The following is a 141,214-nucleotide window of genomic DNA, read 5'->3' on the forward strand; positions in this document are numbered from 1 at the left end:
TTAATTTAGGTATTTTCAGCAGTGTACTTTGCATAAGAAAATGCCTGCCCAGCTCTAGTTCTGATATCTCCAGTCAAAACAAGAGAGGAAGCAGCGGTATCATAGAATCATAAAGTGGCTTGGGATGGAATTCACCTCAAGGATCATCAAGTTCCAACCCCCTGCCACAGGCTTGGGTCATGTATTAGATCAGAGTAACTTCATGTTAAGTGAAGTAACTGCTGCACCCTGGATTCTACAGCTACACCAGGGAACTTTATTCCTTTCCTTCTCTGCTTACAAAGAACACAACCCACAAAAAAAATTGAACCAAGTGTTAAAAGATACAGTCTTGTTATAATAACAAAATACTAATTCTACTCCAATACACCTTTTTAATATTAGTATTAAAATTTTAACACAAGCCTCATTTGTATCTCAACTTAATACTTGTATTAAGCTGTGGTTTACAAAATGTTAACAGTACAGATGTCTTGATACAGATGTCTTTACAGAAAGGGCAGTTAGGTACTGGAATAGGCTCCCAGGGAGGTGGTTGAATCGCCATCCCTGGATGTGTTTAAGAGCCGTTTGGATGTGGTGCTCAGGGATATGATTTAGTGTAGGGTTGTTAGAGTTAGGGTACTATGGTTAGGCTGTGGTTGGACTTGATGATCTTCAAGGTCTTTTCCAACCTGGGTAATTCTATGATTCTATGATAGTAAAACAAGTTTGTTATGCAATGCAAAAATGACTATGACGAGACTGCCTAAGCTGTAGCTGAGTATACCGTGTAGATAGGAGCAACAAGCTGCTGTCTCTTCTTCCCCCAGATGGGTGTTAAGTATTTGACAGCCTCACATGGTCACTGCAGTTGAAAGTCAGATCTACAGCCATTAAGCACATTAAGGCTTGAGTACCTTATTCCCTCAGTTTCAGCACTTTAACGTCTGCCCTGTGAAGTGAATGGTAATGATGTCACACCCAACTTGGTTAAAAATACAATAGAAGCAGGATTTATAGGTGGGGCAATGTTTGCAATGACCTCTTGTTTCTGTATGGCTACTGGGCTGCACAGATGAGATATTAGAGGTAACACATTTTTCTTCCAGTTTCTTGGTTCTTCATCTACTTCTGTGCACAGAGACCGAGTGCTTGGTTTAAATGGACATTGTAGTATCAGGGCAGTCTACGTTCTGTCAGTGCTGAGCATTTGAAATACACTGAAATCAAAAGACTGTGTGTTGTTTGCACTTCACAGTGTCACAGTCTCATGCGGGTTGGAAGGGACCTTAGAGATCATCGAGTCCAACCCCCGGGATTCGAGGCTCTGTGTAGCAGAGCGGCACTTCTACCACTTGTGCCACAGGGGGATTCAAACCCGGGCTGAACACTTCCGAAGATTAAGACAATTCTTAAAACTAGAAAGGGATCTCTGTCTTTTATTAAGTGGCATCATTTAGCGACAGCCCAGCGTGTGATGACACATCACAGTGTTGTGCTCTTAGAGTTATTAGTAAATCTGCACTGTGATTGTAAATACAAATGAGTACCTGACAGGTAACTATCAATTAAATAGATGGATGCAAATGACCAAGCACATTTTAATGAGCTTTGCTGTCAATCATAAAACATGTAAGCACAGAAAAAAAACCACCGTGCTGTACAGCTAATAGGCACATATGCAATTATGATTCAAACCACTGCATATATTTGGCCATGGTATTCTAAAGTGGAATGTAGCGCAGAATAGTGTAGGTGTGGAACAGAAGGAAATGGAAGCTCCATTCGGTTCCAATACAAGCACAGAAGAGATCTTAAAAATGAAATGCTTTGCGCTTCCCAAGCTCTCTGTGTATTTTCAGCTGTTTAAAGTTATATGTGTGTTTCAGCCTGAGTCTTTTCATTTTGATTTGTCTCATTCTATGATGAGGATTTTTGAACTGAAACCCAAAAAGAGAGACTACTCGGAGCTGTGTGAGTCATGCATTGGGCTCGCTCAGGCTTTGAGGATATGAATACCAGCCTTAGGTATCAGCAGTTCTTGATATCCAGCCAAGAAGAGCAATAATCAGACGTAAAATCTGTTGCACAATCCTAAGTTTGAAAGATTAGGGAGAACTATGAATGGCAAATATGAAATGGGATGGCTGAGCTCCATTGTCCCTGTTTCGTGTGCTGCTGCACCAAAGGTTTCTCAGCCTTCAAATCATCATGTTGACTGGGGGAACTACAGACCTTAAAGCTGGGAAAGTTTTGGCTTCACATGGAACAAATCTCAGTTTTATCTCTTTAACAAGAGGAGCTCTGGTTCATGTTGCCTTCTTATTTTTTCCAGCCCTTTGAGGTCTTGGACTTGCAGGGTGTGCAGGATAAAGAACCGCTGAGGAACAGTGAGCTTTGGAATGAGCTTTGGACAGCTGCAAACAAAGACCTCTATCTGTGCCTAGTTGTTGAGATGGATTCTCCTCTGTAGCAGCATCTTTTCCATGCTCTTTTCCACAGCACCACTTAAGTATTAGCATAAACACTTTATCTTTTCAGTGTTTATCTTTTCAGTGCCCTTTATAACGAGGAACAATTAGTAATTCCCTTCTCGGAAAGGGTAGTCAGGCACTGGAATGCACTGCCCAGGGAGGTGGTGGAGTCACCGACCATGGGAGTGTTCAAGAAACATTTGGATGTTGTGTTGAGGAATATGATTTAGCTGGGAAGTATCGGTAATGGTTGGACTAGATGATCTTCTAGGTCTTTTCCAACCTTGATAATTCTGTGATTCTGTAATTGCATATTACCTGCTTGAAAGTCTGCAGTGTGCCTGCCAATGCCTGTTCTATCTTACTGTAAGAGTATAATTCTCCCCAAGCAACTGCTAGGGAGAAACATATTAAGTACATTCACTTCACTTTCTCCTTCAAAGTACATTCTTGCTGGGAGAGACTGAAGTGGTGGGGTCACAGCTTTGGCTAAGCAAATTATATGGGCTTCTGGATTTCTCTGAAGTCCCAGATGCTGCAGAACTATCGTTCCTACTTCAAAAGTTGGTTATTTTTAGTGAGCGGTGAGACTTTTATCAACATAAAGAATGTCCGCAGCACTCACAGGCTGAGCTCATATCTGCAGGAAAACATGTTTTTCTTCAGCCATTGAATACTCAAGAAATGAGAAAAGCGATTTGCTGTAAGAAAAATAGCCCCTTCCTTCAGCACTCTGTGATGGATCGCTTGAGAACCACAGTTGGATGATTTTGCTGTGTAGCATCTATATCTGGCAGCTAAAAAATCAGCTGGGTGACAGCCTCTCAAAGTCGGTGGCAGTTCCTGCATTGTTTTCCTTGTGTCATATACAGCATAACACCGAGTTATGTTGTGCTGAGAGCCTGGTGGTGGGAGAAAGCCTGAGGCCAAGAATGTGCAACTCCGGAAGGTCTGTGTGGCCCTAAGGGATGTGCAAGAGAACAGGATCTCTCTGGAACCCATCTGGGGTTCCTCCACCTCACTCAGTTCATATCAGAGTTTGTACTGCCCCCAAACAGGGTGATGCTGGAACTCCCTTGGGATCACATTTCCACGGAATAGGGAAGTTTTGGTGGAAAGCCCCCTGTTAATGCCTTTTCAGCAAGGGTTTTTCTCTCTGTACAAAAGCCGTGTTACTCTTTGCCTCACAGTTGTTTCCTGTCAGTGTTCAGATGTGTGGCATTTGTTACCTGGCTCCTTCATCTTTACTGATGTGGGCCCGCATAGACATGTCATATAATAAGAAAGTAAAATTACCATTGCAATGGCTGTATTTTTATTACTATAGCATTCTTGACATCAAAGTCCTGCTCAAAATATTAATATGGTAAAGCAACAAGGATTTTCTAGAGCCAATATTACTTTGATTTTTTAAAGATAGACTCCTAGCGCTATAAAGAATATTGGATTTTCTCCTTTATGGTTTAATGATTTGCTGTTATGACAGAATTAATCAATTCGATGAGTCCATGTTCAATGTTCTAGCAAACATAATCAGCTCTGGGGTGTTTTCTTACTCCCCAGAGGCGCATTGCTTCTGTGTTTATTTCATTCTGATGCTTTATCTGGAACTCATACTTGTTTTTTCCTGAAGCGAACAGTTGTGAGGCATGCAGGGAAAGCCACGTGTTTCATTTACTGAGTATGAGATGATCTTTTTACTTAGGAAAAGGTTATAGAACAAAACGTTAAGCCGGCAATTGGGTGCGCAAGTTAAAGGGAGGAAGAGAGAAACACTGATCATATAAAAGTCATGGGGCAGATTTAAGGGCACCCTGTAGCAATAAGAGACTGTTACAGATTCCAAGTCAAGTCCTGTGTCTCATCTCTAAATACGTTTTACACAATGTCCGTTTGTTTGAATCCAAGATTAGGATCTACTTTCCATAACTCGTCTTGTGCTTCTGAGTCTTCGTTTTGTGTTCTTTAATGTCACTTTTCTGCCATATCCTTCGAAGTTCAGGAAGATGGTCTGTTTCACACATTACTCCCATGCAGAGTTCCATTATGCACTTCAGGTCTTTGGAGGAAGCCGCTTTTGATACTGTGAAGACAGGAGTAAATGCATGGAGCAATAGAATTACTGCTTCTGTTCCTCAGAACTACAACAGGTCTTAAATTCTGATAATCTTGCAAGTATGTAAATGGAGACGTGACTTATTTCCATCCTTTTGACAGGCTACTCAATAGAAATCCAAACTGAGTGCTTAGGATGTCCCCCTAGAATTCTGTAGCCTTTCAACTCAGTCACTGCTGACTGGTTAGGATTGTATGACTTTTATTTTACATTTTTCCATTGGTTAAAAATAGAGTAAAATATAACTGGTGAAAATGTGTTGTTGGACATGGGAGAGGGTATTTCTTAGTTTGATTAGACTTGGACGTTAATACTCAGTTTCATTTTTGCTACGGGACAGTTTTCTGTGAAACCTCTGAAGATGAGCAGTGGGTTTTTCTGTCTCCCTGTTGATTCTGAAGTCCCCTGTGAATAAAAACAGTGTGAGCAATCCACAGCTTCCTCTGATAACAGATGAATCTCACTGGCCGTTCCCCACATAACCAAGGAGCAAATTTCCCTGGTGCCACACCAATACTGAGATTAATCATGTCGGTGTTATACAAGTTCCTTGTATTTTTTGTCACTTTCTCACTTTGAATTTCATACAGACTGAGCTTCGTGTCCTTCGAACTTCAGCTTTCAGATACATGACATGTTAACTGAGCTCTGTAAGTGGTTCTCTGCTTTCAGGGTGGTTTGCATGACACTGATGGTGTAATTTTAAACTACAATACCTGCCTTGTTCATCTTTGCTGCAGCATGCATTTCCATTACCTATTATTTGTATTGGATAAAAGAAAAAATAATTTCCTGTTGCTCTTCTTCTTTCTTTCTTTCTTTCTTTCTTTCTTTCTTTCTTTCTTTCTTTCTTTCTTTCTTTCTTTCTTTCTCTCTTTCTTTCTCCTCTTTCCTCATCATCTTTCTCTAGGTTCCTTTCCTCATCCTTTCTCTCTTTCTCTCTTTTCTCTCTTTCTTTCTTCCTTTCTTTTTCCCTTTCTTTTTCCCTTTCTTTTTCCCTTTCTTTCTTTTTCCCTTCCTTCCTTCCTTCCTTCCTTCCTTCCTTCCTTCCTTCCTTCCTTGGGAATTTAACTTGATGCACCGATTGCATCAACCTTACTTTTGCACTACATAATGTTGTAAACTGGGAAATTCCTCAACATGTGTAGTGTGTATTTTGTGCTTTCCTTTCCCATATCTAGTGGTTGTAGTCACAGGTAGTGTTTTTACCTGGATGAAATCTGTCTGATCCAACACGGACTGACCAAGGTTTGGTTTTGGGAAGGTTACTCCACCTTCAATGGCTTTGTTTCCCTATCTGTGAGATGAGTATAACACACTGGCCTGCTTCTAAAAGGTACTTTAGATTTATAGAAGTGAACAGCACATTCTTTACTAGTAGCGTTTATTCAGTGTTGCACTTCTGGAGCTTGAATTAAGGTGAAAATGTTTTCCCTGTGCTCGTTTTTTCTCCTAAAATATCTACCTGCTTTGTATTTATTTTTAGAGGAGGCCATGGATTTGGAGGTTCAACAAAGCCCTTCCTTCCTGCCCTTGAGAACAGCTGTCTGATTTTATGACCCTTTAAGGCACCAAACTGTCCCAAATACAGAAGAGTTTCTTGCATGACTCATCCTGGAATCACAGCTCCCAAGAATATGCACTGGGGAGTGAACTGTAAGGTAAGTACATTTTACCACTTCTGACCTCATTTCTGGCTGAGGATGAAGATGTGCCTTAGGTTCTACCTCTGTTATGCTGAAGACCAGAGTATTCCATGCACCTCATTCATAGACCAGTTAGGGGGAATTAGAAACTGGCCTGCTGTGTGTGCCTCAGTTGTGCTGTGAGAAATGCCTGTGTCCAGCTGAGTGAAGCACTTAGCCTTGAATACAGGGGCACTGGGTGCTGCGTGCCTCGCCTTAGCTGTGCAGAGGTACAGCCTTGTGGTTTAGCCTCTTTCACCTGTGGTCAGAATGGAAAGGGCAAATATATGAGATGACATCTATATAGTTGGTAGAGTCTGAAGGCTCATTATTGCTGTGAGGGGTCTTTTCCTGTAAATTTTCAAAGACAAACAACTTTTACAGAGGCAATTTGTTTGAATAAAGCCATTTTTAGAATTAATGCTATGACAAATATTGGCTGTTACTACAGAAAAGAAGAACTTGGTAGTAAACTGAAATTAAGAAGAAATTGAGTTTCTCCTCCATCAAGCAACCTGACTTTAATGGTAATGTAACCCTGACACACACCAGAAAAAAAAGCAATCCAGGATAAAACTTCGAGAAAAATATTGAGTGTTAAAGGAAAAAAATGACTCTGAAGTGGCTAAAAGAGCACAAGGCTTTGCATAAGCACTGTTGAGGTTGCTCCTTCAGAGACTAAGCTGTATTCCAGTTGTACGCAGAGATAATTGCCCTGAGAAAAACACCTAACGACTGGCAAAGCACCTCCACTGCAGACACGCTGAAAGTGACATACATGATTTGAGGTGTCTTTATCTGATTTTTCCAGGAGGTCACTTGCTGTGGGACAGCACGTGTTTGTTTTCACCTCAGTGTAACTGATGCAAAGACGCAGCTTACTGATCTCCTTCCAGGTTTCTCGCTGGCATAGCCGAGTTACACAGCAGCCGCGTGCCCTGGTGCTGTACAGAATAGCCAGTGGGTGCTGACTGCTAGGGAGGCTGTGAAACAGACTTACACAAACTACTTCACAGAGGGCTGACCTTCACCTGGCTGAACAGCGCAACCTCAGGTTTGGTTTGGATGTCTCCAGCACTTGTGGAAACTGTTGTTGACTTTGTGTGTCATCATAGCCAAGATATTTGATTCCATCGTTGATGCTCTTCATGTATCTCAGCATGCATTGGCTCATGTGCACAATGGAAATTATCCTTTCTTGACTGTAACAACGGTTTCTCCAGAATTCTGCCTGTATCTGTTTCATCCTTGAGGAAGAGGACAGACCCACATTAGTGTCACAACAGACAAATAGCAAAAGGAGAATGGGACGACATCACTTAGTTTTTGCTCTTATACTTTTTCAGTCTACCTCACAGTATACGCATGTATGTGCCTTTAAAGATATCTCACCTTGGTGTCTGAGAGCATCAACACTTGTACAGACCTATGGAGATGGAAATATGCGAATACACTGCATTTGAGTTGTGACCCTTCCACAGACATTACACTAGAAAGCATCTGAAAGAAGGAGGGGGTGAGTACAAACATATTTCCAAAGTAGTTCTTCCATTTACGCATACATTATTCATTCTTGTGAACTCTTCTGTGCTCTTTCTTCTTGTTCGTATACGCCCCTCAGCCACAGCTGGCACGCAGCATTGTTCACATGACAGAGCACTCGGGTCCACTGCTGTCAATGGGTTCTACGTGCTTTCCAAATTCCTCCCAATGTTTAGTGATGATGCAGAGGGAGCGTTCTGTGCCAGTCCTGTGATGACTGCAGGACAGTATCAGCCTACAAGCAGATGAGCAAACAACATGAGGTGCCGGATCTGTACGAGCCTCAGCTGGAGAAGAGGATAAGTATGATTCATATTTGGCCAGGAATTGGTTTTTAATGTCAGGGGATACAGTGAACTTTGCACACCCAAGGAGAAATCAAGAACAACTTCATGTTTTGGCACATATGATTGGAGCACGGGATCCAGGTCACAGAAATCAGATGCTGCTTGCATTAGAAATTCAGGTAGAATGAGAAGCTGGAAAAAACACATGTAAACAGGACTGAACGTATTTTACCATATGACCAAAAGGCAAAAGTGTTAAACTAGGATTGCAAATGTTGAAAGCAAAACTAAGAAAAAGGGGTACTGATGTACCCTGAGAGGTTTCTCTACTGAGAAATATGGCATATCTGACACGTGAAACATCTGACAGCGCTTCAGATTTTGTTCTCGTTACTCTGAAAGCACAATGACAACACTGCTACAAACGAGAAATTCCTACATACCTTCTCACAGCTCCAGTTGGGTTTTGTAGAGAAAAAGAAATATCCCCATTCACACTGAGTTCAGTCTCACATCCGCAGAAGTCGGTATGAACGTGACAGCTGATCAGGTCTCCAGTACCTTAAATGTATCCTCAATAATTCTTTTATGATTATTGTCTTGTTAGTGATTTTCTTTACTTATGAAACACTGGAAGACTTCTTCACTAATCAGAACATTACAAGATAAACTGTAAGAAACCACCCCAAAGAAGCTGATCAAACAGCTCCTTAAATCTTTTCCAAAGTTGATTTATACTTTTGGATACCAGTTCTGTCTCTGTTGTGTGCAAGATGCAGGCCTGTCTGAGGAATGTGGGGCCTGAAAAGAAAACTGCACTGAAAACTATGTATGCTTAAAAGCTGAACTGTAGGGCCACAGTAAGATGTAATGGAAAAGTGATTGTCCCGCTGTCATCCCACAGTACCTGTTATAGAATCATAGAATCATAGAATTACCCAGGTTGGAAAAGACCTTGAAAATCATCAAGTCCAACTGCAGCCTAACCATAGTACCCTAACTCTAACAACCCTACACTAAATCATATCCCTGAGCATCACATCCAAACGGCTCTTAAACACAACCAGGGATGGCGATTCAACCACCTCCCTGGGGAGCCTATTCCAGTACCTGACTACCCTTTCTATAAAGAAGTGTTTCCTAATATCCAACCTAAACTTGCCCGGGTGCAGCTTGAGGCCATTATGAAGAGACTACCGCTATCTGCTGACACCTCTGTCCATCTGATGAAGGCCACAGGCCTAGCCAGATTTTGGGGACCCTCCCAGCAGATACTGTCATGTTCTTTTCCCCCCCACCTCCCACAATTTAATGTGTCCCATGGAAGATTCCCCTTTCTTGACTGCAAAAAATGCACATTTGGTAAACACCTTTTCAGTTGAGGGGGTGAGATATCAGTATTTGCTTTCCACTCCAGTTAATTCTTCAGTTTTCAAACTGATATAAAATATGAATAAACTTATTAAGTTCCAGAAGAAAAACTATTAGCTGTAGTTTTACCCCATAAAGTACTTTCTTATACTTTTCAACTATCAAATTTTGATTCATTGTGGTTTCATGAAGTGACAATCTTCCATACAAGCATGAAATCTTCAAACATATCTATATGTCTATCTAGATCACAGTCCAGAAATGGTTATAGCCTCCAATTGCAGCTCTGTGTGGGAAGCTGTTATTGAAAGAATTTCCTTCCACGGAGAGGAACAACATATGTATTTTGTCTTGCCAATAAGAGCAGACAAGAGAACTGCACGTTGACTGCTTACCATGAAATGACAAGAGTGCAGATTGCCACCTGCACCGTGGCTGGGAGCATTCAGGTAGCTCAGAGAACAACCTGAACTTCGCAGGCCCCAGGTCACGTCTGCTGCACTGGGATGCTAAACACTGTAGGTTAAACTGCGGCTGTGTGGGGTAGTGGGAAAGCACAGTGACTCACTCCTCCTGCAGCTGATACACTTGGGTTTGCTTATTCCTCTGCTCTGGGATTAAAAAAACCCTCAACTTCATGTTATCCAAGGCCAGTGTGTTCTAAAATAATGCAGGCGCCATCACCAGTGCTCCTCTGCTATCAGAGCCCTGCTTCACTCAGCCTGCTCTGAAATGACAGAAGCCTTTTCTGTTTCCATAAACAGAGAGAAAGAAGCACACACACTGTTGTGACAGTGAAAATCCTGGCACTGTGTCAATGTAAAGACAGAAGAGCATAAAAGAGATAAGAGCTGCAATTTTTATTATGGTATAAAATAATAAGTTCTCCAGGTACTCAACATGAAGGTATTTTAGGGCCCTAATTAGAGAGGCCAAGCGCTCCCTCCCACAAGCTGCGAGTTTGAGGGCTCACAGCATTTCAGGCTAACACAGAAGAGAAGGGCCCTGCTGACAGGTGTGCTCAGGGACTTCCCTGGGCAACCTGAGCTTCCTCTGCAGTGCAGGGGACCCTGCCCAACCACGAGTGTATGACTCTGCAACAAGGCTTGGAGAAAAGGTCCCTTTGACTTTACAGGGACCTTGGCATTCAGGAATGAAGGACCCTGGAAACATAAATGTTGGTCTGGCTGGTATGCTCCCTTGTATCCTTCTAGCGCTGTCCTTTTTGGCTTCCCATACAGCACCGCAATCACTGTGCAAATCCATCTTAGACTACTCCACTCCCTCCTTACACACAGTCTGCAGAGCACAGCAGGCCTCTGTGATGCTGCTGTTATTATCCACACTTTACTACAAATGGTTTTATAGGAAGGACCATCTGTTCTTCAGCTGTCCAAACGTGTGTTTGCCTGCGCTGCACCTGTTCACTAATTGAGCCTCTCCCTGCCAGGTGGTCTCACATCAGAGCTCTTCCCAAGCAAGGGGACGACAGGACAGGGCACATCTCCCACAGCAACGCTGGGTACAAGCACCTCTTCTAGATGTATAAATCCCAGTTTATCTTCAAAGCAGAAACTATGTCTAAGACCAGGAGCCAACTGCCTGGCTCAGAGATCAGCTTTGTGCTATTCCAAGTGACTCCTTCAGTGCTCAAATGGAAAGGTCAGGTCCAGTGTGTGGGCTGACATCATGCCCAGCAGGCATGCACGTCACTGGGAAAACCATTCTCAGCCATTTCAAGAGATGTTTCTATCCCTAACCGTTCTCAGGTGATCTGCCATTTAAATCTGTATTACTTTAGCACTGGATTTCTGTACACAAACTAAACCATCAGCTGGCATAAATCACATAAATGAGTTATTTCTGGACTGCCTTGACATACCTGAACTGGACAGACTGGACCAGATCCACATGATCTGAAAAAAGTTCAGCAACATTGAATAGAGGAGCTAAGTCATCTTCATCGATGCCCTGTTAGGGAAGGAGGCTTTAAAGATGGATTTAGGGAGATCAGTCTTCCTTGTTAATAGAATTATAGGAATCAAAGAACGTTTTGGGCTGGAAGGGTGCTCACAGATCATTTTTTTGCTACCACCACTATAAAGGCACCAATCAAAAAATGATCTCAATGGCAAAAATTAAAAGCAAGGTGCAATAACATGTAATTACTGATAAAAGCGCTGAAGCTGTCATTACTAAGCAGAAAAAACTGACATCACCATATGCAGGGAGGATGAGGCAATAGCCTGCCAGACCAAGCAGATACCTGCTATTACTCTGCATTCCTGTCTCAAGAGTAACACAGGAAAAAAGTCTGTGTAACTGTCACACATATAGAATGTAGAACTTGAAAGCACTGGGAGAAAAAAATAATGGACTGAAGGCACGGCGTTCCCTGAGCTATGCAACATTTACTCACGTATGTTCTAGGAGGCGGTGACATTTTCCCTGGCTTTCAATTGGAAACTGGAAACACAGAGTCCTTTGTTACCATCTCATGTGGAAGCCGCACAGACTAAGGTTTTGCTAAGCTAATATATTCGTTCTTGTTCTAGTCTGACAGTTTTATCTCCATTGGAGATCCCCGTCTTTTAACAGGACGTCTGATAAAAACATTACAGCTGTTAGGTGTTAGAATATTTCACCCTTGCCTTGCTGGGGTCCCTAGGTCCTGTGCATCCCTAGATGTGTGCCGTAATACAGATACAAATGCATCCTCCTTACCCTCTTGGCTGTAGGTATTTGTTTGGGAGGTAAGAGGGCACAGGAGTTAAAAAAGAAAAGTCTCAGCACCATCTTCTCTCAGTCATTTTATGGAAGCAAATTCCTGTTCACAAGGCACATTAAGAGTTGGTCCGTCCTCACTGGAAGCATTTGGGAAGGGCACAGACTGCAGGTCCATTTGCCTCCTTGCACAATTCACACCTCATACAGTGAGTGGCTCTCTGGCTTCTCACCATAAAGCTGACACACTCGGTTCTGTTTGTCAAATGGTCAATAAGCTCTTGATATCTCAAGATAAGTGGGAGTTTAAGACAGCTATTTTGTCAGCCTTTAAAGTTAATGGAGAAGACATGTTGAAGAGCCCCCTCTCATTCATCATCCGTAAAGAATTAATTTCCCCCTGCTAAGACGGACTTCTGTTTGGAGGCTTCTCCCTCCACTGCAACTAATTAGGAAGTGAGTGCAGATGGCTGCATATGTCACTTGGCTTTTAAACAGCTGATTAGGCGAGAGTCTCCATGTAAACAATAGTTCAATATCTGCCCTCTAGAACTAACCTGAAGGGTTCACTTCGTAACACACTGGATTCTGACAGTGACTCCCATTTGAAAACAACAACTGTGTTTTAATGGGAGGAATGCCAACTTTGTTATAAAGGAATTTGTTAAGTAGGTACGTTAAAGAGCTGCGAACGTTTGCATCCTAAAAAATATACGATTAAAATGTGTGGTTTTTTTTAAAGGATCAAGACCACGGTTAATCGGGAGAGTTAATGTCTGGAAAATGCCTGTCAAAGCCCCACTGCCATAAGCTTTAATTGGCACTTTTAGTATACAAGGAAAAACAAAATAATCATCCTTTCACAGAGCAGGAACATGATGATGAACATTTCCAAAGATAGGTATGGTAAAGGTTATTAATTAGCTCGCCTTCAAAAGCATGAGAGGCGAATGGCTGGGCTGCCCTGTGACTGAAGAAGCCAGCAAGTAACTCCAACCTGTTCTGAAACCGTGTCAAAGACAGAAAATTTTCCAAGGTAATTAAGTTCCTAAAAGCTCTGGGGAAGTCAGTGCAAGGGAGGAGGAAACAGAAGAAAGAGTCCAAATAGTGTCCCTGGGGGATGAGCGGAAAGATGTCGTCCTGTCTCTTGCCTGGTGGAGATAACGTCAGTCAAAGGAATATGGGGGAAGAAACTGGATTTATAGGAGGCTTCAGAACTTTGTAAGAAATGAGACTTCATTTACTTGTTTTAAATAGAACTCTCTTCTCAGAATTTGCCAAGACCAACTTTTATAATTATGTTTCTATTTCTACTGTGCCACCCTTCCTGCAACAAAAATCCTTAAGGAGATTAAGAGGGAGCACTCGCATGGCAATTTTAGAACGCAGACTGCACACCCCAGCTGGTGTGACACGAAGCGCCATTAGCCAAGCAAAGGAGTTCTCATATCGCCAGCTTAGACGTTCTTCTGACCATCGTCAGTGCAAAGAAATACACCTCAAAGTATGGACTGAGCTTTGACAATGTGCTTCACGCTTTTCATGGCTGATGAATAATCACAACTACCACAGAATCTCCCAATGCTCTTCTCTTGCAAATTAATACATCGCTGCTGTTTTTTTGTTTCCCCAGCACTTCAGAACGACGAGTTGTGGCTGTTTTTAAACTACAAAACCCAAAGAGGAATGATAAAAAGACACGCAACGTATGTGCCACAGTTCTTTAGAAACATCTGCTATGACACAGGGTAATTTTACTCAAGTTCAACAGCATGACAAAACTGTGCATGGCCTCAAGATGCGCCAGGGCAAGTTTAGGTTGGATATTAGGAAGAACTTTACAGAAAGAGTAGTTAGGTACTGGAATAGGCTCCCAGGGAGGTGGTTGAATCGCCATCCCTGGATGTTTTTAAGAGCCGTTTGGATGTGGTGCTCAGGGATATGATTTAGTGTAGGGTTTTTAGAGTTCGGGTACTATGGTTAGGCTGCTGTTGGACTTGATGATCTTCAAGGTCTTTTCCAACCTGGGTAATTCTATGATTCTATGATTTTAGCTTAGTAAGGTCAGCACTGAAAGAGATACTTGGCAAACACAGCAATATATAGCAAACATCTTAACTGTGGCGTGCAGCTTTATCTGTTTTGTAATAAAGTAATTACGGAGCAAGTCCTTCCAACAATGAGGCTTCTTAATTTTACTGTACTGAACGTCAACAAAACGAGTTTGCAAAGGAAACCTCCTGCTAAGAACCAGCGTACAGCTTTTTTAGTAAAGACAAAGCGGAGCAACGAGCATCCTCCAGAATTACAAGGTTCTGCTTACATGGGCAGAACAATTCTGTCTCATAGAAATGCATGAGAACAAAAAATGGATACAGCTCCCTGATGCTTTCCAGCCCGTTATACTAACGAAAAGAGCTACAAAAATAGATGAGTCAGGACTTTCGATAAAAGCATACCTATGTGGTTAATTCAGTGGCTAGCCATAGCTCTACCCTAATGCTACATCAGTGAATCACTAATATTTATCATTTGGAATAAGCAGGAAGACACCACTGAAAAAGTGCTGAAGTGCTTCTTTTGTGATTGCAGACACTGCAAGAAAACAAAGCGGGAATGATCATTTGTGCCTTAGTGTCATTGTGTTGGTTACTGCACTGAAAGCATGATTGGGTTAGACAAATAGAATCATAGAATGGCCTGGGTGGAAAAGGACTTCAAAGATCACCTAGTTTCAACCCCCTGCTATGTGCAGGGTCACCAACCACCAGACCAGGCTGCCCAGAGCATTCAGCCTCTCTTACTGACACATGCCCTACCCAAAGTAAGTCAAACACTTGGTGGTTACTGGCACCAACCCAGGAGGTGGGGACAAAGGCCTGCTTCCTAAGGTGAAAGAGGTACCCTCTGTTTCCTGAGTGCCGATCTGCTGACAACCAGGATTTACACTATGGGTTAGCAGGAGAATGTTTAGTTTGCAGAAGAAAGAAAGATGCCCGCCTTTGTGAGGCACTCCCTTGTTGGCATGGTCAGCTCTCAATGAGAGCTCAGTGGGTGCAGGCAGGGAGCCACCAGATTAGGCTGTCCAGGGCCCAACCAACCTGGCCTTTATAGATAGATAGACAGATAAAGTGTTCACTTACATAGCAAACAAAAGCCCTTTATACATCTCAGCAAGATCCCAACTACGGACTTTCACATCCACTTTACTTCCATTTATACTTGCCTAGTATAAATAGCACTGATCATCAGGTGCACGCAAAGTAACAGCTTCAAAAAAACCAAGTTGTAGTATCATGTTTATTTACATAAAGCATCCCAGAGAATTCATCACGAGCCTGATAGAAACAAGAACATTCCCAACAGATCTAGCTCAGATTATTCTATACATGCTCTTCAAGAGCTAGAAATATATCATCAGCAATATGGATTCAGTTGCACATTAGAAGTCTATACAACGTCCCTTCCTCTCCCAGTCTCCGAAACGAGTAGGTTCAGGGCCCTTCGGTCCACCTCTCTCTTTTGTAGCAGGATTGATTCCATCAGGGAATTCTACAAAGACAGGGAAAGTTCATTACAATGCATGCAGTGCTGACAAATGCAGACACAAACTGAACCAGGTTCATCAACATCAGGAATATATATATAAGTCAGAGAAGTTATGGGCTCTCCCTCCTTGGGAGATCTTCAAAAGCCACCTGGTCGTGGTCCTGGGCCCCCTGCTTGGGGTGTTCCTACTAGAGCCATGGTTGGGTCAGATGGACCCAGAGGACCCTGCCAGCCCCAACCATACTGTGACTGTGACCACTATCATAGGAGGCACTATAAAATCCTCATCAGACTTTCAGCCTTTCCAAAATGAAGCGTAAGCCTGCTGAGTCATGCCGACTCCCTGAGAGGGATACCCTTCCTCTGTGGGGTATGAGCGGGATGAGCAGAACTCACCAGCAGAGCTTCTTCCTCTCCCAACACCCAACCCAGCTACGCCATCTGCTCTTAACACCATGTAGCTTCGCTCCTTTCCTCCATCAACATCATCACGCTATTGGGCCGCCTGTTTAAAAATGCATGAAGATCACAACAGGGAATATCAGCACTTGAGCACCTCCGGCAGTACGGGGAGCACAAATGCATCACCCTAATATCTAAGCACTGCTGATGTGCTGACAGTGGATACAGAAGCTCAAAAGCTTTTTCTTTGATAGCTACAGCACAGTGGGAATTTCAAATGGCTGCATGAACCCTTCCTATTTCCTAATCATAGAACCATAGAATTACCCAGGTTGGAAAAGACCTTGAAGATCATCAAGTCCAACCACAGCCTAACCAGTACCCTAACTCTAACAACCCTACACTAAATCATATCCCCGAGCACCACATCCAAACGGCTCTTAAACACATCCAGGGACGGCGATTCAACCACCTCCCTGGGGAGCCTATTCCAGTACCTAACTACCCTTTCTGTAAAGAAGTTCTTCCTAATATCCAACCTAAACTTGCCCTGGTGCAACTTGAGGCCATTTCCCCTCGTCCTGTCACTTGTCACTAGTGAGAAGAGACCTGCCCCACTCTCACTGCAAGCACCTTTCAGATACATGAAGAGGACGATAAGGTCTCTCCTCAGCTTCCTTTTCCCCAGACTAAACAGCCTGGGGAATAATAAACATTGAGGATAGGAGGAACAGCAGCACTCCAGCCAACTACTGCCAGCATCGTATGTAACAACACCCAAGCACAACTAAATTAAAACACAAAAGAAACCTCACATTTTGCTCAAAAAAATCAAAGCAAAAAGCAAAAGATAATAATTGTTTGTTCTAAACGAAGCACTGATGGCATTCCTTGGGAATAGGAAGGAATGCAGAATTAAGTAACTGCTTACACAATAAGCCCAACTCTGAGTCAGTGCTCAGAGTGAGTCACAATGTGAAGCTGCCAGCAGTGGTGCTGGAGATGACACTGTAATTCTGCAGTCACTCTGTCACCTAGAAATTCATAGCGATCCATCGTTACGCTGACAGAGTTTGTCCTACATTGCTCAAGATGCACAAACACAGGTTATCACCACTGCTAAACAAGCAGGAACAGAACAGCACACGGCGGTGAACGAGGTTAAATCTGACTGGTTAAAGAAAGATGACTAAAAGAGAAGGAAGAATCAGGCCTTCCATTCTCCTGTCTGATAAAAGCATACGTTTCTGTGACTGGCAGCAGCAATCTGTTTGGTACCTCAAGCTCTGCCTATCTCCACCAAGTGAGTGGAACACAGCACCAACAGCACACAGAGCTCTTTGGGTCTCCCTGGCCCCGCTGGATGGCTCAGGAAGCTCAGCACATGGTGCTGCTCTTCAAAACACTGCACACAAAGCTAAGAGTGACCACGAAATACAGCATGGATTGAATGTCTTTTGTGGACTGAAACTGGAACAGGCTTCTTGAATCATAAAAAGCAGCTGGGACCAACATTTATAGCTGCACTATAGCAGACCAATATTGCTGCAGCAGTTACGTTTGGCAGAACCATGGAACAGTTGATGCTGGAAGGCACCTTTGCAAGACAGTAGGCCCACAGGAAGACTGACACCAGGTTGGGACGTCCAGGCTAATTTGAGCATCCCCAGGAAGAGAGATCTTGCCTTTAAAATACAGCTTCCAATTCCATACAGCGTGACTTACTTTCCAGCGGTTCCCTCTCTACACTCGACTCCTCCGGTTCATCAAATCGGCCCACTGGTAACTTCGGCTTCCTAAGTGTCTGCTTAGCAGGCTCAGGTCTTCCTTCAGACTTATAGCACCTCAGTGAGCTGCGGGGCAACGAGGACCCTACAAACAAATGGACACGTGTCACCTGCACATCAGCCCATGATAATGAACACCTCACTCCATAAAGCAGGGAGTGGAGGGGAGGAAAAAGAAACATCCCAATATTACAGAATTACAGGAGCTGGAACGGACCTCAACAGATCAAGTGTGACCCCCCTGCTAAAGCAGGTACCCCACAGTAGGTCACACAGGTGGGTGTCCAGACCAGCCTTGAATGTCTCCATAGGAGGAGACTCCACAGCCTCCCTGGACAACCTGTTCCAGGGCTCTGTCACCCTCACCATAAAGAAGTTCTTCTGCATGTTAGTACGGAACTTCCTGTGTTCAACTTCAAAACTCAACTCAGGAACACCTAAGAAATTAGCACAGATCCTTATTTTTGGTTCTAGAAACATATGCACACAAAACCGTGTTAGTTGTATAACTGCGTTCGCATCAACAACAGCGCATTTTAAACTGTTTCAAATTATCTCTGCAGTGACTGCCTTGCATTCTAGGCTCTAAATAGTAACCATGTAGAGGAACACATTCTGTATCCCTGGGAAAGGCTGAACCTCCCCCAGGAAGGCTGCAGGTTTCCAGGGCTTGGCTCATTTCCAGCAGCTTTTTTTTTTTGGTGTGTCAGAAAGAGCCTCTGCCTCCCCAAAGGGAAGTACCCCCAGAAATAAAGACAGATCAGCGCTCCCTTGCTGACAGGCCTCCTGGGATGTAGGCAGAGAACGAAGGGGCTTCACTTCTGACACCAAAATAAACCCTGCCTGTGCCACACTGGGCTCCAAGCACTGCAGAGCCACGGCTTCACCTCAGCCTCCTCCAACAGCAGAGCTGTCACTCACCCCTACCAAACAGCAACCTGCTGCATGCCCCAAACCAGTGTATCCTTCCTATGCTCCAGTTTCAGGCTGTTTCCCCTTGTCCTGTCTCCACGTACCACTGAAAAGAGCCTGGCCTTGCCACTTTGTCCCCCACACCTCAGATATTTATACACCTGGATCAAGTCCCCTCTCAGCCTTCTTTTCTCAAGGCTAAACAGACCCAGTTCCCTAAGTCTCTCCTCACAGGGGAGATGCTCCAGGCCCTTCACACACACACACACCCCCACACCCGGTACAAGCTTTACCATCCCCCCCGCCCCGCTCCTGCACGGGGCTGCTCCACACTCACACACACACACACCCGGTAGCAGCTTTACCCCCCCCCCCTCCCCCCCCCGCCTTGCCCCGCTCCCCCCGCCCCTTACTGGCCGCAGCCCCCATCACCCGCAGCGCCATGGCCGCCCCGTCTCAGCTCAGCACGCGCTGCCGCGCATGCGCCCGACGCGTGCGCAACTACCACAGGCAGCGCTGCGCTTATGGCGGGCATCCGGCCGTGCCTTCAGTGGGGAGCGCCCAGAAGCAGCAAGAAAAAAGCCCACAGTTTGATGCCAGGTTGAACTTATCGTGCCCACATCCTTACCTTGACAGCACCCAGTGAGTAGGGGGTAAGCTCTGGTATTAACAACTTACCTACAGTCAGCTACTGTAACGCCGTTAGGCAAAGACAGCTGAGATATCGCCACGTAATGAGACATTTACAGCACAGCAGCACCGCCATAATATAGAAAACATTAGTAAAAAGAGGCGTTGTTAGAATGGGAATGTATTTAAGGTATCTTTCTGCTGGCAGAGTGCAGGTGCTCATCTGAAACCTGTCAGCTGCAGAGAAGAATGTGTGTTAATACAGAGGCTGCATTAACAAAGCACACAAAGTGTAAAAGGGCTTCGTTACAAACTATTATTGCTACATTCGTTTCAAATAATACAAAATTATTAAATATATCCAAAAAAATGCCTCCCCGGGATGTGGTAATTAGCAGAAGATTTCAGTCCCTTTAATTGCTTCCATTAGAGTCATTTGTTCATTTTATTGACACCAGATGCAATAACACAATGCTAAAAATAAACATGCATTATACAACGCATTTATGTTTCTCCAGGGATGTTCTTTACAGTTGGTGAACGCACACGTAACCCTTTGCCCCCCACCTTCAGGGAAGTCTTGTTTGAAACAGAGAAAAGGGAAGGAAGGAGAAACCCAACTCAATGCTATTCAGCACCAGTAGAAAGTCAACAGACCTTTTGACATTCCTGTATATCAAAAACATTTTATCTGCATCACTGAACAGGTGACGTGTACAACGTTGTCCCGTTTGAAGGCGCATCGATTCCTATTTACAACGCTTCGTAGTCAATAAAACATTTGAACAATATTTAAAAACTGAATGAATTCATAAAAGTATTGCAGAAGTTTATAACGTTTACGTCTTTCACGTACGTACAAGGAAGTCCGTGTAAAACAGTCCGCGTTCGTCTGAGGAACCGACAGAGTAAGGAGCAATTTGAATACGGTTTGCAAAACCCCGATGGTTTGAAGGCAGCCACCAGGACACATTCAAAAACCCTTAGTTGCCATTCGCTTCTGAAAACTAAAGTTCCAGTAATAAAATCGAATATGTAAACTAACGTGTTTTTGAGATCGGTACAAAATATATTCCCACAGGCCTAACGGATTCACTAATGCTGATAATGACTCTGTAGAAAACTGTTCAGATGCTGTGACGTCCGAACAGACAACTCGGTAACGGTCTTTGTGAGACTCACAGACGCAGTTGTTTCCAAATATACAGTATTTCAGCAGCTTGTTTTTGTTTCCAGTTAAACTTCCTACAGTGCTAAAATACAGCGATTGCATGTGTAATGCCTCAGCAGAACTTTGAAATCCAATTTGTTCTGGCATCTAAAGCTTCCCGTAAAATGGAGCCAAGCAACGTTGACTTCTGTAGTCTTAAGAGCCGATAAGAAACCAAAGAGAGAACACACTGTGCTTTAATCTCCAAAGAATCAGGTACCCCAAATTAAGAAAAAGTGATAGAAAAGTAAAAAGAACAAAATAAAAAAATATTGCACGGCCACATTACCTAGAAAGTAAAGTTGATGTTAAAAAGCCCTAAGTGCGGATGATATAAATTATCTTCCATATAAAAAGTATAAATATCTCTTAAAATACAGCTGCAGCTATACTTTAATATCACACATTATTTGATTCGTCTGTCAATAATGAGGTAATAACCAGGTCTCTTACGATGCTCTTCTCTACTGAAAGTACTTCAGGGCAGCAACGAGGAAGAATTTTTCTAGAAAGATTTCTGAATCGAGAACAGCAATGTGCGCCGCTCTCCCTATCAGAGAATCTGCCGTGTTGGGCAACGCGTTAATGACGTTGTAACGAACCAAGTTACACTCCTTGTTCTGAAGAACCGGCAGAAGGAGGTTCTGGATCATTTCAGCATAAATTGGTCCTGTGGAGGAAAACAAAAATGGTTCTGCATGAGTCACCAGGAATACAGTTCTACGACTATGTAGACTATGACTGTGTGGGGATATCCCAACAGTAAATACAACAACGAATCACCACTGAAAATGGAAAAGAGCATCTTCATTCACGGCTATTATTAAGTCTCGACTAAAGCCCATGTGCTTGAAGCTACCGCTTGGCATCCTCAATAACATCAAAGCCATTTGCCCTCCCTGTTCACACAGTAACACAGAGGGGGTTGCGTTCATCCCACCTAACTTTCAGCCGTGTTTATAAGCTGTAAATTGAGTTTCAGTCTCATGTATGGTGTGTAATAGAACAGGACAGAATCAGAAAATAATTCAGCTCTTCTTTTTCCCTCTGTGTTACTACAGAGTGAGCCCAAGGTGTCTACAGACATAGCTGAGGCATCTCAGTTAAGCCCTCAAAATGAGATGGGATGAATCTGAGACCTATAAGCTTTCAGGTGAGTATCCTGTTTACTTGACTTTTATTACCTGATTGTTTATCCTTTAAAGCTGTTTTACACATCTCAATGCGAGCAGAGTGATAAGGAACGTAACGATCCTGCAGAGATCCAACTAAGACAATGTTTTTGAAGTAATGAAGACCTACAAGGAAAAAAATAAAGGAAATATTTTATCACCTGACAGTTACTAAAGATTGCTTTTTCCCTCCACAAAGCCACACTGCACTAAGTAAGCACATTACACCCAAAGCTGGCATCCTCTACATAATAAACATCTCAAGGTGGAAGACATGTCAGCCATGCTTACTCATGGTTTATCTAATAGAATTACAGAATATCCCAAGTTGGAAGGAACCCACAAGGATCACTGAGTTCAACTCCTGGCCCCACAAAGGGCCACTCAAGATGCAAACTGTATTTCTGAGTGTTGTCCAAAGGCTTCTTGAATTCCAGCTCTCTGCCTTCCCTCTACCTGTTGCTGACATGGGCATAAACTGAAACCCAAACAAGATTCCTTTCCTCCTTTCACAGATTAGGAAAATGCATTATTTATAAAGAGGAGGCATCGTGCAATAAATGAGCACATCAGAATTCTACTAATGAAGTCCTGTAGAAGTGCTAGAACATATGAACCTCAGCCTAGCTACGTAAATACAAAAATATCCTGGAAGAGATCACAGCCACGCAATTCACATTTCTGAACCCCGTGGCATGAAAGGAACAGAACTGCAGAAAAACCATGTCAGTATTAGGAATCTGTCATCCATCATAATGCTCAATTCCAGGAGAGTTTATTTTGGACCAGCTCCGTCTGATCCCGTGGATGAAATACGCACTGACTGCTAAAGCTCACTCATTGTGTTCAGAAGTAAACAGGGATGATGTAAAAATTTGCTTCCAAATGAGTTTCTCAGCCAAAATAAAGTGCAAATGTGAGCATATTTTAAGACTAACCAAGTGAATTAGAGAAGCTCGAGAAGTGCCTGGGATGGTGCTCACATTACACCTGAAGGCATCTTCTCTTTTACTGCAGCTACTGCCTTTCCACTTCCTCACGCCAAAACTACAGCGTGCTCCAACTGCAAACAATTCTGTGTTTGAATACTGTGATCAAATACACATCCTTCTTCAATCTTCCGTGTTTTGGTTTTTAAAAGCAACCAACCAAACCAAACCCTTCTCATTATTGTTCTGATGATATGGCGATAAACATCTGGAATTTCCTAAGCTAGATAATTTTACCACTTGGCATGAGAAAGTAAGAATGAAGATGCAGTTGTCACTTGTAGAAAATAGTCGAGCATAATCCACAGATTAAATGGAAGCAAAAATTAGAAGCCGTGTAGATTCCTGAACTTCTCACTGAATCACAGCATGGTGCTTACTGAGCAATTCATTCATGCACCGGTTTCAAGTAATATTAGTACTGATTGCCAGTTATCCTTTGGAGAACAGGTCTGCATTACTACAGTTTTATTCAGCTACGAGAGGTATTCATTTCCACCGAGGTACAAATGCCTGAGAGCCACACAATTAGAATGCAGATGACAATATCTGTTTTTTTTGTGTGTGTGCGTGTCTAAAAATCTCACGAAGTTCATTTCAAATAATTCAATCTATTTTTTGGTTGCATAATCAATACCGCAACATGAAATTCTGTTTGCAGAGAACAGACGTTTCATGTGGTTTTTCATCTGTGCTGCTGCGATTGGTTCTGTATTGAACAGCTTGCGCGTCATCAAAGCTGGCAACCTGCTGCAATTCCTTGTCGCAGTATGAAATTAACCATCACTTGCGAGACCCCATAAACTACCAAACAGACAGTGGCTCCTGAAGGCATGACAAGCAAACTGAAAGGAGATCGTTGACAAAGAACATAATTGTAAAATATATTGGTATGAAGAAGTAACATCAGAAAACTAAGTTTTCTTCTGGTTAAAGCTGCTAGAAATGGTACTCCAACATAAAGTGATCGGTGCTTAAGGCAACTTTGTATTCAGGAATTAGCCTGATCTCAAACTCTCTTCATTTAGAGTTATCCTACCACTTCTTGGTTTTTATGAGCAGATAAGGTCAGATTTTGTACCTTATCAGCAATTACAGGTTATGGTAATTGTAAGAGATAAAATGGCTTTAACTTAATATCAATTTGAATGATCATGTCCAGAAGGAAAATCTATTGTACATTCCTATGTGTATGAAACGTGTAAGCCTAAGACACAAGTTTTCAGAATTGTTGAAGATAATGTAAAAGTAGGATCTTTAATGTTGTTAAAAGCGATTAACAAGTTAACATGTTAAGGTAGTTCTTTTCTAACAAGGAAACTTGGCTTAGGCGCATGCATTTCTTTTTACTTTAAGGACCTAACAATAAATAGTAATAACAACAACTTTGTAACGTGAAGTTCTGTCACTTAGATGAATCACTATTCCAGCACATCCTGATATTCAATCGGCATAACATGACACAGATGTGGTTTGAACTCATTTACTCACGTTCTGTGGCGATTAACAAACAAGTGTGCATCAGCTATCTTTAAATCAAAAAAATCAGACCACAACTAGTGATAATAAGCACCTGCTTGACTATGAACCATGTATCCAGTTTCACTTCATTACTTACAGGATAGTTACCGTTCACTGCTGTAAAATGAATAAATTACAATGCACGAATAGCAAATCCCACCAAAAGATTTTTACATCGAAGGAAAATGGATGCAGAAAACTCAAAGAACTTGACAAGAACAAGTCCTATGTGACTGTTCATATAGCAAATAATGTCAGACAGACTGATGCTGTACATAGGAAGAGCTGCATGACACGGATGGGGGGAATTTATTCATAATGTATTTATTATTTTATTCTTTCCTGTTTCTTGTCATACAAGTTTTGGATTCAAACATCACAGACGCTTTTCTTTCACTCTTTTCCTGCCCAAATTTCTCAACCAGATTTCAGCTGTGACAATCTACAAACCTTTTGCCAGAGAAACACACCCAGATTTTCCACTAAACACGAGCATTATGGGCTCCACAACTGTTTGGCGATACACGTGTAAAAACACCTCTCAGATGAATCCTCAATAAACCTTATGATGCTTAATGGAAACTAACCTCAGACTTGCATATTATTTCATAGCCCAGACTGACCCTTGGCCAACATGTGACGTAAGGATACGCAAACCAGAGGAAATTATATTCATGATACATTACAGATAATCTAATTTTGGGGTGGAGGTTGGTTATCATGCTAAGAACATCTTCTCCTTCCTTTATCAAAATGAGGTTTTATTTTCTCTGTCTGCCCCAGTGAGGAAATAAAAGATCAGTTGACAGAAACTTTAAAGCAGAATGTAATATTTACATAATAAGCACAGAGATAAACAGGTAATATTAAATAAGCGTAGCTGTACTTGACTCATCACACTGCAGTAGCTCAAGAGGAAGTTGACATACATAGTATAGTGGTTGCAGTTAGAACTTAGGCTCATTAGTTAAAAAGGAAAGTCTCAAAGTATTGGTCCACCTCTAAGAAAAAAAAAAGGACAATTTACTGTTTACTTGCTTGAAGAATATGGTACTAAACCCAATATAACTTAAATAAACTGAAAAAAGGAGCCTGTTGGAAACATATTTTCTAGGTTTCCTATTCACATATACACATACCAGTCTTTAAAACATAATAGATCTTAGCAAAGCTTACCTGCTTTTTTACTAAGCTTGTATAAGAATGTTTGTCGTGGATCCGAGTGGTCTCGACACGTCAACTGCAACAGAGACCCAGACTTCTTCCATTTCTGCATAAACCACAGTCCTATATGGTAAGGCATAAGATGAATATAATGCAAAGCAATACATGAAAAGTAATTAGACATATGTAAGATAACGTAGCACCTATATGTTTAGCCCCTCAGATGTTGCTGTTTCATTTTTCATTTTGGTATTTTCACACCCAAAGACACTTCAAATTTTTCATCATTTTCTTTCCTGTCTACACGTATAATAAAGCACAGAGACCATTATGTCCGCTAACACATATGCTCTCACAAAAATAAGTATACTTATAAAAAGTGACAACGTATCAATGTTAGCCATAAGGCAATATTCAAACCCTATTTTAACAACAACAATATCAGAACATCGTGATGTTGAAATATGCAGCAGTAATCAACAGGCATTCTCGCTTTCTGAAAAGAACTTCATAAAACAATGGAAATAATAAAAAATAATTAGGAGATATAAAAAAGAAAGCAGAATTTTCTGGGGCAAAAATAATCATATTACATTTCTATGATTTTATACCCTCTTTATTAGACAATGAGCAAAGCCCATTGGCTACCTGGCTTCTATGTGCTGATTCAGCCCTCGGGGAAATAGTTAATTTTTGATAGTGATTCCCTGAAGGCCAGTGCTATAAACATATGATGCAGTATTTTAGATTACAACGCCATTACTTGTTATTATCATGGTATTTTCCAAATCCTGAAGGGTCTGCTCTGCTTTGATACTCTCCAACACTAACTCCAACAGGCCAACAATTCCTGTCAATGTTTTTTAAGCCCAACGTATGTGAGTAGAAAGTTTTTTTCTCTTAACTTGTGTATGAAACACACAATAACTGAGCTGGCATTAAATAAATACATTTTCTTCATGATTTAGAGCCTATTCTTAACAGTTTAATGAGTCTATTTATGTATCATGAAAATAAGTGTTACTTTGGTTTTGTGCCCTTCAAGGCAAGTGGTAAACTCAGAAACAGGTTTTCATCCTCAATTTGTTTCAAAATTGTATGTTACCTAAAAACATTTTCTAGAGTTTATTTGCAATCTGTTTCTGGTGGAGTTCTACCAGATGATCTGGTAGGGTTCTACCAGACAATGGTGAGCTACCATTAGATTTTGGAAAGAAACAGACACAGTTTTTGTGAAGGCCTCCCCTGATCTCAGGCTATCAATAATCATATCTTACCTGTATTCACAAGAGCACTGCTGTTGTAGAGAGTACCGAGATGTGGTCCAGACAGAGACAAGAAGGTGTGAAGTTTGTTGAGGTAATATTTAAATCGAGGTCTTGTGAGCACGGAACGGATTATTAAATTACCCAGTGAATGGCCAATAAAGCTGTTTAAATATAAAAACACAATTTGATGGTCATCATTTTTTTTATTCTTTCATAGAGAAAAAAAATAAAACTGCTGCCATAAAATGCTGAAGGGGCACAGGAAAAAAAATAACTAACACATTCCAAGCCTTTATTTTGGGCAATAATAGAAACACAGCTCGCCTCTATCTCCCGAGCTACACAGATTCATTAAAAATGTTTTCTCCAATTATTGTACAAATTGTTTTTGAAAGCTGGTGAAAAAAAACTATCCTCCCACTCAAATCGAAGATCATTGCTGGGTGTATTTCCCCAGCACCAAGTATTTGGAAAATATTTTGACATGTGCATATCTGAATAAATCACAACTTCAACATGTGATGGCATTCAGTGTAGTATATACATACTGAATCAACTTGTTGGGGGATTTCATAATTGGACCCCTATAAATGGGAAAAACATTACTTAACTGAATCTGAACATTTTAAATTGGAAGTGACATCTCAGATCTGCTTGGCAGTTTGACCAAAAGAAGCGATTATCAGGTTGACGTAGGCAACTGAAGATATACCTATCTACCAGGAGAACATTATGTTTAGTCGTCTGCCTCGTTAATCAAATTAAACTGAGGACTTGATGTAGCTCTAAGAATAATTATTAGTTGATCTGAGTTGCCTCCTGTCATACCTGCAAATCTGTACAAAGCATTTCTTTGTCAAGGAAACCAAAAAATGAAGCAGTTCTAGTTATGACGTAGTTAGGATTGCAGACCCCTGCAGAGGGGCAGGGATCATGGTACCCTAGGCACCAAGTTACAGGGGATATGGTAAAGATGGTAAATGGAAAAAAAGTCGTCTGTGCAATACTGATGCATTTCTGTACAGCAGGTGGCAACATTATTGTCTTTAGAAGACAAGATTTTGCTAAAGTTAAATAATCACACTGTAATATTTATGTTTGCTTTATACCCCAAGTTTCCAAACTGAGATCGTACTGGAGAACTACGCACAGTAAAACCTCTCTATCCTGTATTAACAAATGAAAGATCGTGTCTAAGTATGAAAATTCACAAAAGGAAAAAACGTCCATCAAAAACCATCATTAAAAAGATGCTGAAACAGTTTCAAGCTTCGGAACTTTCTGAAGTGCCAAATGGTATATCCATAATAGGGTACCTTCTGTTGTATGTCCTCTGCTTATACTACTTCCCTAAACATCACCATGAGAGATAGCTGACAGGACGAGACAAAGCCCAGAGTCTGAATAGAGAATAGACATTTTAATGCGTGCCTAGCATGAAAAATGGTGTGGTTCATTTGGTCATACTTTACCCAATAGTTTTTCTATGAAATAAATTGCTGCTGATTTGAGTGAAACTTCTAGTTCAAGCTTCCTGGTCACATTATGTGTACAATTTTGTTTAAAGAAAAGTAATGCATATATTGGATGATGTACTGATGTAATAACAGGTATGAGCTTTTACCAGATACTCACTAAGTTGACAGTACAATATGGCTCTGGGTTCTGATGGCACAGGGAGTGCCTTTTCATATCTCAGTACAAGAATGTAGCACACTGAGTACAATTTTGGTATTCCTTGAAGGCACGATGCTTTGCACTGACTGGATGGTGTAGAATCTCATAATTTCTCTTGACTTGTCTTGGCCTGAGCTAATCTGAGTTTATTTTGGCTGTGACAACAATTGTCTAGCAGTACGGGAACAAGTCAGGCCTAAAGCTGCTTTAGTTTCACTGCAGTTTCTAACAACAACACGTACTTGTTCTGTGGGAATTGAAACGTGCATCACCAGAATAGAATGTGGTGTGATGGAGTGCAGACAGATATATGCCTCAAGTCCCCAGCAGTCAACTAATGCACACTGCAGAAGCGTAAGTTAGGAAATAAAAACAGTCTTAAGGGTAACAGAAAAACTAAATAACTGGGAAACAATGAAAAGAAAGAACATGTGGGCAAAAATACAGCTGAAAAATAGGAGACTCAAGACCAAGGCCCCAACATAAAGCCCACGGATGCTGATGTCCTGCAGTAACCCTTTCCTCTCCATTCCGCTGAAGGAAGATGTAAACCACCAATCTTAAGACTCAGATGTGCTGGAAGGAGAGCCCAACACACAGACACTAGAAGTGTTTTGTTATATAGAACTTTTTGTGCATATAAAGAATATTTTCTTTCGCCCATAACAAGATTTTGAATGTAGAAGAGGGACAAGGGAGATTCTTCTGAGACATGGTGCTGCCCAGTCCCTTTTGCCTTATGAAATCATTATTGGTCTGGAGACTGATTTCTAATTTAATTCAGCACTCCTTGTACAGAGAACACCTTTAGTACACAGATAGATTTTAGGAAGAGATCTCACACCACTGGGGAGAGCGTGACCAGCTACAACAAAGTGCACTTTCTCTGTACTGGGACAGTCAAAATGAGGTAGGAATGCGTTGGCTATTGAAACAGAGGCTTTCTGAAGAGTGTTTTCCTGGGCATTCTGGAACATCCCTTCAAGAGTGTGCATGTAAGCGCAGCTTTCTGAAAGATTCCTCCTACAGCTACAAGGAAACAGCTGCAGGATTTGCTGATAGGCATAACTTCCTCATAAGAAAAACAAAAGTTGATGGATGGAGACTTCTGCTTTTTGTGACAGGCAAAGAGAAGTGGAAATCTTGTGAAGGAAACAACAATAACAAATGTTATTTCTTTTTTGTCATTCAAGTGACAGGCAATAAACAAACCTGAAAAAAATATATACAAACCAAAAGAGACTTCAATTCTCAGATATGCATTATGGGAAGGTAACTGGGTGGGTATGTCCATCTGACCACAGGATAAGAGAGATAGCGGTAGGTACGGAACTCCCCAGTACTGACACACACATAATCACGTAATGTTTGGGGCTCTTTTAATCACATCCAACAAAATTAGCCATATCAAATCTCAGAATACAACTACTTGTTAGAAACATGAGATTACACTTAAACACGATAGATATATTCTGTAGCTGTAGCTGGATAAGTTTTACCAAACACATGACTGCACAGAAATTTGTAGGATAACTAACAGCCACAAATGAATCAAAAAGCACTACAGATGCATTATAAGAGAATGTCTAAACAAATGTGTGAAGTCAGACTTTGACTTGCTCCTTTCATCTATCAAAAAGCCAACTCCAGCAACATAGCTGAGTTAGTAATGAAGTCTACCAACAGTGCGCTCTATGTTGAGAATATAAATGGAACAGGTATTCCCTGAGAATAATTGAAAAAGGGAAGAGGAATGCATATACTGCACTCTAAATTAAGATGTAGAACACGCTTTCTAGTAGATGGAACAATAAAAAAAATAAAAAGTAAGACGAAATATTTTTCTTACGCGGCTGCCCTTTAATGCTGCAGGTTAGGCTGAACTTTCCTACAGGAATGACAATCTAGACAATATGCCATACATACTTGGTGAAGGGACTAAAATCAGTCAAAAAGCTCACCTTGTCTAGGAATAGCACTTTGATGGCTTCCTTCTACATGCTCAGAAAATTATGTTTTACTACAGAGCACCACCCCGCAGGATCTCTAAGGCAGTACAGGGCAGCAGATCCTGAAACGTAATGCATGACCCACTCTGTGCCACAGCCACTACCACCAGGATCAAGTCAGCTTGCTTACTTGGGTTTTATTTCCCTCTCTCCTCCTTTTCCCTGTTCCTCCCCGGCCATGAAGTTCTCTTTCCTTTCTCTTTTGTGGCCACTTCCGAGCATCACAGTTCGAGACAACACAGGACTCTACTATTAAGTTTATTTCTATAGACAGTATAGAACGGATATTACCTGATTTTTGAAAGGGTTAGATTATAAATCTGTATATACTGTATAATTTCATCTAAAAGGCGATCTGTCATGGAATCAAAATCAGCAAAGGTATCATTCTGTAAGATAAAAGAAATATAAAACAGTAAGTGTGGTTTCCAATACAGCAATATGCATTCTGCAGGCTGAATTCTTATTCCCCAGAGTTCTGATCAACGAAACACAAATAAAAGCAAACAAACACTAAAAGAATACAAACACTACAGCTTGGGATTCTCATTTCTTCAATTTTTTTTCCTGTAACATGGAACAAAGTGATAAACATTTCATCGCGACGCTCCTTTCTTCTCACGCACCGAAACAAATCTTATCAACATGACACAGTCAGCTTCATTTCTAAGGCTTCCCCTGCATGGAATCTTATCTGCAGCAAAACTGAAAACCAAACTTTGAAAACTAAATCAAGCTGCCCAGGAAATAGAAATACGAGAGAATTACTGCTACAGCAGAAAGTCTATGTAAGTATTGTTTATACAAAACAACAGCAAAACCTCTAATCCTAATTCCCAGCCGATTCTCTGCAATGATTAACACTAGGAAACTTAAACAGAGGTAGGCAATGGGTGCCTAAAACTTCTCAATGAAAGTTCCAAAGGATCTGTGCTATAGTCTGTAGTATTCGACATACTGATAAATGGTCTGCAAAAGGGAAGAAAGCGAGTAATGAGATGTCAGAATTTGCAAACAAAACAAGATATCCAGGATAACCAGTTCTACAACTGACCAGAACTTCAGAAGAACCTGACGTTACTGCAGGACTGGGTGATAAAAAGGCAAGAAATGCAAAACAATGTTACATAGGGAAAAGCAGCTTCATGTATACATGCAAACAATAAATCATGTGCAATATAATAATTTACACAAGGAAAGTCAGGCAGGCATTAGAAAATACCAATATGGCATTTTGTAATTTCATGGTGCACAAGCATCACCAGTGCCCTTATATGGTTCTGACCAACCTATTTTAAAGGACAGGAAGTTAGAAAATGGGCAGAGGCAGATTACACGAATGTCTAGAAATTGTTCCACACGTGCCTGAGAAATACTGCATGAACTGGGTCTTCAGCTGCCTCCTGAAGAGGGAGAAATTCTACTCGTTCATAAAATATTTGATTAAATGAAGCAAAAAATTGTGAATGCTTACTGACTAGTTTTGGTTTTTGTCTTTTCCAAAAAGAAACACCAAAATGCTTAAATGTCGCTGTTTGCAACTGGATTATTCATGTATATGAAGAGTAGAAAGAATCTCAGCTCTTTGCTGTGGAAACTCAAAGTAAAAACACTAAAAAAAGAATCAGCCAACAGTAAGGAGAAAAATCCACCAGTAGCTGTCAGGCTCAGTGTCTCAGTGGAATTCCTAAATCCCAGAACTACGGACTGTCAAAAATACTATGACTGCAGAAAAGAAAGGATGGCTCAGGGCCTGCCCAGCCTGCTCTCAAAGCATCTGAGCAGCACCAGAAACACACCGCTGCTCTAACTGAGCCTACCCTCTGACTCACTGCAGACACTCTGTTCTAATGCTTCTCTGAACTACATTTAATAGAATATGTAACAAGCCAAAAACCATGTGAAAATTGGACTTCCATGCTTTTCCAAGGTTACCTCCACAGAAATCGAAGACAACGCTAATTCAGTGTCAATTCGGTGTCACAATCAAGGTCTTGCAGCACACTGACAAAAGATCAGTTCCTGTAAAATTCTTGCCATGCAAGTTTCTACCATTACTACTTCAACTACTTCAAGGTATTTTATCTACCATTCTTACTTTACTGATAGTGCTGAGAACGTAGCAGAGATGGGTACACACAACAAAATGGCAGCAACAAATATTACTCCTTACATATATATATACATATCCTTCATTATTTTACTAAGTTTTGTAATCACTTTAATGTAAACCACAGAGCAAATTACAGATGCTATGAGAATACAATAAAATATATAAAACATGATAAACTGTAAAACAATAGTGCTAATAGATAAACATGTCTGAAAGCATACAGTGTTCACTGCATTACAGTAATTCTTCTGTTGCTGGCAAATACCTGATTTCTTTCGGACATAAGGAAGTCTATTCTCCCTCCAGGCAGCCCCAGCTCAATGTAAGTCTTCACTAATCTTAGATCTGCACTGTTACCTAAAGAGGAAAAACAATCAACAGTTAGATCCCGCAAAGGGAACTCGCAGTAAAAAGCGTTTAGAGCACTGAAATGAACGTATGGCACAACTTTATATTTAAACACAGCTAATAATATTCTCAGCGCTAATTAAAATTCAGTGAGACTCGGGAAGATAAATTTTCCAATGTCAAATGCAATGACAAAACAGTCTATAAAAATGGCATTCAATTACAGACATCATTTTAAAACAGCAAGGAAGTCATGTGAACATTAAATTCCTGAAAACCTAATTAACTTCGATAAAAGTCAATTTAAGAACTCAAAGCTAGCTTAAAAGATTTCAGTGAAGCAGGGAGGGGTAAGGGCAAGTTGTAAAGCTTCTCATAGGGTAAAAAGGCAAACTGGGCCATCAGCAGATAAAGATACCTTCAGATGGGCATACAAAACAAAGGTTGCTTAAGATTTTCCTATACCAATGATCACACATATCTCTGGGATAAGGATACTCTTTCTGCCTTAAAGAAAAACAAACCCACAAACAAAACAGCCCTCATTAAGAGGAAATAATCTGTAAGAACATCCTGTTTGGGAAGAAAAATCTATCTATAGGGATTGTTCTAGGGCTTCAAATACATGCTTATTAATAACAGTTCTTATGCCCAAGTTATTTTTTGTGTCAACTATATGCTATAGCACAAATATTTACACTAGGAAGAAGTGTTTCTGAGTTTGGTTTTAGAACAATGGATACTTTCTGTCCAAAGTCAGAAGGAAAAGCCATTCTATTTTTATTATTATTATTATTTTTAATTAGGAATTTGGAAAACTAATAAGGCAGCTGTGCAGCTTCAGTCCAGCCCAACTGTCTATCTGTTGCTCTTCTGGGTTTTCTTGCTTTGTTATTTAAGAAGGTTTTCAATATGAGACAAATAAGTTGGTGGCAGAATGATGTGAAATAACCTAACCAGAGCAGACATTATTTCTTGGTGTGTGCATATATTTTGAACTAAAAGCAGGTGAATGTATTCAAGCTTGAATGCAACCAGAGGAAGGCAGCAAAGCTGGTAAAAGGTCTTGAAGGCAAGTCCTAAGAAGAGAGGCCAAGGACACCTGAGTAGACGCTGGAAAAAAGGAGACTAAGAAGTGACACCTCATTGCTCTTTAAAACATCCTGAAGAGAGCAAATGGAGAATGGGGTGCCGACCTCTTTTCCCTGGTATTAAATGATGGTATGACATGGAATAGCACAAACCTGCATCGGGGAGGTTTAGACTGAACATTAGGAGACATTTCTTAACAACAAGGGTCAAACACTGGTATGAGCTTCCTGGAGAGGTGACTGATGCATGTCAGTGTTCAATTCTATGCTGCTCTATTCTACTCTACTTAAATTTTCCTATTGTCTTTCATTTAGCAGGGGATATTTTCATTCTTAATACTGAAGAGTCTCTGCTCTTGAGATATTCAGAATCCCACTGGGCAGCCTGTGCTGAGCAGCAGAATTCAACTAGATAGTCTCCAGAGGTCCCTTCTGATTCCATGATCTAACCTTTTAAAACTCCATACACACCTGACTGCATTTTACATGTAACATTTTTTTTCATAACAACATGCACACTTTTTATTCTCCTTGACAGTGCAACATCACAGATTCTAAACAAATCTGTTCTGTTACTATCTGCTCTCTTACTGTGGTATGGACAAATACCTAAATGACATAAAAACCTGAAGATATAACTGATGTGAATTATGGCATAAACTGGCTTTATGCAGAAGAAATATTTACTCGAGACAAACATTATATACAATTCTTAATTCAAGTGATTTTCTGGAACACACCATTCACATAACAGTACAATGTCAGATTCCCATCTTCCTCAGGTGAACCTGTTCCAGAAGTGCTCAGTTCACAGTACAAAAGCTAAACCTAACTGGTAACCTGAACTGTTATCTCACTCAGTGTCATATTTCCCAGCATACCATCTAGGCCATGGACGCAGACTATAAGATGTATTCCTTCTTCTGAACAGTCATCCTCTTCCATACTGAAGTAAGGTACTGAAGAGGCCAGTTTGAAAACATCACTGTACATAAATCCAGGAAGTTTAAGTTGCTTCAGTTCTTCCTTAGCCTGGAGGAAACTGGAAAGAAACAATATTTATGATAAAGAAACATTCATTATTACAAGACAAATTTAAGGTCTCCTAGGACAGTGTTTTTTACTGACTTTTTGCTTTTGTCTTTACATGACTGACAGGAACAGGAATTTTTCATCAAATCACTATCTTCACAAAATAAGACAGTTGCTCAAAATATGTTTTCATTTCAGACTTTCTACAGTCCCTTGTCCTCTATAACAAAACCCACACCCCAGGTTTGACTCATCTGCCCTTTGAAAATCTCTACAGTATTTCTGAAGACACTGAATTTCTGGTTTTGTTCTGGTCTTAACTAAGTGACAGCTTTGTTTAAATGCAACATTACTGGAATTATAACCTGATCTAAAGTCGAGGTAAAGATTTCCAATGAGTTTTTGTAATTCTTGCCAAACTTAAAACCTATTTCATAGATCAGCAGAGGGCAGGAGTCAGTAACATCTCTGCTCACCACAAAATCTTTCTAATTGGCTGAGTAAGTGGTGTTCAGAAGAAAACTGGATCCAGACCTCTGATCTCTTACCTACTACAGGTTTGCATCATAGTTTCTAATAGCTGAGTTGCACATATGCTAGGAGCTCCTTGCACTCTTCCTTTCTATCCCTTCCCATAGTTTCTTTAGACACGACCTTCCTACATAGTTAATTGTCTACCAGTTTTGCCTGAAATATTTCAAGTAGTCTTGCTTTGAGCAAAAAGCTTCATGTTTTTTTTCCCCTCCCTATACTGTTCTGCATGATCCCTCCCAGTGTCACTTTGCAACCTGTCCACTTCCACTGGCTCGTTTTCCTCCCATTCTAATTTACATCCACTGGTTTCCCAACTTTTTCTTTAGCTCATTCATCACTAACGGGCAGGACACCACTGCGGTCAGTTTACCCCACCCTCCGCAGCAGAGTTTACTTAGTTTGTACTGTAGGAATGCTTAATGACTGAGATGTACCAAAGTCAGTTCTCTAAGACTTTCTTGCCCTCTGGGATCAGTGACCCAGCAGTCCATGAGACTTGCTTTCCCCAAGACCAAGCACCAAATTTTACTCTGCATTGCCCTTTTCTTTTGGAATGCCATAAATGGTCTTTGCTTTTCATCCTTCCTAGTTCATCTCAGTACCCACTCACTGTTATTTCAAAGCTGTTTTCTGTCCTCTCACTTCTCATCTCTGCCACAATCGCTAGAACCTTCCTTCTGTATTCAAATGCTGACCACATCTGCTCTTTACCTACCTTCCAACCTTGCTTCATTGTGACAGCAACGTTTTACTTCCAATACATCACACTACTGTTTCCCATGCTCTGGTAGGAGCCGGGGTTATCAGTGAAACTGTTATGTTTTCATTTGGGAATCCCGACACTGCTCTAAATTTGGGCTTCCTGGTATCCCAACTGTAGTGTAATTACAGCTCTTTAGTCTCCAACATGTTACACTTCATTAAGATCAAAAAATAGGGCTATGCTGTCAAATAGCTTTCCAATGAATTAGAATGCACAATAACTTACAGATGGGTTTTCTTGCTTTAATGTTTTTAAACTTGAAGCATATTTTGCTATGCTTGCTGTTTTAACTGCTTCCATTTCATTAAACACCATTAGAACATCGCTTCTGGGTCAAATGCTTATTTTTTAAAAAAAGAACTTATTCAAGGAACAGAATATGTGCATTTTGCTTGAAGTTTGTTAAACCACATGAAATTATGATGTAGCTGATTTAAGGAATTCTGTGCTAACACGTTTTTATCTGAATATCTAAAATGTGATGCTACTTGAATGTGCAGAATCCACAGGCTTGGGGGCTCTGTGAAGCCTAACCAGGTTTCTTTTCCCTCTTTATACTATATTAACAGCATTTCCAGAAGCAAAATAAACTGTTTTAAAACAATCACTTACGCTAGCATTTGAGGCTTTGGGGAGCTTTCATACCAGGAAACAGGTGAAGCTGAGCTGTAGGATGTGCTGCCCGGCTGCTGTGTAATTGCATCAGATTTGTTCCTTGAAGAACAGATAACATTGCAAGGAGAGTCTCTCAAAGAAGAAGGAAAAGACAGACAACCAGGAGTACAGACAGGAGGAACAGTCATTCCATCACGCAGATGCCCACTATCAATCCTTTCGGACCTCAGGGCTCTTTCTTCTGCTAAGCCAGGATCTTGGCCAGCACCAGAAGCTCCATCTAATATACCATAGTCTGTTTCTTCATAATACCCGTTTTCAATCATTTCTTGATCCTCCTCTTCTTCATCATCTTGTTGGGAAGAGCAAATAATTTGTTTTTCATATGTTTCTTTTTGAGGGCTAACGGGATTGCTGTTGTCCATAGGCCAAATATCTGAAATATCTGTGCTACTTCGAGAGCCAAAATAGTTCTCTACAAGCCCCTGCTTTACTATATCAGTACTACTGACTGGAGAAGGATTATCTGTACCAGTGTCACTTCTAGCTGCTGACAGTTCTTCCACCGCCTCCTTCGGTTCTAAAGGCTCATTATATTTTCCTTCATTTGGTTTTTCAACCTCAAACCCTGCATTTAGAGATGAAGAACCTGAAAGAACAGATGGCTCACCCATGCAAGTAATTGCTAAATGCAATTTAGCTGCGTCTTCTGTAGTGTTATGACATCTTTCCAGGACCCGAGAGTCCGTACAGGTTGTGCCAAGGTCTGCCTGTGGGCTGTTACTTTTCACATCAGATGATGTAACTTCATCTGAAACAACTAAGTGTAAAAGTTCTTTTGTTCCTGAGAGCGAGGAATGTACAGACAGAGTTTCTTTATCTGAATGCCCTGAAAACACAACACAACGTTGCTGCAAATTTGTATTTGATTTTTTACTGTCATCACATTTTGGCAAGTCAATTGCTCCGAGATCCAGTACAGTTTTACTGTCACTTAGCTGGCATTCAGGTACTATAGTTATCTTTGAATTTTCATCAGGTGACAGTTCATCATCATCTGAAGGCAGAGAATTTATGGATGTCAAGGATGATTGTATTTCACTTACAGCACTGGTACTCTCAGTACAATGGCTTTCCAATGCATTTTTTATAGCACAGTCTGGTTTCAATAAAAGCTGAGGAAATAATCTCTCAGCATTGCATGCACTTTGCCCTTGAGCATTTTCAAAAACCTGGTCAGGGTTGGGGAGAGTTGCAAAAGAACTCGGTTCACTTTCTATGCCTGAATCTGAAAACCTAGAAGAGGCGTACGTCACGTTAACGTCCGGTAATTTAACGACGTCTCCGCTTACAGAAAGTTGACTTTCTTTTGCAGATAAACTAGGCGGATTACTTTTTATTTTTGTTAAGACATCACTGGTGTGTTGGAAGTTTTTCTCATGGACATCTTCCCTTTCAAGCTCTGGTTCTCCTGAATGCAACTTATTTCCGGATTCTGAAGCTTGAAAGTTGGATGTCTGAAGATTCTCTCCTTGCACTCCATCTTGTGGAAACTCTGCCCACGATCCAATACGAACAGTTACTTTCTCCCCTTCATAGGGATTCTTACTACTTGGTTTGACCTCAATTGTCCTAACTCCCAAGGAAGCTGGCTGACCTCCATGACAACCTTCAAGTGTATCTCTAGGTTGTAGAGCACTATCTGCTTGTTCGGTTCCAGGGCCTGCCTGGGAGATAGTCAGTCTACCAAAAATAGCCACATTTTCACTGTGCACGGGGCTACCCTGACTTGGTTGAACACCTTCAATCTTAGCAGTCTTTTCATCAGTCCCTGATGACAAACACAAAAATTCTCTTTGACTTACTTGCCTGGTGCAGGTCTTTGTATCACAAGAAAATCCACTTACTGCAGGGTCCAGCCCTTCATTAGTATTGCATGAAGGCCTGCCTTCTGGGCTTTTAGAGGCATCTTCCAGTGCTGCATTTTTCAAACATTTGTAGCCTACTAAGACCACAGAGTCCTTAGAGTTCTGTTTCACAACTTTTTTTGTATTTTCAGGTTTCATTGTTTTCATGAGCTTAGTAACCTTAACTTTGGGTTTATTTGCATCTTCATTTTTCCCTTTCAAAGACTTTGTTAGCATCCTTTCATTTTCTGAATGCCAAAGGCTGGAAGCACCTGCAGGTCTTGTTTTCAATTCCGGGCTAGTAAATCCAGCTACAAAACCTTCTTCAGCTTCAAATTTATCCAGTTTGTTGGACTCTGACCTTGGAAGATTCTGAACTACCAGCCAGGGTACGTCAACGTCTTTTATCAAAAAAAGGGAGAAAAAAAAACGATTGTTTAAAAGGTTATGCAAGTAACTGAAGCTACAAAACACTAGTAACTATACAACTTTACACATCCTCACAACTTCAATCTCAAGATTACCTAGCAAACAAATGAATTCCTTCAAAGCCAACAAGAAATGTCAAGAAAAAATATCTAGTTATTACATCATTTTTGCTCTTTTCTTCAGAAAGAGAACTGCACTGTGAGGTGTTTTTACCTTCAGTAACTGAATCTAAATACCGATCTTCAAAGATTATAGGCAAGGAGTTTGTATCTCCGTCTAGTTCACTGCATTCAATAGGAAGGGGTGGAAGAGAACTGCAGAAGGAAGTGTTTTTGATAGCTGTACACATCTGTAGGTGGCTCTGAGCACTGAAAAAATAAAGGTAGTTGTACATTAAAAAACAGAACGACTTATTTTTATGCTAACAGAAATTAGCAGTAATTTAATTCCCTTTAGTAGATGTTTTTTCCACTAATTAGTTATTCAATAGAAAAATTATTCCACTACTCAATTGAATTGCACTATGTTCTTCATTTTAAAACTTCAGATCTCTAGAACACTGTGTTTCTCTTGAACTTATGTAAGTATTTTTGTAAGATGGTATTTCTATACAACATTAGCCACAGAATAATAGTACTATGTGCTACGGATTTGGCACTTTGAAATGCTACTCACTGTAGTTCTTGATAGGCAAGGGCAGCTTGCCGAGGATGCTCAAGACAGAAGAATGCTTCTGCAAATCTACGCACCTGCAAGATCCAAATACAGTTAGAGCTAAATTTTGTATTACATAAAAGTTCTGAAAATCCACCAATATCCCAATAGTGCAGTATTATTAATTTGTATGATTTATATATATATGTATAATTTTTTAATGTTTTTTTTGCTTGTTTTTTAACATCCAGTTTGGGCAGGTGAGGGAAGAGGAAGCCAAAGACAAGACTTGCAAGTAAAAGGAGAATTTTAACTTGTGCAGTAGATGACTGAAGGGAAATGTATTAGACTCGATGACTGCTGAAAATCTGATAACCAAAAACTGAATCATTTGATTCAGGCCCACCTGAAATAAAAACACATAAAAATACCATGAGAAATTTCAGTGAAAGGAAATGACTGGTTGATGGGCACTTCTGAATGTGCCTGAGAATCACCTTCAGAATCACATTCTCAAGTATTCCAAATGTTTCATGAATACTCTCAACCCTCCAACATAACTGCTGTGCAAAAAATCTACTGTTTGTTAAGACTTCGGCTACGACTGATAAATAATTGTATGCTAAATACATGTGCTGATTCTAAGTGCTGTATTCAAGACATAATTGTATATCTGAAGTTAACAACCATGAGACATTAAAACGGTATTTTATAACACATGGAACTTTGTTTTTTACCATCAAGTATGCAGAGATAAAATAGTGTGAATTCTACAGATGTCACCCATCTCCAGTATTATATTAAAACATTACTTCAATGTGAACGCATTTGTTTAGAGCTTTTGTTTTTGCAACTGCCAATTACGTGCATCAAAACGTGCAGTTCAATGCAGTGTGCCAGTATGCTTTGTTTGTCGTGGTATGACAGACAAGAAGCAAAATAAATATAGAACAGAAAAACTGCTGTGGAATAAACACTGAGCACCCACACAGTGGTGTGTAGCACTCCTAAGATGCTGGTTCTCAGTTCTCCTATTTCAAGACTCATCAAAATGAAAGAAATTATTCTGGAATAACGTGCTCAGACCTACCAGAAGATGTCACTATGAAACAAAGATCTAAAGTGAACCTGTAGAGTACAAACTTTGTGTAATACAAAATAACCTCCTATAAGCAGCTTTTTCAATAGAACAAAATGCGAAAGCCTTGCCAGTGGGACTACTGTAGTTGATGAACATTCTAGCACAACTACATATATCCTGATGTTTTATGAAACATTCAAGATCTGGTATAGCACTTTACAGAGATGTACGTGATTACTAAGTATTTAAAATATTCAATTTCCTTATGACCTTATGTTCTAAGAATGCTACAGCAGAACTGCCTATTTTGTAAGCACCTATGCAAAGAGGGTGAAAATGAATTGACCAAACACAAATGACAGGCATTTTAGGGGGACACTTAATAACAGCATCTAAACCAGTCAGATGGATGAGTCCCTGAGGCGTTCATTTCTCTCAGATTAATATAAAACCGTCCCAGGGAAAACTTGTCTGTTAAAAGTATAGTCTATAAACACCGAGAGAAGAAAAGGTAAATTTAAAAGAGCTTTAGCATCTGGTAGAGACCAGAAGAAAGCATCAGTTTCCAAAATACAGAGATTATTTATAAGGACAAAATTTTGTATAGTGCAGAAATTTCAGAAATGGCTCAAATTTATCATCTCTTTTTATCTTAAAGCTTTACTGAAGTTGTGGATTGCTGACTCCTGCTCTATTGCCACGTGGGAAGTCCAGTGGCACTGGGTCTACTTACGTATATTTTAATTGTGCGTATTTGCAAAGTATTCACAAAAGCTCTTCTCAACTTGGAGAACAGGGAACCATTGAGGTATCTGCAAATTAGTTCTTGTAAAGTTAAGTACCATCATATTGTTGGCTCAGTTAAAATTTCCTTCTCAATGCTGTATTATTCAGCTTGTGCCAGACAGCAAACTTAGAGACAACCTGCTTGCTCTTTGCTATCAGGCCCTAAATAAAAAGGTAAGTTTAAGATTACCCGTGTCCTGCTTTTTAAGTCCTTGATGTTTCGATAGATACCGAGGTATCCAGTAACAGCACAACTCAGAAAGCAACAGCAATTAGTGACTTCTTTCCAAAATAAAATTAGCTTTATTATATTTTTACATATTTGCATTATTTTTTACTAAAAATATTTTGTGCTTGTTATAACACGGGTGAGCTCTGAGCTCAAGACAGAAAACTCACAAAATTTATACTTAATGTTGCCCAGTAACAAGCTGTATAGATGGCTACTCGTGAATCTTCAGCACATGAATCTTCAGGCAGACTCATGCCCCCAGAAAACAAAATTTCCTACAGCTTTTATTAAAGAAAAAAAAAAAACAGATTTTTTCACATTAAAGAAGAAAGAATTGTACATAACATTGAAAAACATAGTGATAGACACCAGAAAAAGTGGGCTTAGAAGCATTCTGTTGTGTCTTTGTCTTTAAAGAAGGGAGGAAGGGTACTTCAGGTTTTGTGAAAACTGGAAAACAACCCCAAAATACTCTAAATATACACAGTATTTCAGTCCGTGTACTCTTATTAATTACTTTGATGAAAGGCTGGACATGAGCCAGCAGTGTTAACTTGCAGCCTGGAAGGCCAACTGCATCCTGGGCTGCACCAAAAGAAGGGTGGCCAGCACGGAGAGAGAGGTGTGGGTTAAGTGAAACAGTTTTCTCATTTCATAGCTTCCACTGCAGTTGAAAGATTCTAGAATTGATTTTAAAAGTATGGAAAGGCTAGTAAGATTCAGAGATGCCCAGTAAATAGATCATACCTCCCTACTGCTAACATTTCCATTGCAACAAACAAATCTTGCACTTTCTCAAAAAGTCCTCTTAATGTACAGAATAGATTATCTCCACAGTCACGGTTCCCTCATTAATAATATGATTTTTAATCCTTCACTAAAATCACAGTCCACATATTCTTCATTATCAATGTCCCATTCAAAACTGAAAGGTGTCTGAAGGTTTTTTGATGTAAACAACAGAAATGTTGGTTAGATAAATCAAACCTCTGCAAACTAAAACCTTAAAACAGACCTTATTTTTGATCATGACAGTACTGTTAGTACGTACTCTCATTAACTAGATCTACTGACAAGCTCTCTGCAAATTACTTTACAAGAACTCCCAAATAAACTTTGAAATGACTTCTTAGATGCGTGTGAAAAATGTATGGATTATGATGTCAGATGGTAAAGATGTAAAGCTGGCTGAAGATCAGGCTGTATGTTTGGGGAGCATGGGTGGTGAGTAGTGTTGTTTATTTGTTTTAATGAATCTTACTCTCTGAAAAAAATTAACTGTTACATTTCTTCAAATCTGTGACCACAAAAGAGGAGAGGGAAAGATTTATTTAGTAGAATACAAGGGGAAAGGTTTAGTTAATATGAGAAAATATTTCACTATGTGCTGCAGACAGCGTGCAGCAAGTGCATATACACACACACACATCAACAGATGCACCGTGTGTAGTTACTCACCACGACGTATCTATTTTTATACATATGCACACATACATGCCGGATCATTTCCAATCTGACTTTCTTTTTAAACAATTCCAATTCACAACCCTTTCAGAGCCTATAAATGCTATACATTTTCAATTCAGAATAAAAATATATCTCAATTTATGATGTAAACAAGCAGTCTAACTGCAGTAGAGATGGAAAAGGGGCGAGCACCAGGCACAGCTCCCACAGAAAAATACTTAATTCTACAAAAATACATCTCCCACAGTCTGCAAATTACCTTCTGAACTGTGTTTCATATTCGGAAATTCAACAAATTGGTTTGTAAACAAAACCAAAGTACTTTATGTTCCAAGAATAAATGCTAGCAAGACAATACACAAACTACCAAATGGAACACAGCAGCTCCCTTTATGATCCAACTAACCTACCCAGATAAAACTAGAAAAATTAGAATTTGTATTTTCATTTTGATGTGCATTTCCATTACAATGTGTCCCACTAAGAGTACGAACAAGCTCTTTTATAACATCACAGTTAATACTTACCCTTAATGTGTGATGTTCCTGTGCTAGCAATGCTGTGACCTCCTCTTGTAAGGTAATGACCTCTAGAAATTGCCCCCAGAGAGCCATCAGAAGTGAGCAAAGCTGAGCAAGATTCATATTTATAAGTTCTGCCAGTTCATCAGGATTTTCCATTTTCTGAAGTTTGAAAAAGAGATTTACATTATTATCAGATCACAGTGAACAGAAAAAAAATTAAATGTGTATTGCATCTTTGTAAGAATTTTAATTTTAAAAATAACTTCCAAGTAAGAATTGTTTTCTCTAAGTGTTAGAAATGAAATGAGTCGTGTTACAATGCAAACACGCTGTTTTATGTTGCTTTAAATGTTATCCAAATGTCTTTTAGAATTAGGACTTCTGATCTTAAATTGAAGCAATAATTCCATTAATAACAATGAGTTGCAACTGCTGTATTTTTTAACATATGAAAGTAGAGTGTGCTTGAAACGAATAGGAATCTCAGTTAGAAAGCAGGAAATTGATACTGATATGTAAGTCCAAACCTGATGCAACCTTGAAGAATTAAATGAAGACATTTTCATTTTAGAATATCAACAACTGGCAATAATGTTTATATGTCATCATATACCTACATACACTTTACGCATGCTCAGGAATCAATGTTCTGGTGTAGGTTTCCAAGAACCAGGCCACAAAAATTCAGCACACAGCAAGTTTTTCTTTCTTAAAAGCACACTGTAATCCCACCATACAGCTCCATACCAGGCAAGTGTAAATTTTAAGGCTTCTCTTCCCCACCATTTTAGGAAAACGTTTTTCAGAAACTCAGTGGAGACACATAAGACATTGAGGCAAAGAGTTAGAAAGTACAGACAGTAAAGGATCAAACTTCAGCACTATTAAAGAGGAAGCAGAAAAGAGGATTGTGAATACTGAAACAACTTGGTAGGCAGGGTAAGAAAGAAGAGGAAGAACTTTTGAAGAGAACTGCATAAAAGAATGGAAAGGAGAAAGAGGAAAAAATATAAACATAGCTTAGCAAGCTAAGGGAAAAACAAATCAAAAAATAATCCTAACTATTGGAAGAATACACAGAAGCTGCGTAAGTGTAAAAAGAAACAAACACAAAAAACCACCCAGAAAAAGCTCAACAAAAAACCTCACAGCTCTCCAGTTTATGAAGATTACCAGCTGCTCACAGAGAGCAAACTGTATTGGCTTTGTCTCCAGTACAAGTGACGTTTTCTCAACAGCAGTGTCACATTTCCTTGAAATCGTTCTACTAGTATAGAAATGAAAAGTAACTCAGCTACAAAATCTGCACAGTTGGCCCACTCAGCAACAAAGCATGGAAAATCTTTAAAAAAAAGGTTCTCAAACTTCTGCTTTAAACTCATCTGTGATAAGGAAACCGTCTGTTCAGCTGAGGCTAATTCTGACTGCTGTACATGAAAGAGCTGAGCAGACAAAACTAAGCTATCTAAGTGGACAGCATTTCATTGAGAATATATGGAAAAGAGAGGGAGACAGCATCAGGATAGCTCCTTCCAGAAGAAGGGAGGAGCTGGAGAATCCGCTTTTGTACAAGTTCCTACTACTCAAACTTAGAAGTTTTGTTATTTGACAAGTTCAAAAATAAGAGGTTCAACTAATGAATGCAGATAATTCGAAATGTGATTTTAATGCAAGCAATCCATCTTTCTAAAATCCTCGCTTTCATGATCTACGAAAGTTACATGGCTACAAGACAGCACCAGATCAGTAGGGAAGTTTGTGTGTCAGCTGAGCAATTTCTCTGTGAAAGAGGAACAGCTGAAATAAATGTTGGCAAAAAACCAAACATGTTGTTATCACTGAAACGTTTTATTCCCGAGTAACAGATGAAATCAGCACACTCTTACTTTCACAGTGACTTCACTTATTTAATGAACGAGAAGTATTACCTTTACTTCTTCACACAGTTCTGAAAGACGAACTTCTACATCGATGTTTTCTGGAAAGATGACAGTATGTATTTATGAAAAATTGCAGAGGAGAGACATTTATCTCACAAAATAAAAACCATTAAAAAGAAAAGAGGCTATCTAATAAGACTTCACACCATATTAATTTCTACAATGAGCTTCAAATCAAGTATATTATAAACTCTTACTGAAATAATTTCGTGCTTATTACTGATATTGAGGACAGAATGTGATTAATAAAAAATGGTTTGCAAGTATGTATTGTGAACGTTTCTCATGAGACCTTGGCAAGGATACCAATTTCTCATTCCAAGTTGCTCTTGCAAACACGGTAACTTAGGTTATACAGTTTGCATATCATCCTCTTAGAACTGCTCAGCTATTCAGCAGCAAGGTCATCATTCACAATAGAGGTAGCACAACTGATCTTCCACCTCAGATTTTCCAGGCATTCTTTACGTAAGCACCATTTCCCTATGGGTATATTATTTACTTGATTTGTAAGCCAAATGAATAAAAATAGATTCTTTGGTTGTCTGAGGATTTACAGCTTGGTCAAATAATTTAATTAATTTTTTTCTCAATAGCTCAACGTTAAGAGGAACACAGTCTTGCATGTTATTGCAGCTTGAACTCAATCAGAACCTCAAATGACATATAAATAAAGAATACAGATGTACTCCTTTATGTACGATATTCTTTCTTATTAATCATTCCAATTCTAGTCAACCAGATTTCATCAATTAAATAGTAAATTTGTACCATGATTTGATTTCTTTCTACATGCGAGGTACCAGTAACAAGGGAATGATTTATAAATCTTGTATTACTTATAACAAATATTTAAATTAATTGTTAGTATTTCTGGTTTTAAGGAAAACCCACCATTTTATTTGAAAATGTAAACCAACAAAACACGCCTGCAAACTCACATTAATAAATCTAGGATGTGGACAGTGATCATAAGTTTATCAACAGCAATATCATGTTGACTCATCTTCAGTTGATACCTTGTAGATCTGTAAGTACTTATTGACTTTCACATCACTGCCATACATTATACATACTTATGTTTAAAAACAATGACAAATTAATTCACGAAACTCCCAGTTCTGTGAAAATATACTTCTTACAGAAATGCAGGAAGTTCTCAGAAGCAAGTTCAGAAATAGTTTGGAAAGAAACTAATTACACCTGTTAACTAGACACCAATTGATAATTATTCTGAAAATATATGAAAACAGTTTATAGACAAGTTATATACTTATTTTGGGGTGTATTTGTCACTAATGGAAAAAGATACCTGATTCACTGTGAAACACATACTGAATATTCATCCTGTTTGTCACACTGAGACTGAGGACAAGTTTGAAACAACATTTAAAACTAATGTCTTACTAATCATTCCAATTCTAGCCAACCTAATCTAATCAATTAAATAATTCTGTACTGGGATTTGATTTCCTTCTACATGTGAGGTACCAGTACCAAGGGAAACAAAAAAAGCACCGACGTAATGAAATTAACTGTTAACATTTGATAGCAGTGTTGTTTATCCAGTAAATACCTGATGAATTTTGGCTGTCTCAGCTAAAATTGTTTTGTTTTGTTCCTTTTTGTAAACAAAACCAAAATGTGCTTATATATGATTAACATTAATATATATGAGACTGAACTGCTGGTTCATTCTTTCCCCATTGCAAAGTGCCTTGCGCTTAAACAGCACAGTACTTTGCACAACATCAAACCACTCTCCAAGGAGGGTTGGTGATTTAGACAAGGACAAATGCACCCTAAGCTATGAGAATGTAATGATTTAAATAAAACTATCATTTTTTGCTGTTTTTTATTTATGACAACTGCCTGAACTCCTCAATTACTTTTTAAAATTAAAGCAGAATAACACTAAACTAAGTAAGTGTAGAATTTCATTTTCTATACTCAGCCTAGAAATAAGTAGTTCCAATTCTGCAGACTTCATTGGAGTTTAACATACTCTTATTATGTCTGAATAGTGAAATAGCATTCCTGTTTAGAGAAGAATATAGTATTCTATGTTATTAATAAAAATCTGAGGGATTAAATCACCTGCTTTGAAAACATACCTAGGTAGGCGTCTCTCTGGGTTCGTGGAAATTTTCTTCTGAGAAGGCGTTCATAAAGGACCTGCATGCTGGCCTTGGCTAGTTATAGGGATTGCACACACATGACTAGTTACTACACTCCTTCTTTCATCTGTGACTTATTATTTGCCTTAAAGTTAGTAAAAAAAAGCTTATGGCTAGCCTAGCAATTAGTGCAGTTAGAGAGATACATGGAAGTATATAATTTTGATATAGTTTATAGATTAGATATCACTCATGATAGACATTACACTCTTTTATTTCCTGATACCAACAATATGTAACAGCTCAATTACAGTAACTGAGTTCAACAGAAGATTGTGCATGCTTCTGCAAAATCACTGTGTTTTTTTCTTTAAATTGCATGGCAAAGCAACAGCAAAGCAAGCAGAACAAAACAAAATTGAGGTTACAATTTAATTTGAAACAAAAAAACAGACAACTTGAGATTTAAATAGAAGGAGAGATTGTCTTCCATCTCATAGGTAAAATCACCAAAAGGCAGTTCATTGACTTCAAAAATTAAAAAGAAATCTAAGCGATTTTTTGTACTTCATGATAAAGTCCAGAGAGCTTCAATTGTTTTGTAGAAGGTACCACAGAAACGTGGCTTTTTCCTTTCTTAATTTATTTTTATTTGTAACTGTTGATGGAGTTTAGAGAAATTAGTGTTAATGATAAGCAATGGTTATTTTGCATGAGCAAAGGGTGAGTAATTACAGCATTATTAGTTGGTTTTGTTATATCAATATCCCCAATCAAAGTATATACAAAATAACTGGAATAAATGAAGAAAAAGAATTCAGAAATAAGAAAATAATTATGGCAGAAACTTTTTAAAAAAAACAACAAACCACAACAAAACAAACAGCACAGGAAACAAACCATCAGCAGAATCAGTTCAATATATATTAAATGTAAATACTTTTCTCTTAATGTATCTATTTAGAATATTTCTTTTCAAGGCTGCACTTCCCTAAGCCAAGTTACCCACAGAAATGAGTAAAGTTCTGAACTAAGTACTGCTGAAGCTTATGAGAATCTTTGTTGTAACATACAGCAAGGAGTGAAAGATACCTCCTGACAGTGCAATTCAACTGCCAGCTTCTCTCCGTCACATCTATTTGCAAGTGTTTTAGGGGAATTTAAGGTCCTCTCTGAATCATTTAAATACCAAGACAAAGTCTAAGCCTATTCTTACAGTAACAATAATAATGCCAACAGATTCTACTTGGCAAAGAGTACATTTTGTCCTTACAAGGTAGACTACGAGTTGAGTCATTCATTTAATAGGGCGTTTCCCTCCATATCAAGATTAAGATAACCACCACAGAACTACCCTATGTAGTGTTTTTGCTTCTATAAAGAAAAAGCCTCAGGTTCTGGTATTTTTCTATGCATAAATTTGTAATGCATTTGTCTTGTTTTTCCTTCTTTAATTATTAAATTCCAACTCAGTTTGAGCAAAAAGGATTTTAGATATATAAGATGTATGAAAGTAATGCCAGTTCAGTCAAGGAGAGGAGATATTATCAGGAAAAAGCAAAAGCTATATATTTTATTAAGTTCAACATACCCAGTTCAATTCGGTGAGAAGAGGGGAGCTCCTTTGTTATCATAAGGAAATAGCTGTGTAAGCCTTTGAAAGCAAGCAGCAAACTGGCACAAAGTGTATAGTGGAAATTGTAGGCATGGCTGAGGAAAGACTCTGAAACAACAAAACTGCAACCCTGAAAAAAAAGAAAAAAAAAAAGAAAAAAAAAGAAAAAAAAGAGAAAAAAAAAGAGAAAAAAAAAAAGAAAAAAAAGAGAAAAAAGATTTAGGTGTACTAATTTGATTCAACAGATGAAGTGTTAACAGAATAAGATGACGCGCAAATTGTGTCTTTTCATGAACGTCATCCATCTTTTTGCAATTCTCAGTGGTTTGCAGTATCTTAAAAAAGAAGGCTAAGCACTAAATATTGTAAGCTTTCTATCTGCATAATTTTGAAATATGTAACACAACCTTCTGCAACCATTTTTCTGTTTTCCCATATCGTATGACGCAACAAAATAACTCTTTAACAACTCTTAACAATTAACCAAGTAATATTTTTGCAGAAGATTAATTGAGATAAAATTCACATCACCCTACAAAATACAAATAAAGCGTTCAGTCAAGATATTCTTACATCAGCTGACAACTGCTTTGTGTAGTTATTGCCAAAGACCACGCTTTCCAGAGAAGGAATCACAGAGTCCCTATTTTGTGCTGGTGCATTCCTGTTTAACCACGTGTTCTTCACTGGGCGAGGAAAACTGCAAGAAGCACAAATGAACTGGTAACTCTAACAAGCCATATGTCACAAACTTAGCACAGTTTCTCAGTAATATCTTGGATCTCTTTAGCACAGTGGGCTGCCCTTTTAGAACTCCTCATTTAGGGCTTGCCCAAAAGCCTCAGTTAGTCTCAAGCACTGCATCTAGGGAGCAGTTCTCTTCCAAGAGCATCTCCAGCTTGTCGAAGCAATTTAAGAAATTATGACCCTCAACTGTTCTGCTGTTGAGTACATAAGATCTTCCTTATACTTTCCAACACAACTAATTTAAACACAAGTTTAACCCATACAGATCCATTTTGATCTGTGGCAGGTGAGAACCGTTCATTTTCTGGCATCCTTGATGAGAGAAGGAGATCCTAGATGCTAGTCTGAAAAGGAAAGTGACCCCCTGGCAAACTTGCATCTAGGAAAGTCCAAAGGAAGGAGGAAAGAAAAGAAGTCTGTGATCACAGAATGGCTTGGGTTGGAAGGATAATCAAGCACCAACTCCCTACCCATCTCCAGATTTGGCTTTAGACTAAATAGCCCTGGGCCCCATCCAACCTGCTCTTGAACCCCTCCATGGATGGAACATCTACACCTCTCTGAGTAGCCTGTTCCAGCACCTTATCACTCTCTCTGTAAAGAACTTCCCCAACACATAACCTAAACCTTCTCTCCTTGAGCTTAAAACCATTCCCTCTTGTCCTGTCGCTATCTACCCTAGTAAAAAATTGATTCCTCTTCAGTTTATAATTCACTTTTAAATACTGGAAGGCTGCAATGAGGTCTCCTCACAGCCTTCGCTTCTCCAGGCTGAACAAGTCTGATTCCGTCAGCCTATTTTTGTAGGGAAGGTACTCCAGCCCTCTGATTCATTTTCTGTTCATGTTCTGCTTCATGCTTAGGCTTTTGAGAAAGCCAGAGATATGAACCAGACAAGGAGATGGCAATTACAAAATATTTGCTAAATATTACAATTTAGCATAGCCCAGCTCAAATCAAACACTACATTTGAAGGTTCTTTCTTCTCCCTGCCCAAAATTGATGAAAAGCCCAACTTGGATCCTTAAAATAATTTAATCAACACCAGCAGCATCCAACTTTAAAGATAACTGAAGCAGCAATGAAGTTGTTTTGTTTTAGCATCTCCTCCCATATGCTTAGGAAGCTAGAAACTGAGGAAACATTTGTACATGAATTCACAAATTTTCTGCAACCTTTTAAAAAGTCAGAAGGGACAAATGCATTTCTGACTGAAAATTAGTAACAAAGCCTGTTTTTTCATTTTCTCTCAGTGAACTGAAGTTTTACCCTATAGCTAAAGGATGACCACAGGTGAAACACTTGAATTCCACTTGTGATATATTATGACAACTGACATTTCATATAAATGCTGCTACTTTAAGTGTGTTATTTTATTACACAAGGCCCTCAAAACACTCCTAAGTTCAGATATTCCCACCTCCTCACTAACTCCCTTAAACAATGCAGTGCATCCCTTCAGAGACATGTCAGTTTAGTTCGCTCAGCCTTGCCTCAAACTCATCACTAAAGCCATTCAACTCAGAGGGAAGGAAAAAATAAAAATAAAAGAAATTACTTGAATTCTGCAAACTAGCACAGTCCTACTGCACAGAATGGCATTCTAACATATATGAAGATATGTATTTGCCAGGAAGTGAAGCCAGGTGCAAGCAGTGGAAATTCCTTATGCTAAAGGCTTTAGCATTCATATCTCCATCTTATTTTGAATATGAAAAATCTTAAGGCATTTCAGGCCTTGAAGACCCTGAATAAAGGCAAGGACAGATATGCTAAAGATAAAGCTTTGTCTGTGTGCCTGACAGTACAGCCTTTTTAAGACATTCCTCCACCCTCTGGACCTTGGATACCGGATTTATAAAGAAAACCCCACTGCATGGAGACTTAACTCCTTCCTAAGTATACTGTTTATACAACATTTCCATTTGGGCACCGGATACTTCATTTACATTTTATTAACAAGAGATTACCTTATCAAGGGCTGATGCAGAGCAACCAGAGAAGCATGGACTATAACCGATATGACAGAAAGGTGAAAGTAATCAAACATAACATTGACGTAATGATGAAGGCCCCGGTGTAAGTTAAAGTGCAACTTTAAAGTTCGGCTACTAATTGGCTGTAGTGTGCTCAGGTCATCTGGTCTAAGAGTAAAACAAACAAACAAAAAAATGACATACAATTACAGTGACTATATTTAAAGGGTAATATGCAAGCAAGTTATCAACAATCAATACAGATAACAATTTAGCACTGATGTGTACTTGGGAATGCAATTACATCTTCCCATGGGAAAAACAATATCAAAATGAGTCAAGTTGGTTATGAAACCTTAGCAGGCCTGAGTGTTGGATTTATCTTGTAATCTCATACATGCCTAATAGGAACACAGTACATCTATATATAACACAGATTTAATTAGTTTAAAAAGTTAACATATGCTGCTGCTGTAATAAAATCTTCCAAATTTAAACTTACGAATAGTCTGTATCCGTGAAGTGTAGGTCTAACGTTAGCAGAAAATTCATTTCATTAAGAGACTCTTCAATCTAAAAAGAAATTGTGAAAGCATGAAATCTTTTCAGGTCCTTAATTTACAGTAATGCAAACTGTACATAACAAAGAGTTAAGCATTTGAATACACTTAAGACTGGCAGATTACCTTCCTCTCATCTAACAGCATTTTTATTTTGAAAATCATCACATCATTCACAGAAACTTCCTCATTTTTGTAGAGAATCTGAAATGTTTTACTGTAAACTATATTGTCGTGGATTGAAGCAGGAAAGGCAAGATCTGCACCTGGAAAGAGAAACAAGTATTAATGTAATAGTTCTGGCATCTGGAAACTGCAGAGCAGCTAATAAAGTATCCTACCATTCCTATAATTTCCGTGACCACACTTAAAAACATTACACCAACAAAATCAGCAGTTTCCATTTCAGTCAGAGTTACTGGAGTTTGAAGGAATGTGCTTTGTTTCTGAGAAATACTTTATCAATATATTTGAATGCAATTTACTTTTAGTACAATTTCTAGACTGAAGAATCTATAGTAAGATACTCGAGGCATCAAAAATTCTAATGCTATTTCATTAATCATTCCTTTTGCGTGGCAGCGCTTAACCATATTGAGATCTCAGAATTGAGTACAAATGAGGCAAAGATGCTAAATGACATGGACCACCACTGCACTGAATTAATCAAGAACAGAGGTGGTTCCTCCTTTCCTTTTGGATTTTTGCATACTACTCTGGCCAGATCAGTTCAAAGTCTATCACCTGAATCTTACATTTCTTATCAGTACGGTGCTTCTGCCTTCAGCTCAGAAGCCACTCATCAAAAAGAGTTCAGAAAAACGTGACAAATGATTGGGGAATCCTTTCTCAGCAAAGGTCAAGAGAATTTTGGAAGAAAAGAGTAAGGGAATCGCTTTTAAAAGTTCCCAAGAAATTATTCAGCAATAATTAATACCGAAGTATTATCACACAGGAAATAGGATAATAGCCACAATCCTGCGAAACAATGCATAGAAGAAAGTGGAACCTGGAAGAACTGAGGCAACAGAACGGCCAACAGTTTCTTATCAGTCCTCAACAAACAGCCTCACTCACATAAACCTCTTCCAGAACACAGAGTCTTAGAGGTTGTATAAATGGAAATGTGAAACACTGCTTAAAAAAAAGAAAAAAAATGTTTTTTAAAAAATCACTTCAAAGGAACACACAAAAGACAAAGAAAAGTGAATACTTTGCGCTTTACAGCTCTGCAGCCCACAGCCCACTGATAGAAAATCACTGCCCAAGTCTGTGCATGGCAAACATTTGCACTCTATCACCTTTGTAACATTTTAGCTGAACCTTCCATCAGAAACTAGAAACCTGTAAAAACACATTTTTCTTTGCTGAAGTGCTTTCATATGCATCATCAATTTAGGTCTTCTGGACAAAATGAAGAGGATAAATCATTAAAAGGTAATTCCCCTATGCAATGCCACGTTCACCTTGTATCAATCCATGTCTTACGCTAGAGGTGAAGGGCAGAGAGGGGATGGTTTCACATTACACATAATCTGACAGAGCTGCACACCATCAGCAAAAGGGATTCTGCCACTGCAGTCTGATATAAAAGCAGTAATGGAGACACACGGCCAAGGTCCTGCTTCCTTTGCACCACCAGTTCCTTGAGTTATAGCCCTCGGTTCCGCTGACCTGAGCATAACATGAAACTACATCCTCGGAAGCGAGAGGGGAGAGGAAAAGGAGAACCAGTGCCAGGAACAGGCAGAGCCACATCTACCTGTGGTCAAGGTCTCACAGTACGAAATCAACAAGGCTGAACTATTTTTATCTTTTTTATTATTATTAAGTCAACTATGTATAGCCTGGACTGCACTATTACTAGGTTTCTAACCTCTCAAAAAGCCTGCTCTGCCACAAAGAAAAAACAGCGGGGAATGAATGGGTGGATAGTGATGGGACAAGGAAGAATGGTTTTAAACTGAGACAGGGGGTTTAGTTTAGATATTAGGAGGAAGTTTTACACACAGGGTGGTGACGCACTGGAACAGGTTGCCCAAGGAGGCTGTGAATGCCCCATCCCTGGAGGCATTCAAGGCCAGGCTGGATGTGGCTCTGGGCAGCCTGGTCTGGCAGTTGGTGACCCTGAACATAGCAGGGGGTTGAAACTAAGTGATCATTGTGGTCCTTTTCAACCCAGGCCACTCTGTGATTCTATAATTCTAGATATGCGTTGATTCTTGCACAGTGAACATTTCTACATCATTCCTAAAATGCTTATTTTCTCTTGAAACCTCTGTTGCGTTTCTTACAGAAGAAGGAATTCAGAATTCTAGCTGTGGTGTCCTTGTTCATTGCAGGGGAGTTGGACTAGATGACCTTTAAAGGTCTGTTTCAACTCTGAGGATTCTATGCTAAGCAATAGGAAGAAGGGAAAAACCAAGCATGTATATTTAACCTGTGGAAATAAAAGGAAGATCTATATCAGACAGCCTGCAGGTAAGGGGAGGACGCACAGCTATGGTAAGGAAAAAGCTGCTGACTTGCAAAGAGGCTAGAGAGGGCTAGAAGTAACCAGGTGAGATGACTTGAAGTACAGTGGGAAAACCATGACTCTGTTGAAGAGAATGAGATTTAGAAGAGAGGTAAATATTAGTAAAACAAAATGCAAAAACACCTGGCTGACACAACTCATCCTCCTCAAGGAGAGCCATGAGCTCCTGTACAGCCTCCTCTATTGCCAGCAAACAACAGACATCTACAGACAACGGGTTAAACTTCTTATGCTGCTCTACAAACAGCATAATAGCATCTATTTTCTAAAATCATGACAGTCTCATTCACTGCTATCAGCTATTCACCAACCTTCAGCAGCAGAGCTGTGACCAAAATCTACACTTCTGCTAAACTCAGCAAGCAACCAAAACAAAGTGAAAGCAGAGGTCCTTGGCAAAATATAACACAATCAAATCCACAAGAAGGACAAACGAGTATGTCAATGGCATTTTTACCACAAAAAGAAAAAAAAAAACCACAATCAGAAAACCAACCGAAAAACCAAAGCTGTAGTTTGACATGCCAAAAAAAAAAGAGCAGCTCTACTCATCCTTTCACCAACTGAAATGAGGGGGGAAGGATACAAACTGCAGTGGCACAAACATCATTAATAACAATCTGATATGCCAAACTGAGAGAGGACCTCAGTTTTGGGGGTCAGAGGGTTTTAATTTTTGTGAAATAGCTGCTTATCTGAACTGAACGAGTTCCCCAATTGGTTTCCCAAGTCAAATCAGACATTTGTGTTAATACTGCACACAAAGCAATATAAAGGTAAAGAGTAGCAGGCAGGCAGAATCAAGGGCTGATGTGTTTTGACAGCACTGTTGATCTTAACTCACATCAAATTGCAGCCTTCACATTTATGCCTAACAAATGAGAGACAAAAGTGTTAACACATGTCACCGAATTTATTAACAAGATTGCAGCTTTCTGAAAATTAACTGGAGAATGTTCTAAAATATACCGCAAAATGAAAGAAACACTCTTGAAGCATCATTAAACACATCATTAGGTTAAATGATAAAAAAATTATTTCTTTACTATAGCAAGAGGATCACTTTAGCACAGCCACATTTCCTAACCCACACTACACATAGGTTGAAATGGAACGGTTTTGGTTTGTAGGAATTATGTCTTTACTTCACATAAACACAGAAAATCCAAGAAATACTTGAGAAGCTTGAGTAAAATTCAGTGTCTAAAATGTATTCTTCAGCGTTTATTTTAAAACAGCCTCAGAAATCCCGGTTTTGAAAAACTCATCTCTTTTTTTCAGACCGCAGTAGGTCCTTCTTGGCAATGCTAAGAATTTCACCTGTCACTTGAAAACTTTATTCATTCTTGTTTTTCACACTTCTACAGCACAGTGAGCTGTGGGCTTGATAGAACTAGGAGAGCACTAGGAGGTTTTTCCAGCAATAACTCTGGATCCTTTCTGAGCCTTTTTGGAGAAAAAGAAAAGGGGACTGGGGAACGAGAGAGTTAACAGTCTCAGTAACAGCCTGTATCCAACGTTCTTTGTGACTTCAAGTATATCTACTTAAATGAGAAATGTCCTTGGCAATCTTGGTCCAAAACACAAAGGAGACAGAGCACATCAATGAAAGAAAACAGGAGATACGTTTTGCTACCAGCCAAGAGAATGAACAGATGAAAACCAGTAAGGCAAATTCTGCTATTACCTTTTGAGTCTCATTGCTATGAGCAAACTAATTTTTCAGTAGGTATAATGAAATACTTTATATTTTAATTATGTTAACGACAAAATAGAAACACTTTTATGTTACTTATAATAATATAAGGCAAAAATGACATTTCCTTAATTAACAAGGCGAGATAATGACTTCATTTACTACAAGGTTTTGCACTTACCAGTTGCATGTAACAAACTAGCTTCTAATTTGTGTGGAATTCTTGGAGGAATTTTCATAGATGCACGAATCTGGTAAAAGCTAAAGAAAAAGACAGTGACTTGCAACACATGTAGTACAGTACATCTCAGTTATCACATTCAGATATGCACAATGAAGGAGCATTTCACCCACAGTGAGGAACGATGGTACATTACAATGTATAATAACCTCAGTAGGGAGATACTTCTCACTAGCCTCAGCTTCACTGTGTCATTTCTGGACCCCCTGTAAGCATTTAACAAGAGTATGACACCCTACAATGCATATCTTCTCATGATCCAAATGACACGAATGCGATAGCAGAGCATATTGCTTGTTACTACAGGTATTAAGTAAATGCAAATTCACTGGTATGGTTTATATTAAATATGACACCTCAGTAGTTCAGTGACACGTTGTGTAGTTACTAACCTCCTACCAAGCTGGGTCCCTTTATCAGACTTTAAAACAGCTCAGATTTGCATCATTCTCAGTCCACATATAGAATCATGCTGCAGTTATACAGAACATACTTTAGTTTAAAATCCATATCAAGTGTGGACTAATGAATTAGGACTGCAACAATGTAATGTGCATAGCAAAAAAAACACAACCAAACAAAAAAAATATCTGAACACTGAACAGAGAAAGAGGTTAAATTCCATAGCATTTAATGTAGTAAGACTCATTTGCCGTAATGATGCTATTAGATATTAGATGACTGCTTACATTCTAGGCCCCAATGAAAACAGTAATCAATAGAATTGTTCATGCTCAGAATGTCATTTGTGAAACAAAAGCCTGTTTTGACAACCTCATTCCTCCTATTATTAATTCATCAAAAGCAGAGCGTTCTATGCTTTATCCAGTAAACCCTTTGCCTGCCTGATGGATTTTAATTCGGGTTAATGGGGAGATGAAGGTGTATTGTTTGCTTGTTTGAGACAGGTGGCTCTGATATTCAGCACAGATTTATTCTTTAAGCAGTTTATAGCAAAACATTTACCTGTTAATCTGAATATTTAAATCCTGGAGGAGTTCAGCTTAGGACAAATACGTAAACAATAGTTTCAAATCTTGTGCCCAGGCCTTTGAAACAATTATTCTACAGCATCAAGAGATTTTAATTAAAAACAAAAACAACATCCTACACAGTAGTTATCCAAATTACTCACCCTCACTCATCTATAGGGTATTTACCCTATAGATTAAGGATCTATTTGCAAACGAAGTGCTGTGATACTGATACAGAGTGTTTTATTTACAACTGAATAGCATTTGTAATGCACAAATTAGAGTTTTCTAAACTCAGATACACTCTAGGGCACTCAAAGAGCTGCCTGATGTCATCATCAGACCTCCCTCAATTATTTTTCAACAGTCTTGGCAATCTGGTGAGGTTCCACTACACTGGAAGCTGGCAAACATTCCAGTTTGCAAGAAGGGCAAGAAAGAAAACCCTGGTTACTACAGGCCTGACAGTCTTACTTCAGTATCTGTTAGAATTATGGAGAAAATTATTCTGGGAGTTATTGAAAAATACTTGAAAGACAATGCAGTCATTGGTCATAGCCAACATGGGCTCACAAGGAGAAAAGTCCTGTTTTACCAACGATTTCCCTTTGTGACAAAGCCAGCTATGTAGCTGACCAAGGGACGCCAGCTGATGTAAACTTTTTGGATTTCAGCAAAGCTTTCAGTACTGTGTCTTGCAGTCTCCTGGACAAAATTCTGGAATAAGACCGACCAATTCTGAAACTCTGTACAGCCAATCAATGTATTAAAAATCACAAAGGTGTTTTTTTATTCCTGCACTTTTTCATTTTTCCTGGGTCCCACAGCCGAATCGTGGCACGTATTTGCACTGTTTTACCTGGAGAATGAGGATTTGTTCACTGAAGACGCTGTTCACTACAGGGTTCACCACATCATCTTGAATACCCGTAGTTTTCTCACAGATAATATAACTCAGTAGCTATGGAAATGCATTCTCCTCATTTCCCAAACACCATCAGGACATCTGCTTTTCAGTAAAGGAAACCATGACTACTAAGGCTCTACAATGGCAGACCATCCCAACACTAGTCTTGTTAAGACAAGGTAAGCCAATGTCATTTCTGAAACATCTAGAAACAATTATGTCAATAAAGTAGCTGTAGGGCTACTTTAAATTATCTTCCTGATACAGAACAGAGGCACCTCTGCTTACTGCTGTCAAAAAAGAATGTTTTATGTATAGTGATAAGAACACGTTCACTTGAAAAAGCATTACCAGCAGATCATATGGATTCTGTCTTAGTAATAGCTCTCACTCTGCAGTAGTCCAGGCCAGGGACTGCTTGCCTTGACATGCCACGCTGAGAAAGATCTGAGAGTCTTGGCAGACACCAAGTTGAACACAAACCACCAGTGGGGCCTGGCAGGAGAATCACAGAATTGCTCAGGTTGGAAAAGACCTTAAAGATCATCGAGTCCAATCACAACCCTAACAGCTCTCTGTTAAATCATGTCCCTGAGCACCACGTCCAAAGGGTTTTGAAACACATCCAGGGATGGTGACTCAACCACCTCCCTGGGGAACCCACTCCAGCGCTTAACAACCCTTTCTGTAAAGTTTCTTTCTGATATACAACCTAAACTTACCCTGGAAAAACTTGAGGCTATTTCCCCTCCTCCTGTCACCTGTCAACAGTGAGAATAGTCCGACCTTGCTCTCACTGTAAGCACATTTCAAATACTGGTAGAGATCAGTAAGTTCTCCCCTCAGCCTCCTTTTCCCCAAACTAAACAGCCACAGTTCCCTCAGTCTCTCCTCATAGGGCATATTCTCCAAGCCCTTCACCAGCCTTTTTGCCCTTCTTTGGACCAGCTCCAGCACCTCAATGTCCTTTATGTATTGAGGTGCCTAAAACTGAACACAGCACTCTCCTAAATCTAAAGTCAAGAAGACTTCCTGCATGTACAGAGACAAGATGGTTTGCCTGCTTCCCTGAAACACAGCATCCTCTGGTTCCTATTACATGTATCCTTTCTTTCTTAGCTCACAGACAGCAGGTCAAAGATATATGTCAGATCTCTTACTATTTCACTGCATAAAACCTTAGTTCTGAAACAATTTCACACCCACATCCCAAAAGGTACCTTTGCACGTGCTCTATATTTATTGTGTCAGCACACACAGTCAAAACAGAAGACACAAATAGAACGCTTATAAATATCCATAGCGTTTCTACCAACCTGAGCATATGCAGTGCACTAAGTGTATGTGCTTGCTGATGCCCATTTATCTCATTTGGTCTTGAATATAATCATATGCACATCCATAATTCCATAGTAATGCTGTTAAAAAGTTGAAGGATATCTGGAGCTTAGTATCCTTACAACAAACACTGTAGAAAAAGGTCTTCTAAAAACCATAATCAGAATTACTGCTCTCCTGTGGGCTGGGGAGAACTTCATTGGTAATCCTGAATAAAGGATTAAATCTTTTCCAAACAAGTTGCACTAAAGTCTCATAGACTCAAAATCTGATATGAGTCAGAAAATACTTTCCAACACAGAAACACAGATTTCCTTTTTCTCTGGGATTACCATTTAGATGGGTATAAATAATACCTTTTCCATCACATTTGCTGAAAAACTTCATTTATAATCCAAGCAAGGAATTAGCTTAACAGTAATCAGAATATATCTTGCTACCAACAAAAAAGATAAGAAGTAATGGTTATGTGACTTTTTAATGCTCTTACGTGGAACTGCAGGCAGTAATGTGTGCAAGTGCAGTCACCAAGGACAAGTGTTATTAAAATAAAATCTCATGCATAAAAAAAGCCCATGTGCTTTTACAGAGACAGCTGCATGAGCATTTACTTGAAAAACCACTTACTTCACCAGCTAAAGCACATTCCAAGGGAAATGCAGGTCTGGAAAAGTTTTATAATACAATTCAGTGAGGTAAAACTTTTCTGTAGTTCCTTTCGCCAAGCAGAGGAGAGGTAGAAATGCACGTGGCAAATTCTGACCTTGTCCCTGAGTCCCCATGCACTCAACGCACACATAAATGGATTCAGTCACACTAACAAGAGCAAACACTGAACATCTTGGACTGCAATACTGACAGTCACACTGGGTCACCTGCAGGGCAGCTTCTAAATTTATCAGTTCACACAACGAGGGAGCAGCTGTGACCTTGCAGATGCAAAACCTCAGGAGAGCCCTTGGGATCTACTGAACGTGTGGCCCTGTTGAAAACCACCTGCTCAGGTGCAGAACACTACTGATGCTCCTTTCACTTGTCCAAGCTGACATCAACCAGACAGGTGTGGCAAAGCAAACTTCATCTGGTGCACAGAGAATGTAAACTCTCAAAGCAGTTAGGGTTTGAGGCAGCAATATATCAAAAAAAGTCCAGCAGAGAAAGAGCATTTTTAGCACACTTCTGTTCAGCATCTCCCTGTCCTACAAGATACGCCGATTGCTACTGTGGAGACCCTAACACCAGTAATTCTTCCAAGAATGTAGAAAAACCCATCTTAAAAGCAGTAAAGGCATTTAGCACTTCACACAGCCAGTCACAAACCGGTACTGTTTGGAATTTTGTTGGGAAGCATCTTACTTCTAAAAAAAAATATATCTCGTGTCTATGGAACACTTTGTTTTCTAACAATAAAGGATGTATCTGAACAAAGCAGTTGTTAGGTTGAAAGTTGGATGGCTATTACTTGGAAGACTATTACCTCAGTACATCAGACAAGGGAGACAGGAAAGTGAATGTAGTTAAGGATTTTGCCTTATTATTATAAATGGTTTCTCTTCATGTTCTTACCAGCAGCACAGTCGGGTACAATTCCTGCAGCGGTACTCAGAAACTTGAAAGGGAAATACTACTCTCAAATAAATCTCTTTGTTTCTTTTTTTAAAGAGCCCAATAAACATGCTAATAGATTAGCTCTTATTTAATCAAATAAATCTTGTATCAGTCTATGTTTATAATTTTAGTTCCCCTTCTATATCCTGTTATTACCAAAGGGAACATAATAAAACAAGCTAAGTTTTCCTGTATCTTTAAATTATAACAACTCCATAAAGCTCATCTTAATGATTTTCCTGCTATGAAAACTTCCCAACCACATTTACATAGCTCAAAATTATTATTTATTTGATTCAAGATATTAACATTACAAATAACATTTTACAAGTGTTTGTCTTTTGATTGTCTTGTATGTTTCAGTTTTCTGGGGGACAAAGCTCCACCTTCTGCAAACAGACAGTGGTTCTTCTTCAGAAACATCATAACATGTTAATTTTGAAATCAAGGTTTAGCAAACACAACAGATGGGAGACCAGAAGACAAGTCTGACAACTCATTTTCTGGTATTTGCTCCAATGGTCTTTCAATTTTTGTTTCCCAAGTTTTGCAGCTGTACAATTCTGTTTCATCTGTCAGTAATCAAACATACAAGCTTTACCATTCACTTGCTAGCCTACTTTAATGAAATTTAATCTCTATTCTATGAGCAAACATAGCAGGCATTTAACTAAAAATGGAAATTCAGGCACCATAAGGAAAATTGTGACAAAAATTATGACTAAAAACCCCCACAAAAGCAACAACACCAAATGCACATGAACTATCATGTTTTATGAAAGATGCATTACATAAAAGTCACTACTCTCTTGACCCTTACCAGGGTTATTTTTTTTCCCTGTAGACAGATTCACCACTTAAGGAAGTTACATCAGCTCAAGTTCTTTTTTTCTTCTTTTCTAGTTTGTATCAATGTAGCTTCTAATACAACTCTTAGATCATATTTAGACATTATGAAAAAAAAACAAAAAGCCAACAGTCCTTTGGCGTCAGAAGCTTCCATCTTTCACCTTCAAGCAAGGTGAAGTTTCAGGACTGATTTAAGCCAGCTTAAGACAGCATTGCCAGGAGCAAGATAGGAGCAATGTCACACTCCAAAACCTCCTGTGTTCCCTGGTTTAAGGCTGACTTTCTGCCACTGCTCCTTGTAAGCAGAAATCTGCCAGACTCACCAAAGAAGTACTGCAGGTTCCTCAGGGAACTCGGGGGGATCTTTGCTACTCTGGATGTCAGCATACTTGCTTTCTGTCACCTCCTTCCACCTTTCCAATGGGAAAGGTCCTGGCACTGTAGTAATCATTAGGGTCCTTTCCCTCATTAATATCAAGGCTTGGGACAGATAAGCTACAGCTGTCTGAATCCTTCAATTTGTCTCATGCTAGCTGGCATCAAGGAAATCTTTGCTGCCTTCATAATAAGGAAATACCAAGAAAGTCTTGAAAATTAGACTATGGTTTTACAACACAAGGATTTTCACAAAAAAGTCAAGTTTGAAGAGCTCTGTTCTCACTTCTTCTGCCTTGTCCTCCCAGACACTCACTCTTGCCCCAGTGCTACAGTGTATCTCCCTCCACTCAATCCTACCAGCATTGTACTCGCAGAGCAATGCTGCAAACTGAACCAATTCAGCCGCTCAGGCAGCACAACCGAGAGGCTGTCCATTGTGGTGACGAGGAACAATCGGGAGCAAGGAAAGCAGAAATTGCAAACTGGCATGGCCAGCCAGGCTCTGTACCCACAAATGACAGCGAGGGAAATTAGAATGGATGTAGCCTATGTCTGTCACAGTTCCCTATCCTACAGGCAGGGATGCCAACTGAGGGGAAGGCAGAAGTTCAGACAGAGGGTTTCTTTCAAAACATACTCATGTCTGGACTGCTCTCAGCAAGAGATCATACTGACAAAGCAGACCCCTACTGTTTGACAGCCTCCTAACACAGAAGACCAAACTTCCATGGCATTACAGTTATATCAGCCCAGAAGTCAGTTGGTGATAAAAGCAGGGATCCTGTTCCTTCATTTTATCTTCTACTCTTGCACTGGCAGATTAGCACAGGTCTTGTGGAAGGTGGGCCAGGGAGTGGAATTATACTGTCTTAATTCTTCTGCTGGCTTACTATTTTGGTTTGGCCTATGAAAAGGTTGAAGAGCATCACTGCAGGCACACAGGAAGCACCAGAAGAGGTGCTCTTTTCAGACTTTTGCTATGTAAGGTCTCCTTTTCACTAACATCTACATCCTCAGCTTAACATCCAAGCCCATTTAACCTACTCCCAGACTACACTGCTGCCAGCTGCTACAGATGCAGCCCATCCGATTGACCACAGAACAGCACGATTGCAAATACGAACAAAACAAGAGATGACCTTGCATATCAAACCCTTTGGCAGGTAAAAGCCACTGTACTGGCTTAAGCCAACTACAAATCCACAGGCAAGAATGCTGTTTCACAATGGATTTGAGTCCAAGGAATTTTCAAACTTTCTGGGGAAATAAAGTTATATAGATTAACATGGATGTGTTGAATTGGGCAAGTTCTTTTTTTATTAATAAATAAAAAATGGAGAGCTCAGATGTGTAAGCCTGAGCGCCTCTAACCCTCTGGAAACACCTCGAGTTTCTTACCTGTCAACTCAAGAATCTGGCAAAGGGAGAACAAGTGGAGAGGGATGAAAGACTGTAAGAAATCCCAAGGTATGAAAAGTTACTTTGTATGACATACGGTAATTGGAAAAGGTATCAGGAGGTTTAACGAGTGAAAGAAGATGATTTTAAGAAGAGATGTGAAGCAGACTGAGTTTTGAGTAGGCACTTGATTGAAAGAGAAGCAGCAAGTCTGAGTTTGGTGGTGTGACAGGTGTGTAACAGGCACTCACGTTCAGGTAAAGCTGCATTTCTGAGATCGCCAAGTAAAGCTCCGTCTGTGATTGCAGATACAGAACTACATAAATATGTAAGAATGGATGTACGCACAGCAGAAGGGGCACAAGAAGGCACCATGCCAGGATCTTCTGTTGTACCACGAGGCAAACATGACTCTGGAATACTCAGTGAACATTTCCCTTTATTCCCACTGATAGCTTTGGATCTCAAGCTAATTTAAGGAACTAGGATAAATCATCTTTCTGCAATAACCAAGTGCATGTAATGAGGGAAGAGCACTTAGAAACGAGATTTTTCTCTGGTTCTCATTACCCTCAGATAGACTGGTCTGAACTGTAAGCTAATGCAGAATCTACATGCTAGGTAAGTGCTACGCTTGTGAAAAAGAATCTTAAAATTAGCAATGTTAATGACTAAGCATGTACTTAATACAAAGTAAAAACTGCTTCTGCTGTCATATGCCATTCCAGAATACTGAACTCAGTAGAACTCAGATTTAGAAAGAGAAGTTACATACTCAAGAAACCATTATTCTAATGTCTCCAACTAATACCTCAGTGAACACCTACACTCCTAATACACGCAGAAGTTAACTATATTGTTCTAAAGGTTTAAAGAAAAAAAGAGAGATTTATCTGGAGAAAAATCATTATATATTCAGCACTGTCTTGCACTGCCACTTACTCCTTAAAATGAACTCACTGATCATGTTTCTGCTGACAATCTTCATTCAGTCTGCTGACAAATCTGCACAAGGCTCCATAATCCTTACACTGCAACATGAAATGGTGCCTGGTCTTACACATGCAAGGCAATTTTCTTTGATAACATAAAGGAAGAAGCAATTACACAGACCTCCAAGTACAGGCTTGAAAAGGAAAACATATGACATAAGCCATATTACAGTTACCTTTCATGTTCTTTTCACACAAAATAGCTATACTAATGGCAGTGCTCCAGCATGCTTCAGCAAGACATTAGGATGGCAAAAGGACACATCTAAACATTTGTAATTTTATTTCTTGGAAAGTAAATTTTGCCAAGTTCATTGTCTGGAAAGTACATTTGACTCATTCAAAATAATGAGCTTTGAGTGTTAGGATGTCTTGTTTCCTCCCAGAAGGACTACAAAGGTGTGGGAGCTAAGGTCTGAATAAAATCCAGGTTATATGAAACCCGTAGCCAATACTTGAGAAGTCTAGAATATACAATGAATACTCAGGAACATTCATCAAACACCGAGGCATATTTTTGGAAATATACTGGCTGAGGGAATGTTGGAGGACTACAAAACAATATTAAGTTTTTCTAAAGAAACCCTTCAGTACAGCTGCAATTACCAATTGTTTGTTATGTACCCAGGAATAATGACTAAAGATGTAAGCACCCATACCATTATATTTAGATACGTCAGAAGATGTACCTAAAATCAAGAGCTGTAGCCATCTGATTTCGTTTCTCAAGAGTGAGGCGAGTCTTCTAGGAATTAATGCACGGGAGAAAAAGATAAGATTCTCCAAGTCTGAATAGAAACCCAACTTACAGTTGTTTTAAACATCCACTCAGCAAGCTTCCCTGCATGGCCAGAAGTATCCTAACACAGGTATTGTAGTCAGGTATCTAAAGACAAGTGGTACAACCTTCCAGTGTCTTAAGTTCCATTCATACAGCTAAGGAGAGCATAGTTCAAAAGTTTTAATTTCTCAGCTCACCCAAAGGAAGCAGTGCTCAATTTTACTCTTACTTTTCCAACTTCTATTCTCAACAAACATAGGGCTTTTCCTTTTGAAAAGGCAAGATTCTGAAGTACCACTGTTTGGCACTTCAAACAGTCATTGCTCTTTTGACCACATCACATCTTGGTCCTCTCAGTCTCCTTCCATCAGAAGACCAATTGAGGTATTTGATCATACTAACTTCTAACATCTGAAGCAATACCAACTTAACATATGACTCTTGATTGCTCATTCCCACTTTTGCTTGTTTTTGCCTCGGAGCAAGAAGAAACTGTGTGTGCAGCCACTACTGAACTAGAAGCAGAAACTGATCCACTTAAAAAAAAGAAAGAGAGAAGAATTAAGAAAGAAAAGTACCTTCACTCTTGTTTCCTAGACAGAAAATTCCCTGCTTTTACAGCCTGGCCCACTACATCTTGAACCTGTGTTACTGCTATTTGTATTACTAGAAAATCATAAGCTGTAGAACAGTGCTCATCTTGCAGCTACTAGACCAATCTGACAGTTTTCTTCTCCCTTTGAAAAGATCGTATTACATTAAGTAAAGATCACAGTACAATGCTTCAGAAGATCTGCTGCTACATGTCAGAAAAGGACTTGGAGCACTTATTTTCTAAAGTCTGTGTCATACGGGAATGCAGTTTGAAAGTAAAAGTTTGACTGGGCTTTATGAATTCCAAACAAAACCAAACAGTTCTGCCTGAACACGCCGCGTACCCTGTTTGCTATCTGATCATATGCCAATGACACAAACCATTCGCAGAGACTGCTTCTTTATTTAGGAACAGAAACTGTCCATCTCCCGATTCAGCCAGGGCTAAAAATGCTAAGTGAATGCAAACAAATTATAAATCTAATGCAGATAGCTCACTGGATCCAGAGAAAACAAAACAAAATAAGCTTTCATTTGTTGCCTGATTTCTCATTAAATTACCATGTAATCATAGTAAGATTCATTAAAATTCATACTCTGATTCAGTGTATTTTCTTTTACGCTACATTGCAAAACAAGACAGATGGAAGCATAAAATGTCAATGCTGCCAAGATACATTTGTAACTCTCCGTACAGGGACAAAACATGCATCTATGGTACAGAACAATAACATAAGGTTAATTTCCCAATAGCCTCTGAGAAGTGTTTTCACATTTCTGTGATGTTGAGCTTCAAAAAAGAAACTTTTACCTGAAATAATAACAATAAAAAAAGATAAATCAGACATAGAGCCTTTGCTGTTGTTGAAAAGTCTAAGTGCATATCTAGCTGTGTGCACCATTACAGACAGAATAACAAATGCTTAGAGACAAAATAAGATTGGGGTTTTAAGAATGCACGCAGGTAGAGAAGATCTTGACTAATGTTGTTTTCAAAGAAGATCTCACAGCAACACCTGTGCTGTGCTAAGCTACAAACTACCAGCTAAGTCCCTCTTGTCCATTTTCCAATTCATATCTGAAAAAGCAATTGTTAATGATTATTAAAAATAGACAGAATAGGCCTTCCTGTAATAAGCCTAACGAGTTAACTAGCTGCCTGTTGTGCAAATGGAGAGAGTTCTTATGCCAAATGGCTCACAGAAAAGGAGACAACATGGAAATATAAATAGGGATATGCAGTGACACAGACACAGAAACTGTCATTGTTTCGAAAGTGATTTGAGGAAACAGCTTTTGTGTGAAGACACCGACAAGGCAAAAAAAAAAAATAGACTTCTTTCAGACAAAGTCTGTATGACAAATAGCGCTAAAGAGTATGAGACTTTTCATTTTTCAACTGTATAAATGCACTGAGCATCTCTCTTGCAGATTTTTCTAAGTGGAAAAACCAGTATGGAAAAATTAATAGCCTGGTTTGAAAACTGAGAAGTGGGAAATGCAGCCTGGCACCAAGGCTAAGCTGCTAATAGGAGTCAGGCAGCATAACACAGGAAAGACAGAGACCTTGCTTTCCCAAAGTACTTGATGCTGTGATGAGAAAGGAGTCAGAAGGCTGACAAGGTCAAAACGACAGCCTTCAAAGTAGGAGAACATAGCACATATCAAGGTCAAATGAAAACTACATGAAGTAATTAAGGGAATTTACCAGTTTGTATTATATACCAGACTATGAAGGATATCATATTACAGTCCTTCACCCAAAAAGAATTCACAATTGGAATAAAGCCAGGATGTAAGCAGGCAGTTGTGTATAAACAGGATAAAAAGACTGATCAATTCATCCAAAGTGAGCCCATAATCCCTGTTTCTTCCTCAGGAAGCCACATCTCTGGTTTAGGGCAAAGCCAGTGTTCAGGCAGGACAACTGCAGAAAGTGGGCACCAGATTTATCATTCATGAAGTCTCAGAATCCTTAAGAGAGTTTGTTTTGTGGCATGTAGGGTTTTTCTCCATGTTTAAAACACGCATCATTTTTGAGTGGCTGCCACTCCCAAACGTCAGAAAATAAGAGAACTTTAAATCATAACAAATATAAACATAGAATCGCAGACTCGCAGAATATCCCAAGCTGGAAGAGACCCATAAGAGCATTCTTTTGGCTCATGTTCAACTCACTGCCCATCAGGCCCTAGGTGTACTTCTCTGCAAAGCTGTTCTCTAGCCAGTTAGCCCCCCAGCCTGTACGGTTACATGGGGTTATCTGCCCCCATCTGTATGACGCTGCATTTGCCTTTAACATGGTGAAGTTTGTATCAGCCCATATCTCCAGTTTGTCTAGGTCCTTTCAAAGAGAAGTTCTGTTTTCTACTGTATCTTACCACTCCCTGCAGTTTCTTATCATTCAAACACTTGCTGAGAAGGCACAGTGTCTCATCACCCAGGCTGTTAATCAAACTCTGCACAGTATTGACCCATTTTCAACATGTGAGGGATGCTATCAGTCATTAACTGCAGGTTGGACTTTGCACCACTTGACCACAACACTTGGGGTACAGTCACCCAAACAATTTTACACCCAACTCATTCTACCGTTCTCCAGTTCACACCTCACTCAAACCACACTATGCCCATCCCTGGAGGCATTCAAGGCCGGGCTGGATGTGGCTCTGGACAGTCTGGTCTGGTGGTTGGCGATCCTGCACATAGCAGAGCTGTTGAAACTAGATGATCACTGTGGTTCTTTTCAACCCAGGCCATTCTGTGTTTCCCATTTGATTTATAAAAAGACAGCAGTACAAAACCATAATCTATCTGGAGCCTTTATGAAATAAGATGACAAAAGAGCCTTGCTATCTCAGATCTTCAATCTCACAGCTCCCAGCCGATTAAATTTCTTTTATTCATTTTGTCACACAATACTCACATATCAAACATTGTTCGGGCAAAAACTCCCATGATCACATCACACTAATTTAAAAAGGAAAATTATGTGAAGCCCTATCTGAATGAAGCAACAGATTAAAATAAACCAAAAGAGCAACCTGGAGCAAGCTCACTTTTAAGTAATTGATGCAGAGTTATAAGAAAATATTACATAATGAGATGGCTGTATTAGGTAAGAACTTAAACTGTTCTTTAACTACATTATGTAACCCAGTTGCAGTGCAACTTTTAGGAAAAGTTAACCACCAAAATAGTCCCACAGACATGGGACTTATTCTGGCAGTGCAGCTCCTTCTCCTTCCTAACACTGCTTTCTAAGAAAGCATGCCCAGAGTTGAATGTTGAAACCAGAGACTCATTATCTACTTGTCATTTTTCTCATGTCAGCATTCTACTTCTCTCAACTTGCTCTGTTAATATACTGCATTATTAAGAGCAAGCTTAAAAGAAACGTGCCAAGTTGAGCACCATAATTAAAATGCAGTGCTTTGCTTCCTAACTACCTTGCTGAGGGATCATTTGGATCAGAGGGTGAAGATAACCTAAAGATTTCCTTTCCTTCAGGCTCTTCTCTATTATAATTAACATGTTGCCATGTTCTAGCCTCTCCTTCTCTGCTAATTTCAGGGAAAAACGGATACAGTTCAAGCAACTGTACTTTTTTTTGTCAAAGTAATTAGAATATTCTCAGTATTTTCTCAGACCTCTTAAGCCTTCCCTAATCCTCCTCCAATGAGGACTGAAATTACAATTTCCCACCAATAGATGGATGCAGTCAGTTTGCTGCATATAGTATGATCGCAAACGATAGTGAATATAACAGCTTATCACTTGTCAGTACCAACTTCAGCTCAAATTTAGAGAACGGGTAAACTCTCTTTACAAAGGCATCCCTTGACTCTTTCTCCAGATATCCTTCCCAGTTCCATGAAGGCACAACACAGCGAGGATGACAGAAGCTGGTGAAGTTCTCTAATGCCAAATTCATAAAATAATAACTAATAACGGCAGCAACATTTTAAAAAGATTTTAAAAGATTTAAAAGAAAAGTCTATTATATTTCAAGCAAAAGGGATTACAGCAATTAAGATATAAAAGGGTAAAAGCCTGGGTAAGGATATCATCCACTCTCTAAAAGAAAAACAGAACTTTCTTCTTGTCCAATCAGACAATAAGTACTCCTTTAAAGCTTAAGTTTTCAGTCAAACTACTCAAACGTTTCAATTCCTAGCAAGTATATACCTTCCCAATAAAAAATAAATAACTTTCAAATCACTATAAGGCAATCAATGACATGTGAAGCAACTCTACATGATGCTGCTACGCAATATGGACTTTCCAGCATCAGCCACACACCACAGTGAAGTGTGAAAGAATGCACTACCTACCCTCTTTGAAACAAATCCACATTGAAGAATTTGTGGAGCTCCACGGAGAATTCTACCATAGCCTGAACTTCACTCATGTTTATGAGGATGAAGATGTCAAAACTTGTCAGCACCTTAGTCACTAAAAACAAACAAACAGAAAACAATTTCTTAAAAACATATGCATAGGGCAATATCTTGCTGGACCTTATAAAAAGAAAATGTTATTAGACACAGTTTTGTAGTTTTCTTAAATATACATTTCCTGAGATAAACATGAACACTGAATATGCCAAATCCTGCCCAAAGTAATTTGTGTCTTTGCTGTGGCAGAATCAAATATTATCAAAGAAGTATGACAATATGATTAGCATAACATAGCCCTGGAACTTACTGACAGTTATGTACTGCAGCTCTGCTCTGGTAATTGGCTGGAGAGAAGTAAAAATACTGCTATGAAGAAGACAAAGAGCACGACTTCCTTCCAGCCCTTACCAAAGCAGAACGATCAGGAAAGTAGCACTACCTCAAGTTTGACACGAAGAAATTACAGAATCACAGAATTGTACGGGTTGGAAGGGACCTCTAGAGATCATCGAGTCCAACCCCCCCTGCCAAAGCAGGCTCCTTACACCACGTCGCACAGGTAGGTGTTCATCGAGTCTTGAATATCTCCAGAGGAGACTCCACCACCTCCCCCTGGACAGCCTGTTTTTCCGCAGATTCGTGTGGAACTTCCCATGCTGAAGTTTCATCCCATTACCCCTAGTCCTGTCCCCACACAAATTAGTGTGGTCAAATAGAAGTTGTAAGGCCTGAGAGAAGCCATGGGACTTTTAAGGGGAAGACTGGAGGGGAAAGGCAGGAGTTAAGGTGGGCAACACACCCATTCTCAGTCAGTCTTTCTTAGTAGTAAGGCATTAATTCTCATTGTCCTTTTGTAGCCACAAACTGGCACCATACTGCTAATTTACAACTGTTTGCTGATACTTAAATTAAAATCCTACGGACTTTGATGAGTTCTGCTGTTTTTCCTTCAACAGTATCAAGAGGATTAATAAAACAGACTACCTTTTCTGCAAACATCTGTCCCCAATCTTCCTAGTTCCTGCAAGCACTGCCAGGTTTGAGCAATAAACAAACAAAAACCAAAATGGCCAATCCATTACACACATTAGTTCCCCTTCTGGCTCAAGCACAGAAGCAGTAAACCTAATACCTGAGCTTGAATAGGCCTTGAATAGGTTATGGCATTTTTCTATTTCTGCTACACAAGCTTAAACAAGCAGGTGGGAGTCTGTGAAGCAGCAGGTGGTACTAAGACTGAAAAGTCAGCCAAAGCAGAACAGTCACTTGAAAGCAAGTTACCTTAGGGGGCTACCTACCATCCAAACTATCTTGGCCCCCAACACACAATAAGATTTACCTTGCTGTACTTTCTCTAGAGGAGCTGGAAAGTTTCAAGCATTGTAGCACAGCTTTAGATTCTTAACAATAAACAAGCAAATTCTAACCTTGGTTTAACAACCTGTTCAAGGACTCTGCATACACTTTACTACAAACAAAGAAACAGTAACTTAGTACTACTGATGTAGCAGGGAATAAAGAAAGAGGAATTTTGCTTCTGAAGCTGAGTGGTAACAGTAGGAAGAACTCCTATCAACAACCCTTCATGCCAGATCAGAACTACAGCATGTAGAGCAGGCTGCATGTAGCTCAACACAGTTTGCAATATGGCTGGGCCCTTACCCCCTGCCCTGGGTATATCCGCAACTCCATTTTCAGTCAACATAAACATATTACCTGGGAATTTTCAATCGGAGCTGCCATCAGACATTTCACTCAAAAATCTGACCACATCCCTTTCTTTTTATAAGCCCCATCTCGACAGAGAAAAACAGCTCTCCCTTCACAATCATACCTTATTCATGTCATCACTTTTTGATAGTACGTACATTTGTGATCAGCTATTGTTGAGGGTGAAGTAAAGCAGGAGTAAAATTTCATCTAAAAATCTCACGAGCTCACTAAGCATTACAACCAGAGCCATCGAACCAGCCTGATGTGTTAGTTACACAAAAACAGTGTCACATTTCCCACCAACTCTATGTTTTTGTTGCTCTCTTTTGATTTAATAAAAAGCATTAAAAATTAAAATAAACTTTGTTACTCATATGCACGAACCTTATTATATATGCATGAACCTTATTATATATCTTATGGGAGCTGCTTTGTAAGTAATGCCTTTTATCTTACGATGTTGGCCCACAAAGCCAGAGGTGGATGTTAACGAAATGACAGTAGAGGCTGAACCTTCCTGTCTTTATTCTATTCCATGTTGTCACAGTGTGACAGATGGCAGCAGAGGGGCAGTCTGACAACATGGCGCCTGACATGGAAGTGCGTATGAAGGAAGGTGTGTCACTGAATTCCTCCATGTGAAACTGGCATCCACTGACATTAATTAATGCTTACTGAACGCTGATGGAGACCAAATAGTGGATGTGAGCACAGTGGGGCATTTCAGCAGTGGCAACAATGGATCATCTTCAATGAGATTCAATGCAATGAGGCAGAGATTTTTACGAGCGCAGCATGCAGGCTCTTATTCGTCACTGTTTAAAATGCACAGCTAATGGCGGTGACTATGTTGAAAAATAGTGTTTTGTAGCTGAGTTTTTGCTCTTTCTATCAGACAGTGTTACTGTGCTCTTTGTATCAGTTGCAGTTTCTGTGGAAACTGCGCATTTTTTGCAGTCAAGAAAGGGGAATCTTCATGGGACACATTAAATTGTGGGAGGTGGGGGGGAAAAGAACGTGACAGTATCTGCTGGGAGGGTCCCCAAAATCTGGCTAGGCCTGTAGCCTTCATCAGATGGACAGAGGTGTCAGCAGATAGCGGTAGTCTCTTCATAATGGCCTCAAGTTGCGCCTGGGCAAGTTTAGGTTGGATATTAGGAAACACTTCTTTACAGAAAGGGTAGTCACGTACTGGAATAGGCTCCCCAGGGAGGTGGTTGAATCACCATCCCTGGTTGTGTTTAAGAGCCGTTTGGATGTGGTGCTCAGGGATATGATTTAGTGTAGGGTTTTTAGAGTTCGGGTTCGGGTTAAGCTGTGGTTGGACTTGATGATCTTCAAGGTCTTTTCCAACCTGGGTAATTCTATGATTCTATGATTCTAAGGAGGAAACTCAAACTTGTTTGCTAATCACAAAACATCCAACTTAAGAAGTTAAAACTTGCATAGAGGTATTTCTTTGTACGTTCTATTTAAATTTACTGCTAACTTTGTATTAATGTCAATAACATTAAATGTCCACAACTCACTTCAATACCTTATGAGTTGATTGTTGTATTTTAAAGCATATAATTAGCATTCACAAACTGAGGTATTGAACTGAATACTGTCCTGCCTGCTTGCAAGAAACAAGAATCCTTCATCAAGAACAACCACAGTATGAACAATTGAGGTTAATGCAGCATATAAACAGTATCAGAGGAAGTGATAACAAATATTAACATCCTAACACACAGGGTTAGAACAATCCACGGGTTTCACAATTCTTGGTGGCTACTTAGAACTTGTGAACAATCAAAACAACACAGTAAAACCCAACAGTATTAAAGCATTGAGAATGAAAATCTCCAGTAGTCACTTGATCCATTGCTGAGGACTAAAACTTCACAATCCTGAGGGTTTAATTATACAAACCTTTTCTTAAGGAGAAAAGTTCCTACATATCCTTTCCATTTCATGCAGTTCACTAGCTCATCGCTTCTTCAACTATTCAAACTCATCAACAGAAACAACAGAAAACAGATCAAAGAAATATAATCAGATTGTAGAAGTCCACCAAAAAGGAAAAACATGTTTTTGTTTTGTTTTACTTAATCATTTTAGTGATACTTCATAACAGATACATCAGAGCACCTATGAGCACAATAAGACAGATGGAGGTGTGCAGAAACCTCCTAAAACAGCTTTGTTCTGCGTGAAACGCTTGTCAAACAATGCTGTTAATCAGATTCTTGGACTGGGAATTGCAAGACAAAGCTAAGAAATAAAACCACGGAACATCCAAAAAATCTCTTACCTCTACTGGTAAATACTCCATTTTAGTACAGTAATTAACCAGTCTTCCAGTTCTTCACTATTGCTGTCAAAAGCATACTGCTTGAACTAGAAAACAGAAAACAAAGCAAAACAAGAATATTTTACTAAGCACAATCTCTCTGGAGGTTTTCGGTGTTTATGTTCTTTATTTTCTTTTCCCATGTCCTCATATAGCAAAATCTCTCCAGCAAACACACATATGTACCTTCCACCACCACCTCTGCCATTTGCCCTCACCTCCTACACCAGAATCACAGATCACAGAATCACAGAATGACCCGGGTTGGAAGGGACCTCAAGGATCATGTAGTTCCAACCCCCCTGCCTGGCAGGGCCACCAAACACACACATTTACTAGATCAGGTTGCCCAGGGCCCCATCCAACCTGGTCTTGAACACCTCCAAGGACGGGGCATCCACAACCTCACTGGGCAGCCTGTTCCAGGGCCTAACCACTCTCCTAGTGAAAAACTTCCCCCTAACATCCAACCTAAATCTTCCCTCTTTTAACTTAAAACCATTTCCCCGTGTCCTGCTATTGTCAGCCGTTTTGAAGAGTTTACTTCCCTCCTGGATGTAAGTTCCCTTCAGGTATTGAAAGGCTGCAATGAGGTCACCCCGCAACCTTCTCTTCTCCAGGCTGAACAAGCCCAACTCCCTCAGCCTGTCAACTGCCCAGCCAGCCTGCAGTCCTGTCAGCCTTGCCATGCTCACAGTGTTCAGCTTTCTGTAAGTGCAGCAGTCTGACACCTACTTTTCCAAAATGAAGCAAAAAAATAAACTGCTCCTTGAAGCTGGAGCCCTGGTAAAGCTGATGTTGCCACATTTGGTCAAACCACCCCTGTGTGTGCTGAGGAAATTCACTATCAAGCTCCAGAAGGGCTCCACACACCCCATGTGCTGCCACAGCCCACCTGGTCTCCAGAGACAATCTCAGATCACCACCAGCAACACAGCAAGGAGGCAGGAGGAGATTCTGGCCCATGTTACCAAACACATCTCACATCCCCATGTGTCTATGTAGAGGATACAACCTTCAGTAACAGGTCAGATGAAATGCTCCTACTGAACCCTGTGTCTCCCCTGCTCAGGAGACAAAGACACTCAGGCTAAAATTCAGCAGATGGGTCCTACGAACACACTTCCCTAGAGCAAACTCCCCATTCTATTGGATATCCTTTAGATTTTAGATATAAAGAGAAAGGAATGCTTATTTATGCTTTCTTAGAGGAACTTTGAGTCCCTTCTTTATGAATTTCAGAGAAACACAAAACCTATTGCAGCTTGTGCAGGCAAGCTGTGAAACTAAACTGTTTTCGCTTTAGCTTCAGAGAAAATAGAGAAACTGGAGCATAAAAAATAAATTCCCCGGATTTTTTTTAAATAGAAAATGCTTGTGCTTGTCATGTGCAACATAACATCTTCAACACCACAAATTATCTTTAACGCCCTGGTAAAATTCCAGCACCACAACATCGCATCAAAATGACACTGACTTTGATTACATTTATTGCACTGCACAATACAGACCACGCCATACTTTGGTGCTTGGGTTACTTTTTAAAGGATGAAGCTCTTTTTTTTTGTTTTTAAAGAAGAAGGTGGGCACAAACTCCTCAGAGCAAGGAAGATTATTTTAGCCTTAAATTTAGCTTTTTATACTCAGTAGAAGTCAAATCCAAAAGTACAGAATCCTACAAATGGAAGTATAACAAAACTCTTATTTTCCTCCAGTTTTCTCCTAGTCCTCATCACTTCAGGTAATGTTTTCTTCTAAGCTCCTACAGGAGCTCTGTATATTGCTCTGCCTGACCTTTTTCTCCCTTTATACTTGGAGCTCCAGTATCTGCCAACACAAACTCAACCACCATCTATCTCCGTGCTGATGACTCACAGATTTGTCCTCCCCACCTGAGAACTGTCTTCAGTTCCAATTTTAGCTGTTTCTTGGACGCAGTCTTCAGCTAAAACGCATTGTGGCTGAAACAGAGATCTTACCCTGACCTGCACAGCTATTCCCAATGCTTACTTTCAGAGTGTGCATGAAAGCACAAGCTCATTGTAAACCTAAACAGTACTCTTTCATTTCCTTTTCTCATAGACTTGACAAGACTATGCACAGGAGCAGTCAAATGTTATTCTATGTGATCAGGAATGTGTTTCATCTATCTAGATGGCCAAAACATATCGACGTTAATATCCGCCCTCGTTTTAATTACAGTTAAGCTGGAAAGTGTAATTCACAGCATGCATTAGTTCAACACGGTGCTGCAAAGAGACAGTCTTTTATTTTGATCATTTCACCCCTCCTCCTGCATTTCAGGCTCCCTAGAGACCTCTGCATCAAGCAGAACTCACTTGCCTGCTTTTAAAATCTTGGACCTGAGCAGCACCCAGCATCACAGCATCCTGGCTGATGACCAGAGCTCCTCAGCACAGCACCAGAGCCCAGTCCTCCATAATTAAAAAGGTGAGAGAGGTACATAAGAAATGCTAATTGAGTTTTGGGTTGCATAAACATCACGTTGTAAAACAAGGGAAAAAAAACAACAACATAATGTTAAGTAGAGGCATCTTGGATACCTTTTTCAAATTAATTCAATATTGAAAAGACAACATGAGTACCACTCAGAAAGAACCAACAGAATAGACTGCTTTATGTAAGGATTTATTGTTTGAATGAAGATTATACTGTTTTCATATCTGCACAGTTCTCCATATCTGAATATAAACATCCCCTCTCACTTGAATATAGTTAAATGATGACTGAATATCATAGGCTCGGGGCAAAACCCAACCATGACACTCTTCTTCCTGTTGGTTCTCTGAGGCCATGTTACCTTGCAGACAGCTGTTACATGGTTTGATCCACCTTTTCTCACAAAGCTGCTGCAGAACAATTATGACACTTCCATGGACCACATAAACAACCACCATTAAAACTTTCCCACACTATTCTTTAAATGTAGAACCAATAACTGGCCCACTGTGCAGGACACTGATAAAAACGACACACTCGCTACTTCGGACTGACAACTTGATTATTCCCACTGAGCATGGAAGTCATCAATATGTTGCACTTCTTTCTTTTCTTCTGCCTTGCTAATAGATCACATTTGCGATGTAATGATTCATGTTGAACATTCATTAGGCTCATTACCTTTTATCTTAGAGCTGCACTTTGCCTGCCTGACAAAGTATTTCTAAGCTTCCTCATTAAAAAGTTTAACACAAAAACTTCTGTGAGCAGTATAGTAACAAGCTGCTTTCCTGCAGATGCGTTCCCCTCCCTCCTGTCTGGCCCAACACCTTGACCNACGTAATGATCTTATAATAACCTGAAAAAAAAAAACGCACAACAACAATAAATTTGCAAGCTGTACTATTTTGGCTTAAATAGCAAACTGCATAACAATATAGTCACCTTATCACAACCTCAAGAATTTAAGAAAGATGTGCTATACAGGAATTAATAGACTAAGAAAGGGAAGTTTGATAAAATATTTTGATTGTACTCAACTGAAGTTCTTCATAATGGGCATTATTCTTCATAAGGATTTCTATCAGTGTACTTAAAACACACTTCCTTTTCCTACTCATAAAGCAAGAAAATCAACACTTCTTTGAATTCCATGTGCCAGGCAATCCAATGAAATGAGAAATAGCTCTCACGCGTACAAATGAATTTGGCATTAAAATGCCTGCAATGACTGTTGCTGTCATTACTCAGCCATATTTTATGAATCAGAATAATGCTCGAGTCACTTATTGTGACTTCCTTCCCAGCACAAGCAAATTTATTGTTTAAAAAAAAGAACAGATCTTTGATTTTAAGAGAAATAAAGAAGAAATCTAATGGTACGTGCTCAGTGAATTATTTCTTAAGTAGCAATTCTGTAAATAAAACAGAGCACCATCTATTGAGTTAAGTCACTGTTCCACTACCTGCTACGGGGTCACTGTTTGACAAGACAGTAAATACAGTTTAGATTTGACAGGTTGATTTTTACTGGAAGGCTTCATGCCAAGTAGTTACCGTCTTTCCTCCCACAGTAGGCGTTAAGTCAGCACAAATGATATATTGTGTACTCTTATTAACTTGAGAAACGTGATAGTTTGCCTGCCTGATCAAAGTTACAGTACATAACCTGACAGTAAATCTGATCCAGGATCAGTGGTCACAAAGCCACATCCTTGGTAGCTCCTACACGAACACCATCTGTGGTGACAGGCTGGATGTGCCAAGATGGAAGAACAGGCGCTTTGCTTGGACCTTTCAGCAAACAGAAATCATTTCATTGACAGATGGGGGTACTGCATCAGAGCCTCGTTTATTTTTTAACACATAATGTTAATAACCTAACACAAAGTCAGCTGACTTGGAGCTGACTTCATAGGAATATGTCTATAAAGAAATAAACTCTGATATTAATTTTTCTGTTACAGTTTGGCTTTTAGTTTCCCATCATTTAAGCAAAACAAATCGAGGCAAGCCTTATTACACATAAATTTAAGTTACAAGATTGCTTATTTGATATTAAATTAAAAAAAAACAACCATTATAATTCTGAAAATATAAAGCACTGTCATCATCTTCTTGAAATCTGCCCACTGCCTTTACTCAATACTGATTAGAGAAATGGCATAGCTTCTTATTAAGTTGTTCTTGATTTTTAACCACAGATCCTTCAAAGACCCTCCCTGCAATTGTTCTGGTACACAAAACATGCATTAGCCTTACATTCAAATCTATTTTCTTTTAGTATAGTGCAATTTAGGTCTGGTTTGTATATGATACAGACATAAAGTTGAAGAACAATTAAATGGACTGCCACTGGAAGTACTGACCTCACAAAGCTCACGTAGTCATTGGAAAAGTATCCCAGAATGTGCATTAAAATTATTTATACAACCAGTTTTTGGACACACATTGAGACAATCTCCATGTCAGTTTAGTGTAATAGCTTATTGCTGCTTGTTTGTCTTAATAGTGACCCGGTAAGGAAGAACCTACTGATTCTTGTTACCTCAGATGGCATCTCTAGATCTAATCTCCTGCTCAGTTCCAAATCTAAGAGCACCAACTTGGAGCACATCTAACCTTTGTAAGTCTACATTATCACTCTTTTCTACCACTGCCGGCTGGAGTGAACGAGATCATACCCAACAGGAATTGAAGTCAGAAAAGAAAAGAAGAATCAAATAAGATCACCCCTTGCTCTCTTTTATTTCCTTTAGAAGAGAAAGATCTGTCTATAGTTAGGCCAATATTAACACCTAACCCTGAAGAAAAGAGCAAGAACTCAGCAAGAATTCAAGCCATCTCTTCCCATGAAATTACACCAGAACACCAGCAGCAGCTTGACAAGCTCCCATCCCAGGTGCTCATTTCTATCTTCACAGCATCTCACTCCCACAACACACTGCTCGTGGGACAGCATTTTAAAATGAATTAGTTACCATTTTAGAACCATCTATTTTTGCAGAGCTCCATCAGATCACTTCCTTATCCTGTTTCAAAGCACAGCTCCACAAATAGCTCTCACCAGCCCTGATGGGGAAGGGACAAGGAGCTGCAGCAGGGAGACAGCAGTCCCTAAGAGCTCCCTTCTCTTGACACCAAAAGGGAGCCAAGCAAAGAGGCTTAAACGGCAGTAATTGTAAAACAATTTGCCCTTCTCACAGTTATTTTAGAGGTAAAAAGCCCTCCACTCCTTCCTTACAATAACTAAGCAAGTTGGAAGCAGACAAGAGCCCATGTAAGTACTCCTCCTGCCCAAAAAGGATACAGCCTCAAGAGGCCAATCATAAGCCTGAGTCTGACTTCTCCTGGGATGTCCCAACCCCTCCTCCGTGGGTTTGTGTTTCAAGGAAGGAAACAACAACCTGTGAATCCTCCTGAGGGGCAGATGGGGGATATTCCTCTCCTGAAGGAAGCAGAAAGGGCTGGGAAGCGTGAGGAGCTTCAAATGCACCCCTCTTTGGGCAGGCTCAGAGCTGTGCTCTGCCTGCAGGATCACTGACTGGTGGTATTGGCAGCCTCAGATGACAGCACATCTTTAGCTCAAGCAGGGCTTTTCCCCTTCGTGTCACGGAGGCAGAGCACAAGGCCTGCCCTGGCCTCCTGGCCTCCACAGCACTCAGGCCTCACTGCCCCACACAGAACTGGCACTGTACTGCCACTGTACAGATGTGTGCAGAGTCCCTGTTAAACACACGAGTACAGCAACCCAATCCTTTTTGCTTTTGCTTATTCCACAGCTTAATAGCTTGATGGCTCCCTCCCCTCCCCACATGCCACCTTCCTGACAGAATAACGCTGACTCCGATGAGCTGTGAGGAGAACTGACACAAATGCAAAATGACATTGCTGTACTCAGGAGCAACATGTTCAAAATAACACCAACTTAATGATCACCTTCAGCACCTTCAACAGGGGAGACGTGAAGGGTTACACATCAAAACAAAGCAGTAAACTGATTTTGGAATCAGCCTGAACCGTGACGGCAATTACAAGGCATTGCCTTGTAAACAATTCTTGGTAATGTTGTACAGTTTTTGTTCATCCTTTTTCCCCCCTATAATTTACTTGTCATATTCAGTCAGAAATTTACACACTAGTGGTTTTTAATCGCTGAATGTCTTATATGCCCCTTTCAAATACACAGCAGCTAGAATAGGGAAAAAAAGCTGTTAAATACATCATGACACAGAGAAAAGAAGCCCAACCACCAGGAGCCAAGTTAACAGAGGTTTTCCCTACTCTGTGGATGCACAGATAATTAGTTTTCAAACAGACCCTTGTCACTGTATTTGAGAGGGACAAACTCAAAGCTGATTATCCTGACTCCATATTTACCTTCCCATCTAAACTCCACCAGCTTCCATAGATATCACAAGTCAAAAGCCAGGTATGTTCCTGTCCGAACTTCTTGTCACCAGCCAATGGTCAAAACAAGTATTTGTAGCCTGAGCTGACATTCAAATTACTATCACAGTATCGCAATGTCCTTTCCACAGAAGGGATCATATCTGAAGAGCATGCAATGTAAAATGAGTGCCAAGTTAAATCCGATGGCACTGAGCTTCTGCCTGAGCAACAAGGGCTTTCAATAGGAAAAGCCCAGCCATACATGACAGCATAAGGCTGGAGGTGCAGGTCCCATCTTCCCCTGATAGGTCTAGTATTGACCTCAGCTATTGCAAGGCTTTCTCTCTTTGCCATTTTACATGAAAAGTGGTAAATGTAAATTTTCTATTACCTATGCTCCATTGTTCCAGCATTTCAAATATCCACACTACTGTGGTATATTTTGATCCAACTTATTTCACTGAGCTGAGGGATTTATGGTCAGAGGTACATTAAATCCCAGGCTCTGGAATTATCTGATCGTCGATTTAATCTCAGGTTGCCCAGAAAATTTACAAAAGAAAAAGCATTTATGGAAAGCTAGATGGGCCACATACAGACAGGCAGGCTAGATTTAAATGACTAGATATACAAATACCTTTACTAATAAAAGACACAATTCTAATCTACACTACTTAGTTGGAATTTTTTTACAGGGAAATCTACAAACATTACGCAGAAAAATCAAGTGGCAGCTGAACTGAGCCTGGGAAGAAAGCTTTTTCTACAAAAGGTACTTCTTAAACCTGCAGGAGAGCAAGTAGTACTACGTATCCGCCATGAGTTCTAACAGAAAGAAAATAAAAGATACACTGTGAGTCATTCTGATATCAAAACTTCAAAGCCTTAAAGGCATACTTGCTTTACTAACTTCAGGAAATCATCTAAAGCAAAAAGACTGTTCAACTTATTTTATAACCAGAAAGCAGCATTAGTTGATCTAGTCTGACACTGTTTATACAACAGGTAACAAGTGACCGAAGCCACGATCAGTAGAACATCAGAGTGACAAATTCATTAAGTTAAAACAAGTGAACAAGGCGGTGATTATAAGTAAGCAGAGCTGGATCAGAAAAACAAGAAATTAAAGGTAAGGCTTCCTGTACAACTAACAAATGCTGTGGATTTTTCCTCAAATCTAAGAATTTGGGTGAGGAGAGGGTGTTGGAGATTTATAAATGAGATTTAGCAAACTAGAGGCCTTATATAAAGAGACGGATGTGTTTGAATATACATATATAAAATTATATAACATTAGCGTTAACAAACGTGTAGCTTTTAATTTTTAAAATATAAATATGAAAAAGATTGCTTTTTATTTTCCCGATATAAGTCACACAACTTAGGAAGGAAGAAATTCTGCATTTATTTTTACTAAGAAATATTGATAAGGGAGACTTCACATTTTGCTTCCAACAAAGGATCATGATTCGTAGCACTGAAAATGCCTCCAAATCCAAAAACTCTAAAGAAAACCCATGAATAGAATTGAAGCCATTTCAGTCCGCTTTCACACTTCCAACCTTTGTTCTGCTTATAAACCGAACTCTTGGAGGCTTCGCTCTGCTCCTTATTCCTCCGCCTGTTCTTTCCAAGAATAGTGCTGTCACAGATTTCCTGCTTGAAGTAAACACAGTTCGCTCACCTAACTTTTCCCTGACCTCAAACAACAGCAAACTATTTCCTCCCTTTCAGATTCTCTTCTCATATACCCTTTGTTGTATACTCGTGTTACCACAAATATTCCACACATTGTTCTCTGAGGAAGACAATTTGTAAGACAGACTTCTACAAATATCAACTACAGCGCGTTACCAACATACCATCAGCTTTCACTAGAAACGAACGCATAAATATTTAACTGCTGCCTTCATACTTCTCCAATGACAGAGCTTTCCACGCACAATACTTTGAGATATATTCCATGAATGAGCGTCATCAAAATGTGCTTAGTAAAATGCTACAGTAAGCCAAGATCAACAAATACTTAAACTTAAAAGCACGTGCCTGGTGATACGGAAAACATAAAGCACATGAATGTTCTGCCTGGCTTTGCTGCAGAAATGGCATCTATTAGGAAGCACTATGATTGTAGAAAGTTCATAGGGAAAAGAGAAAGCAGCTTTGAGTGTATTCGACTGATCAGATGCAGTCTGTTGCTCCTCCTGATTTAAACCAGCAAGATGCAAAGTCTTGAAGGTTCCTATATCCTGCATATTACACATTCCAATGCACTTTCATTAAAAGATCACGTTTTCAAAGCTTTTCCACAAGCAGAGAAAATGAATTTAAGACTAATTTAGTTATGAATTAGTCTTACATTAAGTGTTATGTTCATAGTTTAACCAGAAAAGAAACGGAACATGCCTGTATTCCACTTGAACACTTTGGCTATGTGCTTCCTGAGCCAACAGCCTGTCAGAGGAACCCGACATACAGCAGCAGTCTCACACAATAAATACCCATCGTGAACAATTTACTGGTCAATACGCATCTGCTACTTCTCTCCCCTGTCATGAAAGCAATAGAAAGCACTAGTGAGATTGGATTTTTCCATCAGGAGGAAAGTGGGAGGGAGGAAATCCCACACAACGCAAACGTAACACTTCAACCCTGGTTAACTAGAGAGTGTATCCCACTGAAGGCTGCCCTTCATCTGCGGACCAGCGGGTGCAAAAGAACAAAAAGATCACAGGACAGAATCAATGGAGAGGATGAATCATTTAACAAGCAACAACGAGAAGCACCAGCTACTATCAATGACAACTTCAAATATTGAAACAGAGTCAACAGGAGTAAGAATCCCCAGCAATTTATTATAATTCTCACAGTAAGATCCACCCTTGTTAACAGCTTAACTTTCACATTTGCTCAGGAAAGCACCCATACACAAAGGCACCAACACTCGGCATTACATTAGTGAACATTTATGTGCCTGTCGCCCAGCCTGGCACAGACATTCAGCTTCTCTTCGAGAACATGAAACGGTACTACAAGAATCAGAGCTGTGACACGGCTCCTACATCTCTCTACCCACAGCAGTTCAAGACCTTGCCACTCACAGCAACCCACTTCACCTCCCTGCCAGCATTCGCTTTCCTGGTTGTTTCCACGCACAGCCAACACTGTCAAAGAGGAGCCTGAACTAAAATACAGAAACATCCTGTTACAGTGTATTAACAACATCTTAAACCACAACAATCAAGTCCAGCAGGGGCTCAGTGTTCCTTGATGGACTAGCAAGGACGACAGTGATCCACACACAAGGTTTGGAATAAAACTACTGCACTTATATGCATGGGTGCTTTGGTGGGTTCAGAACAGACACTGGGGCTTATTTCTTCTGCAGCCTGAACAGAATACAAGATGTTATTGTCGGGCTTTTGCTGAGCTCAGAACTAACTTCTACAGCGGCAGAATTAGATTCAATCACCAAACGTACCAGGTTGTCTGGCACATTGCTCAGAATCACAGTGTAGAGATTTTGGTTGCTGCACTCACTTGACTACTACTGATTACACACCAGACCTCACCCAGGCCACTCATACTTATTATAGCTTAAAGTGAAGCTCACAAATCAATTTTACTATCACAATATTTTCACATATTGCTGTGAATAACCACTATGTCACATCAAGCAATTTTAAACCATCCCAAAGAATGAGTTCTAATATAACCTTTACTGATTACCGAAGGACAGCTGATGAATTCACCCACTAAGAGGGGGAAAAACGAGAGGCAGCCACCAAAGCCAGGGCTCAGAGCTGCAGCCAGTCCCTGACGTGTCAGATGCAGGTACTCACACTGCGACTGCCACAGGCAAAGAAACAGAGTAAGGCAATGATTCTATCTCATTCCGTTGGAATGGTAAAAATGATAAGGCTTAAAACAGAAAGTTTGCTTACTTTTCAATCAGAAAAGTCCGCTGCAAGGAGCAAAGGCCCTGAACACCTCTGGCTACACAGCATTCATGTGACTGTAAATCCCACAAACTGTATCTTCAAATGGGCTACGTTATGCAACTTCCAAGTGGCACGCTTGTAACCTATAAGCATGCAATAAGGCGTTCACTCAAGTACTACAAAAAAACATTAAAAACCTCCCAGAATAGAGCAGAGCGGCACTGGAGCACCCTCTTCTCGTGCAGGTTCTGCCTCCAGCGCAGTGCTGGCCTTACAGTGGGGTTCTGGTGGGGTATCTGGGGGGTTATTCCCCCTCCCGGCCCGGCTGCTCCCACGGCCGCTGAGCAGCCCGGACTCCCGGGGCCGCACCAGGAAACACCCGCAGCTGTTCCCAGCGCTCGGCCGCCAACTTTCCGCACTCCACGAAAACATTAAAAAATAAAACCTATCGTTCCAGCTCCCGGCAGACAGAGAGCGGCGTTTCCCAGCACGGGCGCGGCGAGCCCGGCCGGGCGGCAGCCGCTCGGGCACTTCACCGAGGGAACGAGGTGGAAATTATTCCTGACCTATTTTCGGAGCGATAAACAATCGGTGGCGGCGGCGGAGCGCTGCCCGGGCACCGAAACTTCCCGGCCGCGGGGCGAGGCGGGCCCACCGTCCCCCACACCCGCGACAACGGGGGCCGGGCCGGAGCGGCGCCGCGGGGCCGGGAGGGTCCCCGCACAAACGAGTCTCCCCTCCCGCCGTGCCCTCGGCTCGCGGGGGGTCGCCGTTCGGCCGCAGCCCGGCGGAGGGGCCGGAAGGCGGAGCGGGTGGGACGCGCCGCACACCCGCCGCCCCCCGGCCCGTCGCCTCGCGCCCCCCCTTCCCCCTCGCCGCCGTCCCGCACCGACCTGGGACAGAAAGGAGCGGCCGCCGCCCGCCGCTCAGCCGTCGCCTCCTCGCTTCCCGCTCGCAGCGCAGTCCAGGCCGCGGCAGCAGCGGGGTGGCGTAGCGCGGGCATCCGCCGCCAGCGCCCGCTGCTCCCGGAGCGGCCCGCGACACCGGCGCTGGGCGGGGAAGGGGGGGCCGCCGGGAGATTGCCGCGCGCCGCTTCCTGCCGCCCGGCGCACGGGGACGGCGGCTGCCGGAGGGTCTCGGCGCGGCACAGCCTCGCGGCCGCCGGTGCAACAACGATCTCTCGTCTAGGCGGAGGCAGGAGCCGGCGGCGGCGAAACCCTCGGCCGCCGCATCCCCAGCCTCCCCGCCGGGCTTTCCGCGCCGCCTCCGGCTCCGAGGAGTCGCTCCCGCGGCGCTGCTGGCAGCCGGAGCCCCGTCGCCGCGCCCGGCTCGGGCTCTTGCTCCCCCTGCCGCTCCGCCGGGCCGAGCTCGGGCTCCTCCCGCGGCTCCGTGGGGCCGGGCCGGGGCGGAGGGGAGCGGCCGGCAGCCGGCGGTTCGCGGGCGGGACCTCGACCTCCCGCGGGCCCATCTCGGCCGTCGGGGCCCGATTCCCCCGGGACCCCTCCGCGGGACCGCGGGCACGGAGCGGCGGGGGGCGGGGAGGGCTCCGTGCCATGGGCACCGCTGCCTGGGCTCGGAATCACCGGGGCAGGGGGTGGGCGGGGGACAGCTGAGGTGCGGGACGCGAGGTGGTGGTGGTTGTTTGAAGCCCTGTTTGGGCAACGTTCTTTAAAGACTTCTAGCGGTTTATCAGAGCAGGATACAAGTAAATGGGCTGTGGTGAAGCTACTTGTCTTAATGCAGAGGGGGAGAGATCCCGCGTACTTCAGTCTCCCATTAACAAGTGCAGCGTGCAGCCTGGGAATCAGTTGTTTTCCGTAGTTCTCTGAACTGAAACGATTGGCTGTCTGAGAAGAAAACTCATTTTCGTATTTGCCTTCTGTTTGCCTTCCCGTGGAGAGGAAAAAAACAAAACACCACCACCAACAACTTGAATGTGAAGAAAACATTCCTCTTAGCTTAAATATAGTTTTTCAGAACCCAAGGTGGCCTCCCCTCTGGAAGTTAGACCTGAACCTGTTTTGCAGAAGTCTGTTGGGAGAGTGACGAAGCACGCTGTCACCAGTAGGTTTGCTTATGGTATTCCTTTCATTGTGGAGCGCCTTTCAGCCATGCAGCCTCCGGCCAGGCAGGTGGACCTATTCATTTTTGCATATGATTCTTTCATTAATACCTCCATCAATTAATTTAGCATCCAAAAGTGCCAGCAGAATATAGCAAAGCAGGCGGCCTGGTGGTGCTGGGCATGGAAGGACAGAGGGATAGGATGTGATTGCAGCACAGTGCTGAAGCTTTGCAAGGAGTCCTGAGTTCCCAGCACCTGCTGACTGGGATTGTTCTCATCACTGCACACAGAACACACTGCAAGCTGAACTCGTGGCTGTCTGGAAATTTAGTCCTCATGTAAGAAATCTCAAGTGATGGGAAATGATTTCAATTAGACATTGTAACTGATTTATCAGGGCATCTGCATGTCTCAAAGCTTCTTACAGTGGCAATTTCTAAAGTGTTGGTACTGATCCTTGAACTTGAAAACACACAAGTGCCACTTTGCTTATTTACCAGTGATTATTTTGGGATAGGCTCGAATAACTGCTTTGGAGTTTTGCAGAGTTGGCCTTGAAGTACCAACTCAGCCTGTCTGTGCATGGCTGACCAAAGGAGCCACTGGTCTGAGGCACAGCACTAACTTACTTCTCTCATAAGTATGGCATCTATACAGAAAGGTGCTCAGTGCCAGGTAGAGTCTGTGGCTCTCAAGCCAAAATCTATAGAAGGTGTTCTGGTTTCTGGGCTGAGAGTTTGGATTTGCTTTATGTATTTTCACAGGTATATACTTATCTGGTGCAGTACTACTGGTTTTGTTTTGTTTTGTTTTCTTTAATATATCTTTCTTGAAACTTCAGCTATAAGGATAATGTATCTAGCAGGCTCCTTTCCTATCAAGTGCAGGGCACATTTCTTGGCAACTGTCTTTTCCCCTGATAAAAGCAGAAAACTGGCAGCTTGTTCCCATAAATGGCAGAGCTCCCATCAGAGAAATGTGAAATACTGCTGCTCCCTCACCAAAATCCACCGGTGAAGATCTGTCACAAATCAGCCCGATTGCTGACCACGTCCTTCCTTTGTATGTGGCACTGAATACTGTCCTATGGATGGGGTCTCTTGGCCTCCCGCATGGCTTTGTAATGTCTCCCTGCTTGCTCACATAAAGAAGGGTGCTGTGACGGCTCTTCCGAATTAAGAGAACCTTCTGGAATAGCAGCTCTCTGAAACTGCTGCACAAAATTGCCTGTATTCCAGGAGATGTTTAAAGTACGGGTGCTACAAAATGAATACCCCATTCAAGACTGGATACGATGTTAAGCATTGCAACTTAGAGATGTATGTCTGAAAGTTATGGATTATCCTCATTAATAACTAGCATAGAGAGGTCTAGAAATAATCCACTGCTTAGGTACAATGCAGGAGATTCCTGTCATTTTCACAGAATCATAGGGTGGCTTGGGTTGGAAGTGGCCTTGAAGATCACCATGTTCCAACCCCTTGCCATGGGCTGGTTGCTGACCACTACATCAGACATCAGATCAGGCTGCCCAGGGCCCCATCCAGCCTGGCCACTGATAGCTCCATGGGGAGCATAGGGATGGCACATCCACAGCTTCTCTGGGCATTTTATTCTGTAGACACTGTTTTTTTTCCATGGGAAATGAAACTAAATGCTAAACTTATCTCTGAGCATTTTTACTTAACCAGAATCTCATTAAAAGAGGAGTTCCTGATTTATGAGCATGAGCGTATGGCTTGGTTCAGCGCTCACACTGCTCTGTATCTCAAGCTAGCATCAAGCCCAGGCAGTGCGTGACCAAACTGGGAACTGAAATGCTGTGTAAGGCCAGCAGCTGAACTGAGAAACAGGACTGAACCAAGATGCAACACCACACAAAAGCAACTGAAGCAACTGTGCAGCTTCCAGTTTCAGAGCTGGTTTGACCAGCAAGAACTGAGGCATTTCTCTGCAGTGCTCTGATGTGTCATATAGCAAGCATGTGGTGGGAACAGAATGACGCAGTAAAAGGCAAGTGAGGCAGAATGGAGCTGTGTAAGCCTTGGAAGAATGCGTGAAGTTTGGAGAAGGAAAAACAATGCTTTCACTGTCTGAATTTGTACTGAAAATCAAGGTCAAGTGAGCCTTTGCCCTTCTGCTTCACTCTTCTGCTCAAGAGATGGGTGTTTCAGGAGCCCATTCAAGAAGCTGGAGATAAAGTCAGACAGAAATCTATGAGTGGACAAAGAGAAAGGTTGAATCTCAGTAAAATAAACAAAAAATTAAAAATTCAATATAGAGTGGGATGATAAAGATTGACAGATTTTGAGCTGACTTCATATTGCATGGCTGGTTCATGTATTATTGTGTCTAGGACTTAAAACTGGGTAAGTCTGACTGGGGGAACGATTCCTGTCACAGAAACAGCTGTTGATTGTACTTCTTTGCTGTCAAAATACAGAAAAATTGCTGAAAGAGCTTTCAGCTGCTCAGTGAAAATGAATTTCTAGACAACTGCCAGATCTGGCTGTGTTCCCCAAACCCGGATATACAGGATGCACAGCACTGACTATATTCACTTTTGGATAACAGAACTGTGTGAAACATCCTCTGTAATGGCCTTAATCATAAGAAAACATAGAAACTAATTACATCTTGAGAACATTCTGATAACTCTGGAAAATTGTGAATGAGAAGATACTTCTATGTACCGCAAAGGATTTCAGAGCTCTTACTGGAACACAGAATTGCAAAATCATAATTAAACTAGTATGATGCTAAAATAAGAAGTGTTACAGTTGAGATGTCAGTATTTTACTTATAAGAATGTGATGAGTGCAATCTAAAATTAGCTTTTAAACTTTATTACATAATAAATGTTTACAATATATATATAGGATTCAGAGAAGATTGGTCACAAACTACTTTTTAACAGTTGCTTTTTCTCTCATATGACAAGTAATGAGATTTTTTTTTGTCAATTTGGCTGAAGAATCATATATAGAAAGTAGTGATGTAAAAATATGGCTACAGAATTTAAAGGATCCACCTCCACTCAGCAGAGGCTCTCAAAATGCTGCTCCAAACAGGGAGCTCAGTGCTGTAGTGTAGTGCTTCTGCTTGCGTGCTGAAGGAATACAAGGAACTTGTTTTATTGGTTCAGAGTGCAAACAGTGATATAGAGAACCCTTCAAACCACTGCTATTGCCATTGGTTTCAGGGGGAGAAACCATAATTCAAGTTTAGATGTACTGAGCCAGAATAAAGGAACTTCAGAAAGTGCTTGGCACAGGTTTAATGGAGTGAACCCAAGTTAGTTGTTGGAAATATGCAAGTAAAGATCAGAAGAGAATTAACTCATGGAGATTGATTAATACAAAGCTGAAGGTGTAGAGGAGAAAGTTGGTAGTACATTTGGAAGGGAAAATAGAAGGAGAGAAACGACAAGAAGGACAGCAACGTGAGGCTTATTATTATTAAAGATTTATAACAAAACATTAATTATCCTTCAGAAACAAAGACAGGAAGAAATATAATCCACGAGGTGTAGGAATGAAATAGCTGCAGTCAGGTAGAAATCTCTGGGTAGAGATTCTCCAAAGAAAACTGCATTTCTTTTTGCTTTTATTTACAAGGGTGATAGTTCAAGGAAGAACTCCAGGAGTCCCAACTATTCATTGGTAAGGCACAGCCATGTATGTTATATTAGTGTTCATCAAGGGAAAACCAATGAGGGAAGGAGATGTAAAGAAAAAAGAAAACCAACATATTGTAAGTCTCTTAGCCAGAGTTTAAGAGAGTAAGATTTGCTTCAAAAAGTCTAGTGCTGAGAGACTACAGGAAATAGAATTGCATTGTCGTTGCTATTCAGAAAATTAAGGTGTATCAGACCTAAATACCTAATTCAAGTAATAGTTAATAACCACACTTTCATCTAACAATTTCTTTTTTTTTTTGTCCTTTCAATAGAGCAGCGAAATGGGAATGAATTCATGTTCCATGGCAACAACAGTGCTTTCAGAGCAAGTCGAACAGTGATACGACCAGAAGTACCCTATTTTCAGGGTATTGCTAGTCTCTTCCTCAGCTTCTGAAAACAAGTATCTGCAGGTTGTTCTCTGACCGTGTCACCAGAAGGACCTGGTGCTTGTGCCTCTGGTCCCACACGGAAATGTCCTCATTGGGTTATTGGCACCTGTGGCCAGATTCTGCTGGCAACAACCATCACTAATCCTTTGGTCAGGTCATCTGGTAAATTGTTTCTGCATTGGAGCCTTCTGGCTCAGCTGTTGGAAGGATGTTACACAGCCTAACAGATCCCACCTTAACGTCAAGTATTTTGTTGTGTTAAGCCATGTTTTGCTTCTTCCTGGACTTCACTTAGCAGTAGCTAAGTGGGCAATGGTCCACTATCTGGTTTAGGATATGGTGAATATTTATGTTCCCGCTGGACTTCACTTTTCATCATCATGTTGAGCTGCACAAGTTGAGGACTACCATTTCTTCCCACTTGGTAACTTGACTGTTTTAAAGTTCTTTGTAATTTGTATTATTGATAGGGGACAAAATGTCACATTTGAGGTGTAACCCCACTGATGCCAGATGGAGAGGGACCACTGTATGTACTGATGGGTCTATCTGTGCGTACAAATCACATGCTACCCAGCTTTTTATTTGATTTTCCTCAACATAAAATGAGTGCTTCATGAACCATTGTCCGTCTATTACCGCCTCCAAGAATCTTGGAGTATTTTCTCTCTTGCTGTATTTTCTTGTTTTTTTTTTTTTTCTGAGCTCAGTGTTAGTTTATTTTCGTCAGCCATATACCTAATTTATCTCGATAATTTCTGTGCTTTCTCAGTGCCAATTGCTTTTCTTAATTTAGCTATCATTACCAAGTTTAATTAATGGATTGCTTGGTTTTGCTTCTGAAATACGACTGAAAATTCAGACCAAACATAAAAACAAAAGTTAAAATATTCATCTAGATGCTTTTCACCAACTGTGTCTTTTTCAGTTCTATATAATGCTCAGAGAGCTGTGGGTGCCCCATCCCTGGAGGTACTCAAGGGCAGGTTGGATGGGTCACTGGGCAGCTGAGCTGGTGGGGGGCAGCAGGCATTGGAACTAGGTGATCTTCAGTCCCCTCCAACCTAAGCCATTCTATGATTCTATGTTGCTGTTTATCAGTTTTTGCCTACACAGTATCTTTCCCAGATTTCTATCTGATTATCTAATATGAGATTTGCTTGTATTTTATGATATTTTGTTTGTTTTTAATAACCCTATATAGTTCTGAGAGCTAGGGAGTCCAGCAATAGAATAAATCCAAATGGACTCTTCTGCAGGATGTGATTGATGGTTGAAATGAGCTCTCCATTCATAATAAGCTTGGAAAGATGAGAGAGGTATGGGATGGTATGATATGAAAAGAGAGGAAACAAAGTTTTCAGGGCTTAACCATGTTTTGCTCAGTCCTTTGCTTTATTTGTCAAGGCCTTGTACGGTATTGTAGGCCCTGAGGCCAGAGCTTAAAGAATTTCAGTCCTGTGCTGGTGTGTTACCGAACTGGTGGAAGAGATTGCCACTGCTGTTACTGCAAAAAACAAAAGTATTGAAATAAAGTGTAGTATAAGTATGTATATATATACATACATATATACATATATATATATATATACATACATGCATATATGCAAAAGTCTTTTGCAGATTGTTCTTCAAAGTTTTGCCATTATGCTGTTCTTCAGGTATTTTTAATGCAAGATTAATTTTGTAACTAACGAATACAATGGAGGAACTGTCCTTGTCCTTTGCCATGTCTGCTACAAAGTATTGTTTTTTATGATTTCATTATGTCTCACACATTCTGGGATTTTAAATGCCACATCTCCTAGAAAAAAATGAATATAAGCACACCGTCTTAGGTGGTGCCAGATCTTAGTAAATTAAGGGATCCAGGCAAGATGACAGCTTTTACTACTGTCTAAATAAGACAGTAATTCTTTTTATGCCTCTCTGTGGTTGTCCAGACATTGGCTTTAAGCTTTTCTTTATATTTCAGTCTAAGCAGATGAACCTGAAATGGGCCATACCTTGACTCTTCCCACTGTGGCTGTTAATCAGAGCAACAGAACCAGTAGCAGGTGCCTTTCTTCACTGCTCCTACAGACCTAAAGCTGTCATTAACCTCTCAGAGATTCTGCAGAAGGGGTTCTGCAAATTACTATACCTGTTGATGCAGTTTACATATGCAGCCTGTCACATTCAGATGTTTCTACATGTATTTGTTTGAGGTGTTTCTAGATGTGTTTATTTCTTTGTGGACTGCACACAGTTTGTCTTCTGTATAATGTATTGCATTAACAGATCTCTTTCTGAGTGCTTGCAAACTACCTGACTATACACTAGCCAGACACCTAAAAAACCATATTCTGCCTCTGATAATTAAAACTAATTGTTGCTAAAATCAGATCAAAATGATGCTCACTTACAAGCTGATGTCCATCCATCCTATGCACTGGTACAGAGACCCAGGAATAAAGTCATGGAACTGCTTAGCTGGAAGTTGACCTGAAGATACCCATAGGAAAACAAAATCATGGCTTTCATTCAGCCAAGTGCAACACTGAACTGTCGAGTGTCATTTCCACACACCTGGGGGCTTATGGTGGTATCAAGGCAACTGGGTATGAGTGGAAGAATTAGGTAAAGAGGTTGTGAAGTATTAGAAGATTGATAATAAACAGATGCATCTGTACTATGTATTGATGTATGGTATGGAGATCTGTGAGCTAACACTAATGGGAATAACTTGCTGGGGTGTTCACTGAATTAATGCGTCTCTCAGGACTGCTGCTGGTGAATATCTCTCCAGAAATCCAGCACATTCTCAGCAATGTGAATGAAGCCACAGTCCCTTCAGTGCAGTGCACTATGAGCCTTGTTTAACACATGGTATACATGCAAAACTGGAAAGGTATCTCTGCAAAGATATGTCCCAACCAGTCCTTCCATGCAGCCCCAACCTAAAGGCTAATCACACTGCTATCAGTTCAAATTATCTCTTCCATAATTTGCACAAGGACCTAAGTGACCTTGAGAGAGAAGGGGAAAATCAACATGACCACAGCATATGACAGGATCACCTATCCTGGTTTTCTATGAAGTGTATGAAACATTGTGTAGGTTTTATCCTGCAGTCCATTGCTGCTGCTTCTGCAGCAGCCGGAGGATGTTTCCCCTCTCTACTGGCCAGCTCCACGCAGCCTTTTTTCCTGGCTCACTCTATTATTCTACTCACAGCGGTGATGGAAAAAAACCTTCCTGCAAACTGGCAGCTGTGGTTGAATGCAGCAGTGTTCTTTAATGGAAAGCAGCAATAAAGAAATAAAAAGCTTCATGGAGCATACCCCAGCAAAGCGTGACTTACTGTAATGGTCATTAGAGCCATTTCCATTTCTGTATTTTAGTTATTAAGACATAATATGCTGCTCTTAGTCATCCTGTTCATGGAGATTAATAAAATATAGCTCTTGAGTCACTAAAAATTCCAGTGCATTTCTGAGCTCCTGTGGTACAGAAAGCATCTCGCTATCCCTGCAACTTGAAAGCTTTCTGGCAACTTCGTTTATGACAAGACACAAGAAGGGTTTGCTTGTGCACAAGGATATCTTCCTTTCTGAAGTAAGACCTTTCCTCCATGCTGGTAGCTGAACTGCACAGTATTCATGAAGTCACAGCGCACTGAAAAGGATTTATAGCAGTTAATTTCTTCTCTACCTGCTGAGTTCTAGACTCTACCCTTACACTCATTTTTATTTTGGATAGCGAGTTTACAGCTAGTTAATAATTAACTGCCAACGTGCTTTCCTTGGGGAAACAGTTATTTTATAAAGTTTCACAATGTGCAGAAATCTGCTGTCTCAGAGATTCAGCTGCACGATGGATCCTTGAGATAAAAGTCATTACTTCGCAGTTAGAGGGGTAGGGAATTACATTATATCTTTCTAAACTGTATTTTCCTCTATCATATTCACATGCAACAGGATCAGTTCTTTTGTGGGAGTGACAGCCTCCAAAGAATTAGATGAAAATAATGGATGACCAGGCAAAGTGACTGCCAGGCTGCATAAGGACAGGATGGGGGACATTGTGTGTGTGTTTGGAGAGCAAGCAAGGAAAGCACATGGGAGTGTCACAGGGAAGTACGTGTACAATAATCACAAAAAGTGAAGTGCTGCAAGGATACAAAGAGTGAATCCATGATAAATCAGCTTTAAAATCATCGTAGATTTGCCTTGATATTACTGCATCATTTTATTTGTGGAAAATGGTGCTACACATCAGGGCTGTAGGACCTTGTGCCATTGGCAGCTTTAACTGCTCTGTGCCTCATCACCAGTGGCAGAACAACAGGTACATTTCTGCTTTTCTTTTTTCTCTGTGACAAAGCTATGTGCAATGTTTGCCTGATTTTTCACTGCAGTCAGACTCACATAGAATGCCTGCAAAAATGCTAGATTTAAATACAAGCCAAGTGCAGCAGTGAGCTGCAGTGTTATCGACAAAGTTTCAGTGCATTACTGATATGCCTGAGAATTTAAAACATCTACAGGTATTCCTTATCATCTTTGCTGTGACAGACAATGCACCTTTGGCAGCCTTAACTCCTTGGTGGCTGTAAAGCTGTTCCTTTGTTCTCAGTGATACAGCGAAGATGAAAACATACCCAGCACCCAAAATAGAGAGCAAACAGCCCCTTTTGTTGTCACTTGGCTGGTGCTGCGCTCCACTACCGCCACGCAACATTATGCTGCCACTTGTCCTGCTGGCACATGTCAGGACAAGCCGTCTGCAATCAAGGCAGCAGATGGTTCTTTGGGTCGCCTAAAGCCAGAGTTGGCAAGGACACATCATTTATGATGCTGCTAAGAGAGAACAACATGTTGGCACAGACATAACAACAAATTTCTGGATAATGAAGGCATCCTGTACCCTGTTAAGCCATTCACTCAGAGCAGTTTTCCTCAAGTTTGTGAATAACGTTTTTTTTCTCTGTCAGTATGATTTCCTGTATCATATCTGGTGGTACATGTGCATTCAGTCTATAACCCATCCATTTAAACCCAATTAAAGGAAACGCTGGGGAATATTTCAGGTTTTGACTGCACTTGTGGACAGAGCAGCACGAGTTGCCTTGAAAACATCTGTGACTGCTGGGCCAGCGATAGAATTGCCAATACTGAATTAATGGCCAGTTCATTTCTTCCTTTTCTGCCAAGCTCAAAAGAGGGAAAGCAAGACATTTCTGAACAGTGGTTGACAACAACTGTCAAAGCAAGTCCCCCAATGTTTTAGGAATGCAGAAATTTGAGGAGCCCATTGCTACGCATATTTCATTTCCACTATGATATTTCCAGTAGAGGGGAGTGAAGAGGAGAAAAAGGCAGACCTTCCTTTCGTGTGTTAAACTCCACATCACATCACACACACAAGCATTTCCAGGAAATTTTTCCCTGTTGTAGACCATTTCATGTCATAATGTTCACGGTATGTTGTCTGAGAACACTCTGCAAATGTTAAGCAAAGCAAGGCAACGAATGACGATAGTTTGCATTACAGAACACATGGTCTGTCAGCCAGATTGCTCGTTATGGCCAAGTGTGGATACAGAGTGCTGATATTGATTGCTGCACTTACATTAATCATGCAAACTTTATGATCAGTCCTCCATGCCTTAAATGATCTGCAATTCATATCAAATGACTTTCAGGATGCGTTTTCAGTTCAAGTGCAAGGGAAGGCCAGTTGTCAAAACTCACTAAAACATGGCACAAGGGTGTCTTCTCAGAGAGGAAGGAAAACGACAGCAGAGAGGGTGTTCAGTGGTTTTCTTTTCAAGGCCAGCACTCCATTCTTGCCATGTTAAGTTCCTCTTTGTAGTGGAATCAGGTGGTCAAGAAGACAAGGGTTACAAAAAAAGAGGGATGATGGATTTAAATACATATGGCTATGAATCTTTCTTATTCAAGGAGCAGATTTCTTTCTTCTACACCTTCTCCTGTTCAATTTATCTTTTGTTATCTGCTACTTATAGGCAGACCAAGTACTGCAGTCTATGCTATGCCTTTGAAAGAGCTGCCTGATGGATCCCAAGCATCTCTACCAGTTTACTGGCTGTTATATATGGATATGGATAAGAAGTAAGTAAAAAAAAAAACTTTCTTTGCATCTTGAAATATGTTTTCCTTAAATAGCCAGTCCTTAGCTCTTAAGAACACTAAGTGTTTAGCAAAATAATATGTGTTGCATTACTTCTCCCTCCAGGTTTTCATCCTTTAGGAAACATTGCTTCTAGCTTGCATCTGCAACACAAAAGCCACAGACATGTTCTTTGCAAGGGAGAGGTGAGGCTGTCGTGACTTCATGGGGAAAACACTGAGGAAGATAGACTGAAAAACAATCTGAAGGCGTATCACAAAGATCCCATGAGAGCAAGCAGCAGCGGCAATGCCAGCTTCTGTACCTCTGTACCTAAGCCTAAGCACTGAAATAGTTGCATTTAACCCTTCAGCCACATATCATCAATATTTCCCACAAAACCATGTCCCTCAGTACAACATCTAAATGTTTCTTGAACACCTCTGGGGCCAGTGACCCACCACTGCCCTGGGCAGCCCATTCCAGCACCTGGCCACTCTTTGGGAGAATAAGTTTTTCCTAATGTCCAACCTGATGTCTGTAAGGTAAATCTACATCATCTAAGGACTCTTGAAAACACCGCTGTGAAAACAAGAATGACATGTGACTAACTGGATCTTGCAGAACACTTTATAAGCCAAAATAGCTTTGTCATTACACTTGTGAGGTTGCAGCACTGTCTGAGCATAATTGAGACTCTGAGAAGTGTCTGCTGAAGGTCACATCTCACTTCTGTTCTCAGGTACCACTGTTGCTTTTTGAGTTTGTTTGCGGTGAAAGTAAGGTCATGCGCCAAAAAGTTCAACTTTCCGAACACAGGGAGGAAAAAAGGAACAACAGTGGGTGAGGGCTCCCATATTCTGATAGGGGAAATAGAGCTCCAGTGAAGGGTTGTCCCAGACATACCACCAGTCCCTTGTCTGGGTATGACACCCTCCAGACAAAGCAGTGGGAGAAGTTCTTCTATGCCTGTCTGTGTGCAGCCAGGGTGCAGTGAGGGCAGAGCTGCGGTGTTGGGCTGCGTCCTTTTTGCCTCAGCTGGCTTGGGCAGCTCCTGGCAATAAACCCAAACTATGGAGAGCAATAAGCTTTTCCCTTATGAACTACATTTCTCTTACTGTGCCTAAGATTTACCAGATGATATTCTCCAGCTTTATAGTTTGTTTTTAATATGTGATAAGCTCCAGCAAATGTCTTCTGTTATCTCTTACTGAAAGGTACGTTAAATAGTTGCATAAAACATATAAAAGTCACTCCATCCACTGCACTTTCTGCTTTTTATAAATTATCTCAGTTAAAGTGTTTGTTTTCTTATGGATATTGATCAGTGTATTCTGAATGACTGCTGCTATGGGGATTGGTCTCCATTAACAGGAAAAGAGTTTGAGTGTGTAAAGTGTATGAGTTGTCAGTAAGCAGAACGTACTTTAAAATCCACAAACTTCACAGTATTAGGAACAAATTTTGTCCGCTTGTAATATTGCTAAGCTGGATAAGTGTATCCCGAGTTCTTTAAAAACAGTGTTGAAGCATTTATGCAAGTGAATAATGAGGGCAACATATTCCACAAGTATCACTGCCTATTTTATTATGCACATTTATTAAAACCACAAACCAAAACCTCTGACCCAGCTGTGCTGGGCCAGCTTCTCCTGAGAACAGCAAACAGGTCCTGACTCATTTTATTTGTTGATGCAATAGTGTGTACTACTACCTCACATCAACGTGGGAGAAGGTGAAAGGTGACAGGAAGAGGCAGCCCGGAGATTGCAGGATGATGAACAGTGCTTCTGAGACTACGCTGAGAGTTTGGCACCTGAGCTTAAGCACAACAGTTGCGGGACTTAGCCATACCTGTTCTAGTTTTTCTTTTTAGTTTTAATTACTGTTGGTGGTGAAGCTTTATTTATGCTCTTTGAACAATAGCATTTCATTAAGCAGCAAATGGTAACAGGACTTTATCCCTTTCTTATCTTTTTTGGGCTCTAACTGCCTTTAAATTAATGATGATGCCCAAATTGGCTGTGGCAGAGTAGTACCAGCCTCTCACCAAGAAGGATGGATGTGAGCTCAGTAATTTAGAACAGGAAAATCAGCCATTTATCATCTGTTATACCCTCAGCACTCCCAAAGCATTCAGCATATCAAGAGGAAATACACAGTATGGACAATTTGCTCCAAGATATCTAAAGATGACTGGAAAACAACTAATTAGTTGTGCATTTCTCAGGCTGAGAGGCCACGTGCCCTGGTGAGGAGCACTGCTAATCAGGCATGAGGCATTTCCTGCCTCAGACTCAGATGACACGCATTATGATGAAACTTGAAGATCCTTAATCGAGTGAGCTCTTTGGGGAAATAAAGCACAACCGAAAGGTTCAGAAGGCACTGAATTTACTTATTTGAGACTATTTATTAATGTTTATAATCCTCTACATCAAGTACTAGCAATAATTTTGTTAAGGACAGAAAGTACGGGATGTGCCCTCCATAAGGATCCTGGATCTTCTGGCTTCTCTAAATTAACACGACACAAAAAATGATATGTAGCAGTCACTTTTCTTTACTTTTTTTTGCCTGCCAAGGAATTAGAAACAATTTGGTAATATTTAACTAACTATTAGTGAAATTAATGGAATGCAGTCTGTTTGTAACCTGATACACAATTATTTCATATACTGTTTCTCCAGGCCCAATGGTAACTACCACTAGTCTACTCTGTGGTACTAAATGGAATTGCATAATTGTGATGGAGATATTTCCTCAAACAAATTATGCTGCAACCAAATCCAATGATGAAATTTTATCTGTGCTGTCGACAGCCCCGGTTGCTCCTGCGTTCAGTCTCCTACTGCTGAACAAGCCTAGACAGATCAAAGCAGCAGAAACTAGCTTGGGTTTAGCATGGTTAGGCATCCAGTACACAGGAACCCAAAGCATGTTAGGATTTGCGTCCTGTTCTTCATGTTGAGAACTGGCTTAGACTTCATCCTTGCACAATGTTGTCGGGGTTTGTATGATCAAAGCATTTTATGCCTAGATGGGAACATCGTTACTGAAAGAAGTGATCTAACCAGAGCATGACCTATCCATGCTGGAGTCTGCATAGAGGCTTAGCTGTGGATCTGTATCCTTTCCAAAATCTCTATGTAAGAAGCTGCTGTGCTCAGCAGCAATATCTCATATGAGAACTTCTCACTCCATTTTACTGCAGTGACATATATCAACTTAAATAACATTAACAAAGCATCTTTATATTAGATGAAACAAAGTAATGACTTAAAATGTTAGTTTGAACTATTCAATGTTATTTCTAAACTGGAGCTTCTGAGTCAAATGTGAGAAGATCTCGAGGCAGACCAGAAGGGTGGGAGCATGCACAAAGGCTGCGCAGAACAGAGGACAGAGAACAGCAACCAAATGCACCAGGGCACATGGATCAGAAAAGGACAGCCCCCACAGCCACAGCCAGAAAGCATGTAGAAACCCCAGCTGATCTGGTCTGAAACACTTTAATGTATTTTTACGCAGCAAATAATTAATTCCATATGCTTCCTTCTTCATACTGTTTCCTTGCCTTTGCTAAATCATGTCTCAGTTTTAAAAGCAAATAGAGTGAAGCTAAATGTCAGAAGAATTTATTTCCAGATGAGTGATGCAATTATTAACAAGCAAGTAATCAAGCCCTTGATAATGTAAAATTCAGAGCATACCTTTAACATTTTGACTGGAAGTACAAAAAGTGCAATTAAATCAATGCACTTCCCTAATAGAGTTCTTACATCAAAATTCTGGATGGCTTAAACTAACTCATAATGATTTCATTCAATTTTTTAAATTACATTTGATTACTGCTATCTGTTTCTACAGCAAATCGGTAATGCTCTTTAGCGAAACCGGTTATCTGTTATGAAGACTGTTGTGTCTTATTAACACAACTTTTCAAGGAAATAGGCATGTATGATACATTTCAGAGACAAAATTGCACAAAGATGTCATGGGATAACATACAGACCAATCTGAGTAAGTCTAGATGTTGAATACCTCAAATATATTTCATGCCCAAGAAGAGCATATTTTTGGTTCATGTTCTTAGGCACAAGTTGTATCTATACTGAGAACTCACAAAAAGTAAATCAGTGCTTAAGAAAGAAGTACATTTGGCAACAAGATTTTTCCTCACCCATCATAAGGATTAAATTAAATTTAAAAGCTGCTGTAGTTTTCATTAAATTCACACCTGTTAATGTTGTCTTAACACACTGGGAAGAAAATATAAATCCAAGAGTTCAAATCCTGTTTTCTCTCTTCTATCCTCCATTTTATTTTCACATCATCTGGCAGTTGAAGGAACTGGCAGAGTACAACAGTACACCGCAAAGTATGTTGTTTGTGTTCAATTACTGTTGAGCAGTATTGCTATATGCTGCAAGTCCTGTTGACAAGCTGAAATTCACTGAAATCTTATGAAAACCTCATCAGTTTAACCTGCCATTTTAGACTAAAATTTTACAGTAATGTGACTGTTCTTGAAACGAAGCTGACCATAGAATCAGAGGATCACAGAATGGCTTAGGTTGGACAGGACATTAAAGACCAGCTAGTTCCAACCCCCATGCTGTGGGCAGGGCACCAGATCAGGCTGCCCAGGACCCCATCCAACCTGGCCTTGAACACCTCCAGGGATGGGGTATCCACAACCAACCTGGGCAGCCTCTTCCAGTGCCTCTCCACTCTGACTAAAAAATTCCTTCCTAACATCTGACCTAAATCTCTTATCTTTTATTTTAAAGACATTCTCCCTTGTCAGACCATGAAACGTCCTACAAAACAACAGTCTGATTTGATCTCATTCTCCTGTTTCTTCCTGATGTTTCTCAAGAAGAGTTTCTCATTGAAAGATTTGATTGTAAATCTGAATAGACAAACTGAGGGTGAAAAAAGCAAATAGACAAAATGGCTGTGAGACATTTGAGAAAGAAAACTGCTTTCTTGTTTAACAAACTAAAGAAAAATGTTTTTGAAATATATTGTTTCCAAACAGGCAGCCACAGAAACTGCAGTTTAAAAGAAGACATGATTGCAGCTGATGAAGGACCTTGACCTTGCTTTGATTGCTCTTTAGATAGGTTTGATTGTTAGTGTTACAGAGACTGAAACCTGATTTTCCCATTGGAATACTTTGTCATTAGAGTGGTGAATACAGCATCTCTTTGTATCTGGACTATCTTTTCCTGCTGGCAGCTCCCTCATATGCTGTCTCCACTAATACCTTTCTCTTTTTAGAGATGTGTCTGAAAAAAAATCCCATACTCAGATTCACTGCTGCTGTAGGGACAGCGTAGGGTTATTTTCTGTAGGCATTTGGTAGCTGTATTAACAACAGAACTAGTAATTTAAGCTGTTGGTCAGGATACTGTAAGTAAATATTTGAAGTGAACTTGGGCAGAGGAACATCTCACTGATCACACTGGGAGGAAGATACCATCATTTCTGCTGTGCTCAGCTTCTCTAGCAATTAACGTGTCACAGATAGGCAGTTTGATGGAGTATACAAAGCAGGGATCCATTAGGTCCCTTTTTTATGAGCATAGTCAACATTTGCTTGTGGAAGGAAGAGCTGAACAAATAGCAATTAGGCCCTGCTTCAAGAAATACTTACAGGAAAGGAAAGTATGGCATTGTTTAGAGAATTGTCTCGAACCTTCCACTAATAAAAGGTTAGTGAGAGGCTGTTTTCTCTTCTTCTGTCTTAATGTATTTCAATAAGGGAATAGTGAGTATGGCATGAAACTGGAATTGCAACAATATCTAGGAGTGATGATAAATAAAATGATTAAAAGGCATCATACGGAATCTATTACTGACTCTGTTATTGACACTGCTAAACCAAAAGTCCAGGAAATTCACCTTCAGTAATCCACAGAAGTGATTATGCCTGTTCTTTAGTGACCATCTTCCTACCTTTCTAATGTCTTTTGTGTATGTGATGCCTGGGCCCTAAATATAATTCCTCCACTTATCAGAAAAAAAAAAAGAAACTATTTTGGCTGGAGCACCACCTCAATCCTGATGCTGTTATTTACCCTATGTGGAATTACAGGCCCATGAGCCCTAGGACAAAGGAGCCCCGAGAGCACTGCTAGTAGGCTGAAGGAGTGTGCTGGGGGCCATAATGGAATGTGACACAGGCATGAGGCAGCAGTGCAGAGAAGAGCAGTTTGACAATGCTCTAAGACATATGGTGTGATTTATTTTTATAAATAATAAAATACAGGAAGTTCTGCTTGCTTTGCAGCGCATACGCAGTGCTAGAGATGATATGCAACATATAGCTTCATGGCTGTAGTCCTGTTGGCTATAGTCACTGTTTTGGGTGGTGTTAGGAATCACTCCTGCACCTTTGTACTCCCAGCTGAGAAAAATAAAAAGACAGCTTAGAGTTACTTCAGTTCCCTGACACCTGCTGGATCATTGTATTCTTTACCATACCTGAAAGGTACACAGCATAGCTTATCTCCTGTGACAAGGGAAGAAGGAACAGAAATGTAAAGTAGACTGGCCATAATTCAGTGAGGATAGCATTTGCCCTGGAAAAGGCAATTCCAATTTGTTTAGATCCTCTTCTGACTAATTCCTAAACTTGAATGCTGTGTGACCCGTGCAGCTAAAGCAAATCACTCCTCCTGACATGGCAGTGGAGCTGCAGACCAATGGCCTCGAGGGCACAGTGAGGGGAATGCTGCTTTTTTTAGAGCAGCTGACTGACTTGTTGTGGATATTTCTCTTGGTTTTGTTTGTGCCAACAGCATATCTCATTTGTGACTTAATCTTTTTACTCGATGCCTAGCTGCCTCAGCAGTCTGCTTTACGAACAAGCATCTGAAATATATACATTGTCTGTTGTTTGCAATTAATCACCCATGATTATGCTGTGTAATTATCTATCCCATATAATTTAATATCAGTGATGGATGAATATTAAAGTTACTTCTGCCATCTGCATTTTTTTACTTGCCAACTGCTATTCAGAGAGCAGCTTTTTAAGGAATTTTCTGAGCAGAGCAAGATAGCCATCTGCTAATGTTGACCATGCACATATTTTAAGAAGTGTTGATTGGATTATATAATGGAACTGGAAATAAGGAACATGACAAATGCAGTTGAAGACTTTGCTATCAATCTATCGATCAATAAAAAAATTAAGTAATTTCATACTGCTTTCAATTTCTAAGCTGTTGATATTTCCCATTTCTCTTTAAACATTTTTGGAACTTCTGGAACTGTTTCCTATTCAAAGTAAATACGGTTTACTTCAGTATGGTAAAGAGTACATTTGTAAATTTTTAGCACGTAACTATGAAAGGCACTTCAAAAACTGATTTCTGAACTATTACCCAATAACCACTCAATTATTTATTCATTTATTTATTGTGTTCAACAAAAACTGTTACAATATAATGCCAGCATTCTTAATTCAGGAAAGGAAGGCATTCATAAAACCATGGAATGGCCTGGGTTGGAAGAGACCTCAAGGATCATGAAGCTCCAACCCCCCACGCTGCAGGCAGGCCACCAGCCTACACATTTAATACTAGACCAGGCTGCCCAGGGCCCCATCCAACCTGCCCTTGAACAATGGCAATCAGAGACTACTATGATTTCAAATCCCTTTTTATCTATCTATCTATCTATCTATCTATCTATCTATCTATCTATCTATCTATCTATCTATCTATCTATCTACCTGTCTGTCTGTCTGTCTATCTATCTATCTATCTATCTATCTATCTATCTATCTATCTATCTATCTATCTATGTCTACAGAAGGAGAATGAGCCATCTCTCATAATATTTGAGTTATTTTCTGATTCTCTCAGCCTCATTGAACAGTCAGAATTCTGCCTAGAATTCTGCTGGCTCTGGATCCTTCCTGATACTCTGAGCAAACCCGGGTCAGGTACTTAATCACGGATTTAGTCAAGATTTTCCTCTGGCATTTCATTCATCAGCATATAAAGAGCAGCAGAAAAAGATGGAGTCATTGCTTCAACAGTCTATGCTGAGAAGGCCACTTGTTTCTTCAGAGTGTTATAAACTACAGCTGCTCCGAAGACTGTACTGTATTTGTTTAATGCAGTCATGAGTCATGGTGGTTTGGTCTCACTGTACACATCTCTTTTAATTCATTAATAGAATCTGTGATTCAAACATAGCTTTCCATGGATAATTATGTGCACTCATTTTAACCAGTTATCCTTTTCAAGGAAGAATCTTGCTCTATGTTCACTTTTTGTTTTTGTTTTTTGTGTGTATAATGAAGTGCTGTAATCTCATGAACCAGTTGCTTTCCCTGAAGACATACTATTTCTTTATAAATAAAGTCTGCGAAACACCAATAAAAAGAATTAAGAAGCTACGCTCAAGAACAAGGCTTGGAATGTTAAAGTACATCATTATATTGCCTTTGCAGTGTATTAAAACTCCATTATTTTCCTTTCATTGGCTTTGATTAATCTTTGTGTGGTATAACATACATGGAGCTGATACAATATGCTACAGATGGGACAAGTAACAAACAACCTGCCCAGTTTTAACCTTCTATAGCTGTGTATGTGTGGTTTGCCCTTTCACCATTACAGTTGCTAATCTGCCAGGAACTGAGACCTAAACCAAATGGAGCAAAGTCACATAAATAAATGAAAAACTGTGTTTGGTTTTGAAACTCAGTTGAGCTGAAATGGCTCTGATTTGAAGGAAAGAGAAGGCATATAAAGCCTCTAGGAAAGTGAGCAGCATAGTTAAATAACTTCAGTATGTTGTACCCCATTCTGAAAGCATTTAAAACAAGATTTGATTCCTAGTGATACTCCTCCATTTACATCTACATTTCAGTTGGTCTCTGATTTTTAGCACAAATGCTCTGCATTTCATGAGATTACCTAAAGCAACAGACAAAATGCAACATGGAGAAAAGCAAGGGAACACTGCGTGAATGTTGGTAGTGTCACCTTATTTTAAGGAAGATACATTTAAAAGGAAAACAAGAAGGAAGTAAATAAATGTACCAGAAGGTTGTTGAAGGGAACAGAAATAAGGAAGAAAGGACATAATTTTATAAGATGTATTCATACTACAAACACAGTCTTCTAATTTTCCATTGTTCCATTGAAATCAAGTAATATAAGAAAATCTAGACTAAGAGCATGACAAAAACACATTTTTATAACATTTTAAAAAAGCCTAGTGTGGACCTACTGATGTCTGGGAAATGAGAGGCCAGAGCCACAGGAGTATAGATATATTTATATGTTGTGATACAAGACTGCTTAGCATGAGTTGGAGAAGAGTTTTTAGCAGACTTCTTCTGTACTGGACTGGGACTTACATGGGAAGACTGCTAGCAGATCAGAACAGTTTTAGATAACAAGAGGCACAGTTCAGTCCAAAACTAGTAACAGTTATTGGTTGTTGCCTCAGGAACTGTGGTGGTGAAAGCAGATGTGCCTAAAGACTTTTGCACAAGTGAAAAGTTTTGGGGACCAACAACTCCCTGATTTTAGATCTCTAAGTTCTGCTTTGTCCTTGAGGAGATCAGCCTGGTTTGTGGCTCCTACTGAATTGTTGGTGGGAAGAGGATCAGGGGATTGTATGAGAGTCTTTAGGACAGAAAATCAAACACCCATGGATTCTAATAGAACAAATACTCTTTGGAGTGGAAAAAAATGACTGAAGCAAGATATGTTGTCAGAGGATGCCACTGACAGAGTTTTGATTTAGAGCATTTAAAACTCCCATGCGTTTTAGGCCTACAACCCCAATTCTTTACTGATTTGTGCTTCTGTAATCATTTCAAGTTTGGTTAAATTTCTTAATACCTTCTAGCAGTGCCTCAGAGCCAAAACAGCTGGTTCTTATAAATTAAAGTTATTATAAAATGGAAAGAACACCACTAGGTCAGGAAAATGCTTCACTGGTTTGCATGTTTTAGACCCCAGAGATGCATTTTGACATGTCTACTGATGTATCTGCTTATTTTAATATTGGAGCCTTCCTTGTTACGACAATAAACCCAAACTAAACTGGCTCTGCACTCCCAGTTGAATAGCCTGGAGCTTTCAAAGAAGGAGGGCTTTGCTTTGTTTTGTTTTGTATTCACAAGCCCATTAGTGTTCCCCTAAGCATTTTCAGTTTGGTTTCATTGTATTAACATCTCAGGGTTATTTGTATAGACATGGGGAAAAAAAAGAAGCTGGCTGGTACTTCATTGAAACTGTCAGCAGAAAAGTTACGTTTATTGACAGCTGAAAGTAATTTCAGGTAATCGCTTACACTGAAGCAAATTACCCTGACCTCAGGTATGGCTGTTACGTTTTCAATCTGTCTTATTCTCTCTCCTGAATCCACAAGCAGTACCCTTCACCCCATTCCACAACCATACTGGCTCCCTCCTGCTTCCACGGTGAGCTCATCCCAACAAATAAGTGATCAGAGAGCTGATGCTATTAAAAATAAGAAGCAAATCGTTTTCTACGAGTACTTGGAACCATTTCCTCTTATCCAACAAGTGGTTTGCCAGCCCAGTGCAGCTATGGTTGGCTGGCACTTAAACTGCTGTGAAAAATGTATGCTGTCTTCTGAAGTCAGTCCCAGGTCTTTTTGGCCTGCTGCAATGATGAACCATGTCATCATATTCGAGCTGGTGAGAATCCTAGTTTTATAATACCTGGTGGTGTTGAAGCGAACGAAGTTCATTGCTCATGTCTGTAAAATTAAGCAAGTAGCTGCTTGATCAGGCCTCATTGGGGAAAAGCAGTCAGCTGCATGAAGCAGATGGAAAAAAAGACTTCATCTCATCTTGTTCAATGTCAGAAATATTACAGAGTACTTCTAACAGCTGTGTATAAGAATGTTTCAGGAACAACACCCAAGATTGTGTACTTCTTTGTCAATCAGCTAAGAAAATGCATTCTGATAACCTAAGATGTAGTCAGTTGCTTTTTGCTGTTATAAAAAGAGTATATATAACAGCCGTGTCTATGTCTGTCGTGAAGACATTCATGATCTGGTGGAAGAAATACCTAAAAACTCCAGGGAAACTCAGAGCACTCTAAGACAGTCTCCTCAAACACTACAGAGTTATTTAGCATAAATCACATCTGAAGAGTCCAGGAAAAAAAAAAAATAAAATGATCTGCAAGTGCAGCATAGATGGAAACAAGCACCATAAACCTGTATAAGCACATGAACACTTCAAAAAGGGACTTGGACAGTGTGACAGGTGAAAAGTGGTGGATGTTCTGGGAAGTGATGGGACTATACCAGCAGCTTTCTATTTTCTCACTTGCTCTAATGAAGTACTTTTATTTGTGAAGGACTTAACCCTAAGCCTAGGATACAGTTGTGAGAGAGATGGACGTGCTGGCTAAAGTCAGTGGAACTCTCCTGCTAAAGAACGAGAAAGGGAAAAATGGACCCCAAAGTATATATGTGCAGCCAGCTAATGGAGATTAAATTGACACAACTGGGATTTTAAGGAAATCTAACAAAGAGGATTTCAATAGACTTTGAGCAGATTTTGAGTCTATAACTTGCTTAAGCAGCCTGAATTCTAGCAACTACTACTAGTGTTTGGTATTGGGTTCAGGTTCCTGCCTCCTTTATACCTCAGGCCACGTTAGCAAGTTACATGCATCATGCCTGCAGCAGAATCTTAAAAGATTTATGCAGCAATCTCATGTAAGATAGCCAGAAGTAACCACTACATTGATCTGTGGAAGGACTGTTCTTACTTTCTCCTTTTATTTTATTATTGCACTGTGTCCTGGAGGATATAGTCTTATGGAGTTGTTTATGAGCTCATTTCCTAACAAATACTTGGTAAATACCAACATTATTTACTTGAAAGTATTCAGCCCATGTGCAAGTAAACCTGCAAGGTAAGCTTAGCTCTATTGCCTGCACAGGGCATGGCACCCTCCTAGCCAGAATACTGCACACCATCATCACTCATCAGAATGAACTAATTGTGCACATGTCATTCATGGGACCAGAAACGTTACTGTTGCTGCACGTTCGTGGTCCTTCACAGGCAAACTGGGATCAGTCTTCCCTGGAAGTACCTGGTAGTATAATTATTCTTATCAGTGATTGAATTTTATACTATGCATTATTTCATGTTGGATGAGCTGAAAGATTTGAATATATTTCAGAGTGATTCAGCTATGATTCTAAATACCAAAACATGACAAACCCATGATTAACACCCTCAAAAACATTTCTTCACATATTTCTTATGAGGATACACATAAGATCTTGTCCTTATTGGTAGGTCTCAGATACCATTACAGCTCAGAAACACATTTTAATTATTTTACTTTAATTACTTTTAAATTTTCAGTGCAATGAATCAGTCATTACTACTCATGATGATAACTCATTTCTGTTGCAGTGTTTTACACATCTTTGATCTTTACCAAAACACACTGGGGGTGAAAGACTAGATCTACTAACATTAACTTACTAAGCAGCTTACGTTAATGCCTAAAGACTTGCAACGAGAGCCCAAATGAGTCATCTTAAGGTTAACTGGGAATTAATATCTGATGCGAAAAGAGGGCATTCAGAAGACAAAACATTCCACCTCTATGTACTTCAGTTTACTCATGTAGTTGACTTGTAGGTACAAGCTAATAGGTGAAAGTATCTGAGTTTTGTAACGTTTTGCAAGTCATGTATCATTACTTTTAAAAGAAATTACATCTGACTTATTGAGAAATCTTTGTAACAGGATAGTCAGGCTGAAGACTGTTCTTTCCTCCAATAAGGTCTAGCTTAAGAGTCATTGTGATGCAGAAGAATCAAAGCCAGAATGGAAGCCTGATGGTGATTATAAAGCTACATGCTGTGGGCACTAGGATATAAGATTTCTCTCACCTCAGAGGTTCCTACCAGGGGCACTTCCAGCCAGAGGCACTGAGTCACCACACGCTGCATGTGAGCAATTAATCCTCCCAGTTGCTGTCCTTGCCTAAATACTACCTGGGCACTTTGTACAAAATGACACATCCTCCTCCTGTTCAGAATGAGATGTGACGAGATAATGGAAAATAGAATGCGTGACTGGAGTGTCTTCAGTTCATGGGGCTAACCCACCTGAATGCCATAACCGCAGACAATAACGCAGCCGAAAGATAATAATGCATTGTCATCTTATAATCTATATAATTTAGCTTTTAACACTTTTTAACACTTTGCAATCTGCACTTCCAATCATTCGCAATTTCTTTATTTTCTATAATTTTCTTTGGTTCCATTTTTTTTTTTCCTCTTTATAGGGTAGTAAAAGGAGATGGTTTGTAATGAAGCAAAATAATGCACATGATTCCTACCAACCTGTAATTTGAGGTTTTTTACAACAAACCTCTCAAATCTGTACTGAAATGTATTAGAATGTATTGAACTGAATTTAAAATATTTGACTACAGGATGTGTCTGAGTAAAAGACATATTAGAACAAAAATAATTAGATGACTAATAATGATAAATCAATTAAGCTATTTGAATTTCTAATTGCCAAGAAAACTGTTAAGATGGCTAATGTACGGGAGTATCATTGTTGGATGTTTTATTACATTCTTTAGCTCACAAAACAAACGTAGACTTTGTGGCATGTTACCTTACTGGTACACCCGTATAGAAAGTGTACCAGTACAGAAAGTGGGGAAGTGGGTAAGAGTCTTGGCAATGCATCTTGGCTGTAAGAAATGATATACATAAGTCACAGATAGAAGACAAGTTTTAGACATTCAAAAATATATTTAAAATGAGTTTTTGTTGATGAATCCAGATGTCAAACTAGATATATTCCTGAGTCATGCACATCAAAGCTATCCAAAATAGCTGCCAGTAATACCTACGCATTTTATATTAACCAAACACTTGGAATATATGAATAGTTCAGAGCTTTTTTAGATTCCTGAAAATTCCAAATATATTTATTCAGGCCTTCTAGCAGGTGTGACTTGGAGCTGGCTGCTTCATTGAGCCTAAGTATAATGAGAATGTGTACCAAAGGTGGAAGTGGGGTTGGGCTACCCAGGAGGAGCGTAGAGACAGTGCCCAGACATGCAGGGAAAAAGCAATGCTCAGCTGGATTTGAAGCTTGTTAGAAGTGTAAAAGGCAAAAATGGCCTCTAGGGGTGAATCAGAAATGAAGATCAGCAAAAATGTGACCAGCTGCTGAATGGAGTGGGTGAAAAAGAACATGAAAAACAAGGTACCTTCTCTGCATTAGTCTTTACTAACTAGGTATTTCCTCAGGCATCTGGAAGTCTCCATGCTGACTAAGTATGGGAAAGAGAAGGACTGCGTGTAGCAAAAGAGCACTGATATATGTAGTGCTTAAGCACAGTGGACATAAAGAATGCCATAGGTTCAGACAGTATGCTGAGAGAACTGGCCAGCAATATCATGAGATCAGGCTTCATTGGTCAAAGGCCATGATAATCAGTGGAGGACCTCAGTGACTGGAAAAAGGCCTCTTGAAGTGGGCAAGAAAGGAAGATTTGGGGAACAGCTGGACAGTGGCCCCAACTCATTCCCTGGCATGGAGAAAATTATCTTGGAAGCTATTTCCAAGTACATAAGAAAGTGACTGAGAATGACCTGTATGGATTTTCCAAGAGGAAATCATATCTGATCAGCTTGATTGCCTTCTATAACAAAATGGGTGGCCATGTGGAAAACACAAGGGCAGTGAAAATCACTGACTTGACTTTATCAAGACTTCTGGCACATTTTGCTCTAACAACCTACATAGCAAATTGAGAAGGTTTTGTACCAAATGGGTAGACAGTAAGATGAGAGCAAAACTGAAATCAAGAGATTTGTACTCTTAATTGGTATCTGGTTTTGAATGACGCCCTTCAAGGACTGATCTGAGGTTAAAATTGTCTGAAACAGTCTCTGATGATGTTGATGGTGAAGTGAAACACACCTTCCTCAAATGTGCAGAAAAATAACAACAAATTGGAGGGAATAGTCAATATGCTGGAGGGCTGGTCTGTCTGTGAAAGAAACACTGATTGGCTGGAGAAATCTATATGAACCAAAACATCATGATGTTCATTGGAAACAAATATAAAGTCTTGCACCTGGGATACTAAAATATCATGCAATTATACAGTCTAGAAACTTACTGGGTAGAAAGCAGATTTGCAGATAGGGACCTCGCAAACAAGAATCTGGACAGGAATCAGCATTTCTTCTCACTTGTGAATAAAGTCCTTGTACCAAGGCAGATATTGGCATACCTGTCAATCCACTGGGGAGCTGTTAAGATAGCCAAACTTCTAGAGGTCTGCTGTGTAATGAGAGGCTGAGGGATCTGGGATTGTTTGGCCCAAAGATGAGAAGCAAGGAAGCTCATCCAAGAGCATGATAGAACATGATAGAACACTGAAATAGAAGCCAAAAGCACCTGTGGACAGTGTCTCTGTGGACAATGCCTTCCCTCAGTGAAATTCAGCCTTGACTGTACAAAATTCTGAGCAACCCAGATCCAGCCTGTGAGTTGGCTCTGCTTTGAACAGGGAGCTCGGCTCACTAGCCTGCAGACGTCCCTCTAATTATCCTGTGATTCTGTAGTATTCTAAAATTCTTAGTTTAGTTTTTACTGGTCTCAGCTTTCCATATGATTATCTTTAACTTGTGCTAGAAAATCTACGTAAGCCTTGGATGGTGTGATTCATATGACATACTTATATGAAATCTTCAGCTTTACGTTAAAAATACATTAAAAAAACAGACTCTGGAGATACCTACTGTTTGGTCAAGAATTACTCAATAAATCTAACAACAGTTTCCTCTGTGAAGAATGAGAAATCTCTGCCTTTCAAGATTTGGCAAGTTCTTTATCTCAAGAGAGCAGTGGTTGACTGCCCTGGGGCTGACATGGGTCTTGGGCACAGAGCGAGGTGTGGGGAGACCCAGAGGAGGGGTCACAAAGAGTCAGGGTTGGTGGTGGCCCTATGGCCACAAGGCCTTCCTTCATGGCACCAATTTTACATTATAATCTATTCAAAATATGCTGAAACTTTTCTTGCTGAAAATATTTCCTTCTGGGAAAATTTTGAAATCTTCTCAAAAGCACTGACCACTCAATATCTTCTACCAGGGTTATTCATTACCACTACATAATTTGTATTCTTTTATAGAAATCTTGCTTATTTTGAGTGTTTGTGATAGTATCTCTCTTTCAAGATTACACATGCAAATGTTGCATATCTCAACACATGCCACATAGTAATTTTCTGGTTCCCTTATTATGTGATTGAATATTATGTACAGTACAGCAAGCTGCGACAGTGGTTACTAAGAAAAATAGCTGTTTTTGTTTGAATATTTATGTTAACTGGGGAGTCAATTTAGCCAGCTGACACACACAAGCCTTTAGCTTATACAGCTCAAACAGAAATGACTCACATGACACCCACTCTTTTAAGAGAGAAAAAAGGTTATGATAAAAAGATAACGCATTCTTGAACAGCTTCTTAAAATTCAGAAACCTTTAAACTGGTGAGCTGGAAGTTTTGCATGAATAGAGTTCTTTGGATCTATTGGAAACAGAATTTCAATTTAAAAATGTAAATCTGGCTCATTTGAATGCTGTTCAGAAGAAGAAAGTTTACTGAAAAGTTGATCCTTGTGGTTTCTCTCGCCTTCCCGTATCATAGGTAACGTACACAGTCAGTGAAGAGTATACAGATGATAGCTATATAGGTTGTCTGTGACACAGCTAGTAATATATATATTTCCATAAAAGAATGTATCAGTCCTTCTAAGGGACATGGCTTGGCAGGCATGGTGGTGATGGGCCGACAGTTGGACTAGGTGATCTTAGTGGGATTTTTTTCCCCAACATTAATGGTCCCACGATTCTATGATTCTATACACTGTTTTGGGTATTCATTCTATGTCAAAATGGAGCTCTTCTTTTTGTCAAAGGAACAAAGAGATTAGAAGTGGCCTCAGGATCAATAATTGGATTTCTGTTCCATCTTCAACTTCACAGTTTCTGTTCCATCTCCCCATGTCAGGATTTGCTGGGCCTCTCCAACAACAGACACTCAAATGTATTAGCAAAAGCACTGACTTTTTACAGAAGGATACAGAGAAGAGGGAACTATATATTCATTGCAATGCTGTTCCTTCTGATGTATCATTTCCTTCTGTTAATAATAAAATAGTCATTTTAAGCAATGTCAGTTGTGTTATTTTCTTCACAGTAGTTTTTTATATCCAGCCAGTAGATTGTTGTGACATACCCAGAGAAACAGCTGATGTTCCAGAGATAACAGCTTCCTATGCCAGCAGCTATTCCAGTTTGGCTTACTGCTTTTGTTTCTCTGGGCCATATATGTATTTTAGCTCTTTTTAGGTATTGTGTGCTTTCATGATACAGCCTACTTTGCCACACACTCGTCTCAGCAAGTGAACTTAATTCTAGTCCGTGTATGGAAAGACAGCTCTACAATTTTTCCATCAAGGGCCATTAAACCTGTTTTTCCATACATCTCAAAAAGGCTGCAGTCATAGAATGGTACACTGTGCAAACATTAGGTTGGCAATATTATTTTTGTATTAACATTTATTTCTGTAATAAGAAAAGATAATAATAAGCGTTTCTCAATGCATTTTCTCTTCTGTAATTATGCCATTTCCAGATTCTCTAACTCTCTAATCAATACTACCTAAGCAAAGAATGCACAGTGAAAGCTGCTTAGGAAATAACAATGTCAATTTTATTTCAGCTAGTGGCCAAGAGACTTTTTTGTCTCATTGATAGCGTAAACAAATCACCTAGAGACACATCTGACCATTTAGATTCTAACAAGACAAGAAATCTTTCTAAGCCTGCTGTATTTCAAATATATTTTATATTTGGTGAGTACTGATAGTTTTTTAATTTAAATTTAATTTAGAATGTATATATTTCTATAAATTTCTGTATATTTTAAATAAGAAAACAGGGAGCCGCCACAGGAGAGCCATACAAGAGAAAGCTGTCTGTTTATCAGTACTTGTTTAAATTGCCAACAGGACTGGCACACTTCTGCTAGAGAGAACAACAGCTGAAGACACATTAAAAAAACCCAGTGTCTGCACTTCAGAGCTGCAGGATGCCGCTGTGCAGTGACAGCCTCAGCCCTGGCCAAGGGATGTCAGAAGAGGGGCAGTGGGCCAAGGAAGAAGTGCAGCACTCTGCAACTTGAGAGTGAGACTTCTGTCCTTTGCAACTACATCAGAATTGCACTTCCACAGTATGGGAATTAGATGTCTGGAAAGACTTTAGTTATTAGGCAGTGCTGACAGGAAACTTTGACACTTTGAACTCTCCTGAGTGCTACTATCTCCCCAGAGTGTACTTTATTTGATCCCTTGGTCTGTTCAGGGCAAGTCTTCTAAAGATGCATGGCTGTGTTCCCGGTAGGTAGCTAGTTAACTATGCGCCTCATTAGTATGCTGCGCAAAGGAGCAAAGGAATCTTCAACCAATACAGTGAGTTCAAATAATAGCTCCTTTAGCGTGGAATCACTTCATTGAATGAACTTGTACAGCTTGACTATGACTCATAGGCCTCTTGTACTTTGTACATAAATCATCCTTTCATGGTTTCACTAAGTCACCATGTGAAGGAGAGCAAAAATTGGAAGTGGATGGGCTTTTCGTAGAGATAACACCCAGGTTTTATGGAGCCTTTTTGAACCTAAAGGTAGGGCACACTTTGAGTACAACTGCTCTGGCTGACCTTATCACTTCTGTTCCTCCTGGCAACAGTTTGTAGGGAGAACAACAACAGGGCAATTTACTCCTAATAAAGCCAGTGTTCCAGGCTAATATTTCAAGAAACAGGTAACCTGTTCTATTTTTAATCTTTTCTTTCTATCCATGCAGAATGAGAAACATTTATTTTAACTGCAACACTTACACTTTGATCTAACCTAGTGCCCCTGGGCCTTGCCCAAGTTTGTGAAGTGACGCCTCCTTTCTCCACACCCCTCCTGCTATATCACATCCTGGCAATGCTTTCTCCATCTCTGAGCTCGTCTCTATGTCTGTATGACTCAGTTGTAATTACTCTGGATTTTGATATGAGGGCTTTAGTACATGAATCAGTCATGACTTAACAGATGAGTTGTCTGTTCCTTACACATGACTTTAATGTTTCCTGTTGTCCTGTGTTTGTAAGACAAAACACATCTACCTTTACCCACACAAATCCACCACTACTGTCAACACAACTGTCCTATTAATGTTTGTTACTTCCTGCATGTCCACGCAAGGCACACTTACTGATGCATATACATGTTTGCACACTGTGGTGAGCCATGGTAGGGACAGGGAAAGGAGGGAGACCAAGGATATGCTGTGAATGCAGACAGCATATGGATGAGGGGCTGTGTTCTTCATACATGTTTCTTTGCATAACTGCTTTTTACTCAGACCCAGCACACAGTGTTTTAAAGAGATAAGTAAAATGCTCAAATACATAAAAAGGTTTTTTACTTTCTTTGCACTGATGGAATGACTCAACAGGAGCATCCGTATTCAAGTAGGTATAAAAGGAACATCTCAGGACAGAAAAGTCTTTTCTCTTGGTGAAACAAAATTCTTTTTTTTACTTTTATTGTACACTAAAATGCTCTTCTGGTGTGTTACTACTATATCTTTTCATATGGAATTTGTATTTAAATGAAAAAAAAATGAAAGAAAAGTTGCACAATGAGAAAATAAATGTTATCCGTGTGGAAAAGACACAATAATGATCAGAAAATAGAAGAGCAGTATCTTTGACACACAATGCAGAAGGCCTTAACTCAGCTGCATACATCATCCCTTGCCACAAATACTATGAAAGCCTCCTAAGAAGAAGTGTCAATATACCTGCTCATGTACCTACTAGCCACATACTACCACTACACAGCAATTATGGACAGGCAGTGGAGAATTTTGTCTGACAAACAGTCCTGTCCATGTCCAAGTGTCAGGATAAAGGATACTTGGGGTCATGCTAAAATAGGCTGGATGGGTCCACTTCTCTTTGTTTCTGCATCTGTTTTTTCAGTGGTGTCACCTCAAAGACTGGCTGCAAAATAAAGGGATAAGGGCAGTCTTTACAAAGGCTTTGGTCAGCACAAAGGAAGGGTGGCATTTTCCAAATGATGTTCTTCCTAAGAAATCATTATGTGTGATGAGCCCTGCTTTCCTGGAAGTGGCTGAACATCTACCTATTAATGGGAAATAGCAAAGGAATTCCTTGCTTTGCTTTGCTAACACATAGGGCTTTTGCTTTACTTAGTAAACTGTCTTAATATTGACCCATGAGTACTCATACTTTTACCTTTCTAATTCTTTCCCCCATTCTAGTGCAGTACAGAGGGGAAATTTGTGACTTCCAAGTGACTTAAAAATGCTGAACTGCCTCATGCCTCATTGTATCAAAACAATGGGACTTAGGCAAATTTTGGATTGATGATGCAGAGTTAGGTAGCTGAACAGAGTTCCTACAAAGATGCTTAAGTGGAAAGAAGGTGGGAGAATTTCTGCAGCTTACAGTTAACAAACATCCTATCATTAACATGTTTCTTCACATCTCTTCTTACTTATATTAATTTTCTTATAAGCTTAAACTTTTAAATTCTTATTCACATGGAAGTATTCCCTTGATTCTTATTATTTTTGTCACCTGCTTCTAAATTATTTTCATTTCTACTTGATTAAAACACTGTCATTTTATTCAGAAATATATCCCCATGTTGTTGACAGCGTGAAGTTCTTGCCATTGGGTTTGCTAAAGGAAAGAGAAGTAGGTCAATAATTATTTAAATGAGAATACAGATTTCCTTAGGTAAATTAATTTCAATAAAATGCCAAGCAAAATGGTAATTTGCCACTGCAGAAAACATATAAAACATGTTATCTTTGAATTCTGTAATAACAAAGGCAGCAATTTAATAAACCTGTCTCCAAGACACACTGTCTCAGCATTGATTTTCAAATTAACCGATCTCTGGATATTATGGATTAACTTTGCAGTAATATACTTTAAAAGAAAGCTTGAAAAATGTCCCTATATTTGGGATGTAAATGTAGGCTGTGGGTATTCTTATCACAGTTTACAGAAAATAATGCTAAATTAGAACTCTAACAGCATCATCAGCTCCCTAATCACTTGTTTTCCTTGTTTTGTTGGTGCTGCATATTTTTTTTTCAGCTCAAGCAGGTGATCCCTTCCTTTCTTCAAGCAAGAAGAGTGCATTATACTCACTCATCTATTCAAAACATATCAAGATTATAAACACCAGCTTCACAGAGAATAAGATCGGTAAGAGCGGAAAGATGCTGCAAGACTCCATCTATAAAACAGACATTTTTCAGTTTTCCTTCTTTACCATATGATCTCCATAAGGATTCCTCTCAAAATGAAAGCAAATAAGTCCCTTTGCACTTTGCACAGACTCCCAAGTTGTTCAAGTCCCCAGACAACAGTGGCTCCTTCTTTGCAGTGAATATTAGAGATATGCAATGAGCTGACATGTGGAAGGTAAGTGATATGGGATCTGGAGTGTCAACCAAATCTCCATTCTAAAAATGTAGAGAAACATTCTTCCAAAGATAAGGAGAACATTGCTCTGATGGATGACTACTGCTGCAGCATAATGCGACAGCCTACGTTCATTGAAAGGAGAAAAGCAGCAGTACCAGGAGTTGGAAATCTAAAATGTCAGTATGATGAAGGAAGCTTTAGAATGTAATTGAATTGCAAGATGGAAAAAGGACAGGCAGCAATAGAATGGCTGGCAGTCTTTTGGACAGATCCTGGATGTAAGGCTGAATATTACACTGTGCAAAAGGGAGATTTGGATCTAAACAGTATTCAACAACTTTCCTCGCAGTACAGATTATCAGAAAACTCTGAAGAAAGGATATACAATGGACCCTGAAAACCTTTTTAGTCTGTGGATTTAAAATTCCAGATCTTTTATGCCAGCAATACATTAACAGAAGAGGAGGCCCAATGGGGAAGTGGGGTTGCGACAGAGGATAAGTAAGTCTGTACTGTTTTGTCACATCGATTCAAACACTACATATTAACTGCAGTCTTGTTAACTAAAATCTGAAATACACTCCTATGTGATGTAAATAAAGAGAAAATAGCATATGGTCCTCAGTCTGTCGTCCATATATCTATGTTGTGAATTTTACAGATGCATACCTCTTCAGTGACTCACTGTTCAGAAAACCACCACTGAATTGTTTATGATTCTTATAAAAACAAAAAGCAGAACAATCCGTATGGTGTGACTTCTCAAAATACTGCAGGCTGTACGGACATCTAAGAGTTCAGCAGTTTTGAAACCTTCTGTGGTAATGGTTTCATTTTCAGTCAGAAGGCATTGTCTGTGTCCAGAGATCAGAAGCATCTCTAGAAATGCCCAAAAGGCAAACTTGACTGAACAGACATAAAGTTCTTACTTGAGTTGGCAAGGGCATTAGATGTCACTTTCCAGGAGCCTGCAGAGTAAGTGCAGGCACTAACACATAGCTTAATATCTAACAACTGATGGAGAAAAGATATTATTATATTTTCTAATGTTTGTATGTATATATTTATTTATTTAACAGACAGAAGTAGCTTACGTGCTGCATGAGTAAATAATGAGTAAGTATAGTACAAGCAGCTTAATGCATACCTGTACCTATTGCAAAGTTGTTACTGCTGCATACAGGAGCGCGAGGCAAAACAAGCACTGCAAATACACATAGCCATCTGAGGAATGCAGCATATAGAATCTACCCTATTTACTCCTCCTTTCCTTATTGTGTAAGTGAAAGGCTTCACTTTTTAAACATTTTTAATATTTTATAAAACTACAAATAAATGGGTGGAAATCAGAAATTAAAATCAGGATGTATTTCTAAATATATATTTTTCATAAATATCATAATTAATGGCATTTAAATTAAATGGTTTCTGTTTTCAAACTCAGAAGAACCTACTCTCAGAGAACAATAATACATTTTTCATAACAGATCTGTGTTTACATTTCAACAGATAGGGTTAACAATCATGACTTTTTACATTCCCTTAGCATGGATATTAAATGTGGCTTCACCTGGTTAATTAAGAGAGCAATTGCAGAGAATAAGAGTTTTACACAGGGGTTTTGCACTACCACAGTTATATTCATCCAGCAAAAGCAAACTATTGGGTATAACCTGTTGCCTTCAAGACGATCTGAAATGTGATTACAGTATATTTGTATTCCAGTTAAATGGAGGAGTACTGGTTAGAAAGTTAGCATATGATCTTAAACAACTAATACAATCATTTGTATTGAATTATACACCTGGTGACTCATACATGGTCACTAAATGATCACTGTGTACAATGGATATTCATTTCTGAATTCCTCACATGGTAATTCTGTTCTTTGTCTTTCAAAGTAATGGTTATTACCTTACACTACATGCTGAGCTTAGATTTTATCACCAAGACAGATGATGGAATCTCCAGTGTAAACATAAAGAAAAATGAGAAATAGCAGGTTATTTTCCACTCTTGATATTTGTGAAAACAGTCATACGGATATGCACATAAAACAGAAAGGATGCTGAAAAAGGTAGGAAGGAAAGGGGATAGAGAACTAAGATGTATATTTTGGGACTCTGGTACTATACATTTGTCATTGGTGTATCTGTACAGCATGCAGATGGTGAATTCATTCTCCAAACTGTTTTATATCCACTCATAGCAAAGGACTGTTAGTACAATTGTAGCAAGTGTAATATTCTAATCTTATTCTCCATTTGCCACTGTGATGGTTACTCCGAACTCTGACATAAATATTGCAATCCAGAAACTGCTACATGTAAATCATTTTAAATAAAAAGTTCTGTCATCCACGTTTTTAAAGCTTTTAATATCAATATACTATGAAAATACCACGCTGCAGTTCTTTGAAAGTAACACCAGTGCTTTAAGCAAATATTTGGCCTCAGTTTCTGATTTGAGAGATGGCAGGTCTATGAAACATGTTCAAGTAATTCACTGGATGCAGAACAGTAACTTCTTTGATTTCTTCCTTTTTCATATTTATATATGTCCTGCTAAAGACTGGAGGTGTTCAACAGATTTCAGTAAAGTCAGGATTTAATCCAAAGGCATTATAACTGAGAACAGAATCAGTCTGGCTTCAGCCTACAGTAAGCTGAAGTTCTGACTACAGACCAACGTTATCTATAACCTGGGGAACTCAGGAACATTTCCAGGCTTGTAAGTTCTTATGTCTTACCTCCATGCCAGATTGGGATCTCAGCATTCACCATGTTTTCCCTCAACTCCCCAGTCTTTATTTGCTGTACAAATCCTAATCTTTCTTTCTTTCTTTCTTTCTTTCTTTCTTTCTTTCTTTCTTTCTTTCTTTCTTTCTTTCTTTCTTTCTTTCTTTCTTTCTTTCTTTNCTTTCTTTCTTTCTTTCTTTCTTTCTTTCTTTCTTTCTTTCTTTCTTTCTTTCTTTCTTTCTTTCTTTCTTTCTTTCTTTTTTTTTTTCATGAAAAAAAATAGCTCTGAGGACTAGAAGGCAGTTGTGGACTTTACAAATGAGCTAGCTAGAGTGTACTATGATCATCAGCATGTTAAAGTATCCCAATTAAAGACAGCACCAATGGTTGACAGAAGGAAAGAACTGTCTCGCTCTGCCCTGTGCCAATGTAGACTCACATCAAGCACTGTGTGTAGGTTTGGGAACTTCACAATAAGAAGGCTATAAAATTATTAGAGAGCATCCAAAGGAGGGATATGAATTTGGTGAAGGGTCTGGAAAGCAAGATAGCTGAGGTCCCTGGGTTTGTTCAGCCCAGAGCAGAGGAGGCTCAAGGGACGCCTCATGGTGGCCTGCCGGTCCTGGTTCTTCACCAGAGGGTGGTGGGCATGGAACAGGCTGCCCAGGGCAGTGGGCATGGCCCTGAGCTGCTGGAGTTCAAGGAGTGTTTGGACAACACTCTCAGACATAGGGTTTGATTTCTGAGTGGTGCTGTGTGGAGCCAGGGGTTGGACTCAGTGATCCCAGTGGGTTCTTTCCAACTTGGGATATTCTATTTTTCTAAGCCAGAGGGTCAGGACAGTGTGTTGTATCAACCAAGCAGATGGTGTAGGTTAGTATCTCTGGCTCTATACTAGATCTGAGCATGAAGTTATTTAATAAAGCAGTCAGCAAGCACTATGTGAACCACTTATTTGCTATATTTTCATGACAGTAGTGCCCAATTTTTCCTGTGGTCTGAAGTTCCACTATTACTAGAGTAAGAAAAACATGAGAAATAATGCTACTCTTTCACCACATGCACTTAACTAAATCTAAACAGGAATTGGTCTCTCCCTGTACAATGATCTGAACATGATTGCTTAATGAGGCTGTTTCGTAACACTACTTTTTCTAGCTACTAAAACTCACTTTCTAACCACAAACCAGAGTATGACAAAATAGACTTACAGTACTGCATAATGTACATAATGTAGACTTGCAAAAAACAATAACAGAGACAAATACAACCACATAATCAAAGAAGCCTGTGATAATCTTCCAGTCAAGAGTAAAAGGCAAAAACTGCAGAGTATTGTGTAACAACTGTCACCAGAGGCAATCTGAACTTTGACTCAGGCTTTGCTACCTATGCCATGCACCATTTGGCTGTGCTGGTTTTGATCTAATGCACTATGATTTCCCTTAACATACCCATCTCCAGCTATACTGCTTAGTCCACACTGAATAGTGACTATGCTTTTTCACACTTCCTATCATACAAATCATTATCTGCTGACCAATTTGGAAAGCTAGAGGAGCATGGCTGTTCAGTTGCATATGAGACAGTGCAGAAATTGAACATCGGTTCAGTTGAAATCGGTAAACATGCTTACCATCCCACATCTCTTCTTTGCTTAACAGGTATACAGGCTGAAGAAAATATGAGCTGCTGAAACTGAATTGCCCTGGTCTTTCAGCAAACAGCATACATGTAACAGTCAAATTCTTTGCTTCATTTATCTAATTCACTATTGTTCAAGCTCACTATTTTTCAGTCCATAGAGTTTATTCACATGTGGGAAGGCACAGGTAAGCTTCATGAGCATTACTGTATTGTGTTTTTCCCCCTTAGAGATGTGGTTCTGTTAGGATGACTTTTATTTGAGGTAGGTATTATTGAGAGATCAGCAAACTTTTTAACAAAGAAGTTCAGTATCTTTTTCAACTAAGTAGTCCAGTGCTGAAATTTATGCCATATTTTGTCATAAAAACTGTTTAAGATTTTCACAAAACTCTTTTTCTTTCTGTTTCTTTTCCCCCCTGAAAATATCAGTCAGTAACCAGTAAGAAGAGTTTAAGCTTTGCAAGTTTCACTTTTTTAAAATTTTTTTTTAATTGTTATTATTATTTTTTTAAACAGATTTGCTCAATGACAGCCTTTGGTTTTCACTGTTACAAACATGTTTCTAACAGCAGTTTTAGAGTGGTGCTGATATTCCCGGTTAGGTTTGGAACATTCAAGAGTACCTCCTGCCTCATGGTCCATAAGGCTTTAAAAGATATGGTGGAAAATATGTGTGAAAACTTAATAGAATATCCATGTAGAGGGATCTGATTATTAATATAAAATTGTTTTAAATGAATATAAAAATTGTTTTTTGTGGCATCGTAAAGGGAGCATGGTTGGACTAGTTGTAGGTCCTTTCCAACCTTGTGATTCTATGATTCTATGATATCAAATTGTACTTGTTTTTCTTTCCCTCCTTGGGAAATGAAAATTTTAAGATTTTACAGAGGCTTGATCTGGGGGAAGATGATTTAATAATATGAAAAAGAAGCTGAAATGCTGAGCTTGTTTAAATGCTCAATGACAGGTATCCTGTGGCTGCAGACATTAAATAGCATTTGGCACACAGCTGAATTTGGCACTTTTCTGAAAAAGAGAACTGCACATGTTAGAAAGTTCAGAAGGCACATATACAGCAAAAGAATGGGAAAGTTTAAGTAGCTGAGCATACAGATAGAGACATTAAGCACAAAACCATAAGTTAACATTATAATTGGCATTGGCAAAAGATAAAGATCATATCCTCCAAATGGATTCACTCTGGCCTCAGTTCATCAAGTGTCCAGTACATCAAGTAGAGCTTATACAGCATGATAACATAATTTTCATTGACGTCTTCCTTCTTTTTATCCTTACCTCTTCCAAAAGGATTTCACCAATGAAAATCACAAACCAACAATAAAAATCTGAGAGACATTTAGTAAAAACATTAGGAAAGTTATTAAAATAGTCTTGGTAGAGTGACTATTGTATGAACCTCCTCTTTCAGAATCATCCTTATGATTCAAACATACATGTGTACTTAGCTTTCACCTTCCTTTTACAGCATGACTCCAGATCCTGCCTGATGTTCAGTCACATGTGAAAAGAATGAGAAAAATGTCCCCAACCCATAAGAAGAATTTTATGTTCACCAGATACAAAGTCTCAAGAAGTATATGGACTATGCCTTCGGACAGTGGGATTGATTCTGGGTGGTCCTATGAGGAGCCAGGAGTTGGACTCAGTGATCCTTGTGGGCCTCTTCCAACACAAGATATTCTATGATTCAGTGTACTTTTCTGACTTTAACAATCTTTCAAACTATTCAGGAAGCAAGCATCTTCAACACGGAAGACAGGAGTCCTGACAACTTGTCGTAAAGAAGTAATCATTTGTGTTGTCATTGCACTATTCAACATCTTCATAACACACTTGACCATGTTGCGAATTTGAAAACTGCTGTTCTTTCAAGACAGGTTGTCAGGACTCATACCTTCTGTGTCGGATTTACTATTGATACATTGTCTGATCTTTCCTGTTGTTTTCATTCGTCAAACTAAGATAAAAAATAACTTCCCTGACACATTATTTTACTATTGTGATTTGTTTTCATTTGTAAAAATAAATTAAAATGGTTTAAGCAATAAGGAAGAAAGATGATGATATCAATGGTCTTTTTCTTGTGCTTAATGTAGTAGTCAATAGCCTGAAAACCAGCTGTAAAAATATAGCAGTATGTAATGGATACCAAATGCTTTCAGAATAGTGAACCCATTATCAAATCAGGTGGGATATGTATGAAAGTTGCTAAAAATTTGGATGAATTTTCTGCTTTGCCTATCAATAGGAAGGCAACAAAGAATTTTAATACTCCATAGCAGATTTTAAATTGCATGTGATTTGTTTTGCTATATTTTGTTACTGATAAAGAAAATGGAAGTGATGTAATGCTATTAGTTAAAAGCTAGTAAGCATCCCCTCTGGAAAGACCCTGTGGAGTATAATAGCAAAGAAATCAATACAGAAGTCTTTTGTCAGGAAGAGATAAAATACTGAAATTGATAGGGTTGTCTCTCATGTTATCTTTTCACAGAATCACAAAATCACAGAATCGCAGGGGAGAGAAGGGACCTCAAAAGATCATCAAATCCGACCCCTCTCCTAAATCAGGTTGCACAGATAGGCATCCAGAGACAAGTCCTGAATATTCATCTCTACTGAAGGAGACTCTACAACCCCTCTGGGCAATCTGTTCCAGCGTTCCGTGACTGTTTCTGTGAAAAAATTCTTACACATGTTAGTATGGAAAATCCTATGTTCAAATTTTATACTCCTTTTCCTATCATCACACACCAGTAAGAAGAGCCTGACCTTGTCCATTTGTCTCCAGAGCACTTGCCTTTAGATTTTTTATAAATGTTTATCAGATTCCCCCTCAGTCTTTTCTTCAGGCTGAACAGACCTAGCTTATTTAGCCTTTCCTGACACAGGAGATGCTCCAGATCCTTTATCATCTTTGTGGATATCTGTTGGACTCCTTCTAGCAGACCCCTGATTTTTTTTGAACTGGGGAACACAGAACTGGACACAGTACTCCAGATAAGGCCTTACCAGGGCAGAGTAGAGGGGGAGGATCTTCCCTATGAAGAAAGGCTAAGTGAACTGGGTCTGTTTAGCTTTGCCAGACTCTTTTCAGCAGTGTGTGGAGACAGGACAAGGAGAAATGGCCGGAAACTGGAGCACAGGAAGTTCCACACAAATGTGCGCAAGAACTTCTTTACAGTGAGGGTGATGGAGCACTGGAACAGGCTGCCCAGGGGGGATGTGGAGTCTCCTTCTCTGGAGATATTCAAGACCCACCTGGACACCTACCTGTGTGACCTGGTGTATGGAACCTGCTTTGGCAGGGGGGTTGGACTCAATGATCCCTGGAGGTCCTTTCCAATCTCTACAATTATGTGATTCTGTGATATTTAAACTGTTTCAACAACAACTATGTCCAGATGAGTGATAAAAGGAAAAACAGTATTAAAAACACAGGACATCCTTTGTGACCTTTACATCTACTGATTGACCAATATTTTGTCCTTAAAAAAGCTGAGAATATATACTTTATATTTTCCAATACAAAGGGAAAGTTTAAAAGAAACGACCTACCCATCTGACACACCAGTACAGAAAGAATAAATATGCACTAAAAGTAGTTACAGATACAAATTTTACCCCATGATAAGATACTTCTGGAAGAGCATTTCATTTGGCTCACGTTTCTTTTCTCCTCTTCTGTGGTGTGTCGCTTTTGCTTATCTCTAGCATGCCCTTGCTGAAAAAACACCAAAAATAGCATACATTTATGGCCACTGACTAATGCTTAGTGTGGTTCTGTGTGCATCGTTTATTTCAGCTGATTTTTTTTTCAGATAAGTATTATAAAGTTTATTGAAGCATTTATTACTGAGACCATTCCTAGATGCCTGATTGCACAGGAGAGGTCGCTCTTCATACAGACATCATTATTGATTTTAGTTCTTATCCACAGCATGATAAGGGTGGGCGAGATGACTTTTACGTGAAGACTGTTAAATTTTTATGAAAATTAAGCAAAGTATTAATGTATTGCCTAGACAAACAATAGAAAAACATGTATTTTCTTCCGTTATATGGGACATTCACCCAGCATCATTTCATGCATTCTATTGCAGGTGAAGTTCAGATGTATCCTCTTCCAAAATACATAAATATTGACATTCTGAAGATACCAAATGATTAAGCTCTCACTTGGTTAATCTGAAAATGGACACTGCTGCTTTTTTTTGTATAGAAGTTTTATACGTGCATGCTGAGGTGCAGCGGTTTCCATGGCAACTATAGGTTTGCGGAGTATTCAAGAAACTGCAAGTTAAAATTAGCTCAGATGGTCGTGCATAGATGACAAGGGCCTGGGGCTGCACAAACTATTACTGTGAAATTTAGTGGAGGATATTGCAATCCAAAACCAATCTATTGTATTGCTGGAAAGAAGCAGTAGATCTGGAGTGAATGTAGAAAGATATAGAAATATATAAGCAGGTGCTGGGGATCTAAAATGTATCATCAGTTAAAAGTTATTTTAAAATAAAACTGAAGTTTTAAACACACTGAAGAAAGGCAGAAAATTCAGTCTGATTAATTGGAGTTAATGGAAGTTAAATGGCCTATCCTTGCTGTCCTCAAGTTATACCACTCTAATTTCTGTTTATTCCTGAATGTTTTTCCCTTGCCTGGACACCATTCTCACCCATGGTCTGTTGTAGGCTTACTCATTCATAGCTATTAAACTGTACATTTGGAAAAGACCCCAAACAGAACACAGACTTAACAATAGGCCATCACCAGTAAGAGTAGGTATAATTTTTCACCCTTCTAAAGTTATCTGCCTGCAGAAACAGGAGAAAAGTGGGACATCAATCCTGACCAAACCTCCATCTGCTCTATTAACTCTGTAGGACAGAACAGCTACACATTGACATTATGTTTCTACACCTAAAGCATAAATATATAGTATTTTCTTCCATCTATGCCACGTTGCTGTATATAGAAACAAAAACCAAGATTTCTTGAGAAGAACTAAGATGCTGCAGCAAAAAGCTGCATGGTACAGGGAGCTGTTTGAGAAAATGTGCTTGGAGAAAATGTGTGATTATGCCAGCTGTGCACTTGTGTAGTGATCTTTTTCAATTTTAAGTGAGCATTCTTAAAAAAAAAGATTTTGCAGCAGGTGTTATTTTCAGCAAGCTGTAACTTGGCCACATCTAAACTGATTCTCATCAGCACATTGATATACTTTTCCTCTGTGAGGGCTATTCTGCTAAAAATAAATTTTCTAACTAGGTACTTACTATTTAAAAGTAAAAATATGTCCTTAAAATCCCTACCTCTCCCTGTCACTCTCTATTCCTCTCTTTCTCTCTCTCTTACACACATTTTCATACACTTCCTTTCTTTGTTAAGATCCATAACTTCTTTATTTTGGGCTTAAGATCCAAATGAAGACCAGCAGGTAAAAATTTCTGGAACAAATATCTGGAAAAATGAATACCATGATGGGAGAAAATGTTTACACCTGAAACATTACTAGTCAAAATAGTAGGTTGTCATATGCATCCTGTCCAATGAGTCCAAATATTAAAAACACAATTAATTAACCTTCACTAGAGCTGATAGAACTTCAGAATATCATATACATATACGTAGGTTGCTCCAACAGTAATGCCTTCTATTTACTTCAATGGAAATTATGATTCACAGTAACAGTACCACTTTCTGATACAGAAAACTCTCATCTACAAAACTCTATTTTTCAACAAACGTAACCATCATTAGCTATGCATTTATGCTAGCTATAAACAAGAACCTGCATGCCATACATGTAAGAATCTGCATGTCTGTCTGGAAAGTAGCTTGTCTTTCAGGTCACTGTTGTCACTGCTGAAACACATCACCCACAACCTCATCATGCCAGCATCTAATGTTTAGTCTTATCAGTGTTCAAAAAGCAGCAGTGAATACCAATGGGAGCCATTTTTCCCCATGGAGGAATTCAATGACATATTTTTCTTTCATAGCCCTTCTATGTCAGATATTATTTTGTCAGACTGCTCCTCTGCTGCCACCTGCCACATGGCAACAATACGTAATGGAATATTGGTGGGAAGATTCAACCTGTACTGCCATACTGCCAACATCTACCTCTGATGCTTGGGGCCAACATAAGAAAATAGAAGGCACTACTTTCAGAGCAGCCAAAAGTAGAGAAGGAGAGTATCCCATACAAAATACATCAGATGATATTTAAGAACATTTTACTTACTATAGTCTGACTGCAACGGCCAGAAAAGCACATGAGGATCTTTTCTTTATTATATTCTACAGAAGAAGCAAATGACGGAACAAATCCTAACAATTAGGCCAATTAAATCTGTATCTTAAAGGGTGATCTTGAGCATATACAAGCTGTAGAGCTGCAAGGCAGTCATAAAGCAAGTACTGTCTACCTTAATAATAAAAATAATGAATTAAGAAGAAATAGAACGTGACCTGTAGCAAAGAAAATGTGCAAGATGTAGGGAAAGTTTCCATGGGAACACATAATGAATTCTAAAATATCTCTGTCTTCAGTGAGAAAAATTTTGGTAGACATAAGCTTCTCTCATGGTGGAGTGCTTTTGGCAGTTAATGTGCTCACTGACTATGCGGCTGCACAAGCCCTGCTGGTAATAAACTCAGCTGTCTACTATCCCTATCTTTTCTCTAGCAAATCTTTCAGTGTTTCCTGTGCAAGCAGCAGATGGGATGCACACAATCAGAGCAGACACACCCCAAAAATTCCTTTCTTATTCAGGGGGGTTTCACATCCAATATCAACAAGCTCTTTTGAAGCATAAATTCCTGGGCCAAATTCTATCTATGTTTACATATTGGAAAATCAGGAATACTTCCACTGAATTCTATGGACATAGAGGAGACTAACTCTGGATCAGAATAAGAGATAAGCAGTGCAATGTTTAGGTATATTCTTTGAAATGTTTGCATCTGTTGTAAGGTGCACCATTCTGGCCTGAAATTGGTATTTCTTCACCAAGCAACTGCAGCAGGAACAATGCAAAAATTATGAATACATGTATCCTAGCTGAGTTTCAAGTTCTTTATTCAATCTTGTGGACTTTTATAAGTCTGGACAGTTTTATGCTCCTTGATGTTCTGACTTCCCATGATTTGCAGGCTGTTCCCTTGAGTCTTCTTCTACCCCCTAGCTATTCTTTTAATCTTTCTCATCATCCCTCAGAGTTTCATTTTTGTCCCCTAAACTATTTTTAGCCTATTTATGGCCACGAACATACTGTGGAACATGCTTTTCTAAGATAGTGATCCTAAAATATACTTCTCTCCATTGAGGGGAAATTTCCTTTACAATCTGGGTAGCCCAGACATCTTAAACTCAAGTAGTCCACTTGTTGGTGAGAAATACTCTTTTTCTAGAGCTCCATTCTCTAGTACAAATCATTTTCTAGAGACCGTATTCATTTTGTTTTCTCTTACTTCTCTCATATTTTTGCTCTATCTTCTTTCCTCTCTATTTCTTTGAGGTCTACCATTTCCTTATCTCTTCAGCCTTGTGGTTCTGCTGTTTCAATCTGTTAATCTTTTAGATACAAAAATAAGTGCCTCATCACTATCTTTCCTAGATGCTGAAGCTGCATGTTTTTCTTCAAAAGCACCCGACCTCTTTTGAGTCACGTCATACAGCTGCTTATTGAAATGTATCTGAAGTTAAATCTTCTCCTTGCTCTCCAAGTTTCAAACTACGAAGTCTACAAACTGTCATGATGCCTAACCTGCTAAAATGAGTTAGTACAACAAAGTCCCTCTTAGACAAGCCATTCCTTGTTGGTAGTTTCCTTCATGTGTCACAAACAGGACTCTGAGGGCTTTATTGGAGTCACACTATCCCTAGCCGAGGACTTCAACCCCAGGAGTGTCATCCCCTGCCCCGACAAAGCTTCAGCTCCCATTAGCTCTACCCTGCCCAGCTCAGCCATGGTCTCTGCCCAGCCAGGCCCACCCATAGGCCTATATCCCAGCCTGGCCTTGTCCTGTCCCTATTCCCATGGAATTGCTCAGTGCCTGGGGCTGTCCCAGTTCCTCTGGCTGTCCAGTTCCTGGATGGGGTACTTGGACAGGGTGTGTTGACAAGCTTTTCCCTGCAGCCCTGGGGAGCCCCCACTGCTCCCAACCCCAGCCTCGGGGAGCTGCCAGCCTTAGCTACTGCATGTAGACTCTACAGAGGGCCATGCTCCCTTAACAGTGTCAAGAGATTATCCTAACAAATCAGATCTCTGAATTTGAAACATGTTAAAAATTCAGCACCATCAATCTTTTTCTTCATTTTCAGTTGTAGTCTCCAGGAAAAGGAGTTGCTTTTTATGGTATTTCTACAGAGAACTTATCTATCTTAAATGATGAGTGTAAAATTTATACGAACCCTGAATGTTTAAAGAATAACACCACTTTCCTCTTTCCTACTGGTGTGAAGATGAGCAGATTCCCTACAGGATGGATTCTCCTCTCTCTGGAGTCCAGAGTCACTCTGTCTGCAACCCGTCCTCGCTGCTCTCTGTCAAGCCCTGCCACCCAAGGCAACAGTATTCAATACCCAGTATTAAATACGTATCAATGCCTCTTCAAGGTGGTTCACTGCTCATGGGATTCATTTGATATACCTACACTCCACAGTGCAGACATAAAAACACGTTCTGTCCAAAATGCATCTGTCCACTCTGCCTGGACTTCCATCATGATTCTCAGTGGTAAAAAAATGACTTTCAGGAAGCACTGGAGAAAACTCACAGTCATGCTAGTCCTGAGTACATATTTGTCTATAGTGTAGATGCACCACTTCACTGCTTTCCTAGGTTGCTCCATATATTCTGCATGCTCTTGTAACAACTGCTATGGGGCTGAAAAGAGGGCCTAGGTCTTTCCTTCAAGAACTTGTTGGCATACTTTACAACATGGAAGGTGAATTTTGTTGACAGCTTGAGCACAAGGCTGATACAGATTGTTTAAATGCTGTGTAGCCTACGAGGCACAGGCAGCAACGCCCTGCCCTGGTGAGAGAGTCTAGGGCAAGGAAAGGGTTGATCAATGCCACTGAGCACTCACTGCTTTTGGACAACCATAGGTTGAGTATTTCACCTACAGAATCCCATGTGGGATCCAACATAAAAATAAGACAACCCTGAAATGCACCTAGAGGGATGTTTTTGTCTATATTCAGCTTAGTTCTAACAATGGCTGCACAATGGATCCTTTCATTTCAGCAATTCAGTGAAATCCAAATTTATCCAGGAAGAAAAATACTATGGATCACCATTTCATGGTGCTGGGCATCCTTTGATTGTCTACATATCATCCCACCAAATAAGTAATGACAGACACAATGTCCAAATATTCCAACACTTAGTGTTGATAGAGTATGTAAATAATAATAAACACAGACATAATTTAATGAATAAAATGTGATTCCAACTCCTTTTTCCTACTTGCAATAACATGCTAGACTATAGCATTTTAATCTGTATGTGATGTGGTAGGCGGATTTTAATTTTTTTGCTTGTAGCTTTTGCAGCATTTTAGTGGTGTCTTTGCTATTGGATACAAATTTCTATCCAATTTCTTTTTCCAAGTGTAAGAGAGATTTCTAAATCATTGCTGCTTGGGAACATGTGATAATTTATGGACTTGTCTATATCTGGCTTTTATCCAGGTCTATATACCTGGTTTAAGAGAACACTCACAAAGAAGAAAACCTGCTGAAGCTGCAGCTTCTTTAACTTCAGTTGCAACAGGGAAATACATGATTAGTAACTGAACATTCATACTTTTATTTATTTTAACATTTTTAGTAGCTGATTGAATAAAATTTTAGGATGAATTCAACAAACATTATAGAGAAGCTCTAGATGCTCTACCTCACCTAACTGATGTGTTCCATCAAGCACATTTCAGAGATTTTTCTTTTTTTCATGCTACTTTAATGTATTTGTACAAAATATAATAGGAGATGAATATCATAGGCAAATTCCAGGGTAAATGCAAATAAATAAATAAATAAATAAATAAATAAATAAATAAAAATTATATAATGACTAAAATGTCCAGAAAGCTTCAAAAAGTAATGTGAACTAAACAAAACTTCTTAATGCATACAAAGTTAACATTTTACTTTTTGGACTTTACTCCTAGAATGGAATTCAGGTTTCAGAATTAGTCACCTGCGTTTCCTAGGGCAGAAGAGGCCTGCATACCATAATGCCTACATCCCAAAATACCATGTGCTACATGGGGAGCCAATAGGGAATGGTAACATGGGAGTACATTTAAAATCCTCATCTAGAGCCAAAGAACCTGACTCAAGTTTTCAGGAAGTTTCCTCCCTGCCCTTGTGATTCAGAACATGGAGTCCACCCTGGAGATTAGACATTTATCTTTGAAAGAATAATCAGGGCACAACCTTTTCAAATCAATAATCAGGATGGTTACTGGTAATGGAGCTGCCACACCTAGTTTGTGTGTATCAACAAGCCCATGTGTTTAGCTGCCATGTGATTAAGCTTCTGTTCCTATTTGTGCTGGGACTGACTGAGAATGTTGTTGTTCTAAGTGTGCTCCTGGCTACAGTGCATGAAGGGTGATGCAAGATTCATCAGGTCATATGGAAAGCACACAATAAAGAAACATGACTTAAACATGAGGCTTGGGAACTAAACCCCAAAGGAATGGATCTAGTTTCTGATAAGACTGGGGAGCGGCAGTCAGTCTGCTGCTCTTCCATCCGTCCTAGTTCAGTTTGTGATCACTCACCTGGTTATTGCAGTTGCATTAGGTTCGAGGTAGTTTTACAGTTACAATAGAAGGAATATTGTTTGGCAAAGTGAATGAAAACTCCATAGAATGCAAAGTGTAAAGGAAATACACAAATAAGTTGTTGGCTTATAGGATCACAGCATGGAAGTTTCTGAAATATCTCTATATAATTAGAAAGTGTTGGCACGTGTCTTACTAATTCTCCCAGTCAAAGAGGTAGAGAGTGCAAAACATTCTGAGAGGCCATTTGCAATAGATGAATAACAGGCACTGTAACTCAGGAACATAAAGCTAATTAATATTTAATAGAACAAAGTGGTTTAATATTTTTACAGTACAGTTCTTTTTAAACAAGGTGTCTGTCTTGATGGTAATTCTAGAATGCTTGGAAGCAAAACTTAAAATATTTTCTTCTTGAATATCTCACCGATGTAAGTAAAGATAGAAATAGCTCTGCTGACATTGAGCGTCTTAACCTGCATGCTAAATAAAGATGGAAAGGTCCAATAATTCATTCATCTATGTATACATACATCTTGCATTATCAATATTAATAGTACTAATATGTGGCTAGAATAGTACTATAGTACTAATATGTGGCTAGAATAGTACTATAGTACTAATATGTGGCTAGATATCATTTAATCTATAATCAGTGAAGAGCATAGCAGGAGAATCTGAGCATTGGTGATTGTAAAACTCCACCTATTGGACAGAAACGTTACTTCACTAAGAACTTTGCCACAGATATTATTGTACTCAGTTAACCTCGGAGAAAGATTTGCCAGTTTGGATTGTTTCCTTCAAATGAAGCTCTGCATTTCCTGGAGTGGGTTATACCCACTCTGCAAGTGAAATACACTATGCAGATGAATCTCACTTATCTGACATAACTGTATGTATATGAAGACTTCTCCAGTATAAAAATGTCACAAGAAATCCCTCACTCTGTCATTATTAGGCCAGGAAATGGTTCTCAAAAGTACATTTGAACTTAACCTTAAAAAAAGTTTCCCATATGAGGCATTAACTGGATTACTGAAGAAGCTTTAAAGACAGATCCTGAAAATAGGAAAGTTTCTGAAAAAAAAAAAAAAAAAAAAAAAAAAGAATTGAAATTTCACAGAACTGGAGACACTACGCTTCAGATTTGTGCTGCATTACCTTGAAAATTATATTCAGGGCTCAAGAGTATTCTTCCCAATTACATTAAAGAATATGAAGTACCCTGAGAAATGTCCTGGGTGTAAGAGACAGCCTGAGTGACAGCACGTTTAGAAAATGTTCTCTTGTATTCATAACACTGGTATTCCTCTGGTCTGGGACTACCACCTTGTTTAGCATGAATACTGTAGATGAGCATATATGCTTATTTACAAAGTATCTGTGGAAGAAAGAAATCAATTAGGGGAACTAGTTTTCCAGAGAGGCTAAAGGATTCCCATCCTTGGAGATAATACCTTGCTGGGTTTTGAGCTACAGGTTCCAATCTGCAGCTTGATCTTCCTCTGAGCAATGGGTTGGACCAGATGACCTCCAGAAATCCCTGCAAAACAAACTTATTATATAAAACTCTATTATATTTCTGATAAATTTGTTACGCACCAACATGAACAAGATATTTGTGCTATTCAGTCAAGCATGTGAGTTTCAGAAGATTTGGCTCTAGAGAAGTCATTATTAAAATAGTCCTACAAATACTTAAATCTAAATATTCTTAAGAGTAGCATTCAAACGTAACTATCAGTCCTCTGATATTCCTCAACATCACTAGTGCTGGGGAAGCAGCTGCCTGCTCATCCTTCCCCACCACCTGGTTTTGTGCTTAGCCTGGGAAGAACTTTGTTAGGAGAGACACTGTAGTTTGTTTTTCATGCTTGATTAATCTTAGGTTTTCCTACAAGCCCTCCAGAAGGGATAGTGATTTTTTGGTTGGATGTTTGCCTGCCAAGGGCTGCCCCGTGATCAACTCATTTTTAATGGACTAGCAGACACAGGATAGCAACAACTTTTATTCAGCTTTGCGTAAGCTGTGACTCAGAGAAATGACCTGGAAGTGGAAGAAATCCTCTCCCACTGTTAATCCTTCATACACTGCCCTTGAACATGTGTCTGGCATTCTGAACTATTTAAATTATGCTGTAAGTCTTCTCAGTAGCTGGCTGGTTACCAGAGTGGCTGCTGTCTGCACAATTTGGGTTGGATTACATATATTGAGAAGAAATGTGACATTCAGAGCATTATAGTTAGGTTATTTAATTCCCTTTTTTTTTTTTTTTTTTGCATAGCTCCCATTAACGGGGACGAGAAAACTACGTAAAAAGGATGTTTCTACTTTAATTTCTTTGTGAATCATTTGGCCTGTGAGAGCTGGAGTCCTTCAGAAGAGAAGGCTCTGGGGAGACCTTATAGCAGCTTTCCAGTACATGAAGGGGGCCTACAGAAAAGCTGGAAAGGGACTTCTTATAAGGGCAGGTAATGACAGAATGAGGGTAAATGGCTTTAAACTGGAAAGGGGTAGGTTTAGACTAGATACTAGGAAGAAAATCTCTACTGTGAGAGTCATGGAACAGGTTGCCCAGAGAGGCTGTCAAGGTGAGGCTGGATGGAACTTTGAGCAAGCTGGTCTATCAGGAGGCGTCCCTGCCTATAGCAGGGGGATTGGAACTAGATAATCTTAAAAATTCCTGCCAGCCCAAACCATTCCATGATTCTACTGTTCTATGATTTATCTTCAGATGAATTACAACAATTTCTATTAAAAAAAATAAAATACATTATTTAGCACAACATGCAAAAGTTAACCAAAAGAGATCCAGAAAAATGGATTATTTGGATACTGCAGCAGTTCATTTTATGAGAAGCTCATTGGTGGGATTAAAAAAAAAGAAATAATTTAAAATGGTAGTAACAACAGGTTTCTTGGGCAACCCAACTATAGAACATACAAAAATAAATGAGAAGGCAGCAAAACAAGTTCTGTGACATTTACAGGAATGACTAATTTGCAAATGACAACAGGAAATTTCTAATCATATCTGATGAGATACACTTCAGAGCGTTGCATCAAAAACATGAGAGACAGAAGCTGAAGCTGCTAGATAATCAGTGTGAATTTATTTATAGGCACGTTACATTCCTTCTTAAATGAGCTACAGTAAAACGTTTACCAGTTTTTTGTAAAGACTACCATTAAAAAAATAAATCAAGATGATAAACAGTATCCTGCTCACCCTCTATTTCTGTGGTTTTGTTTCCTATAAAAAGTTCTCATAGTTCACATAGTTTTCCAGAAGAAACATTTCAGATATCGCTGGGAGATATTTTTTCTTTTCTGAATTCAATCTTGACATACATTCCTCTTTATCGCCCTGAGCACTTGATTCTTGCAGCACAAATACCTACTTAGGGCTATACAAACTGGACAGAAACTAAGTCAGTTGCTTCTGATAATGCAGGGCCTCTTCAAATTTTTTCTCAAGAACAAGATAGGGGAGAATGAAGCCTAAATACTGAGCTCTAGCACAGGTACTGAGATGTTCATGAGCTGCAGCAGTGGAAAATCTGTTTGAATGAGCAGAAACTGTCGCCATGATAGCAGCTAAGACCTGAAGCAGTTGCACTAAGCAGTTCTGGAGCCTCTGACCTTGGAAACACTCGGATCTCAGACAGCAAGGCCCTGAGCAAATACTCTGACTTTGAAATAGATAGTGCTTTGAGCAAAAGCTGGGACAAGTGACCTTCAAATGTCCTCCCTAGTCCAAGTTTTCTCTGCTTTCTATATTTTTGGATTCTTTTTGAATGTACAGTCTGGTATGTGATCTCTGAGATTCATCTACATTTAGAAGAATGAAGCTTCTATCCCAGCATCCTGCATCTTGGAGAAATTTAGAAACAGATGAAGGAGTCTCCCTCCCTTCCTAGGCCATGTCTATTTTGGTTTTCACTAGAGCTGGTAGATCTCCTGAAACCTGTTCTGATATTAAGAGGAGATACTTTCTTTTCTGAATTTTCAGTATTTCAGAGTATTTTAAGTATTAAAAAGTAAGATCATCTTTATCAGCTCAAACCACAAGTCCATCTGACACAGTAGACTTTCTTTGGTTATAGGTATTAATAGTAGATGCCTAGAAAAGCATACTTAGAATGAGCAAATTGTAACTCTTCTCCAAAGTGCTTTCCAGCCTGCCATAATTTTTAGTCCAGTGCCTTTGTGAGTTGGAGGTAGTCCCTGGTGGATTTTTCCTCCATTCTGTCATGTCTCTTCTTGATACCTTACTTCCTTTCAGCACACACAGTGTCCACCACTCACCTATATACTGTCTGTAGAAATACAGCTGATTTTTTCAACTCTTCTGGGTTCGGTTGATAATCTTAACCTTAGTCTTTCAACACCTGTTACTTTTTTCATGATCCTCAGAATTTATTATGTATTTATTATCTCTCTCTTTTTTTAAATCAAAGTTGAAGGGCCCTCCTCTATTTAAAGAATCACAGAATGAGAGAGAGGTAGGACTCACAGCATCTTAGAGTGGTTGGGTTTAGCAGTAATGTCTGGGCCCATCTGGCTCAACTCCTGCTCCAGCAGGGACACCCAGAGCAATCGGCCAAGGACCATGTCCAGGTGGCTTTTGGAGATCTCCAAGGAAGAGATTCCACAGCCCCTGGACAGCCTGTGCTGTCATCCTGTGCTCCATCAACTGCACAGCACAGAAATGCTTCTTATAGTTCAGAGGGAACTTTCTGAGTTCCAGTTTGTGCTCATTGCTTCTTGTCCTGGCACTGGGCATCACCGAGCAGAGCCTGACTCCACCTTCTATGTACCTTTCCTTCAGGTATTTCATTGATAAGGCCATAGCTAGGGCCTCCTCCAGGATGAAATTTGTATTATTACTGAAAACAGCTCAAACCTTCGATCATTCCTGCTGATCATGGTTCATACAGCAGCAGTCTGAATTTTTCTGCTTTGTTCACTGTTATTTTCCTAACTGCCCTAATATTCAGTTTGCATTTTTGCCTACAGCCAAGCTGACCTATCTTTCTAAAAGCTACCATTAATTAAGGTCTATTTTTTATTTTATTTTTAATTAAATATACATATATTGATGATTATTTCATCCTAATTTACAGTGATTATCATTTGATATTTTATCAAACACTTGCAAGATATCTTGATACCTCCCCAAAACATCACAGCTTTAGCTTTCATCTTTATTTCTCTGATAACTTCCTCATTTCTGCAGGTGTTACCACATCATTAATCACAGTCTTTGCAGATTAGGTAAGAGTATGTTGAACAATACAGGCCTTTGTACCTATCTCCATGGGATAATAATAAACCTCCCTCTGGTTTGAAAATGAGTATTAATTCTGTCCCTTATTTCTACTCCGCAGCTGTAAGTGGAAATGAGTATTCCTCAATTTTCCTGCTCTATTGAGATCTCTCATGTCCCTGCATGAAATAACCATGTGCTTATTTTACTTTAATGAGTATTTTCATCTATGAACTGCTGCTGTGTTGCACTGATGGTTGTTTAAGAGAGGAAAATCCCAATCCTGTGTAAATCAATTTAAATTCTATTTCTGGTGTTAGAAAGAACATGG

General features: G+C 39.8%; 3 protein-coding genes and 2 long non-coding RNA genes across 13 annotated transcripts; 2 read left to right on the forward strand and 3 right to left on the reverse strand.

The window, feature by feature from the left end:
- Positions 1–3,748: 3,748 nt before the first annotated feature.
- LOC107312066 lies at positions 3,749–9,090 on the reverse strand. Of its 3 annotated transcripts, XR_004306709.1 has the most exons (3): positions 8,530–9,089; positions 7,283–8,278; positions 3,749–4,977 (listed from the first exon to the last, which is right to left on the reverse strand). It is a non-coding gene; the product is annotated as an uncharacterized LOC107312066 (long non-coding RNA). The 3 variants fall into 3 exon arrangements; XR_001554376.2 differs by having other exon boundaries at positions 3,749–4,539; positions 7,283–9,090; XR_001554375.2 differs by having other exon boundaries at positions 7,283–9,090.
- Positions 9,091–15,463: 6,373 nt separating this feature from the next.
- Positions 15,464–19,472, reverse strand: SDHAF4 (succinate dehydrogenase complex assembly factor 4). 2 transcript variants are annotated; one of them, XM_015859083.2, is made up of 3 exons: positions 19,264–19,472; positions 17,858–18,004; positions 15,464–15,733 (listed from the first exon to the last, which is right to left on the reverse strand). In XM_015859083.2, exons 1-3 carry the CDS (start codon positions 19,364–19,366, stop codon positions 15,624–15,626), a joined length of 360 nt encoding a protein of 119 aa, XP_015714569.1. In that variant the 5' UTR covers positions 19,367–19,472; the 3' UTR covers positions 15,464–15,623. The 2 variants fall into 2 exon arrangements, with proteins under 2 accessions (XP_015714569.1, XP_015714570.1); XM_015859084.2 differs by having other exon boundaries at positions 19,245–19,352.
- Positions 19,343–24,939, forward strand: LOC107312054. 2 transcript variants are annotated; one of them, XR_001554370.1, is made up of 2 exons: positions 19,343–19,473; positions 21,733–24,939. It is a non-coding gene; the product is annotated as an uncharacterized LOC107312054 (long non-coding RNA). The 2 variants fall into 2 exon arrangements; XR_004306497.1 differs by having other exon boundaries at positions 19,376–19,484.
- On the reverse strand, positions 19,874–87,540 carry FAM135A (family with sequence similarity 135 member A). 5 transcript variants are annotated; one of them, XM_015859078.2, is made up of 22 exons: positions 87,429–87,540; positions 75,704–75,789; positions 71,629–71,749; positions 57,416–57,495; positions 53,129–53,268; positions 52,945–53,015; positions 52,437–52,610; positions 50,293–50,419; positions 49,696–49,849; positions 48,102–48,179; positions 45,976–46,025; positions 44,051–44,206; positions 39,979–40,052; positions 39,517–39,671; positions 36,965–39,275; positions 34,905–35,065; positions 32,850–32,941; positions 30,763–30,860; positions 26,795–26,946; positions 25,530–25,640; positions 21,856–21,969; positions 19,874–21,341 (listed from the first exon to the last, which is right to left on the reverse strand). In XM_015859078.2, the coding sequence occupies exons 3-22, from the start codon at positions 71,703–71,705 to the stop codon at positions 21,136–21,138; spliced, it is 4,581 nt and encodes a 1,526-aa protein (XP_015714564.1). In that variant the 5' UTR covers positions 71,706–71,749; positions 75,704–75,789; positions 87,429–87,540; the 3' UTR covers positions 19,874–21,135. The 5 variants fall into 5 exon arrangements, with proteins under 5 accessions (XP_015714564.1, XP_015714566.1, XP_015714565.1 ...); XM_015859080.2 differs by lacking the exon at positions 87,429–87,540 and adding an exon at positions 86,539–86,657; XM_015859079.2 differs by lacking the exon at positions 87,429–87,540 and adding an exon at positions 78,884–79,002.
- LOC107312055 (translation initiation factor IF-2-like) lies at positions 73,990–94,486 on the forward strand. The gene is made up of 3 exons (XM_032443655.1): positions 73,990–74,011; positions 87,142–92,262; positions 92,552–94,486. Exons 1-2 carry the CDS (start codon positions 73,990–73,992, stop codon positions 88,146–88,148), a joined length of 1,029 nt encoding a protein of 342 aa, XP_032299546.1. The 3' UTR covers positions 88,149–92,262; positions 92,552–94,486.
- Positions 94,487–141,214: the final 46,728 nt, after the last annotated feature.

Source organism: Coturnix japonica, chromosome 3, assembly GCF_001577835.2.
Source record: "Coturnix japonica isolate 7356 chromosome 3, Coturnix japonica 2.1, whole genome shotgun sequence".
Lineage (NCBI taxonomy): Eukaryota > Metazoa > Chordata > Aves > Galliformes > Phasianidae > Coturnix > Coturnix japonica.

Excerpts from the sequence above, each read along its gene's own strand:
- FAM135A (XM_015859078.2), bottom strand. The coding sequence starts at position 71,705 with ATGAGTGAAGTTCAGGCTATGGTAGAATTCTCCGTGGAGCTCCACAAA. Across the intron at positions 50,420-52,436 it reads CTGCATCAGCCCTTGATAAG|TTTTCCTCGCCCAGTGAAGA; the intron begins GTAATCTCTTGT and ends TGCTTCTTGCAG. Across the intron at positions 46,026-48,101 it reads CCAGAGAGACGCCTACCTAG|AAAACATCGATGTAGAAGTT; the intron begins GTATGTTTTCAA and ends TCATCTTTCCAG.
- LOC107312055 (XM_032443655.1), top strand. The coding sequence starts at position 73,990 with ATGGCGCCTGACATGGAAGTGC. Across the intron at positions 74,012-87,141 it reads GGCGCCTGACATGGAAGTGC|CGCTGCCCGGGCACCGAAAC; the intron begins GTATGAAGGAAG and ends GCGGCGGCGGAG.
- SDHAF4 (XM_015859083.2), bottom strand. The coding sequence starts at position 19,366 with ATGCCCGCCATAAGCGCAGCGCTGCCTGTGGTAGTTGCGCACGCGTCG. Across the intron at positions 18,005-19,263 it reads GGGCGGCCATGGCGCTGCGG|GGTCCTCGTTGCCCCGCAGC; the intron begins GTGATGGGGGCT and ends ATTTGTTTGTAG. Across the intron at positions 15,734-17,857 it reads AGAGAGGGAACCGCTGGAAA|AATTCCCTGATGGAATCAAT; the intron begins GTAAGTCACGCT and ends CTGTCTTTGTAG.